Here is a 126,991-nt window from a genome sequence, read left to right on the forward strand (position 1 = left end):
ATATTTGTATGTCAAAATGTGCAAAATAATATAGTATTATGAATGATAATAAACATCAATTTTATGTAGTGCTTTTATGGGAACTCAAATAATTTAATGTTCACACAGTTGACTGAAAAATAAACAAAAAGCAAGTTTTTGTGTAAATGAGAATTTAATTTCTTACCACACAGACACTTAGACATAAGGTTATTTAATGTGTGTCATATAATGCAATTAATAAAAAAAAATTTAAGAAAATTAACATGTAAAAAATATATAAATAAATAGAAATGTAAAAAATATATAAATAAACAAAAATAGTAATAAAATAAAAATGTAAATAAATAAAAAATAATAATAAAATAAATAAAATGAAAATGTATTTTTTAAGAAAATGTAATGTAAAACAATAGTAACCTTAAAGCTGCTGAAGACGATCATTTTTTAATCACATAAAAACATAATAAAGGCCTCACAGATCAATAAATTGATTATTTTCTCCCAAAAAAAGATGTAAAAGGTTGAAATTACTGCTCAAAAGTTTGTTTTGATCTCCACTGTAAACACAGGGGTTTTTTTTTTACATTTTTGTAAAACGTTTGCACATTGCATTGTGGGATATGGAGTCCTGTAGATGAATGCATAGACATATTTTTCCCTCATTCTTACTGTGATTTTTTTTTTGCACAAAAGACCTTCGCTTTAATATGTTAATGTTTAATTTATTCATACAACTTTTTTTTTTCAGGAAATTTGATCTGACCTGTTTCAACTGCCATCTGTCAGTCTTCCTCAGAGGCATCTATTAATCTATGGCCGTGTTTGCAATGTCATACTTTGCTACTACTCGTACTACGTAACTTTGACGTTAAAATGAGTATGTAGTGCGTTTACATTAGATTACATGAAAAGGTTGAGTACGCGTGAAATACCAGGATATATACTATTCATTTTCAACCGCCCCATGATGCATTGCGAGCTAAAAATGAAACATCCCCTTTTCAAAACAAAATCATCTCATTTTGTCTTCCATTAGTTTTTTTAACGCTTTTGTAGATAGGGCTCTTATTTTGAAGTTAATTTGAAGTTTTGTCAGTAGCACAATGGAGGGTCTTGGAAAATCTTCAAAATGTGGGAATGAAACGTGTATATTTGAGTTTTTATGGATCAAATGAGCACATGTTGATATTCTACTTGGTCACTTTTTCACTTAAAATGTTTTCAGAACTTTCAAAGGTGGAGAATCTACAGATATTTAGCCTCAGGTTGTTGTCGTTATTGGTTCGTAATGCATGGTGGGAAACATGGGAAGTATACTTCAGTGAAAACGGTCACCATCCTATTCATACTTATAGTATATAGTAGACAGTATATATACAGTATATACTCATCTTTATCTGATTAAAACATTATTGTCTCCAGAAATGTTAATTTTGCATCAAATTTCTTAATGACCATTGTTTTCATCATCTGATCCTTCTTTTGTTGTTTTAAAATCTTTGCAGAAAATGACAGATTTTATGAACAGCAGTTGTTGTTGTTGTTGTTCTCCCTGTTACACAGCCTAAAATAAACTTAATTAATCAATATTTGTGTTTTGGATTTAAAAAAAATTTGTGGTTTAACAACTTTTATTACGTTTTCAGGATAGATTGTGTGCATTTCCTCTTTTTATTTCTTTTGTTTGGTATCGAGTCAATCGAATGCTACAAAAAATGACAACATCAAACTCATATTTAATCTATCATTATATTTCCTTTATTAGCAGTTTTAAAGACGTGGTGTGAGAGAAGAAAAAAAAAGAAGCCACATGTTTTTTAAAGATTGTGAGCACACCGAAGCAACTCTGAATACAATCCAAGAAAGGATTGACAATACTGCAAGATTAATGAAAGATGAGTAATCAAAGTGCGACAAATGATGAATGGGAGCAATCGGACTGTCACATTGTTTGGTTTTTGGCTTAAAAGCCCTTGGCGTGCACGCATGGCGCTACTATGAGTCACGTGTTGCTCCAGCGTGTGTTTGAACACATGTTGGTGGTTATCAACTACAGAGTATTTTTTTTTTTTACAGTAAGTTTGATCATTAGTAATGGTTTATCGTAGGTTGAAATCTGTGACTCAGTGGCTGGAGTGATTCAGATAAAAGACAAAAAAAATAGTAATCGTCATCACTGAGCTCGGTTTCAATCACAGTTGTAATTAAAACTGCCTTTTTTTGTGGTGCAGTGCTTGTAGTTGTTGCTATGACAACAACTGGATGAAAAGGGTGACCACCACCATTTTATGACACGAGACTTAAATTACTACTTTGAGTGGAGACACGGTTAACATTTAAAGTGACAGAACATGAGAGAAAAGAATGCACCAAATCAAATGGATCATCATAATATATGGTTTACAGCATGAAATGAATGGATGCTTTGTACGATCAATAATGGATTTGATTAAATAATGACATTAATCATACACATTTACAAGTGAAAATTAAAGAAAATTGGTGCTGAAAATACTAAGAGGGAAGGCTGAGATCACATGTGTCAAAGTCAGAGCCCGGGGGCCAAATCGGGCCCTTTAGAGCATCCAATTGGGCCCACAGGAGAAAGTAAAAATGACAGAAATTGTACACTTTTGTGTAAATTACCAAATAATTCACTAACTCCACAATTTTTTTAGGGCCTTGCATTTTTCCGTTGTTTATATCACATGAATGCAGTCATTTTAAATTGCAAATTGTGGAAAAAACTCAATGTTTCCACAAATCTTGCAATTTCTCACAAACAATTGCACAAATAACTCTAAAAACACAAAAATTGGCAGAGAAATTAAGATTTTTTTAAAATGAATGGAATTGATAATATTGACACCCCAGCAGCAGCTGTCCATGGTGCTGAAATCACACCAACTCCCGTTTTTCACTACATTTTATTGATATATTGAAGTTTTTCTGCCTAATTTAGTCTGTTGATGTAAAAAATGGAACAATGTGTCATTTATTTTTGACAGAATTAACTTTCCCCTCCCCTTTAACTCTTCAAAGCATTATTTCCAGTGGTGTTTTTTATTGTTTAGTATCAGATGGGTTATATCACAAATGTGTAAAGCTGATTACAGATATTTATCTCTGCACATTCTCCAGACGATCCATACATCTGCTTAATGTCTGCCAGTTTAATGATTTCTGTTCAGCTCTTTGAGTTAGTAGCGTATTCCATAAGAATCGGGATAATGGTGTGATTTTAGTGAGAAGTGAAAATTAAATGAAATTGGTGCTGGAAATACTAAGAAGAACGGCTGAGATAAACTCAGATCACGTAACTGTAGCTGTCCATGGTGCTGAAACCACACCAGCTCCATTCTTTCACCAAATATTAAGTTTTTCTGCCTGATTTAGTCTGTGGAAGTAAAAAATGAATCAGTGTTTCATTTACTTCTGATAGAATTGACTTTTTTCCCTTTTTTCTTTTAAAAGCGTTATGATGTTTTAATGGTTAAGTATTGAATGGGTTATATCACAAATGTGTAAAGCTGATTACTGATATACTGTATATATATCTGCACATTCTCCAGACCATTGTTTCTCAAATGGGGGTACGTGTACCCCTAGGGGTACACAATGGCACTAAAGCTGATTACAGATATTTATCTCTGCACGTTCTCCAGACGATCCATAAATCTGCTTAATGTCTGCCAGTTTAATGATTTCCGTTCAGCTCTTTGAATTAGTAGCTTATTGAATAAGAATCCTTGTAATGGTGTGATTTTAGTGGGAGAGACGCTCTCGCTATCTCTCTCTCTCTCTCTCTCTCTCTCTCTCTTTGTCCGACACTGTCTGGGCATGCCTCTGAGTGGTCCCCTCCCCCTCCCCTCCTCCTCCTCATCATCATCCCCCTCTTTCCCGAGCTGAACGCCAGCCAACGCTTCACAGCCCTTCGCTCCCTGGGTCTGTGTCCCACGTGTGGAAAGCTCAGTACAATTAAGGGCGTTAACTGAGAAGGATTGACAAGAAGGAAGAAAAACTACATTTTGGAGGCTAATCAATGCAGGTGATTTTCCTCATTGATCTAATCTGGACGTGGAGGTTTCTGATTTAAGTGGAAACCCCCAACTTTTCTCTCAAATATCACACAGGTGGGTGTTTAAAACTTTTCATGTGGAAATGTGACACGAGAGCGCAACGTTTCAGTGATTTTATTCACTTTACTGGAATACACGCGTGAGAAGAGACAAGTTTACTGTTAGTGTTGTTCAGATATTTATCCTAAGATTTTTCTAAACGTGTTAAAGATTTCTTTTAATAATGACATTTCAGAACCATGAACAGCTCATCTAGTGCTAGTCTCATTCTTCCTTCAGCTTATCATTTTTACACAGTACATAGTATATGTACTGTATATATATGATATATTTTATACAGGTTTTATTTTTGCATAAATCTCCTAAAGGATTTGATGAGATGATTTGCTGGAAAAGCAAAATTGTAACCACTTTGAGTATTTGAAATGTATTTGTTTATTTTTATTAATTAATGAATTTATTGCAATTTAATTCAAACCAAAAAGCTTTACATACATTTTTTTTAATCTGTAGCCTACATGGTTATTATACATGATATGTATTAACATAAATACAGAAGAAAAAATAAAAAGCACTTTCAGATAGTTGTTTATTTTTTTTTTTTTACATCATAGTATTTGTATGACTGCATTAATGTTTTGAAACTGTGTATGCTCTTATTTTAGTTAACATAAATGTATGAATATATATCGTCGCTTTTATAACCTTGCCTTACATGTAAAATAGTATAAGAGGTCATTCATTATATTTAAATGGTTTATCAGGTTATTTATATGTTGGATTCATGCGTTTCTTTTACTTCTATTAACTCACTTCTTGTTTTTTCTCGCCCACAGGCTGAGAGGGTCTCTGATTGTGGAGCTATGAACGAATCACTGGTGGTCAATGACTCCTCTGCCTCTTCCATGTCCGCGGAGGCACTCCCGTGGTTGGAAGCCGAGTCCCCCGACCTGAACGGCAGCCTGGAGTTCTCCACGGCGCCGCTAGACTTCCCCATCAACCCGTGGGACATAATGCTGTGCATGTCGGGCACCGTCATCGCCTGCGAGAATGCCTTAGTGGTGGCCATCATCTTCTACACCCCCACGCTGAGGACTCCCATGTTCGTTCTGATCGGGAGCCTGGCCACGGCCGACCTGCTGGCCGGGATGGGATTAATCCTCAACTTTGTCTTTCAGTACGTCATCTCCTCTGAGACCATCAGTCTGATCACGGTGGGGTTTCTAGTGGCGTCCTTCACCGCCTCCATCAGCAGCCTGTTGGCCATCACTGTGGACCGATACTTCTCCCTTTACAACGCGCTCACGTACTTTTCCGAGAAAACTCTGCAGTACGTGCACCTTATGCTACTGGGGACCTGGGGGGTGTCTCTGACCCTGGGGCTGCTGCCGGTGCTCGGGTGGAACTGCCTGGACGAGCCGGCGTCCTGCAGCATCGTGCGCCCGTTGACGCGGAGCAACCTCACCCTCCTGGCCACCTCGTTTTTCGCCATCTTCGTGCTTATGCTGACGCTCTACTTCAAGATCTGTCAGATCGTGTGTCGCCACGCACACCAGATCGCCCTCCAGCAGCACTTTTTCGCCACGTCGCATTACGTGGCGACGAAAAAAGGGATTTCCACGTTGGCCATCATTTTGGGGACTTTTGGTGCCAGCTGGCTTCCTTTTGCCATTTACTGTCTGGTGGGTGAGAGGGAGTATCCGTCTGTGTACACCTATGCCACGCTGCTGCCAGCCACCTACAACTCCATGATCAATCCCATCATCTACGCCTACAGAAACACAGAGATCCAGCGCTCCATTTACATGCTTCTCTGTGGATGTTTTCAGACCAGCAGGGCCTACCGCTCACGCTCCCCCAGTGAGGTCTAAGAACGTGCAGAAGAAGCAAAAGTCTATCCTGTGACCATCTCCTCACTGACAATTCTTCAAGTAGACTTGAACTTGGAAAGTGTGTCTGTCTTGCACACGTGCACTTTACTCATATCTCTCGACCACAAACAGTATGTCTTGATGAGAAAATGCTGTGAACAAGAATCATATCTGAAAACGTTAAAAATCAAACCTGTGAATGTATGGTACTTTACATGGAAAAAAAAAAAGAAATGGGGAAATCTTGCACTTTATCTTGTGATTTTTTTTTTTCTACCTTTGCCAAAGCAGTATTGTACATAACTCGTGTTTTAATGTCTAAACCTGTCTAAATTCTCCATTATTTTGTATTTGTGATGTCCTTGATGTCCATTTTTTATACCAGTAATAAAAGCCTAAAATTGATTTTGGATTGTGTCATGTGGTTATTTTTAACGTCCCCTTTGCCCAGGTGAGTCTGTTTGTAGATACTAATGGCTTTTTGAGGAAGCAAGTCACTCATTGCTGAAAAAGGCTTCAGCTCACGTCGGATGGCTGTTTGCTCAGCGTTTGTGGGTCCAACGTGCACGTGTGAAATAAAGAGATAATGCAAACGTGAAGAAACCAGGCTTTGTGTTTTTCATCATCTCCTCTTCAGACGCAAGTGTAACTCAATGATCGCTCATCACCTGCAGGGAAATCAGCACCAAGGTAACCGTCTCACCATCTTTGTTTGATTAGATATAAATGATGCACTCCACTCTGTCAGAATAGGAAATCAGAAACTTGTTGAGACTACAGTCATATTTTTTAACAGCCTCCGACATCGTCAGCATCTCGTGTTAGGATTCAGTGGTCCCTGGCACGTGGACACGTGTGCGAGACGATAATGTGCCCACTCGCTCTATGCCTGCTGTTGTGTGAAATCCACAGTCAGACACAAACAGCAGGTTATCCTGCAGCGTGTTTGAACAGGTACACAGCTGAGGCTGACGCAAATCCATGTTGGAATACTGCACTCCATCCCAGGGATGGATTCACACTGACAGACAGGTGAGTGAGTGGCTTTGTCTAACCATAACCCTGTGTTTCTCAGGCTTTTTCAGACCAAGGACCACTTAACCACTAAAAGAAAAACCCCTGAACCACGTAACACGACAAATATCCAAAACTGATAGATTTGATGACTCCAACAGTATATTATCTATATCAGGGGTGTCAAACTCATTTTAGTTCAGGGGCCAAATACGAAGTAGTTTGATCTGAAGTGAGCTGCAGATTTTAGGCAGAAAAACGAGCCATTTCAACATAAATGTCCCCTATATGTACTTTACACGACGTATAAATCATACATAAAGTATGTAAGGCTCTTAAATGTCATTGATTGAGGAAATTGTGTGAAATCATTTCAGGAAAATTGAGTTTTTTGAACAATTTGAGATTTCAAATTTGGGAAAAGTGACGGGAAACTTGTGAATCTTGCAAATGCTGTGGAATTTCATTGAATTTATGTATTTAGACGTCTGAGGTGAGATATCGACAACTGAATTATTTGATAATTTGGTAAAATAACTGGAACCCTCAGGGCAAAGAGGAACATGGAGAAGAACCCTATCAATCCAGAGTTGAGTGATCCAGATGTTCTGGGGTGAGGCTAAACATGCAGCCCAAGACAGAAATGGATGTCAAGAAGTATGTACTGTAAGTAAGATTCATCTTCAGTTGACCACGCTTATCATTTTAACCTAAGATTGTAAAAGCTAATAGGCGATGTCGCAAAATAGCCATAAAATAAAAACAATCACTCTCATTACTAACACAATTTCATATTTACATAGTTTTGGAGTCAATTGTGAACCGTTTGAGAAATACATTTAATTTAAAAATATATTTGTTTTTAAGGAATATTTAATCAACTGAAAGACGACAAGGGGTTGCTTGGTGGTCCGCAGACCGCTGTTTGAGAAAGGCTACCTTAACCCCATACTGTAGCACTATATAACACACAGTTGTTGCTGTTTTTTTTTAATTGTATTTCATGTTTGAATCTCTATACTTGTATTTTAAAAGCTATTTTAGCTATTAATACTTATTAATATTACTTTTAATCTTAATTTACATGCAAATGAGGTGCATTCATATAACTTTTGCAATAATGTCTTAAGGTCATCTTTTTTTCAGGAAATTTACTTTGATCTCCAGATGTTTCGACTGCCAACTGTCAGTCTTCCTCAGAGGCATCTACTGATTGCTTTGACGTATCCCTCCGTGGTCTTTCAAAATTTCCTGAAAAAAAGTTGCCTGAATAAATGAAACCTTAATATATTATTAAAAAAAAAAAAAAAAAAGGAACTTGCTGTAATTCTATGTTTGGTAATGCTACATCTCTCTACTATGTTTGGAGTAACAAGTCGTAGCTAGTGTCGCTAACATTTTCCTTTATTTAAAAAAATATTTTTTAGTAAAGATCAGTTTATTAAATATCTAAGAATATAATTATGTTTAGGAGATTCTGAAGCAATGAGTCAGTTTTAAGGAGTTCTTTTTTTTGAAGAACGTGTAAATTCTGCTCATTTTTGCAGTGATGGTTTTGTGTTTAATATTCATAGAGGTGTAACCAAGGCCAAGTGCTTTTTCTCGTGTGTGTGTGTGGGTGTTTGTTTTAAGTTAACTTCAGCTAAACCGTCACATCACTGGCGCACTAAGGTCGCTGCACTTACTTCTAACCTCAGGTTCATTTCTACATTCTCCCGTTTGTAAGTCAGTCAGTCAGTGAGTGAGTGAGTTAGTCGGTGGATCACAGGTGGGTCATAAAGTGGGGGAAAGGTGAGCCACGCTGAAGGCCGCTAATGGACCACATGCTGACGTTGGGCCACTCTGAGAGCAGAACGTGTTTGTTCAGCTCGTCATATTCTTTAACTCGACAGATGTTGCTGCTGGTCAGCACCTGCTTGTTTACAATCCCAGAAAAAAAAACCCCAATTGGGAACAAAACACTTGTGTATTCATACAATTACAGAAGTTCCAGTCGTAAAACACGCGTCTCGTACACTTGATATTCACATCAGACTAGATTAGAATGTAGTTTTAGTTTCTGGTGAAAGTGTGTGTTTTTTTTTTTTTTTTTTTCCAAAATATGTTAGATTTTTCAACAGACAAACAATAGGCATCACAGCAAAGAGACACAAAAAAAAACCATTTACAATTGAAGCCAAACAAAATTACAGGAGTCGAGGCAAATGGTTGGTGAAAGCAAAACACTGACAGCCTGACACAATGTCTGTAAGGTAAAGTGTCTGTAGTTTGTGTGCTTTTTTTTTTGTTCAAACACCAGCGTGTTCAATGATCAACTGGCACTGGTCTCTGGAGCAGGGGTTCTCAACCTTGGGGTCGCAAAACACTGGGAGGGGGTTTCCAGATGCCTTCAAGAAACCAATATATATATATATATATATACACAATTTGAGCCCTTTTTTTTTTCCTATTTTATTTTACATTTTTCTGCAACTGCACCAAACTTGCCACATTTTAACCTATTTTCATCACTTTTTCTTGCCATATTTTTGCTTCTTTTAATGCATTTTTGCTACATTACTCACATTTCTGACACTTGTCCATCACATTTCAATGCCTTTTCCACTTTCATCACTTATAACCCTATTACCCTTTCCACCGCTTTTCCACCTAATGGCGCATAAGTTGACCCATTATTGTCACTTTTAACTTTATTTCATTTCATTCATTTTCATGCTTATTTTTGCCAATTCAACCACATTCATGATTTGTCATGCCCATTCAAACTAATTGTTCCTACTAGTTGTTCCAATATTGACACCGTTTTTACCACTTTTTCTGTCTGTTTTTCTAATTTGCAACTTTTAACCAATTTCTGTGGTTTTTTAAAATCCCATTTCACCACCTTTTCCCACAATTTTTGGTCATTTCAACCAACCAACGGCTTCTTTTGGTGTCTAACTTTTCCCCTCGAGGCTAATGTTCTCAGCAGATTTTATAACAGTGGAATTCACCCAACATCCCCATTTTCATAAGAAATCCATCAAAGCAAAAAGCTGCTGTCGCTTGCTTTGAATTACGTAATGTTTGATCAGAGTTGCCCTGAATCGGCCCTTGGAGCAATCACCGAAGTACAGGACACGGCATCATGATTCAGTCATTAATAATATTAATTACAATGGTGAAGCAGAAAAAACAAAAAAGCTTTCTTATGATTATTACTACTACTGAGTTAGCCATCAGGCTAATGAAAAACACTGTGGGGTTATTGATTATGTAATCTCTTTATATCCATCTGACCACCAAAATAAAAGCAAACAGACACACACACACATACACACACTGCAGAAAATACACAGATCTGACTCTTTCTCCATTATTTTGTTCTAAAATCAACAAACGTGATTGCAATGGTATCCAACATGTGACTCTGGGGTCAAAAGTGGCCCTTTAACAAAACAGTTTGGATTTGCTCATAAACAATGGTAGAAATTATTGCTCAAATGTTGTTGTTTTTTAATTAACTCCACCAATAACAAAGCGTTTGTTGACAAATAACCATGTGTCTTGAGCTTGGAAAAGTTCCGCGCATTGCATTGTGGGATTTGGAGTCCTGTAGCAGAAAAGTGTTTGCACTTCATTGATACTCTGATTTCTTGTGTTTCTTCACCAGACAGAAAGGACGGTGATTCACTCGACTTCATTTTTCTTCTGCTTTGTTTATCATGTTCTGTGTGATATGATGTCATATCCGCCTTTTTTCAATCCGTGAAAACAGCAGAATTGTTATTTTGGCAGTTTTTGAGGTCACACTGGCATCGGTAGAGGATGAGGACAACTTTTGGATGAGTTTAAAATGTGATTGATGTGCTTAAGCAGCTTTAAAAAACAAATGTGAATTTTTAAAAAAAGAACAAAGAAAGGAGAAAAAAAGGAAAGAGAAAGAAAAAAGGGGGTGAAATGGAATTCATCCTCATCTCCTTGTATTATTCTTATTAATTAATATGAATTATTAGTCTGACAAAAAGTAAGGAAGTGGGTGTGGCTTCATCAGACTAAGGAGAAAGAAGAAAAAAAAAAAACACAAATGTGAATATTAAATTATTGGTTCAGTCTAACAAGAAATCAATGTATTGTACCGTAAAGTCATAGTTTAGTGAATAGGAAAGAGAAAAAAGAAAGAATAATGGAGGGAAAAAAGGAAAAAGAGAGAAAAAATAGAAAAAAGGTAAAAAAAAAAAAAAAAAAAAACACTAAATATTTGGTTGAGTCTGCTAAGAAATGAATGCATTGTACTCTGGAGTCATGGTAACTCATGGTGTCTGTAGGAAAAAAAAGGGGCTCATTAGTATCTCAGCACCTAGTGTTCCAGAGTGCACTAGCTACACTATGCACTGCTTACTGTGTGTGAATATGTGGGAACATATGGAGCCCTTCTGTTTTTCTCAGAAAAAATGCTACGTGACGGAGTAAGTGTGACTATTGGACCTTTTTCAAGGTACAATGAGCTTTCTATACAGCAGCAACTAAATATGTTGACTTTAGTGGGTAAACAGCAGGTTAAAAACAGGCCCCTTAGAGCAGTCTGGAGGATTTTCTGTGCATGTGTACAGTAACAGTGCAGTGCACGTGCTCACTAACTGTGCTGCTATCGGTATATTATTCATACAACGTGTACTGAAAGTATAAATAATGCAGAGATGGGCCACTTTCATCACAGTGGGGGCCATAGAAATGTGATCGTCTGATCCCAGGGTCACATTATCAATATTTATGTCAGCATTTGGAGTAATTATGATGAATCTGAGCATGAATACAGGAAAGATCAAAGGGTTTTTTTGTGTTTTCTTTGTCATTTTGTATATTTTTTGCTCCTTTTGTGTTTGTTTCGTATGTTTTTAGAGTCATTTTGTGTGTTTTTGTTGTCGTTTTGTGTTTTTCTGTTTTTATTGTGCTAATTTGCAGTGATGCAACAATATCTAAATTTCTCAGTACGATAGCGTCACAGTGTTCAGTATTATTGCTGTAGTGTCCAAAAAAATGCAGTAAAGGTTGTGCCATTATTATTTTTTTATTATTTGACTTCATTGTTTGCCATAACTTTGCATAAACTGGTCAATTTGCAAAAAAAAAAAACTTTACCTTAAGGGCTCAGATTCTCAACCGTTTAACAAAATATGGATATTTTCCATTACATTTTAAATTATTATTACAGTGCAGAAACTTATTACATCAGTGGTTGTTTAAGATTTTTGAAACAAAAATAAAAAATCCTGAAATATGTAAATGTACTTTTTCAGTAAGAAACACTTACATTAATGCTAGCGTTTTAAAACTGAAATATTGCCGTATTAACATTCATGTTATATTCCTTGTCATTTGTAATAATATTGTGTTTTGGGAGTTGTTTGTTGTATTTTTGTGGGTTTTTCTGTTATTATGTGGTCATCTTGTGTGTTTTGGAGAAATTAATTAATAGTTTATAATAAATTCTTATAAATAATAATAATTTGCACAACTTTAACCATTTGCCAAGAGGCAAGACAAATTCAGATGATTTTGATTGACAGCTTGATATTTGGTTTCATGACAAAGGTTTCCAACTCGTGGGTCATGGCCTAATTGTGGGTCACAGACTTTTTTCAGTTGCTATTTGTATATAGGAAAAAACAAGCAAACCTGCAGATCTCTTATTTTGAAAAGGTTTTTAGTAATTATCATAGATTAGAACCATGTAATCTTACATCTAACAGTAAAGAGCATATTTTTTCTGTATAGGTCATTACCTACTTAAATAGATTTAACCAATTCTCTATAATTTACACTAAATAACTGGTTGGAGAGAAGGAAAAAAAACAGTTTTTTTGTGTTTTCAAAAAAACCTTAAAAACTAGATTTAGCAAAAGCAGAGGAAAGTAGTCAGTCATGTGTCAGATCCCATTTTACACATAAAAATAGCTCCATATAAACATGTTCTAAGAGGCGCTGAAGTGAAAATGCTTCTTTGATCAAAGGTTAAATGTGTTCTCGCTGCAACTGACGACGACCTATTTTTACTCAAACTCTGCAACCAGGTCAAATTTGATCAGCACACGATCTCAGAAATGTTCTTCAATTTACCAAGTTCATTGATTACAGTGACTCACACAATGAGAGAGTGTGTCAAGGTGAACAAAACCATGTATTTTCTTTTTATATACAGTACTTTCCCAAAGCGAAAGGGGTCGATTTGACCTGCGGGTCATAATGAGAAAGTTAAGAAGGCAGATCAAAGCGCTAAAGATGGATGCGGCTTCGCTTTTATTCACAGGTTTTCATCAGAGTCATTATCCGTCATCATTCTGAGGGATCATCTCACCCCGAAGGACAATCCAACCGTGTCATGGTAGCACAGATATGGAACCTATCTAACATTCTTACTGTCATTGAGCTTTTAGGAGAGTTTTCAACCTCCTGAATTCAACACCTGCACGAGTTCTTTGCAAGGTTCTACGTTTAAACGTGGTCATGTGACAGAATCTGGGACCAAAATTCAGCCCAAGCATTTTCTATTCAGACCAACCCACTACATTATGAGTGACACCATGTAGAAGCCGTTATTAGGGCAGTGATTCTCAACATGTGGCTTTTAATGTCTTCATTTTAATTATTATTCCCTCAGAAATCCTTAAAAGGGGGAAACTTTTTAACCCCTTTTTATCTTTTTTCTTTGGACCCTTTTCAAAAAATTCTGACACTTTTTTCAGACTTAAACTTCCTTTTGCCATTAGATATCCCTTTTTCCTTATTTTTTTTTAACCTTTTTTGCATGTTCTTTTTGACACTTTAATCCAATTTTTGTCATTTTTTGGCCACTTTTCATCCCAATGAGTTAACTTTTGTCCAATAAATAACACTTGTTTCATATTTTCCCTACATTTTGCTTCTTTTATTCCACATTTTTGCCCTTTTTCACTATTGTTGCCACCTGGTTCCTCTGTATTTGCCCATTTTTGACCACTTTTGGCTCCTTTTAGTCACTTTTCACTATTTTCTTGCCACATTTTTTGGCTCTTTTGGACCATTTTTGGTCACCAGTTACCATGTCTACCTCCACTCGCTTGTATCATAGTGGACCAGTCTGGCCCACTTCGGGTCAACGGCCCTGAGGGACGATGCCCGATATGCCAGATGGCCAGTGCACCCCTGGGCATAGACTCAATTTGGTTCAGGGGCCAAATACGGACCACTTTGATCTCAAATGGGCCGCAGATTTTAAGTGGGGGAAGAAAGGAACAATTTTAACATCATCGAACCCTAGTTTTCAATATCAATTTAATTCACTTAAAACATTTGGTACCACTTTACTTAAAGTTTTATACATAAAAGCTGACTTTACGCTGTCATTATGTTTGTAACAGTAACCCGTAGCTCCACTAGATCCCTCCACCTAACCCAAAAATGCCAACATAGCTCCAAAAGTGTCATAATTTAGCAAACAACACTTAATGACAGCCTTTATGACACCTTGTTGTTGTTTTTATACTCTTATGCACTCTGATGGATGGAATGAGGTTAGTCTGCAGAAGTCATATATAAGCTTTACACAGGGAGGAAAAAGCTATTTACAAGTCTAATGATAGTGATTACACTACCTTTTAATTTGAAATTTTAAAAAATCTTTGCCCCAAAAAAACTTAAAATAATTGTTTCATATTCAAACAAATACTAGCATTCATTCAAAATAATACAATAAATAAAATTTAAAAAAATTTAATTTCAACATTCTGAGAAATTTTAAAGTCGAAAGTTGGCCATTAAATATAGTTGGGAAAATATATTATAGCACCATTCAAAATATCAGCATCATTTATTTAAAATACTTCCGATTTTCAGTTAAATCCAATAAATAATTCCCATGAAAAGTTATAATTTTGGATTTTTCCTGAAATTCCAAAGTTTAAGTTCCCGTGAAAATTTACAGTAATTTTTCTACGTCTTTGCAGCCATTATTTATTTATTTAATTATCCAAGAATCAAGCAGATGAAATCATGTAAACAATGAATGTATGAATTAAGCACGTTTGCTTTATTATGGCACAATCTGTAACGGTGAACATGTACAAAAATCATTTTAATCAGTGTTTATCATCAATACATCAATAACTATTAGCCATGCATGCATCACTTCTGACAGCAGCCACATGTTCATGTGTTAGCATTAGCATTAGCATGGATCAGCAGCAGCAGTGCCAACACATGAATTCATGTTGAGTCGTTAGTTGCATGCAGTTGATGCTGGAGAGCAGGAAACGCTTTAATAATCACAACGCTGCCATCTGGAGGTCAGAGGTCAAACTGCACTGATGGAGTCCATGTTCATCAGCCTGTAGAACCAGGTCCTGTGGTGTCATGAGTTCTCCTCCGTGTAGAAGAAGAGGTAGTAGAAGAAGGCGCTGACGGCCAGCAGAGCCACAGACAACATCATGTTCCTACGGTTTTCTCCTCTCAGCGTCTGCAGCTCCTCGTCTGTGGAGAACAGGAATTAGTCACAATCATCAGTGGGAAAGTGATGCTCAGAGACTTCAAATCCCAGAATTAAAGCCACAATGTGAGGAGCTTCCCCTTGTTTACACTGTGTTCACTGCAGAAAGTGATTTTAAAATCATATGTTAGGGTATTTAGACAACTTTTTCTCAGGAAATTTACTTTGATCTCCTGTCAGCTGCCAGTCTTCTTCAGAGGCGTCTGATAATCGCTTTGATGTGTCCTTGACTACCGCGTAATAATTCCAGCAAGTTCTTGAATAATATGTTATGGTTTTAATTTATTCTGACACATTTACTTTGATCTCCTATGATGTTTCCACTGTCAACTGCCAGTCTTCCTCTCGCTTTGATGTGTCCTTGACTACCGCGCAAGTTCATTTTCTCTTCTTTTTGAATGATATGTTATGGTTTAATTCATTCAGACTTCTTTTTCAGGAAATGTACTTTGATCTTGTGACATGTTTTGACTGTCTACTGCCAGTCTTCTTCAGAGGCATCTGCTGATCGACGCCTCTATAACACGGAAGTCAAGGACACATCAAAGCCTTATTTTGTGTATTTATGTTGTCATCTTGTGTGTTTTTCTTGTTATTTTGTGGCCGTCTTCTGTGTTTGGAGAAAATGTGAATTTCTGTTTTCGTGTCGTTTTCTGCTCCTTTTGCACATTTTGTGTGTTTTTGGAGTTATTTGTGGGCTTTTCTGTTATTTTTGTGGTTCTTGTGTTTTTACGCAGTTTCTGTAATTTTGTTTGTTTTTTGGCACATTTGTGTATGTTTACTGTTGTTTTTTTGTTCTTGTTTTGGAAATTCTGTGGTCAATTTGTGTTTTTCAAGCCATTGTGTGTGTGTTTTTGTTAGTATTTTGTGTTTTTTGAGTCTAGAAGTTGTTTAATTCAGACCCCGAAGAAGACCACTTCAGTGGTTTCAGTGAGCAGCAGGAGCAGCAGCAGCAGGAGGAGGAAGAGGATGACGATCAATGACTTTTCTGGTAGGCTGCTTTATTTTTATTTTATTTTTTGTAACTTGCCGTGTTACAGGCACTGTTTTTTTATTAAACTTGTAAATATTCACAATACTCTGTGTAAATATGTTACGTTGTTAATGGAGAAACCTGTGGCTTATAGACGTGTGGCATGTATATGTTCAAAATATTATATTTTTCTATTTATTTAGTGAGTGCAGATTAGATTTAATTACACTCAATAGCCTGGAAATTACCGTAAATAAATATTTTGAAAAAAAGAAATTGCAATTCTTTTCCCCCCGCCCCTATAATAAAAACCTATAAAAACTCGTATTGTACGCAGAAAAAAAGGAGAGAATTTAATCGAAAAATAAATTTTAAAAAAAATGAAATAAATGATGAAAAAACTTTAATAAATAAAACCTAAAAAACAGTAAACACAAAATAAAAAATGGAGCTTTTTGAGGTTAAATACTGCAATAATCCAACCAACGTTGTTTTTTGATGTTTTGTAAGTATATTTTCTCGGTCTGGTTTTTATCTGCAAATAAGTGTGAGTTTTATTGATTAGATATTCGATCCAAACACACATTTACTGTCAGAATCTCACCAAGCTTTTGCACTCTTTCGTTCATGTTGGTCATTTGATCTTCCAGTTCTTGTCTGTGGATCAGAAGACAAAAATAAATCAGAGGAGTATCATGAAAAAAAAGAAGATAATTTAACATTATTGTGCCATCGTTTGCACTTCCACATATAAATAATAAATACGCCCGAACAATAAATGACATATCAGCTCCTGCAGGATCTTTACTTACAATTTCCTTCATTTTGAGACCAATTTTTGGGTAATTTTGTGTGATTGTTTGAGAGAAATTACAAGATTTTAGAAAAATGATAAGTTTTTTCCACAGTCTGTGATTAGAGAAAATAATAATGACTGCATTTGTGTGGGGAAAAAGCGCCGGAAAAATTGCGAGTCCCTACAAATAATGTGGATTTTCACTGAAATTGTGAAGTTTTACAACTGAACTTTTTTTTTTTTACGTTTTTACGTTCTCCTGTGAGCAGAAATGGATGAGTTTGACGCACGTGATCTAAAAAAGACACAAACATTAGGTTCCGATTATATAGTGACCTTTTATTTCCTTACACTGGTGCTATCTGCTGCTCACCTCTCGTTCTCAGAGAGCTTTTCTCTCCGGCTCCTCCACTCCGCTCTCTCCAGGACGTCCTGACAGCGCAGCCGTCGCTCCTCCAGACGGTCGATCTAAAAGATAGACGTTTAAAAAAATCAGGAGACGTCAGAATAATAACTTCTCTCAGGTTTGAATCCAGTGCAAGGATTTCATCTTGTTTAAAAAAAACAGAACATTTCTCTGTTAATGTAAAAACTTCTGAGATTAACAACAAGGGTGAGTGATAGGGATGTAACGATTAATCGTAAGGTAGTTAAAAATCGATTCATAGGTATCAAGGTTCACATCGATGCGCTGAAAATTGAATCGCAGTACTTTTTTTAAACAGCAGAGGGCGCTATATAATTATCCCTTCTCTTGTCCAGCAATGTAGGCAGCGGGCGGAATCTGCTACTACTTTCTTTCTGGCCGCCTTCTACTCTTAAACATGTTCATAAATGATTCCTTACCCCTTTAGCACCGAAAGAATATCTGTAATATTACATGAATATCTAAAATCACGTTTTTCTATTAGCTCTGTCTGCTAGCATAGCTTCTCTTCTTCACTGCACTCAGCTGCATGCCAACTGACCACTGGGTTACCAGCGCCCTCTGCTGAGGGCACCCACAGAGTGAACGAGCTTGTTGACGTTTTTATCCCTCCCGACCTATCACTCCCCAGATCGCTCTTGCGCACTTCCAGAGTGTGAAAAGGCTTATACCTTGGATACAGTCTATGATGTGGTTGAAAAAGCCTTTATTGTTGTCATTGCTAATAACCTCTTTGCAGGTTATCAGCAGAACAACAAAAATAATTATGAGAAAATAGGAAAAGCAAGTGAAGTCATTACAATAGCACGTAGCAGTAATTTTATTCTCTAGCAGCCTTCTAGCTACAGTATTCATGTCTATGGCAACAACAGCTACCTTCTGGTCGCATCAATCAACGTCCGATTGCACATCAATGTTTCTTTATTTTTTATTTCAGTGTGGGAAAAAAATAAAATCAGACATGCATTTTCATTGTGAAAAAAAAAATATATATATATATGTATGTGTATATCCGATGAGCTTTATCAATGGGGGGGAAAAATAATCTGATGTAAAAAAGGATACGACCTTCATTTTCAATGTAAAATAATAATAAGAATTCATTTTTAATGTGTTTCAAACAAGATCAATGTACAAGTGCGCCATCTAATGTGTAAACCCATGGTTTTCGTTGTTTTCTCCCATACACAAATGTAGATATTTAAAAACGAGTCTTTTTTTTTTTTTTTTTTTTTTTTTACATTTTTTAAATTAGTTGAAAATATTTCCCAAAAAAAAAAAAAGAATTTCAAATTTCACTGCTAAATTTAATTTACTTTCAACTGCTAGTAAAATTGCACAATTGACTGGAATTTTGTGTTTTCAGTGCCCTCTGAATTATTTTGGTTTTAGTTTATATTTTTTCTTCATCGTCGATCTTACTAATGTATTGCAATTTATTTTAGTCTTTGTATATTTTCTCAAGTTAGTTAACATTTGTGAATCATATCTATCTTTCTATTTATTTATTAAAAAAGAATTAGAAAGAAGAAGTTTGAGAGCATCTACTGCCTATGCAGCAAAGCAGGATACACAGAGAGCGGACAACGTTACGGTTAAAATGGTCTCCATTCTAATCAGTGACCGACTTCCGTTTGACGCATACGTTGGCGTCATGAGCAATGCATTTCAATTTCGAGTTTCAAAGACAAACCACACACTGTCCATCTTTTAATTCACCACGTAAATGTACCGTTATTAAACAAATGTCATGTGAACAGCAAACAGAATCGGTTCATCAAATAAAACGGACACCAGTTGCAGCGAAACATCAAAACGATTTGGCATTAGCGTAGCGTTAGCTGCAGTCTACGTACACGTCAGCTTAAATATGTACCTCAGTGGCGACGCTGACGTTACTCCGTCTTTTGTCCTTTAATTTCGGCATTTCTGTGCAGAAAACACGTCTTCAGAAGAAATGTGACGTGTAACAATGCGTGTTGATTTATTTATTTATTTATTTTTTCTTTCTTCTTTGTGTTTGATTGAGTTGGTTTTCTATAAGATCTACTGCCCTCTACTGGGAACAACAAGCAGTGCAGGACAAATTAATCAACTGAATGAATAAATAATCATTTAATGATTTAAGAAATAAATAAACAAGTAAATGATGAAAGAAATGGCTCAAATTTAAATATACTAAAGAAGATTTTAAATTAAGACTTGCTAGTTAACTTGCTGGCCGGGGGTCACATGCGGCCAGCAAGATAATACAATGTACAAAAAAAACACACAAAATGACTCATGATACACATAAGAACAGCAAAAACCCACAGAATGACTCCATAAACAGACAAAATGACAACAGAAATACACAAAATGAATACATAAAACATACAATATAACTAAAAAAATACACAAATACACACACTTTTTCCCATTTCAGTGCTCACATTGGTCATTATTCTCAATAACATGATATTTTGATAATGTGGCCCTCAGATCAGACAATCATTTTTTTTTTACCCCCACCCATTGTCATAAGACATTGTTTTTTTTTTTTATAAATACACAGCACAACAATAAACATACACAAAATGTGCCATAAACCATTCAAAATTACAGAAATTGCACAAAGTGACAACACAAATACACACAAGAGGACTACAAAATAACAGCAAAACAGACAAAATGACAACAAAAATACAAAAATAACTCCCAAATCAAAATAAGATTACGAATACACACAAGAGTGACAGAAAAACACAAAAAAAAAAAGACAAGATAAATACACAAAATGTCTCCATAAACACACAAAACAACAACAAAATTACAGAATATGAATCTCCAAACATGCATATATGTGAAAAATGAGCAGAAAATACACAAAATAACAACAGAAATACAAGAAAATGATGTGAAAAATACACAAAACAATTAAAACAGAAATATATAAACTTTCTGTTGTTTCCTGTTTCCTCACATTGGTCATTATTCTAAATGATGATATGATATTGTGATAATGTGGCCCTCAGATCAGACAATTATATTTAAGTACACCCACTGTAGTAAAAAAATTGTCAGACAATTATAGATTAACATTGTTTAACTGTGTTTTTTTTTTCATTTTAGTTTATTAGATGTTTCCTTTATTTAGGGTTTCATTATTATAAAAGTGTAAGGTTTTAAGAAGAAGAAGAAAAGGAGGAGGAGGAGGACGGAGAGTTGTTGATCGGCTCTAAGCAGATTAAACGGCTCAGAAGGACAGGACGTTAGAGCAGCAGGAGAGGAAAGGACATAGATCTCATATTTCTGTAGAAAAATGCCTCTTTTCATAAACCGAGATCAGATGTTTGCTCACCAGGTTCAACTGTTGGAGCACAAAGTGAGGGTGAGAACTTTAATATATGCTACATGTTAGATTTTCTATTTTTAGACTCAATATTTTACCTACATGTCTAGTCACATAGTTCTATGAATATATGTGTGTGTGTGTGTGTGTGTGTGTGTGTTTCAGAACCAAGAGGAGCGAATACTTGAACTGGAAACAGAGAATGCTATTCTCCATTTAAGACTTTCTGAGGTAAGAAGATTTATAGCTAAATAATTGAAGTAAAGGTTTATGAAGGCTTTATATTCACGACTTAATATGTTTTTGAAAGAACTCGACTGTGGATTATTTATTACTACTTTTTTATTTATTTATTTTTTTCCACCTGTTAAATTTAAGGCCTGGGTTTAGCACATTAGCACTTGTGTTGCTACGGTTTCTGTTGTGGTGCCAAATATTTAGTTTCCTATTTATTACGTGACAATTATAAGAGATTATATCATAATAAAAGCTGTAACATACTTTATTTAATATTAATAATGTCACCCTCATGACAAAAATACCAAACTAATTTATATTTTATATTTCTTTCTTTCTTTCTTTTCTTATTTAATTTTATGTTTCTAAATATATATATGTATATATGTATGTGTATATATGTATTTGTATGTATGTGTATATATGTATATGTATGTATGTGTATATATGTATATGTATGTATGTGTATATATGTATATGTATGTATGTGTATATATGTATATGTATGTATGTGTATATATGTATATATGTGTATGTGTATATATGTATATATATGTATGTATGTATGCAAATATGTATGTATGTATGTATATATAAATATATATATATACACAGTATATTGCAAGCCTTTTAGGAACTTAAAAATATATTTATTGGCTCTGGGAATATATGGAATGAGTTAAAAGTCTGAATATATACATTAGAGTTTGATGAAAGTCTGAATAAATATGTATATATACATATTTAAGTTTAAATATATGTAAGAAAAGTTTATATATATATATATATATATATATATATATATATATATATTCATACTTTTCTTTTATATAATCAAACTTTCATACATCTATTTTCAGACTTTCCTAAATGTGTTCAAACTTTTATATAGCATATTTATATTCAGACTTTTTATATATTCATTGTATATATTCCCAGAGTCAATCAATATACATTAAATTTCCAAAACTGCTCACCATATATATATATATATATATATATATATATATATATATATATATATATATATATATATATATATATATTCAAATTGGGGATTTTTTTTATAATATATAATATAAGAATACATTAGTGAGGCATAAAATCTCTAAATGATCAAAATAATGACTTCTGATTGTAATAATAAGAATGTTTGTGTTTACATAGATGATATTGATGTTAAACTCTTTTCAGTGTATGAATAAACTACAGCAGGAAAATGAAAGTAACAAGAGAAACAAGCAGAAAAAAACCCAAACATCTCTAATCAGCCTTCTATCAGAAGTCCAGGTACAGTACCATTATTTTCATATTTACACTGGCTTGAATGAATCTTCACAGCTCAAACACTTTATGTTTGTGGACATTCCAGGTGCTGAAGCAGGATCTGAGGGAGCTGTTCGCTGTGTACGTGACCTTTGCTACTGAGGTGGAGGAGCAGAGCAAAGAGCTGCTGAGGAGAGCGGAGCAGAGCAGCTGCTCCTCCAACGCTCAGAGTGGAGACGACGTTCAAAGTGAGAGCACAAAATATTCATAGAAGTAAAGCTGAAGATCCTGACCAGAGCAAATAACGTTACGTACATGCTATACATTTCACCTTAAATTTAGCAAAGATGCTTTAACAAACGTGTAGATGTTTGTAGCAACTTTTATTACACAAAAACAATCAGATCCACATTATTAACATTCATGTCAGCATTTAGAATAATGACCAATCTGAACGTTAACACATTAAACAACACAACATTTATGTATTTGTTTTTGTTTTGTGTGTTTTTTTAAGTCATTTTGTGTGTTTTTGTTGTTATTTTGTGTGTTTTTGTTGTTATTTTGTGTGTTTTCTGCTCATTTTACACATTTTCTGTATTTGGAGATTTTATTGTTGTAGTTTTGTGTGTTTTTGGATATTTTTTTTGTGGACTTTTCCTTTTTTTTTTGTGTATATTTGAAATCATCTTTTGTTTTAGGAGTCCTTTTTTCAATTTTTTTGTCATTTTGATTGTTTTTGTTGTAAATTTTTGTGTTTTCCTGTTAATCTTTTGGGAGCAATTTTTTGTATTTTTGCTGTAATTTTGTGCGTTTTCTGTTATTTTGTGGTCCTTTTGCGTGTTTTTGAAGAAAATGTATTTCTGTTGTCCCTTTGTGCAATTTCTGTAATTTTGTTTGTTCTTGGGCACATTTTGTGTATGTTTACTGATGTGTTTTGTATTTATAACAAAGAGCAATGTCTTTCTTGTCTTTTTGTGTGGTTTGGTGCTTCTTTTTGGAATTTCTGTTGTCATTTTGTGTTTTTCAAGTAGTGTGTTTTTGTTACATGTTTTTTTTTTGTGTCATTTCCTGAGTTTTGTGTATAATTTGTGTCATGTTGTGCATTTCCGGAATGTTTTTGTAGCGTTTTTTTCCCAACAAACTGTGAATTTGCCTGCCTTTGAAGTTGTGTGCCACGTTTCTTCTTTGTTGTTGTCAGCTTTGAGGTCTCGTGTGGAAGCTCTTGAGCGCTCCCTGGAGGAGGAAAAGCAAAGGTGTGGAGCAGAGAGGCAGAGGAGGAAGGAGCTCCATAACACTCTGGTGGTGAGAGGACATTTTTAAACTTTAATGGAAGAATCCGTCTCTAGATTCTTTCATTGTTTTTACTTTGTTACAGGATCTGAGAGGAAACATCAGAGTTCACTGCAGAGTGCGTCCAGTTCTGCTCTTCGACAACATCCAGCCCTCCACATCTGGATCAGGGTAAATGATGATAAAAGTGAATAAATAAAGTGATGTTAATCGTCATGTTTCTCTCTCCTCTGATAGGCTGGCAGCTTTTGATGAAGTCATTCACGCGTTCAGTGATGTAAGTGTTTTTAAATTGTGAACTATCATGTTTTTTTACATGGTTCATTGTTGATAAATTTAACAGGACACAGTGTTGGTGAAATGCCTGAAGACAGGAGTGGCAGCTCAAAATAAGATGTTTGAGTTTGACAGGTAGAAAAACTTCATAAAGATGGAGCTTTGTTTCTTTGGTGGTTTTAAAGGAACTGATAATGGATACCGTGTTTGTTCCAGGGTTTATGGACCTGAAGAGACCCAGGACGCAGTGTTTGAGGAGGTCAGATCCCTCCTCACGTCTCTGCTGGATGGGTCAGTGTGTAGAGTCTCAATAACACAAAAACTGCTCTAGTGTCATTTTGGGTCTTTTTGTTGTGGTCTTGTGTGTTTTTGGAGTCATTATGTATATTTTTCTGTGTTTTTTGAAAGTTTTTGTGTTTTTCTTTTTGTGATTTGTTGTCTTTTTTTTTCTGTGTATTTTTTTAGCTCATTCTGATTATTTAAGTAGTCATTTTATGTATTTTTGTTGTGGTTTTGGAGTTATTTTGTGTACTTTTCTCTAATTTAGTGTGCTGCTGGAGTCACTTTGTGTATTGTTGGTTTGTTTTTGTAATTTTGTTCATTCATTTTGTCTGTTTTTCAGTCATTGTGTTGTGGTTTTGTGTAATTTTCTCCTTTTGTGTATTTCAAGCAAACTCTGACTGTTTTTGTAGTCATTTTGCATATTATTGTTTAGTTTTTGTGTATTTTTCCTCTAATTTTTCCTCTTTTTTGGGTCATTTTGCATACTTTTGTTGTGAGTTATTTTGTGTAATCGTCTCTCATTTTGTTTGTGTTCGGAGTCTTTTTCTTGTGTGTTGTAGTTTTGTACCATTTTGCAGATTTGTTTAGCAGGGGGAGGGTTAATTAATTCATTAGATTATGGGTTGCACCATGTGCCCCTGTCTGACATAGAGCTTCACCCAATAGAGTGACAATGGTCTGAATAAGGGGTTCTCTACTGGTTTCACCCTGGGACCCACATTTTGCCACGGTCATTAAAATGTGACCCAAAAATGGCTGTTAAAAACACATATATAATGATTTTTAAAACATAAATCTTTATATTTTCCTATGCAACATGCATTTCCCAGCATGCCTGTCAAAAGAAAAGTTACTTTCAAAATAAAAGACAGGTCTGTCTGTGACCCACTCAGTACAGGACCCACGTTTGGGACCCTAAAGTCTGTCTCCCTTCTTATCTTCCAGCTATAATGTGTGTATTATGGCATACGGACAGACAGGAAGTGGAAAGACTCACACCATGTTGGGATCTCAGCCTCTGGTGGAGCAGCTGGAGCCTCAGCAGGGAATCATCCCCAAAGCTACAGCCGAGCTCTTTCAGTGAGATGTTTCATTGTTTTTTTTTTTTTTTAAAGAAAGAAAAATAATGTAACTGGTTTCCTGTGTCACACTCAGGCTGATCTCTGAGAAACCAGCAGAGTTTCACACAGTGGAGGTGTCAGTGATGGAGGTTTACAACAACGAGGTGTTTGACCTGCTCTGCAGAGACAAACACGGGAACAACGTCAGCCAGCGCCGTGATGTCATCACTACGTCCTCAGGCACCAGTCAGGTCACAGCGCTCACACATGAGTGAGTTCACGCTGGGCTGAGCCTTTACAGTATTTACACTATATATACATGTATATAGGTTTGATTCTGGATTCTAATGTCTAGTTATGCAGCGTCTGCCCAGAAAAAACTCATAATGACACATCAAAGTAATCAGTAGATGCCTCTGACGAAGACTGACAGTTGGCAATCGAAACATGTCAGGAGATCAAAGTCAATTTCAAAGCAAATTTCAGGAAATTTGCTTTGATCTCCTGACACGTTTTGACTGCCAACTGTCAGTCTTCGTCAGAGGCATCTGATCGATTTGATGTGTCCTTATGAGATCTTTTTGGGCGTAGCCAGGACCCATCGAAAGTGATCAGCAGACACCTCTGAGGAAGACTGACAGTTGGCAGTCGAAACAAGTCAGGAGATCAAAGCAAACTTCAAAGTAAATTTTCTGAAAAAATGAAACCCTATCATTTTATTCAAAAATCTACTGTTCAGGAATGATTAGTATCATCAAAATGAAAGCAGGAGGAAAGACACATGGCCCTAGCCCTCCTCCTGGAGGATATATTATATTTCAGTATGTTCAGCCTGTTGGGTCCTGATGTTACCATGGGAACATGTCCATCTTCTCCCTTCTCTTCCCCAGGCCTGTGTGCAGTGCTTCTAAGGTGATGGAGATCCTCAGCAGCGTTCTGAAGCTCCGCGCTCACTGTCCCACTCTCATCCATCCCGACTCCTCACGCTCTCACCTCGTGGTCACCTTCACCGTTTCCTCTAAGAGCCCCAACGCTGTGGCCCTGGGTAAGAAGCGTTTATTAACCACCCACAATATAAAGGTTCTAGAGAGCGGGGACCCCCACTGTAGCTGAACATGAACATTGAAGAACAGTCATGTGGAGACAGGACCATCTATAAGGGGGAATCAAGGGGAAAGATTTTTGGGGTCCATCCATAAAGTCAGCAAAATGATGGTCTATTGTTCTATATATCTGTGATAACCACATTTATATACTGTATTCATCTGAATAATATCCAGGAATATTAGTGTTATTAGTGCCATAGTATATAGTCATCTTAAAGATGTAAATTCTTGTTTTAATCAGAAATAAAATGGGTTAAAAGCGACCAAAAATGGTGGAACAGGTGGTGAAATGGGATTAAAAAAAGACAGAAATTGGTTGAAAGTTTTAAATTAGAGTGGATAAAAATGGACAAAAAAGTGGTAAAAAGGGTTCAGTGTCAATATTGTAACTATGACATTTTGTGAAAAGAGGTTAAAAGTTACCAAAAATAGTGGAAATGATGGTGAAATGTGATTTTTTTCTTTTTTCTCCACAGAATTTGGTTTAAAGTTGTAAATTAGAGTGTCCAAAAAATGAATAGAAGAAGTGGTAAAAAAGGGTTCAAAGTGTCAATATTGGCTTAAAAGTGAAAGAAATTGGGACTTAGTTTAAACTGGCATTACAAATTTTGAATGTGGTTAAATTGTCAAAAAATAAGCATGAAATATTGTGAAATTAGGTTAAAAGTGACAATAATGGGTCAAAATAAGTGACATTAGGTGGAAAAGTGGTGGAAAGGGTTTAAAAGTGCTGAAAATGTCTTGAAAGTGGAAAAAATGTGCGAGACAGGCATTGAAATTTGATGGAGAAGTGGCAGAAATTGTAGTAATGTTGCAAAAATGCATTAAAAGGAACAAAAATATGGTTAAATGTGGCAAGTTTGGTGTAGCTGCAGAAAAAGGGTCAAAATAAGCAAAAATGGGCTCAAATTGTTCAAAAAATATTCTTAGTTTCTTGAAGGCATCTGGCGACCCCTTCCCAATGACTCGCTAACCCTTCTCCTGTGCAACTCTCTCTACCCTGCAGCTCGCAGGCTCCAGAGTGCAAAGAAGGGCCTGCAGCGTTGTAACTCCGCCCACAGACAGTTGTGGAGCCCACGGTGTCGCCGTGCCAACCCAGCATCAGATGAACTGTTTCCCAGCACAGCCTCCTCCTCTCCATCCCTCTCCCCGTGTCCCTCCCCCAGTCCCAGCGTCTCCCAGACCCCGTTCAGGACCAAACTGCAGCTGGTGGACCTGGCAGGGAGCGAGTGTGTCGGTACGAGCAAATCCACGTCAATCTCTCCGAAAATGAGATTTTTATCAGCATAAGAGGATAGAAATATAAATAAATTTGAATATTTCTACGCTCTATATAAAGGATTTTTATGGTACTACTACTGTATATGTAGATTCAGAAGGATTATGAAACCCAACATATAACACAAAATAATTTCAAAATGTTAACAAAGATAGAAAAATGTTTCCAAAAATCTACAAAATGACATAAAACACACAAAACAACAACAAACAGACAAAATGACTCTAAAGACACAACATAAGGCCAACAAATTTACGCAAAATGAAAGAAAAATGATAACAAAAATAAAGAAATCTATCCCAATAATGCACAAATTGACAACAGAAATTTAGAAAATAGCAGAAAAATACGCAAGATGTCAACAAGAACACACAAAAGTACAACAAAAACACACAAAAAGATTCCATAAATATTCAAAATGACAAACACACAAAACAACAACAAATAGACAAAATGACTCTACAGACACAACAAAAGGCTAAGTAAACTACACAAAATGAAAGAAAAATGATAACAAAAATAAAGAAAACTATCCCAAAAATGCACAAGTTGACAACAGAAATTCAGAAAATAACAGAAAAATACACAAGATGACAACAAGAACACACACATGTTTAACAAACACACACATAATGACTTGAAAAAAATAATAATAATAATAATAATGACTTGAAAACTACACAAAATTACTCAAAAATAAACAAATGACTAAAAGCTAACAAAACGACAAATGCCACGCAAAAAAATACAAAATAAGAGAATATCCTAAATTATACAAAAAATACACTAAATGACAACAAAAGCACACAATATGAGAAAACAAATATTAAATAGTACAAAAAAAACAGAAAAAACATCACCAAAAACACACAAACAACCACAAAACGACAACAAAACCATTTAAAATGAGAGGAAAAATATACAAAATGATCGTAAAAACACAGAAAACTACAAAACCACAACAACTGATTGGTAATTATTCTAAATAATGACGTGAATGTTGATAATGTGGCCCTTAGATCAGACAATTACATTTTTGTGGGCCCCGCTGTGCTAACAGTGGCCTGGTGCTCGTGTCCGTTCCACAGGTATGTCTGGTAGTTCGGGGGCCTCTCTGAGGGAGGTGTCATGTATAAACCGCAGTCTGTCGGCCCTCTCTGATGTGTTGGGGGCCCTGGCTGAGCAGAGGCCCCACGTTCCCTACAGGAACAGTAAACTCACTCATCTGCTGCAGGACGCCATCGGTAGGAAGTCACTAACGTCTGCTGTTAATAAACCATCTCACAATAAACACACTTTGACTTCATTCAGTGAAAAGTCACACAATTAACTCTGTATTATTTATATATATTTATATGTAGATGGAAGCAGATTAGGGCCGATTTTAATAGAGGAAATCATTTTGGGCAAATCAAGAATAAAGTCGAAATCTTGAGATTAAAGTTAAAATTTTGAGAATAAACTTGTTGTTTTGTTGTCATTTTATATGTTTTTGGACTAGTTTTGTATCCTTTTCAGTGTTTTTGGAGAGTTTTTTGTCTATTTTTCTTTTGTTTCCTCTGTTTTTCTGTCTTATTGTGTATTTCTAGCTAATTCTGACTGTTTTGTTGTCATATTGTGTATTTTGATTGTGATATTATGTGTTTCTGGAGTTATTCTGTGTACTTTTCTCGTTTTCTCGTTTTTGACATTATTTAGTGTGTTTTTGGAGTCATTTTGTGTTTTTTTTGTTATGGTTTTGCATATTTTTCTCTCTTTTTGTGTATTCTTAGCTAATTCTGAGTGTTTTTAGTAGTCAATTTGTGTATTTTTGTTGTGGTTTTGTGTGTTTATTTTGTGTTATAGGTTTGATTTAAAAAGCAGAACTTTTATCATGACATTGTATTTTGAGTTCAATTTCGACTTCAATCTCGTTTTTTTTTTTTTTTACTTTAATCTAAACATTTTATTTCAACTTTACCTTCGAAATTTCATCTTTAATCTCAACACTTCCACTTGATTTGCCCAGAATTGGCCCTAATCCTCTTCCGTACAGATACAGTGATGTTCATCTGATTGGTCACATGTCCTCTTGTTTATCTTCGTCACCAGGTGGTGATGCCAAGTTTCTGCTGATGCTGTGCGTCTCTCCAACCCAACACTTCATCACTGAGTCCCTTCACTCCCTGACCTTTGGTGTGAGGGCTCGACAGGTTCATAAGGAAAATCCTGGAAAGAAAAACAGTCTCAGAGTGAAGTGATGCTGTTGGATCAGAACAAACACTAACATCCATGTTTATGGTACCACTCTTTCTCTCTCTCTCTCTCTGTTTACTGCATCGTTTAAACTAGATGGGTAAACGCTAAATAACTAAAAGATAATATATAATGTCGATATAATCTTGTGGAAATAAAGTGTTTCTCGTGGTAATACTTCCTGCTGTTGCTCCGCCTTTCTGATCACTGAGCATAGCTCTGTTTAACACTATTTACGGTTTATCTACAGCATGGTGTCAGGACCCCATTTGGGGTCGCGAGACCCTGGGAGGGGGTCGCCTGATGTCTTCAAGTAACTACTAATATTTTTTAAACAATTTGAGCCAATTTTTCCCCTTTTTATGCAACTACATCAAACTTGCCATATTTTTGCTCCTTTTATTGCATTTTTTTGCAACATTACTCCTATTTCTGCCACTTTTCCATCACATTTCAATGCCTTTCCCCCACTTTCAAGACATTTTCTTCACTTTCCACCACTTTTCCCACTTAATGTCACACATTTTGATTCATTATTGTCACCTTTAACCTATTTTCATCATTTTTTTATGCTTACTTTTGCCAATTTAACCACATTCACAATTTGTCATGCCCATTATTTTCCAGTTTAAACTAATTGTCCCAATATTTATGCTTAGAACCCTTTTTTTTTTTTTACTACTTTTTCTGTCCATTTTTGGGCACTCTAATTTGCAACTTTTAACCAATTTGTGTTTTTTCAAACCCCATTTCATTACCTTTTCCACTATTTTTGGTATATTATTTATGTATGATATACATTTTGATATTTTCAATTCAATGAAGACTTACCAGATGGACAATTCTGGGTTAAATTTGCAGATGGAAACAGCTGCACAATATGTGCCACTTTTGGCTTTTTCTCCTCTAAGGGACAGCACGTGTGAGTGAGTTCTGAAAGCAGCAACTCCTAAAACTCATAAAATTATATTGTAATTTTCTACATCGCCAAAAAATATAAATCTCGATATATTGACCAGGCCTACGTGTCTGGAGTTCTTAATGTTTTCTTCCAAGCTCATCTAAAAACTAAAAACAAGCTTTAAACACATGCTGAAACATAACATTAGATTTTTATTAATTCAAGCAAATCTGTTACAGTCAACAGGGACATAAGTTACACGCTATACAGTATCGTTTCTTCTTCTTCTTCTTTTTATTATTTTGAAAGCAGGATTGCTCTGTTCACCTCCTCACACAGACACAGAAACAGCAAATCCATACAAGCGCAGGCATTAAGTAGTAACAGCACGATACATTCAACTCAACAATACGATTTGTACCGACGATAAGGCAATAAGAGAGAAAAAAGAATTAAAGATGACAGGTGTGTCTGGAACAATATGTTGAAGTTTCATTTATCTGGACAACTTTTTCAGGAAATCTACTTTGATGTCCTGACACGTTTCGACTGCCAACTGCCAGTCTTCCTCAGAGGCATTTACTGATAGCGACAGTGGGCGTGGCCAGACTGGGAGAACTCTCAAGTTGGCCACGTCCAGAAAGAGCACACAAGCAAAGCTATCAGCAGACACCTCTGAGGAAGACTGACAGTTGGCAGTCAAAACATGTCCGGAGATCAAAGTAAACTTCAAATTAAATTTCCTGAAAACAGTTTGAAGTCGGACAACTTTTTTTTCAGAAAATTTGCTTTGATCTCCTGACACATTTCGACTGCCAACTGCAAATCTTCCTCAGAGGCGTCTGCTGATCGCTTTGATGTGTCCTTATGAGTTATTTCCTTTTTTCTGGCCACACGCAGAACACATGACAAGGACACATGCAAACGATCAGTAGAAGCCTCTGAGGAAGACTGACAGTTGGCACTTGAAACATGTCAGGAGATCAAAGTAAACTTCAAATTAAATTTCCTGAAAACAGTTTGAAGTCGGACAACTTTTTTTTCAGAAAATTTGCTTTGATCTCCTGACACATTTCGACTGCCAACTGCAAGTCTTCCTCAGAGGTGGCTGCTGATCGCTTTGATGTGTTCTTAGGAGATCTTTCTGGGCGTAATTAGGAAAAAAAAAAGACAACTCTTAAGAACCCATTGAAGTGATCAGCAGACGCCTCTGAGGAAGACTGACAGTTGGCAGTCAAAACAAGTCAGGAGATCAAAGTAAACTTCAAAATAAATTTCCTGAAAAAAGTTTGAAGTCTGAATAAATGAAACCTTAACATATTTCAAAAAGTAATACAAAATGAACTCGCTGGAATTAAGCGTTTAGAACAATTCCAAAAAACAAAACAAAAGGCAGAATGTATAATAAAGTTGAACTGGATCTTTTTTTTCTTTTCTTCTTTTGATCAACAGTTTGTGCTGCGGTGTAAAACCAGGTAAGGCATCCGTTAACGGTTGTCGGTCACTGGTTCAAAGAGGGAAGAACTGTGGGTGTGTCCTGAGGGGTTTGCACATGGTGACCAGCTGCAACATTTTCTACCAGCGGATGACACAGCAACACAATCTTTAGCTTGTTTATTATAGTGGAAAACTCAGTCCAGGTAATACTGAAGAGGATTAGAGTTACTGGGAAAAAAACACAATTGTAGAACACGTTTTTAAATCATATGTTATCTTTTACTGTCTGATTATATATTTATTTATTTTTTTGTCTTGATTTTTTTTTTTTTTTGGTTTTTATTTTTTTTCTCCCTCCAGCCGCTCAGAAAACCACTAAAAAAAAAAAGTTAAGATAAAAAAATCTCGAAAAAAGAAAGATTAAGACAAAGAGAGAGAAAAAAAAAAACTAAAGTAAAAAAAAAAAAAGATTAAAACTAAAAAACTAATCAATAATAATAATAAATATAAAAAAACATCAAGACAAAAAACGACTTCAAAGATTAAGGCAAAAAGAAGGAAAGAAAGAAAAATGAAGACAAAAAGATTTTTTTAAAAATCTGAAAAAAGTTCAGACAAAAGTAAAAACAAAATGATTAAGACTAAAAAAAGAGGATTAAAAAAAAAAATCAAGACTAAAGAAAACAGGCAAAAAAATTTTTTTATAACCATATGATTTAAAAAGAGTTCTACAGTTGTCTTTTCTTTTTTTCTAACACTATTGGATGTGTTTTGTTCTCCAGTGGCACTAATCGTCTTCTGTATAACAATACAAAAATGTAAAAAATAACAACAACCCAGTAGGAGTTCAAACTGTTAAAGCGTTGGAATTAAATCCACTGGCCTGATAAAAAACCTGCAAAAGACGAGAAAAGGAAGCAGCGTTCGCTCGATGCCACGTCAGCCACCAGGTGGCAGACTAAAGTCAGATGCAACATGCCTTCCATTTCTTTTAGTGTTTTTTTTTCTTACAACATTAATGAACAGATTAACAAAAAACAAAAAAAAACTCAAGAGACTGTTTTCATGTATAATCCTGGTAAAAACACGAGGGATTCGTCACAGGTAAACCCAGCAGGAAGTCATGTGGTAGTGCAGATAAGAATGAGCTTTAAAAAATAAAAGCTTCTCTGGAACACGAGGGAAGACGAAAAAACATCCGACTGAACGCAAACCGTGTGAAGAAGCAGATCCAACAAGATGTTGGTTTAAAAAAAGGAAAAGTAACTTTGCAAAAACACACAGAATGATTCTCTTCTTTGATTGGGGGAGGGGGTGGGGGTGGGGGAGTGGTCCATCACTCCATCCAATCTCCTTCATCAAACTCTGACTCGTCCTCTGAGTCTGAATACTCCACAGCGATGCGGCGTGACAGGATGGTGGCCACGTCGTTACCGACTCGCTCGTGTTTGGCCTCCTGCTCTCGCTGCTCTTCCACCTTACGCAGCTGAATGCCTGTAGGACAGAGAAACCACAATTAATCATTTATTATTCATTATTAGATCAATCAGGAACATTATTACACACCAATCATTAGAAAACCAAAGGAAAAACATCCCTTTCATCACTCCCTACACATTCCTGTATATTCCCACTAGGGGGCGCTGAGAGTCAATAGTTTCTGGAAACAACAACAGCTCTGTGACCAAGAAATAGTATTATTGTGCACATTTATTTACCCTAGGTACTTTTTTTTTTTACTGTGCATGTAAAGTATGTTTGTTTTATTGGTGCATTCGTCCCCATATGTAGTTATACACTTTTGTAATGATACAACATTAATAACAGTTGTTTTTTGTAATTATTTTGACCCCCAGTTTGAGAACTACTAATATAATGTCATTACTGTACACGTTACTGACCTCTCACAAGGTTTTAATAATCAATAATGTTTTGCTTCTTTTAAAGTAAATGGTAAAAAGGTTACACATTTTCAATTAGGGCTGGGTTAATAAAAAAATTAAATAATCAATTTGATTCTATTTTCCTTTGAATGTCCTGATATTGATTAATAAAATCCTCAAATTTACCATTTATTGCGTTTTTTCTACTGCGTGTAGTAATGCACCGCTGTGGGTTAAATTCTTAGTTGTTTTTCAACCTTGGGGTCGTGACCTTTTGTGGTGTCGCCTGGAATTAAAATGGGGTTTGCCTAAAATGTCTAGGAATTGGTAAAAAAAAAAAAAATACATTGATAAATAAAAAATACTGATTTGAATTTTATAAAAAAAACAACTGTATTCTATACTTACATAAATTTCTCGAATATGAATCTAGTTCAAATAAAATGCAATATAAAAATATTTAATCCTGGCTAATCTGTTTTTGCAACAAACATGATCAAAAACAAATTCTAAAAGACAAAAAAATGTCCCAGGGGTCACCAGAAAGTGGGTTCACGACCCGAAAAAGGTTGTGATGAACAACTGATTTAAACTTTAATATTTTCAATACTGCACCATGTTAAAGTTAGAATTAGTTTCTACTATTTACAGCATTGAACATTTCTCTGTTTGGTTCCAGATTCTCACCTTTTCTAATGGCCTCTAATAAGACGCTGCGTGCGTCGCTGATGGGGGGCAGACTGGCCTGGTGGTGCCTCTTTGGCACCACATCGTGAACAGTGTGAGCGGGTGGAGAAGCCATGGCTGCTGCTGAGGGAAACGCCGGCACGGGGGGCGGGCAGGGCGACGAGCTCCGCCCTCCTGAGAGGGGAAGGGGGGGTGGAGGCGGAGGAGGGGGCAGAACGCCCCCGTCCGAATGAGTTCCAGAACACGTGAACGAGCCTTTGTCCAGAATCTGATGGAAACGCGCTGGGGAGGAGGAGGAGTGGAGGGGGGGCGCGATGGGCGGCGGGGCCGGGTGGAGCACGCCAGGGGCGATCTGGAGGGGGGCGGGAGGAGGTGGGATGGCAGGAGGCTGCTGCTGCATGGGCAGAGGGGGGATGGGGGGAGGAGGGGTGCCCCGGTGGCCTGATGAAGGTAAAGGTGGGGGCGGAGGGGGGAGAGGAGGGGGCGGAGGGGGAGGAATGTTGGAGTTGAAGCCTGAGGTCCGAGCTGGAGACTGGGGTCGACTGTCGGAGAAACCGGAGCTGGAGCTGCAGACGGAAACAAAAAAAACAACAATAATCACATTATTTACCGTCATTTTAACGTAGTTACATTAGAACAGGGACGTCAAAAAGCACAAATTCACATTTTCTCAAAATATGCAATGTAATTTGCCAGAATTCTGTGGGATGATTTAAGAGAATTTCCCAGGTTTTTTTTTTTTTAGAAAAAATTGCGATTTAACATTACTGTAAATAATGTAGTACTGCAACCCTCCATCATATTTATTATACAATTTATATATGTTAATTTACTGTTATTTTACGTTAAACAAAATCCTCCTGTGGGCCAGATTAGATGCTCTGGTGGGCCAAATTTGGCCCGCGGGCCTTGAGTTTGACATTAGGACTATATGCGGAGTAATTCTATCATATTACTGTTAGTTTCATGTCACAGTTGTTAGTTCTACCTCAGATGTGTAGTCTACGTTTTCAGTGAAATGGTCCCAAACTTTTGAGACTTTAGGTTGGTTCTTCTTCTGTTGCGAAATTCTTCTTCACTATGTTGCTATTATAACTCCCTTATTTTCCTTGTCCAGATATGGAGCTCAAAATATAACATTGTCGAAATACAATTGTGACTAATTTGTTGCTACAAAATAAGTCTAACGCGTGCACAAAATGGTCATTAATAATAGTAATATCATTCCTGGACAGTAGAGGAGCTAAAGCTACACGACGAACATCGAGAGCGTGATTTAATTTGATATTTTAGGCTGGGAAGGAACCATTATTACTGACAGGCATTTAATAATTGACACATTTAATGCACTGGTTTACACAAGTCACTTTTAAAACTTCAAACATTTTACAAAGACTTGTTTAAGACTCAGAAAATTACACAAAAATACAGCAAATAAAAACTAAACCACGCAAAATTAGTTGAAACCTACACAAAAAATACACAAAATGGCATGACAGTTGATATTGTGAACTTCGGATCAAACAATGACATTTTTTTTTGAGGCCCCTATTGTGATAAAAGTCGATCTAAGAGTTTGTGCAGAAAAGCACAGTTAAAATAAAACAGATCGATATTGTGTTAAAGCCGCTGAGCCACATCACAAGCTCATTTTTTAGTTATTTACTGCTGCACAAACTTGCCTCAGACTTTTTTCTTTTTTAAATGAATGTAACATTGTGTGTTTTTGTATCTGTTACACACTCTTTGATCAGTGAACGACTGACACAGCAGGATTTCTCTCTTTTCTTTGGTTGCTGCAGATTCCACTTTGGTTTCTTCACTAATTCTCTCTTTAGTCTCAGTGATTCTCTCTGCAGGAATCTAATTCATCGTGATGGATCTTTTTTCTTTTTTTGGGTAGTGGTTTCCTGGTTTGTGCTTCTATCTGCACACACACTTGTTCCAGGATCAGTTAATGGTCATTTTCTCTTATCCACTGAGGAAGTGAGTGCAATTGCTGCGTTACTCATTGGTTGGTTTTAATGCTAAAGCTTCACGACAGTTTAATGAGCTGCTGTGAGGTGGGATTGTTTCTATTGTTTCTACAGCTGAATGTGATCAACGTTTAATTTAAACATGTTGATGAATGTATCGGATGTAACGCAGTAGTGATGCACGGACGATGCACACAGTATTGGTATTAATTTTCATATAATTCAAATTTAGTGTATTAGACATTTTCTGTGTTTTTAAAGTCATTTTGTGTCTTTTTTTGTGGATATTTTAACACATTTTCTGTGTTTTTGTATTTATTTGCTGTATTCTGTGGTTTTGGAGTAATTCTGTGTATTTTTTTTTTTACAAATTTTGTGCGTTTTTGTCTTTATTTGCCGTATTTTCTGTGGTTTTTGAGTAATTGTATGTTTTTAAAGTCATTTGGTGTGTTTTTTGTGTATTTTTAACTGCGTGTTTTTGTGTTATATTCTGTGGTTTTGGAGTCATTTTAAGGGTTTTTGAAGTCATTTAGTGTGTTTTCTATGCATCTTTGAATGTATTGTGTTTGTTTTATGTATTTTTCTGTGATTTTGGGGTTGTTTGTAGTGTATTTAAATTAATTTTGTAACAACAAATCTGATATCGAGAATAATATCAAGATAATAATAATGGCAGTAGATTGCTTCTTTTCTTTACGAGTGTGAAAACCATTGGATTTCAAAGCTAGCGGCTGTGGCTAAACATACCTGATCACGGAGGGGGGCTTGATCTCTCCCAGTGGGTGCATGCCAGGGGGCGGCGGGGGCGGAGGGTCGTGCGGTCGGCCGTACATTCTGTCCCCGGTTCGGTTCAGCAGCTCGTTCATCTGACTGTAGGGCAGAGCCGCCAGCGAGAAGGGCCCGTCCATATGCTCCATGTACAGAGCCCTGAAAAAATATAAATATGACTAAAAAAGATAAAACATGAGCCGACACCTCATTGTGCATCACAACCTGCACAAACACCTCTATTACTTGGTTTTTAAAGACGCCACATGAGATTATCACATCAATTTATAACCAGTCTGGTTGGATGATGCATTGATGTAGGGACAATGACGGACCATAACCAATTATAATAGCTGTTGATTATCAAGTCTTTTACTGTACTGCTTCCTGGCACTGACAGTAAAAGTCTCACCCGACTGACTTGATTAATGACCTACAAGAAATTGGGGGGAAACAAAACACCAGGGCGGGCATGAAAACTCTTTAAATGTTTAAATCATTTGATAAAGCTACGGAGGATCATACTTGACATTTTCATTCACTGCCATTGACGTAAAAATATGTCAAATGTGTTTTTCGACAGGGGTTGCGAGGAGACGGTGTGACAGAGTTCTCATGAATATCAATCTTGTACTATGATGTAGTGACCAACTGGTGCCATGTAGGTGGCAGCAGTGCACCTTTGGATAAGAGATTAGCCTCGATTATCACCATCGCTGGGGAGATAGCAAAATAATAATAATTATGCTATCAAAAGCCTGGTCTCAGTGTTGTTTTTGTTGTTTTATAGAAGGAAACCAAACCTAAAGCACAAAAAAAAAAAGTCTGATAATGTAGTGTCCCTGTCCATCCCTGGATGGAAACAACTTTTCTTACAGGTAAAGTTTTTGGTTATCATCCCTGGCAGCTTTAAATAATCAGAGGTTTGACAATTACTTCCAGCTATATAAGCCCCTCACTCACACTGTGGCCGTTTGCGTAGAAGAAAAAATAATAATCTACAGGAGTCAACACGGCTGTAATTTTAACTCTCAATCCATTATTGATCTGTGCTTTAGGGCAAAGACTTTATTGTCAACTGCCTTTATAGTCTTGACAAATTTGAAATTTTTTCATGAAATTTCTATCTACAAATATTTCAAGTGCCATAAAATGCACTTAAAAATGCAGTGACTGTGCAACATATATATACAGTATATATATACACACACACAGAGTGGCAGGGTTATTAGCAAACATAAGTGTCCCTGCTGCTCTAAGGAACAATAGATGCAATCATAACTGTGTGGAACCTTAATCATTTCAACCGTGGCTGCGTTTAATCAGAGCAGAAGAAGAAACACTCTTTGGACGGTGGCAGTTTATTTCTAAAGCGCTCAGTGATTACTTCCTGCTGACTGATTGCTGTTTACTCAATCTGGGCTTTTCAGGTTCTTTGTTAACTTCGCTCTTTGATCAAATCTGCATTTCTGCTCGTGACTTCACACACCTGTTGTCTTGATAAGCTGCAGACCCGTTGGCCTCGCGTTGTTTCTCTTCCAACACGTCCTGGGCGAGCTCGGCACCGAGCGCCAACTTCTGCCACTCCTTCTTGCGATCGTGAGGCGCTCGCGGCACTTTGTCCGACTCTGGTGGACGATCGATTGCTTTCAGCTTAGGAAAAGGTAGTAAACAGGAGGACGGTCCAAAACAGAGCCGAAAGACAAATGAAAGGTGGAAGATGGATCAACATAAGATGAATAGGAGATGGAAAGAGAAAAAGATAAAGAATTAGTCGTTGGATTGTTTTGATATCCAACAAAACAAAGCAAAACACAAAAAAAAGTGTGATCCATCACAGCAGCAACTCCCAAACTATTTCTGCTCAAAATCTCAATACAAAATTCTGCAAATTTTTGTTATTTAATCCACTAATTCAGATATGGGCAACTGGTGGCCATGAGACGCTCAAACTAATGTTGTGTAATATCTAAAGTAAGCACAAAATAACTCCAAAAACACATACAAAATAGAGCAAAATAAATACAGATGACAACAAAAATACACAAAATTAGAAATTACACAAAATTGACACCAAAAACACAAAAACACAGCAAAATAGAGATAACTACAACAAAAATACACAAAATGACAACAAAAAATTACAAAACAGAGAAAACCACAACAAAAACAACAGAAAATCACAAAAAACAATGACAAAAAAACACAAAAAAGAAAATATACGAGATGAGAAAATACACAAAATTGACACCAAAACAGAATAAAATGCAGAATGACTTCAAAAACACACAAAATGACACCAAAAACCAAAAGATTACAAAAAATTTCTCAAACACAAAAAATCACACAAAAAACTACAGAAAATCACAAAAAATAGACAAAATGACGACAAAAACAGTAAAACAACAAAAAAGCATGCCTTTTAAAATCACACAAAATGACATAAAATACAAAAAAAATACCAGAAAAATATACAAAATAAACTACGTTACTCAAAAACTAAAGACCTTTTCAAAACAACAGAAAATCACATAAAAAGACAACAAAAACACACAAAATGACACTTAATATAGATAAATAATGCAAAAAAAATCTAAAAATACAGACATAAACACACAAAACGTTGATAAAAATAAACAAAGAAACAGAAAAAATGCACAGAATGACTCTAAAAATATACAAAACTAATGTAAAAAACACCCATATAGATTAAAAGAAAAACACACAGAACCCTTTGTCTTGTCCTGTATTATTGCTCAGATTTGTCATTATTCTGAATACTGACCTGAATGTTATGAATGTGGCCATCAAATCACATTTTTGTCGCCCCTGTTCTGATAAAAGTTGCCCATCTCTGAACTGAGTGTTTAAGCTTAACTGACATTAAAAAAAACCCTAAATCCTGCATTATACACTCATTTATCAGATCATGTATTCATCAAATATCTCACCAAATGTAGTAATTAAATTAGTGGCAGAAATGTGTAGACTTAAAGTCAGACTTAACAATACAAGAGAAAACTACATTGAATCAAACTACGAAATCTAACATGCAAACGTGTGTGTGTGTGTGTTTATACTGCGCTGGGACTAGAAGCTGCTCTACAGTTCTGATGGACACACATTCATGTTCTAAGCTGCTTCTGTTATTAGCAGAACATTTTTAGATTCTTTTCATTTTACTCTTAAACTCAGTAAATACAAAATCTGAAGAAAAAGCACATTTGTGGTCCAACACACACACACACAGCAGTGAGGAGGCAATGGAGCAGAAATCACACACACACTGTTCAAATATGTTCTGGATTATTATTATTATCATTATTATTATTTATTTTTTTACATACCTGCCCTGGAAGGTCTAAGTACCTATAGACCGGATCATACATGCGGGGGTCCTGCAACTATAAGACAAAAACAAAACAAAAAAAAAACCACAAGAGAAGCACTGGGGTGAGGAGGAGGAGGAGGAGGTGGGGTCGAACAAAATCAATATGGCACAGGATCCAGCAGAACACTGCAGCCAGCGCACAGTCAACAGGGACAAAAACAGAGCCGCTCAAACAAAAGGGAACCGGGGGAAACCAAAAAAGTGAGGCAGGCAACACACACACACACACACACTGGAGAAAGGAAAAGATTTCACTAGAACAAAATAATCAACCTAAAACTTGTTTTTTACACACAAACATGCAATACACAGTTAATTCTAACACACAATAAAGCAAAACTTACATATGGAGAGCATGGAGATTATAATCTATTCATATAATTTATTTTTAAAATAGAAATCTCGATATATCTTGAATCTCAATATATTGCCCAGGCCTAATATTACTATAAAGTGCCCTAAAATGGATGAATACATGAATCAGATCAAAGTTGCTGTAACTATATCTCTTATGTTTACATTTTGATTTAAAAACACACACACATTTCACTCGTGCGAGATGGAGATCGACTCCATCGGCTAGTTTTGTCTGATCACCACTGCAGCTGATGCTAGTCAGGATGATAAATGCTGATGCTAATGCTCATTGATTAGTTTGTGAATCATCATGGCCCATTAGATCTCACCATGCTACACACACACACACACACACACACACACACACACACACGCTAAGACATACTCTCAGGGAGGGCATAAAAATGTGTTTGTTTGATCAAAAGGGGCCACGTTATCAACATTCACGTCAGCATTTACAATAATGACCAGCCTTAACATAGGAAAGAACAAATAGTTTTATAGTAACTTTGTGTGTCTTTCTGTCATTCTGTGTATGTCTGTTGTTGTCTTGGTTGTTAAGATTGCAGTTTGTGCATTTCTGTTGTCCTGTTGTGTATTTTTTCCTGTAAAATATTTGTTCTTTAGAGTCAGATTGTGTATTTTTGTTGGAGTAATTTTTTTGTGTATTTCTGTTGTTGTTTTGCTTGTTTAATAATGTGGGTGTGCAGAGTCATCATTTGTGTTTATCTTGTCTTTTTGTATACTTTTGTTGTCATTTTTCATAATTTTGTATATTTTTTAGCCATATTGTGTATTTATGTTGTCATTTTGCATTTTTTAGAATCATTTTTGTGTATTTATTTTGTCGTTTTGCTTGTTTGTTAGTAATGTGGGTTTGCTGAGGCATTTTTTGTGTTTTTATTGTCTTTTTGCATAGATTTGTTGTCATTTTCAGTAATTTTGTATGATTTTTGAGTCATTTTGTGTATTTCTGTTGTTTTGCTTGTTTGTTAGTAATGTGGGTTTGTGGAGTCATTTTTTGTGTTTTACTTGTGTTTTTTCTTTTTTTTTGTGTATTTTTGTTGTCATTTTGTGTTATTTGGAGTCATTTTGTGTTATTTGGCGTCATTTTGTGTTTTACTGTTGTCACTTCGGTCATCTTTGTATTAGTTTTGTGTGTTTTTGGAGTATTTTCTGTGTTTTTCTTGTCTTTTACTGTATTTTTCTGCAATGTTGTAATTCTTTGAATTTTTAATATATTCTTGCTTTTGTATTTTTTTCTGTCAATTTGTACGTTTACTTTGGGAGCCACATGTGTGTGTGTCAGCGTGGTTATGAATGTGGCTAATCTCAGCCCGCTGCGTGCCGCCATCCTTCATGTGAATGGGGCATTGCTGGCAGTGAGGGAGTTGCTGCGTAGGCACTGTTTACAAACATGTGTGACACGGCACTTACAGATTTATGTCACACCAGGCGTGCATTCTCGTGCCACCGTACCGTGGTATGTGTGTGTGTGTGTGTTCTTGTTCAGAGTGACAGACTCAGCATATCTGCAGCCATGTAACCCCTGCAGGTGGGGCCCGAGCACTCGGCTGCTGACACACACATAACTGCTCACACAAACACATAATTGCTCAGCACACTGCAGATTGGAGTTGTGCGTGCACATTCAGTGACAACGTAATGCTGTACTGCAGTGGTTCTCAAACTTTTTATGCTCAAGTATCCACTTTTTCCTCCTTTTCAATCCACGAACCCCCCTTATGTCCGACAACTACATTTTGCTCAGAATTCTGTGAAAAAACAACAACTATAGAGCATAATGATGGAATGAATGAGTGATTTTCTTCCTCGTTTTTATTAGTTTTGTGTGGAGAAAATCTGCCAAAATGTAACTTTGTGAACTATGATGGACACACGTAACCAGACCAAGAACCAACTGATAACAATGAGAAATATAGACAATAATTATTTTATTTAAATCATGTATCATCATGAATATGTGAGTTTGAAAAGCACTTCTTAAATACTAAATCTTCACGGTTTCACTTTAATTAGAGGGTAAGATATTAAGGAAGGACAGTAGTGACCGCTATCCTTAAAAATGTCAACATGGAAAACTTTATTTCTCCTAATTTATGCAATTGTTTCATTTTCATTACATTTCATAGAAAATCATCACGCTCCTATTTTACTCGCCACTAACAAACAACTTTTAACTAATCTCGAAACACGTATAATATAACAATTATGTCATATTTTATGAAAATCCATCTTGGGTTTTTGAAAATATATCATAAATAACTATACCACTGACCATAGACCAAATCTCTGCAACACTTAAAAACATTTGTCCTCATGTTTCAGTGAAAATAAACATTGAAAGATGGTTAATTTAATACAAAAACCTTTTTGGCAGTATTTAATAACAAAGTACTATTTACATCTGTATTTATCTTTGTGAGTTTGAATTATGGAAAGTAACTCAGATTTTAGATGGAGCTCATTGGTGACTATAGAGCTCCTGAGGGCCCCTCACAGGGTCCATGTGGGCTACCTGGGGCCCGCAGGCACCATGTTGGTGACCCCTGATGTATTTAAAAGATGCTGTAAATGAATGAAGCTTTTTTAGGAATGACTCTAAAGATGAACACAGAGTCTCCTTCTGATCCACTGAGGCTCACACAGAGGTTAATCAGATTAGGATGGTGCAGGTTTCTCTTCTTTTATCACCGACTCCATCTGACTCGGCCACTGAACCACACTCACCAGCCTCTCTCTGCACTAGCACAGAAATACTGCCATTTCCCCCCAGTTTCACCTACCATAAGACTTTAGCTCCAAATGTTAGGGCTTTGTATTCAAATACTGTGAATACGGTAATTATTTAAAAATGTGACGACGACAGTGCATTCATTACCACTGCATTAGATTCTGTAAGTGGGGGGTTCTGTGAGACACTGGGAGGGGGTCGCCAGATGCCTTCAAGAAACGAGGACTATTTTCTGAACAATTTCAGCCCATTTTAATATTAATAATTATAATAATAATGCATCAATTTTATATAGCGCTTTACAGAATTAAGGGATTATTCTTTCACTCCACACTTAGTGGTGGTAAGCTACTATTGAAGCCAGACTGACAGAAGCGAGGCAGCCATAGAGCGCCATCGGCCCCTCCGACCACCACTAACACTCACTCACACACTACATTCATACTAGGCAATGTGGGTGAAGTGCCTTGCCCAAGGACACAATGACAAATACCACTGGGTGACTGTCCCCCACTGTGGCACCTGGAATTCTCAGTGGTCTCCCATCCACCTACTAACCAGACCCAGACCTGCTTAGCTTCTGAGATCTAACTTGATCGGGCAATGACAGACTGGTATGGCCCATTTTTGCCTTTTTTTTTTTTTTTTTACCATTTTTCTGCAACTACACCAAACTTGTCATATTTTAACCTATTTTTATCACTTTTTCTTGCCATATTATTTCTTCTTTTAATGCATTTTGCTACATTACTCACATTTCTGCCACTTTCAAGACATTTTCAGCACTTATAAACCCTTGCCAACACTTTCCCACCTAATGTTTCATATGTTGACCCATTATTGTCACTTTTAACCTCTTTTTGTTTTTGTTCTCATATTGTTGTTCAATTATTCACAAGTAATGCATCTACTCGCACTATTTATTTTTTGAAATATATAATTTTGTGACATTTCTTTCATTGCTTTTATCCTTTTCTTTCTATATTGTTCATATTGCAACTGATGTCACTGAAGTAGGAAGAGAATAGGGTTTAAATCTCTTTATGTATAGCATTACATACTTAGGATGTTTCATCTAATATAAGACTTTTAAACCTATTTACCCTTTTAGTGGAGCTCTACTTCCTCGTATTGTATTTCACCCTCACCATTGCCTTAAACCATGGACTTCATCTTCTAACTCATGCACAGCTTCAAGTACAATCCTTTAAATTACATTTTAAACCTAATGTGAAATACTGGTGGAAAAGTACAGCACATGACTCGGAGAAATATGAATTCCAGGAAAGATGAGAGAGAAACAAAGGGGGTGAATGATAGACATTAAAGATGAGAGATAGATGGTGTCTGTCACTGCACAAAAAGAGTTGGCAGCTATTCTCAGGGTGAGCCACAGTGACAGGAACCATGGCAGGTCCCGTCAGCTCTGCATCCTAATGGTGCATCATTGTTAAATTCACATATTTTGTGAACCAGAGGTTTTTTTTTCTCCATGTGTTTGTGAGCAGATGTGTGCATCAGTCGTGAGTGAAAAAAAATGGGGAGTAAAAGTATTGAAAGTGCCAGAAAGCAGTGCACACAGTCACATTTAAAACACAAAACAAGTTCAGTAAATGCAAAAATTACTCCAAAAAAAAAAAAAAACATGCAAAATCACAGAAAAATGCACAAAAAGACAACAAAAATTTACATAGTGACTCCAGAAAACACAAATTACAGCAAAATACACCAAAGGACAACTCAAATCTACAAAAGGACAACATAAATATACAACATTTAAATAGCATATACAAATAAACAACAAAAATACACATATTAATAGTATAGACAGAAAATTAGATACAGTGCCAAGAGAAATACACAAAAATATTTTTTTTAGAAAAGCTAAAAACTACAAGAAAATATTAAAAATGTCAACAGAAAACAACAAAATAACTGATTAAACACACAAAATGAGAATAAAAACACAATTAATTACTTTAAAAAGAAAAGAAAACAACACAAAACAACAAACACAAAACAACTCCATAAACACACAAAATGACATTTAACAAAAATCTACAAAGTGACCCCAAAAAACACAAATGACAACAAAAATAAAGCAAATCCCAACAAAAATTTACAAAATGACTCCAGAAAGACACAAAACTACAATAAAATATACAAATGAATAACACAAATACACATAAATAACAGTAAATACACAAAATGTCAAACAAATAAAGGTAAAAGCCAAGATGCCAACAAAAATACACAAAATAATATTTTTAAAAAAAGCATAAAACTACAATAAAATATTAAAAAAGTCAACAAAAAACCACAAAATAACTACATAAACACGTAAAATGACATTTAACAAGAATACACAAAAAATACTCCATAAACACACAAAATAACAATAGAAACACATTTAATTTCTACAAAAAAAAGAGGAAAAAACAGACACAAAATAATAATACACAAATTGAGAGAAAAATATCTAAAATAATAACAATACACAAAATGAATCCAAATGCTGTCACGAATGTTGATATTGTATTATTTTGTCAAAACACATACTGTATGTGTACCGTCCATGTGAGTTGAGAAGGAAATGAACAAAGATTTCCAATCTGAGCCCACCTCAGGCTTGAATTATAATGAAATAAAAGGAATGAGCTTTGGTTACATCAAAGCTTTGTAACTCAACCTTCTTGGAAAACGATAAAACATAATGTATTTCCTCTTTTTATCGTGGGTTTATGAAGCTAAAAGAATGTTATTAACAAAGGATACTTAGTCAAACTAGAAGTCATATCACCTCTACACCAAACTCAGAGTCACTATTATTCATCATAACCAACAAACGATGTCTCCTCGGTGTAAAATCACTCTTCTTCTTCCTAACTGACATGACAATAAGAGTCTGTGATTGACAGCGAGGGGCAAAGTGTGGAGCACGCACAGCTTCCTACGCAGTGGACCAGACTGATTAAAGCTCCTGAGTGTGCTGAGCGTGATCAACTACCAATATATTAATACACTGCTTACAGTGTGTGTGTCAGTGTGTCAGTGTGGAGGAGTTTTACAGTCATTTTTTGTGTTTTTCTCTCATTCTCTCTGTTTTTGTTGTCATTTCGTGCTGCTATTTTATCATTTTGCATATGTTTCTGTCATTTTGTTTATTATTGTTGTATTTTTTGTGAAGTCATTTCTGTTGTTGTTTTGTATATCTTTATTTCATTTTGTTTAATATTGTTGTATTTTTATATGTTTTGGGAGTAGTTTTGTGTATTTTGTTGTTTTGTACAACTTTCTGTCATTTTTTTATATTTTTGTAGACTTGTGTGTCTCTGGAGTGATTGTGTGTGTTTTTGTTGTCATTTCGTGGCGTTATTTTGTCATTTTGCATATCTTTATGTCATTTTGTGTCTTTTCTGTTGTTTTTTGTGTGTTTCTGGAGTAGTTTTGTGTATTTTTGTTGATGTTTTGTATAATTGTTTCTCATTTTGTTTATTTTTGTAGGCGTCTTGGGTGTTTCTGGAGTAATAGTGTGTTTTTTTGTTGTCCTGTGTATTTTTGTCTTTTATAGTTTTGTGTTTTTTTCAGTTACTTTGTATATTTTTCTGTCAGGCTGTGTATTTTTGTATGCTTTTGGGGTCAATTTGTGTATCTGTGTAGATATTTGGAGTCATTTTGTGTATATTTGTTGTAGTTTCTCTATCATTTTGTGTATCTTTGTTATAGTTTTTCATGTTTTTCCATTATAGCGTGTATTTTTATATACATATGGAGTCATTTTGTGTATAGTTGTTGTCATTTTGTATGGTTTTCTATCATTTTGCGTATTTTTGTATATATTTGAAGTAATTTTGTGTATATTTGTTGTCGTTTTCTATATTTTTTGGCAATTTGGAGTCATTTTTCTGCCTTAACGTTTGGCTTTGTGGGCTACTAAGGATTAGTCTCATTATTATTATATATTACATGTATTTGTGTCCGTGCACGCACCGGCTGGCTGACATCGATGATACACAGCGCAGAAAAAAGCAAATGAACAGCAGATGCTCCCATAAATTAGTTGTAATGATCGCACAAGTCACAACTAAAAGGGCTTGACTGAAGGATGAGCTGATTATTCTGCGAGTGCTGACTAATTAATGCATTAGCCTGTGTGATCTGAAGCCAGACGGGCAAATCTATGTGTAAATCACCCCCGTCAGTGTATTCATGCAGACAAATGAGTCCATTGAGATGATGGAGGGCACTTCCACGCAGGCTTACCTTCTGTTTCCGCCGCTCCTTCCTCTTATCCTCCGTATCCTGCAGCATCTTTTCCCTCCACAGGTCAAAGAAATAGGACGGGTTGGTGTAGAACTTAAGCCCTTCTTTACCGTCATCCCTTTAGATGGAAAAAAAAAAAAAACTTTGATTAAAGAGCTACAATTTATCATAATCTTCTGTGGTTCATGTTTTATATTCAATATTTTGTGTCAATATAATCCAATACATGAATACCGGATACCTTCAGTTTTTTTAATTTATTTTTTTTTATAGATTTTTAGCTTTTTGAACAAAAAATGAATGTTCTTATGTTTTCTTTTCTTTTCTTTTTTTTTCTTTTTAGATGTAAAGACTGTTGTTACCATCTGTAAAATTGTTTGCTTAATAATAAAATATTAGCAGTCAGTTGATATGTTAATCATTTCCCACTGAGTTAATAAGTCATCAGGTTCCAATTTATGCCAGAAAATGGAAAAAGGATTGGATGCAAATCATAAAAAAGAAACCAATTACTTGTCTTTTTAATATTCAATATATTCACATTCAAATGAAACCTTTTATTTAACTTTATTTATTTATTTTTTTTCGAATTTATGCATTTCCTACAGTCTTAACTTGTGCACTATTATTTTTTGTTCTTACTCTCTGCTCTTATATTGTGTTGCTGCAAATGTGAATTTCAATAATATTAAAAAAAGGTGTAGTTTATTTAATTCTATTTTATAGTGAGAATCACCACAACAGAATGTTAGGCTTTTCACTGCAAGAATCACAAAAAGAATGTAAATCAAAACTTGAAACCTTTTTCTAATGCATGAAATAGAACGCAGAAACTACTGTATGTAGTGTGTCCACTGTGGTAGAATATAATACTAATATTGGGCCTTTTGTTTTTTTGTAAATTTGATTTACATGCTTTATTGTGGGAGAGGAAACACAGACGCTCGTTTGAGAAAAACAACGGCTTTGGGGGAAAAACAAGATCACGTTTTTGTGAGAGGAAACCAGAAAAGCGTCTTAACAACAAATCAATCTTTCATTTAAGTGATAAATCACAGCTGTGACACTTAATCTTCCTCCCATACTAATGATGGTCCATAAGTTTGCATGAATCAGGGTTCCTACAGCTTCAGTCAAATTAAGACTTTTTAAGATGTTTTAATGCCATTTGTAATTCAATTTAAGACCAACTTCACATAAAACACAACTGGGGGAATGCCACATTAATTACATATAGTTAGGGTACATTTTTTCCAGCGTCTAGTGCAGACGTGCAACTGGCCCCCAAAGTAAACACATAAAAATAAACAAAATTACAGTAAAATACACAAAATGACAGTAAAAACACACAAATTGATGACAAAAAACAGCCAGAAATCTATAAAACAACAACAAAAATACAAAAAATAAAAACCATTAAGAAAAATCTTCATTGGACAGACAATTTTTGTGAAATTAATATTTCCTTATGTTGTTGAAAGTCCCGCAGCAACCATGTCACTGTTTTGTAGTTAATTCCGCTGTTGTACTTTTATTTTGAAATGTAAGACTAATTACAGTCCTAAAATCATGTTAAAATTTAAGTCTTTTGAAACATTGATTTAAGACATTTTAATGACAATTAAGGCCTTATTTTAAGATTCATGAATTTAATGCATTTTAAGAGTTTTTAAGGATCCGCAGGAACCCTGATGAATACTTGCTGAATGTGATTTGGATTAAATAGATCCCAATGCTATTTTTAACCATAGGATTGTTATGCAAAAGCAGCGTCATTGGAACTAAGGTTAGCTGTGAATGTGATGCATTTAAGTTTGCATAGTTTTGGGTTTGAAGTGGTGTTTGCATGTTCTCCCCCTATGAATCAAGTCATATCTGCCACGTAGCTGGCAGGAGTTGATCTCACTCTCTATATTAGTATGTATTAAAGATGTATTTAGTGTGAAAATGGCATGCAAAGTGGAGCCATCTGCTAAATTCCATCTTTTTTTAATTACATCACCAGGTTTGTGAAGGTCATAGGATAAAAAAAATGAAGGTTTTCTATGGCTGAGATTTTTCTATAGATGGTTTAATTCTACAATTCTACAAAACATTCCGATGTCAAAAGCCTGCTACTATCAGAAAACATCAATCATTGCGAATGCAAACATGTACAGTACAATCTCTAGCTTCTATGTATCGTCACTCCCTTTTAGTGTCTATCCATTTGAGGTTAGAACAATGCATAGCTGGATGAATCCCAGCAGGTCTTATATCTTGTGCATTTCCTCACTGTACTATTGGACAAACAAAAAGCTTTTATACCAGCAGGATGGATGGGCATGTAGGAGCCCCATAAAAAGCTATAACTCAAGGCTATATGGGCTTTTTGTGTTTGCACCGTGGAAGGCCAACGTCTCTTATTGCCCATGAATAAAATACACGTGCTTTTTAGGTGTTTCAACCAGCAAATTGAAAAACTATAAATACATGTAAAGGTCTGTGCGGTTACTGGTCACGTTTTGATCTACAACGTGCTTCTTTAAAATAAAAATATAAACTAATCTGTCACTTAAGGACAATTAAGCCATAATTCTTTACCAACAATGGCATAGCATGAACTATGGAAGCCCAAATGTGCTGCAGAAAACGTCCGTTTTAAAAAGAAATAATGCAGAAAAATTGAAAACAGACATAAAAAGATATCAAATGTGGCAAAATTCATAGAAATGAGGCAAAATTTAAGAAAATGCAAGATATTAAAAAATGCAACCAACTAATGATGTAACCCAACCTGAATTTGAGTGTACTTGAACTTAAGCGACAAAGCTTTGGGTTTGGGTTATGACATTCATTCAAGAAATAAGAGCTACTTCCTATAGTAACGTCTGAATATTAGATAAAACATGTTTTTTGTTATTTCTTTTTTATGTTTAGTCTTACAGGTAAGTGAATCTGGAATCCTTTAGCACATGTGCCAACCACAAGGCCCGGGGGCCAAATTTGGCCCTTTAGAACATCAAATTTGGCCCGCATGAGAAGGAAAAAAACATGAAACATTTTGTAAATGACCAACTAATTCAGTTGTAGATATTTCAGCCCCTCAAAATACAAAAAATTATTTGCATGAAGGCAGTCATTTTATTAAATGTCAAATTGTTGAACAAACTGAATTTTTTCAATATCTGATACATTTCCGTCAAATCATTCCACGAAACTTTCCCAAATTGACAAAATCAAGTCAATTTAGGTAAAAATCCTGCAGGAACTGATATACTTGGATACATATTTGGCCCCTGAACTAAAATGGGTCGTTAGGGAACCATTTGGGATGTTGAAAATCGTGTAATTTAGAGGTTGCAGTAGCTAACTTAACGTTCCATGTTAGCTGTGCTGTATTCTTCCTAGGTTTTCTTTAACATGGGGTTGAATGATGAAGGTTCTTTCCACTACGTTACCTTTTTTTGTGGTAACGGAGTGGAAAACATGAAAGTTGGTCACAGCCATCACACATCAATGTTTCCTGTTCTAATACCTAATGTCCTTCATTGCCTTTTTTAAAAATTGGCATCAAAAAGTTGTTCTGGGGTTTCCATGGATACGGTTGATGATAACAGAGTGGAAATTAAAAGTGCTGAAAATCATCAATCGAACCTCCATTACAAAACAAAACCAACTAGAACTAGAAAGTTGCTTTATTAACAATACACACTTGATATTTCAGTGGTTGAAAATGTTCCTGAAAACAATTTCAGGACATATTCAGGACATATTTCTAATACCCCAAACGTACCCCTAATGAAAATTTCACCCATTTATGCCCCAAGTTGAATATTCTGAATGTGGTTATTGGGTAAAATATTAGAGCATGTTACAATTGTAGACGTTTGAAAGTGAACGAGCTAACAAACACGCACTGAAAGCGTTCCGAATCAGTCTTCCATTTCTAATCCTGCAGCTGATGCTTGTTCATGTGGAATTGTTGGGTTTTTTCTTAAGTATTTTATCTTTTCATAAGAACGATGAGAAAGCTATTGTCGTAATTGGCACTACATTATATAAAGTTGACTTGAATTGAGTGGAGAGAGACCTGTAGGGTGTGAGGATGTTGAGCGGCGGCGGCTCTTCACACGTGTAGAAGGTCTCCTGCATCGGAACGGGCAAAGACGTCCGCTCAAAAAGCTGCTGGTCCTGAATGGTTGAGCTCCTGAACGCCTTTCTCATGGTGATGTCTTGAAGAGACACTGAATATAGATAAAAACAGATAAAGAACATCTATAGAAGCATGTTTGCCCACTCTGTAAAGATAGCGACAACAAGGTGATAAAAAACAACTGAACGACTAAGAACAGCATCATTACAATCTGCTTTAACATGATCTTTATCGTGATTAAAATTGACATCTCTCAAGCAGACAGCATTAATATCACAGAGAGCTAAGCCTCTTATACAACACTAATCAGCCTCCCTTAGGCTCATCTTACGTTTCTGTCCTAATTGGTTAGTTTCAATTTCCCTGAAGGAAAGTCTCATAATTACAAAGACAAGCCAGGAAAGCTGAGGGTTCTCTGACGCAAAGTGGGAATGGCTGTTGTCATTTATTGGGGAATGAATACGTGTTGTAGGAGGACTCTAGGCTAGACCGTACGAACGTAGGCCAAGCTTCAAACCACTGAAGAACAATCTGTAACCAAAATAACACAGACTCTCAATCTCTGAAGCTAAATGTATTAGAAAGGTGTTGATCTGAATCAAACATAAAATGTTGAGAATGAGGAAATGCAAAAGTTTTGTTGCAGATTAAAGCTGTTAATGTGATTTTTTTAAAATGAGATAAAGACATTGTGTAGGCCTCAGATCAATAAATCAATCAGAAATAGAACTTTTGCTTGAAAAAAAAAAGATGTAAAAAGGTCAAAATTGCTGTTAGATAGTTTTCCATCTCCACTGTTAACACTCGATTTATTGACATTGTCAGAAAAGTTTCTTGCATTGCATTGTGGGATGTCCTATAGATGGACGCAGAGAAATGTTTTTTTTTACTTCATTCTTACTGTGATTTCTTTTTTCTTCATCTTGGCACCATTTTTGTTCTACATTGTCTCCAGTATTCCCCGTGATATCACCTCACTCTGCGAGACATTCAAATTCCCTGTAAGCCCCAAAAATAAACATCTTCCACTGTTTTGCCGCGCCTTTCAGTAAAAACACCAGAAATGTGTTAAGAAGTCACTTTGGCAGAGTTTTTAGGGACAAACACAAGAAATCACAATAAGAATGAAGTCAAAACACTTCTATGCGTCCGTCTATGGGACTCCACATCCCACAATGCAACGCAAGAAACCTTTCCGACAAATTATATAAGCGTGTGTTTAGGGTATAGATTTAAACACATTTTCAAGCAGCAATTTCAACCTTTTACATCTTTTTTCAGAGCAAATGATCTTTGATTTATTGTTCTATGAGGCCTAGACAATGGCTGTGTTCGAAATCGCAAACTAACGTAAGTCTGACATCAAAATTATTATGTAGGGCAGACACATTAGATAGTATGAAAAGATTGAGTACGTGAGAAATACCTGGATGTATACAAAATGAGGACATTTTTTAAGTATGCACAGTGGGCACACTAGGCATACTCAACCGCCCCATGATGCATTGCAAGCGTAATGTAAAATTGTCTGGGGAACATCCCCTTCTCAAAACAAAAGCATCTGTACTTGTCTTCAATTGGTTTTTTTTTTAAACCCTTTTGTAAATAGTGCTCTTATTTTGAAGTTAAGAGAAGTTTGGTCAGTAGCACGATGGTGAGTCTCTGAAAATCTCTGATTTGTCGGCATGAATAGTGTTTCGGTGAGTTTTATGGATCAAATGAGCACATGTTGATATTCTACTTGGTCACTTTCTCACCTAAATTGTTTTCAGAACTTTCAAAGTAAAGGTGGAGAATCAACAGAGATATTTAGCCTCGGTGTGATTCAGGTTTTCGTCGTTGTAGGTTCCAAATGCATCTTGGGAAACGTGGAAGTATACTTCAGTGGGAACGCTCATCATCCTAATCATACTTATAGTACAGTATATAGTAAACAGTATGTACTCATTGAGTTTATAGTGTACAGGCAAGGCAAATGTATTTGTATAGCGCATTTCATACACAAGGCAACTCAATGAGCTTTACATGAATAAAAAGTGCAACAGAAAACATTCAGCAGTGAAATCAGCAACAAAAAGATTTAAAATCATCAGTGAAAACATTTAAAATCAGCAACAAATACATTACAACAACATGACCAAAAATCTAGAGAAAAAGGGAGCTTTTAAGTTCAATTTTTTTATTTGATCGTATAATATGGAGTGTGACATTTCAAACACATTCATCTGATAAAAAAAAGTTAGCATCTCCACAGTGACTTTAATTAAGTGTAGCTTCTCTGTCACCGGTTTTAGTTTTCGCTACAATGAAAACTTTTAAACAAAGTGACATAATTGAATAGAAACACAGAAAATAAAGAGTTGTTTAATCAGTGCATGGTAGAGGATTTCGCCTCTTGTTGCAAAAAAAAAAAGGATATCGACTTTCTAACTCTCAGACGGGGACGTTCTTGCCACCTGAGGCAAGGTTTATTATGGCGTATTAAGCACATGGAGAGGAGGATCAGAAAATCCAAGAGGGAGGAAAATAAAGCTGCATGGACACAACACAGACAGTGTAATAAAAACCAAGGGGGTGACAGAGGTACCGTAAAGATGCAGTTTATGTGAAACAAAGGGCAGATGCTGACATTTAGGAAACATTCTCAGGAGACGCTGACGGACCAACGCCACCAAAGAAACGGCAGGCAGGAATCAATGATCGTTATAACTAAATAAAGGGCAAGAAAGAGACATGGAACCCTAACGTAGAATTTCAAATGAGCAAAACAGGAATCTGCGACTATCCCACGAGAGGAGAGGAAGTCAGTAACCTGAGAAGAGCCTGAGGGTGGATTAAGCTTCAAAGACAACATGAGGGAATAACTACAGGAGGCAGGAAACACAAACAGTGATGATATAGTCTTTTGTTTTCATCTAAAATAGCCACTCGTTCGTCCCTCATTTCATATCTACTTAATATGTGAAGAACTACACTTACTCTTTTCCAATTCTCTCCAAATTTGCTGCTTTTCTCTTGTATAAATACTTGTTCTTGTGGCTAAATGTGCATTTACATATTTACAAATGGCCAAAAGTTCTGACAGTCTTCTCAGTATTCTGTTTTTGTTCATCCCGTTGTTTCCCAGGACCTTCTAACTGCCTCTAAGTTGATAAAAAAAGGCACAAGGCCGCTTCTTTGTTTTTATTTCATTAAATAAACATGTCTCAAGATTGAATTTTCCCTACATGATTAAGTCATTGATTCAGTCTGTTTTTTTTCTGTTGGTTTTATTAGAATTAAGTAAATCTAAAAATACACCGCTCAGGTTTGAAGTAAAAGGTTGGTCTTGAATGTTTTTTGTTTTTTTTCTCCAAAAAAAGCATAATGCTGATAGCAATAATAAGCAAATAACTTTTTTATAAAAATTATAATATCGATAATTAGAAGCTGGCTCAACAGATTACCTCTTAACATGGCATGAGGTCAAAGTGTATCCCACAACACACTGGATAATTTCAGGTGAGAATACAATAAAGCAGAGGTAGGCAACGTTTATCAGAGCGGGGCCAAAAATATGTTTGTTTGTTTGATTGGAGGGTCACATGATCAACATTAATGTCAACATTTAGAATAATGAGCCATCTGAGCATTAATTAAGAAAGAACAAAGATTTTTTACATAAATGTTGTGTTGTATGTTTGTTGTTGTCTTGCTCGTTGTGAAGCATTTTGTGCATTTCTGTAGTTGTTTCGTGTATTTTTCCTGTAAAATACATGTTTTTACATGTATTTGTGTGTGTCATTTTGCGTTTTTTTCTTTAGTATTTTTTGTGTATTTCTTTTGTCCTTTTGCTTGTTTGTTAGTACTGTGGGTTTGCAGAGTCATTTTTCGTGTTTTTCTTGTCTTTTTGTGTACTTTTGTTGTCAAAACAACAATGTAAATACCAAAAATGACTTCAAAAATATATAAAATTAAATAATGATACACAAAATGACTCCAAAAACATATGACACGACAGAAAAACACATAAGTATAACAAAATTACAGAAAACCACTAAAAAAATAAACAAATAAAGAATTAACAAATCGACAACAAAATTACACAAAAAGACTCCAAGTAAGCAATGCAAAATTACAGCTGAAATATACAAAATGACAACTAATTAATAAGAGAAGCTTTTATTTTGAAAATATGTTTCATTTTTAGCTTGATGCCGGTCCCAGGACCATTTTACGTTCCACTCGCAATGCATCATGGTCCAGTTGAGTATGACTAGTGTGCCCACCGTGCATACTTTAAAAATGTCCCGATATAGTATACATCCGGGTATTTCTTGCATACTCAATCTTTTCATACTATCTAATGTGAATGCACGATATAATAATATTGATGTCAGACTTAGTATGATTAGTACGTTGTAAGTATATTCAAACACAGCCATTATCTTTATCTGTGTTAAAAGAGGTGATAGGGTTCATCGCTGGTATCTTTGAGTATAAAAGAAAATAAATCAAAGTGCTGAGCAACGATGATGCTAATCTGTGTATGTGTTTGTGCACGTTTGCATGTGTTCGGAAGAACCAGGAAGTTAACTTCTTATCAGTTATCCAGCACATAACGGTAGCGAATCTGCTCCTTTCATATCTTTATTTATATCGATAACATCTGACAAACATTTATGCTAATCCAAAGCAGGGCAAGGACGTTCTTGTAGCCCTTCAGCTCTACACCAACTTCTGGGAATGTCCTCCTGCCTTTCCTTTCCTTCGTGCACGGTCTCATAAAGATGCACAGCCAGAGTAGATAAGACGAGTCAGAGGCTCAGCGGGTTTAGCATTTCCGCTGTCCTTCCCGTTTTAGCTCGGCGCTCTCCAGTCATTCCAGTAATTCACTGATTCAGTCTTACATGTCAAACTGTCCCTTTAACTTGCGAAAAACTTCCCAGTATGTGTTCACATGTGACAATATTCCTATAAGTAGGTAGTTTGTGTTGAGTAACATTTGTGATTTGAGTATTTTGACAATGAGTCAACTGTGAAATATTCAAGAGGGTATCATATGGATATTGTTGCATTAATCTTTTTTTTCTCCCCTAAATAATCACCAAGAGAACATTAGTGAGGTTGAATTAAGTTGCACGCACATTCCCCTTTAATCCTGGAAAAGTGTGGTAGATTTGGCTTTATGTCTTTTTCTATATAACACTAAATCAATTAATAATGCATGAAAAACTTCACATAATGATTACTTGGAACATTATTTAATTTACCTACAAAGCTTTGCTTTTGTAAATTGCATTGATTTGACATTCTTTCTCTAACAAATCTCTCAGCTAATTTTTTTTAAATATATATATTTTTTATTGTTTAATAAGTGCTAGACCAAAAAAAAAATGTGTAAATGTGTGATGTTGTCCCAAGACATACAAAGGAAGCATTTCTGTGTCATATTGGGGCCCTGTCTTAACTAAAGAGAAAGTAACCTAAACTGTTATGCATTTGTTTCAATCATCTTATATCAACCAGTTTAGTGTTGCAGGATGTCGTTGCGTGTTCTACCACCAAAGGGCAAGTCATTAATGTGATTTGTCAATATGCAGTGTGCATAGATCAAGTTGAGAAAGTTGGAAAGAGGGAAAGAAATCAAGAATTAATTTTAAAAAAAAAAAGACAGAAAAAACAGCCAGCATCCCTACATTAAAAAAAATTAATTACCCTCCAACAACTGTCATGCTGCACTGGTTTGGGATCTTTTTAACTGAATTTATAATTTAATCTATGGTATCAGAACCTTAAAACTGAATCTGTGTATCCTTCGTTCTTTGGTTATTCCGTTTTAAAACCAAATCAAAATAACAAATAAACAGTGTGGTTATTTAGTTTTACTGACTGAAAACCAAAACAGAAATACAAAAATATCAAAAACCAAATAAGCAGCCGTTTTCTGTTTTAAAACAAATCTTTTTCTGTTTGTGAGACATTTGGATATTTTCGGGGAAATTAGAGCCAGAACTGAAGTCTGGTTTCCCTCCACACGTCCTGGTCCAGGTCTCCTCACACAATAGGACTGTTTAGATTTATTTCAGCCGTTTCCTGCTCCTGTTTTCATTCAGTCTGTAGATGTGTTAGCTCATAAAAAGCTGCTCACGCTGTAGTTTTGTTTTATGGTGTGGGCAATCTTAACAGCATTACGGTCCAAATAGTATCCAAATAAACTGGTGACTGACTATCGACTGTGAGGCTGGTGTGAGGAACAATAGATGTTAGAATAGATTTGACACTTTTGCAAAAACAATTGCACAGCTTTTTTGAGGCCAGTAAAAATGTTTGTTTTGCACGTTTGCTACTGACGGCAGCCGTCAACACAGACGGAAGTTGATCACAAGAAATGAGGAGCACCAGTAGATTCATTACACCACCTTTGTTTTCCTTAATCACATATCCTGTGCATGTTTTACATCCATTTTTTGTTTTGATTTATTAATGTATTTATAACGTTTCAATTCACCAGTTCATCAGTAATGTGACTTATCGCTCCTTTTTTGTCCAGGAGTAAAAGTCCGTCTGTGGGTCCCCTCAGTGTGGTGAGATTAAAAGATGAAGCTCTCGTCCTATTTTCCCAGAAATATCCAAATATATCACAAAAACAACAAGATTTAATTCTAAAAAAGATAAACGCTGCTTTTCTGGTATTTGATTTTTCTGTATTTCTGGTTTGGTTTTAAGTCAGTAAAACAAAATAACCACACCGTTTATTTGTTATTTTGATTTGGTTTTAAAACAGAATAACCAAAGAACAAAGGGTACACAGATTCAACTGGCTCACTCATACGGCAATTTTAGAAACTTTAATCAACCTAACGTACATATTTTTGGATTGCAGGAGGAAGCTTGAGAACACTCAAACCCATGCAGCTTATATATTAATTATTTCAAAATGTCATGCCTAAAAATATATACTTTTTATGCCATAGTCTTGTGAACATTCCCGTAATCAGTTGTACTAGTCGCTGTTGTGTTAGTTTGTTGGAACAACACAACAGATCGTTAAAAGACTGGAAGCAGGGAGTCGTAAAAACCAGAGCTGCAGTGTATTCATTTAAATTACATGAAACTGACAAAATAACCAGGAAGTGCTGTGACATTTTACTTCTTATCTGAAATACAATAACTTTATTCTCTGGATAACTCCCTGCAGTTAAAACATATTTGATAAAAGCATTTTTTAAACCTCCAGTGAAGTGTTTTTCAGAGGCTGGGCTCTAATTTGCATGTTTTGCTCTTTGATATTTAGACTCTTCTTTTTATTCTTTAGCTGAAGTATTAACATGAATGTAAATTTGACATTTGTAAAATCATCCAAAGACTGCTTAATCAATTTGGAAATATCACAATAGTGACTTTGCAAACTGCAGTGTGAAATTTATGTAGAAATCTAGATAATCATTACCAGGTTTCAAAGTAGTGGACATTTTTTTTTCTTTTCCTTTTTTAAATGTATTTATTTATTTATATATTTTTTAATAATAGTAGAAAATTTCCGGTAAATTTCCACTGAAATTTCAACTCAGTTTGTTGGAATTAAATGGAAATTGGGACTAATTTGAAATGACAGTATCATATCGGAACATAACTATTAGCATCCATGCAAAAAGATACAATTAAAAAACATAACATTTTAATATATTTATTTTTCAGTAGAACTTTACAATAATACTATTATTCAACTTTTGAACATATCTTGTTTTTTAGGACTTGCAGAGAGTAGTACGATCTAAAGTAAAATAATTTGATTGAACAATCAATTCATTCACAACAAAAGGCTCCGTGTTGAGTAAAATATTACTCATCTGCCTGACCCCATATTTGGCCTCAATACCCCGCAGTAAGCAGCATTCCATGTGCATGTGACAGAGGAATAGCAGAGATACACTCAAGTATACTTGCATAAAAACTGGTTGTACCTTAAATTAATTCCGCTAATTCCCAAATATTTCCACCTTTGAATATTTACTGAATTGTGCAACCCTTCATTACTAATCCCAAAGTTTGGATAAATAGGTGATATACCCTTTGATTATTAGATGACCACTATCAAATTGTGGTTTATCCATCAAACATTTCAGTAAGATGGTTGACAAGGTAAAGGAAATGTTGGCGTGAAGGTCAGATGGTGATGTGTGATGACAAGGATGTCCAGGGTGATGTATGCTGTGTCATCTCTGGTGCAGTGGCCGAGGTCACAAGTGCTTTATCACGTGAATCCGTGCATGATACACACCAGAGCATGTGTGTGTAATCACAGCACATCGCCCTGGCCCATCATCCTTTTAACGGTATCCTCCCCCATGTTTCCCACCCCCTCCCCCTCCCTTTCATCCATCCACTACACCTCCTCAGGCTTTGTTGTCCTCCGTGGTCCACTCCCATCTCCCTGATTGATCTCTGTCCTCCCTCCATCTTGCGCGGATGCTATTTGTGTACTGTCAGGCGCGCTACCCTGAATCACTCCAGCCAGCTGAGCTAATGGCCTGTATCCCCTATGTAATGGCAGCGTTATATCACCGCATGGCCGTGGGCCATTATGAAAGAGCACAAAGAAGAACCGCAGGGTTTTCAAACATTTCAAGCCTTTTTAAAATTTAATATATGCTTTTGAATCATTTCTAAGGTACTTACCTTTCATATGGTTTCTACGATGGTTTTTATGTCACTGCCTATGAAATGTTGGCGTTTTCAATATGTTTTTCTTTGTGTGAGGTTAGGTTTAAGTATTTCACTCTTTGGCTCCTTTGCCTCACATCACTTACTTTAAAAGCCTTTTAAAAAAAACACTTTTTTTTTTCTTTTTACAAAAACTAATTTATTCCTTTTTTTTTGTTACAAATTGAAAACAATTTTACAAATACAGGAACACACGTCTGTTTCAACATTTGTAATTTCAATTTTTCCCCCAAATAATTCTGTAAATTTGTTTCAAAAATGTAAATTTTTTGTGGCATTTGTAAAATAGTTTTGCACTTCTCAGCCACCGTAGAATCGTGACCAAAAAAATGCAAACAGGCTAAAAGAAGCTTTACACATTTACTCAGAATTTACTACAAGCATTTGACTGATGTCTCAAAAGTTTGACAAACGGACAAATTTGTCTAATTCTGCTCATAATCTCGTCCAAAATCTTGCTCTACATGTTACGGTTTGATTAGAGATCATGTTAGCCTGTGACTGTAGATGAATGCAGAGCTTCATCTGAAAATCTCTGGTACAAAGACAGGTTTAGCTGTTGGTGTATTAGCTGAACTGGTGATCAGTTTACCTGGTGACACATCGCACCAGAAGTATTACACCTTTGTTCTAAAAGTGAAGGTGATTCGCCGGATGGTGGTAAATAAATGTTTCACAAATAACATTTTGGGATCATGTCACACATTTTCATGGTATTTTTCTCAGTCAACGAGTGGCTGAGAGGGTCTAAAACAGCAAATGCGACCTTCCCGTCTTTCAGTAATTAGCCTGAAGGATATAAATGTAAAATCAATAACAGTAGTTGACTCTATTAACCCTATTTAGCATGTCTGGCACAGTTTGGAGAAGTTTAATAGCCAGTAAAGTCATCTAAATATTAAAAGATGATGAAACGGAAACATAAAAACTAGAGGTGCGACTGATTAAGCAACGTTTTTCAGTTTAAAGGGATTTTTGTATATGACGTTGCTGTTTATTTCATAGACTTCTCCTCAGGTTCTCCCGTTGTAGCCGTTGCATCAGTATTATGGGTATACCAGGAACTCGTGCAATGAGAGGTTCCGCGCTGCTTGGAGTGTGAAAAAAATTAACTGCGTTATTTTTTTTTAGTACATTATTTTTCTGTAATTCATTAATCATAATTAAAATAAACGCATTATAGTCCCAGCCCTAGTAAAAACGTAAAAGTGTAAATAGATGCGGAAATGACTATACCCTAAAACAGAGATCAGAAAATTTTGAAAAGGAAAATCAGAGGCTCTAGATCAGACATGGGCAAGTGGCGGCCCGGGGGCCACATATGGCCCTCAATCTAATTTGTTGCAGCCCCCAAGGCAAATCTCCAAAAATTGTAATTTGAGAAGTTGTGAGGAATATAAAGCCAATATATTACAAAGTACACAAAAACACACAAAATGACTAATGTAACAGAAAATGACAACAAAGACAGACACAGCAACATCTTAAACAAACAAAATGACTACAAAAACATCAACAAATTACAGAATAGCTCCTAAGAAACACAAACTGTTAACAAAGTTACACAAAATGACAGGATAATACAGAAAACAACAAAAAATACAGAAAGCGACCCCAAAAACGCACAAAATCGACAGTAAAAATGCAGAAAATGAGAAAAACTGACATGAAATGTTTATAATGTGGCCCTTGAATCAGACAATCACATTTTTGTGGCCCCCACTGTGATATAGTCCCTGCTCTAGATACTGGATTTTATTTACTTTGATGAATATAAATGCATCATAATAACCCTGACCTCTTAGTATTTGGTAAGAACTAAGAAGTTGGATCAAATTTGTCAAAAGGTTACCATGAGCTTTGAAGCTAATTAATTTAAGGAGACGGTCTGTAAAGCACTTTTTTATGTGGCCCATTCTCCTCCATCCTCCCTGACCCTCATTCTCCCAGCTTTATTCCCTGACTGTCCTGATTTATGGGCCCATCCTGCCATGCACTCATTCCCCTCTCCTTCACACCCTCTCTCACGCCGATCACAGAGCAATTACAAGCCGAGTCATTTTGCCTGAGATAAAAGCACAGTCTCGTGTTGTGGTGCCATTCTGACCATATAAGGGTGGAGGGAAGTAGGCAACGAGGCATTTGTGAGAGCCAAACTTTTTCATAAAGTCCCCAAACAGCTGTTTGTCTTTCTACCACAGTCGAGTGTTTCCCACTAGTCAAAACACATTTGAGTATCTTTTTTGTTTTTAATCACAAACCTTTCATGTTTGGTGGGAGGAAAAAAAAAAAACATGAAGTGTAGGTTTTTCTGCTTAAACCAAGTGGGAAATTAATTGAAACTGGCACGACTTTTTTCAACACTGGATATAGAAAACTTAGTGGTCCACTCCTTTCACACTCCACTACTTTTTGCAGCAGTGTCCTTTATTATGCACTCCATCTTTTTAAGCCCCCTACACCACCCTGCTTTAACTGCTGCCAATCTCATCCACCGTCTATTAAGTCTATATATCTGGCACACATGGACAAATGTTGAGGATGCCACAAAAACATAGAAAGAAACAAGCAGTGTTGGATTTTAAGAGACAAATGTGATTAAAAGGTTAGGCTTTTATTAAAAGCATTTTTGAGGCAGTTAAAGTATATTTTCCATCAAGTTTTAATGGTAATTTAGGGCCTCAAAGGGGGTGAAATTAAATAAATAAATGATGTATCATATCCAAAACATAAACAACAGCACCCATGTGAAATAATAAAAAAAACCCAAAAAACATTTTAACTGTGGCTGAAATTTTCATAATCAATGACGGTCTCTGAGGACTGGACTCTGAAGCCATTTGCTTTGACTGTGAGTGACTCTACAGAGCATCACTGAGCAGCCTGTGCACTTCCGCACTGGGAATAATAACAGAAATATTGGCACAATATTGTAATTACTAATAAGGATAGTACTGGTAGTAGTTTACAAAGAGAGTTGCTCTTTCTTGCAGTAATGTTGACAGACTGCTGTGCGTCAGCAGGTGAATGTAAAAGTGCAATAGCTTGCTTGTGTCTGAACAAATTATATAGTATACAGTATATATCTATTTTTTCTTAACATTATCTGAAATTTCCGCATCAGTTATTTGAAATTACTTAAAATTTCCAGTTAATTCCAATAAATAATTCCCACAAAAAGTTTATATTTTTGAATATTGGCAATTTAACAAATCATTTTACGCCCATTTGCAACCCTACAGGTATATGAACTCAATGTTATTCAAATAGCACAGGTATACTATAGTGCATAAGCTAATTGTATGGTGCACAGAGAGAAGAAGGATAGGAAAACCCCAGTATTGTGCAAAAGTGAGATAAGTGTAGACACTTACAACTAAGTAACTTGGCCCTGAGTGAGTCCATTAGCTGATTAAGTAGTCAACACAAACTCATGACTGTGCAAAAACCAAGACACAAGACACTACTCTGGGAAAAAAAAGGTATTAAAGCTTCTTCTGTTTCCATGCACAAGGAAGTCAAAATCAGTGTTTTTACCAACTCTGTCAGTTACAGGGAAGCAGTTAGGGTAGAAGTGAGGAAATAAAGTAAAACACAGTGGATGGAGCCCATGGGAAATCGATGCAACACCTTGGAGTATTGCATTACACCACGGTGATTTTTCTTTATTCACTTTGGATCCATGGCACACACCACTCGCTCCCCTGTCAGTGTTGGTACGTTCACTGAGGATAATACGGTTTACCTGACACGCCCACATATTACACTTTTCCCCATTATAGCAAACAAAATCTAAAGTCTCACTTTTTCTTGTGTTCTTTTCTAAAAAGTGACAATTTTTTTTATCAATATTTCTAGTAAAGGTGTGAGTTTTACTAACGTTAACTGCGTGTTGACCAATGGTGCAGAAACAGGCTACAACTTTAAGCTCCTGGAGAAAACATTTTTTATCAGATAAAGACATAGTGGAGACCTCATACAATAAATCAATCAATCATTTGTGAAAAATTAATTTGCCACTTGGAAGTTTCTCCACAGTACAGGACTCCACATCCCACAATGCAATGCCTTTTCTGACAATGTCAATAAGAGTACTTACAGTAGAGACAAAAAAATTAAACCTTCGAGTGGCAATTTTAACTTTTTACATATGTTTTATTTTATCTATTAGCAAATAGTCTTTGATTCATTGATCCATGAGGCCTAAACTATGGCTGTGTTTGAAATGGCATGCTAATGCTAACGTACTACTCATAGTAAGTCTGACGTGAAAATGAGTATGTAGTGCGTTCACATTAGATAGTATGCAAAAATTGAGTACCTGAGAAATATCTGGATGTATACTATATCAGGGCATTTTTTAAGTATGCACGGTGGGCACACAGGTCATACTCAACCATCCCATGATGCATTGCAAGCGGAATGTAAAATCGTCCTGGGACTGGCTTAAAGCTAAAAATCTAACATTTATTTTTCAAAATAAGAGCATCACTTCTTGTCTTCCATTAGGTTTTTAACCCTTTTGTAAATAGGGCTCTTGTTTTGAAGTTAACAGGAAGTTTGGTCAGTAGCACAATGGAGGTTCTCCAAAAATCTTTGACATGTCGGCATGAAATGTGTTTCTGCAGGTTTTGTGGATCAATGTTGATATTGTGCTTGGTCACTTTCTCACTTCAAATGTTTTCAGAACTTGCAAAGGTGGAGAATCCACAGAGATATTTAGGTTTTGGTCGTTGTGGGTTCCAAATGCATCTTGGGAAACCTGAACGTATACTTCAGTGAAAACGCTCATCACTCTCACCATACTTATAATATATAGTAGACAGTAAATACTCATTGAGTTTCTAGTGCATAGCACAGTGTGCCATTTTGAACACAGCCCGTCTTTACCTTATCTGATAAAAAAATGTAATCAAAAAAATAAATTGGCAAACTCACAGGCATCTTAATATAATATACACCAATAGTGCATGTGTGTGTATGAGTTAAAGCACTCACATTCCTCTTCTTTGGGGTCTAGCTGTGTCACACTGATGGACAGTCGGTCCACACGCTCTTGTAGGGAGTTGACCCGAAAAGAGAAGGTGTGGGCCTCATTAAAAAGCTCTCCGAACAGGTCCTCTGCATATTTACCTGTATGTACACATGGATTAAAAAAAAAGAATGGTAAGAAATAATGAAGCAACAACTTAAATGTCTCTCTCTTCAAATCAGTATTGTATGTAATAAAAAAAACTCTTGTTTAAGAGATTATAACATCTAATAAGATCAAATGAGGTTGAATAATATTAGTCATAATAGTTGTAAATCTATGTGATCATTAGTGTATGATAAAAGTCGCTCACTGAGGCTGCTGAGCTGGCGGATGACACTGGCTAAGGAGATGTTGGTCACGCATTCCAGCTCGTTCTTGATGTTTCTCGGTATCACCGTGTGGCACAGGTGCCGGGGCTCGATGGTGCGCTTCACCAGCGGCATCCTTCTGCTACAACGCTGCAACCTTGGCAAAGCACACAAAAAGAAAGGGAGTTAATGTTTGTGTTAAAGTTCTTCTTTTTGTGTTGAATATGATGTGTAATTTTGCAGAGTGGAGAGGAACAACACTGGGTGATAAAGAAAAGGAAAACTTGGAAGGACAATGCTTAATATTTGAAGAAATAATGGTTACAAAACCAAAACATTTACTTTCGGCAGGTTTAACGCTAAACTTTTAGCTATACTTGAGCTGAAGCCCAACAAGCACCGAACCCAGGAATCGTGTCTAACCACAACTAATCAGCACTCTGTGTGTCACGGCTCACTTTATCTCTGAGGACTGGACTCTGTGGCCATTTGCTTTGACTGTGAGTGACTCGACAGAGCATCACTAATTAGCAGCCTGTGTGCAACACTTCCACACTGGGAATAATAACAAAAATAGACTGCTGTGCCTCACCAGCTGAATGTAAAAGAGCAATAGTTTGTGTTTGAACAAATTATATATATATATGATTTTTTCTTTTTTAACCTTATCTGAAACATCGGTTATTTGAAATTACTCAAAATTTCCAGTTAATTCCAATAAATAATTCCCACGAAAACTTTATGTTTTGAATATTCACAAAATTCCAGAGCTTAAGTAAGTAAATTTAACAAATAATTTTACCCCTCTTTTGCAGCCCTACCAGTATATGAACTCAGAGTTATTTAAATAGCACACCTATGCTATAGTGTGTTCTGTGGTGTGCTCTGCCTCAGCAGCTGAATGTAAAAGGGCAATAGTTTGGGTCTGAACAAATTTGAATCTTATAGGTTCAAATTAATTCTGTAGTTCTCTCATGTTGACACCTGGCATTTTTTAGAGCAACAACTTGGATTCTTTGTGCACTAAATTTTAATGCGTCATCCTTAAAAAAGAAATAAAACCAGTAACTTCAAGATTCGGTGTGTCGTTTACAAATTCACAAGATGTGATTAAGATCAGATTTGCACCTCACAACTCACATTAAAAAAATACCAAACACAATTGAATTATACTGTTGGTTTATTAAAAAAAAAAAAATGCTCAAGACAGTAAATGGAGGAAACGTGTTCATATTAGTCGAGGTTCAAAGAGACAGATTGAGTCACATGCCCTGACAGCAATTAAAACCCGGTAAAGCATTAATAAAAGTTTAATTGACAAGTGCAGCTTTTAATATCCGTCTCTATTCTTAGCTGTACTTTCACCACAGAGAGTGAAACGTAATTATTGACCCCATGAAAAAAATGTAGGGCAAGAAGAACTATTCTGAGAAGTTGTCAGAGTATGGGTGAGACGAGAGGAGATTGTTTGTTCGATTGAAAGATCATGCCGAGGTAAATTAGGCCTGATTTTTAATGGGTAAAGGAGCAAAGAATGAGAACATATTCATCTACCACGCTGTGTTAAAGTATCACAAATCCAAAGAGAGCAGCAAATTGCTGTTAATTACAACTATTTGTTACTTTCATACCCAAGATTCGTCAATTACTAAATCCAGTGAATGTGTGGTTACCTTATGAGCTTTCCTTTAAAAAGTGCAAATTAAAGTACTTTTACTGAGGCTACAGCAACACTAAATGTAATATTTAGGCTTTGAAGGTCATCAGAATAATATACTATGGCAAAAAGAACATGAATTTATCCAACAAGCCATCAAAGTGGTCTATTTTTCTTTTTGTATCATGAAAACAATGATATAAAAGCCAGTAATTTCCTTGCAACAATAAAGATAACCATAACTTTTTCTCAGCCAATTAAAAATTATGTAATTTACTTTTTATCTTTTTAAGCCAATTGTGATGAGGTGGGGATCACTTCCTCTTAAATAAAGCAGTAAATAATAGTAAATCTAAAACTACAGATCAAAATGTATGTACTCTTGTTTTCTATTTGAAGCTTTAATAGCCAGCATTACATTAAGCCATTCATCGCTTCAAATCAATATTTACCTCGATCCACTTCATCAAAGATTGCTTGATGTAAATTGCGTTTTGTTTTTATTCACTCACCATTTCCCTGTAGTGCAACAGAGCGGAGAAGTATTTTAAATAAAAAATCAACTCAGATTACCATAGCTCTGTTGAGACGGTGTGCTGATAATGCAGTGGTACTACACAAACGGGCATGCAAGTAAACACTCATTTACGCACTTAGAAATAGTGGAACTGTGCTTCTGTCTTTTCGTAAATGATCGTGTAGTGATGTGACTCAATCCACCCTTTGCAAGTTTTGTCTTGTTGCAAAAAAGAAAAAGATTAATGAATGATTTATAAAAATGTTTACTATTTCATTTTTTCATCATCTTTCCCTATTTAGATGCCATTCCAGGCTATTCCTAGAATCTAAATCTTATAAATGCTTAGTATGGTTAATGGGCTATTGTCAGTATTTTATATTTAAACTGCAAAAAAGCAATGAAACATACATGTATTGAGATGAGATTGCGCAAACAACCAGTTTTAAGGCAAAAATATCATGGAAATATGTGATAATGACCTAAAACATGTCAGTGCGGGTTTGGTCTGTGTCGTACAGCTATTTCCATTTCAGAAAGTGAAGTCATCAAATTGTGTGATATTACTTCCCATTTCCGTCTCTCTGACCACCCGTTTATGATGAAAAATTTGCATCTAAATGTGTGAGTATATTCCCTGTCGTCATAGTGTAATTTCCACTTGCTCATGCTAAAATAAATACATAAACAAAAATAATATTTATAGCAATATTGCCATTTCTGTTTCAGAAAGTGAATTTCGTATTTTTCGGCCTTAGGGTTGCTTAAATGTTATATCTAAACCTTGGGCTACTTGTACAATTTTGGGGACAAATTATGTTTCTCTCTTTTTGCCAACCAAACAAATGTGGTACCTGTAAGGCTCATTAGAAAGAAAATAAATATTGGTTCAAGATGCCATGGTGGCCAACTCTGCATGTAGAGGTAAAGAAAACATCCCAGAGCAACAATAAATCATCATAAATTTTACGTGCTCATCTAATTATTGCTATTGTTTCTAATGACTCGCACAAAACCAGGCTAATCATGTAGCTAAGCATTTATAGTGACCACAATGCTTGACTCGTAATGCCCTTAATACGTTTATTCACAAATAAGTTCCTTTCAAATTAAATGCAAGCATTATCTACTCCTGCACACCTTACGGTCCATTAATCCTTGGTTGTGCTCCCCAATGTCACCTATCGCTATGGCAACAACTGCAGTGGGATGTCATTGAACATTTTACAACGTACAGAAAGATACAGGGGCCACAAAGGGTAAAGAAAATATAGGAGGAGCTGATTGAAGTGAGGGATAGTACCGGAACATGATGGATTGAAGCGCTGCGGTCAGTAAAGATAGAATCATCATGGGGACATCCAGGTTTTCTCTTCCATTGTGTTGTAGGTAAAAAGCTGAGTGAGGGCCTCCCCTGGTCGAGATCACTGCACTTGGGACAGTATGTCAGACTTGATGCTCTAATGAATCCTAACAGGCCATTTACTCACTTACTGCAGCTCAATACAGCTGCAGAAGCCTCAATGTGGAGAAGCTTGTATTTTAAGAGCTCCAGAGTGGGCTCTGATAATCTCAACACAAACACACACACAACCATTCGGTAGGACTGGGCGATATGGACCAAAACTAATATTTCGATATTTTCTCTCAAAATGGCGATATACGATATAAATCTCAATATTTTTTATTAAAACAAAAAGACATAGCCATCAACATTCCCCGACAGATTGGTTGCCATTATAACTCACAACCTTTTCCTAAATGTCCTAAATCTAAGAACTTAGATGTATTCATAAGAAAATATTATGACTCAGAATATAAAATTACTAACTATCTTAAACGGTTTCTAAGAAAAGCTGTCCCCTTTGAAGATACCTTAAACAGAGTCCAAAAAATGAAAGAAGGGCAATAACGCCGGAAAAAATAATTGCGCACTTCTCATTTTCAAACTCCATTAAGGTATTGATACCCTGAAGCCACACACCAACTTTGGTTATTGCATCTTAAACGGTTTCTGAGAAAGCTGTCCACTTAAATTTGGATGGACGGACGGACGGAGCTCAAACCAATATTCCCCTTCCACACTTTGTGGCGGGGGATAATAAAGTCTTACAAGAAAGACAATTCTGGGTCAAAGTTTATGAAGCAAAATGCCGCACAAGCACATTTATTAACAAACAATATTTTCTATATCACCAAAATATAAAACTAGATATATCTTGAATCTCTATATATTGCCAAGCCCTACCATTTGGTCCCGCTACAAACTACAAAGTCAGAAATCTTGCGGAATCAAGCAAGAACTAACAACTTGATCTATTGTTGCGTTGCAAGAAACTCAGATCTCGCGAATCTCCAACTTGAAAAAGAGACATGAAACGCCATCTGAAGTTGGAGCTCGTACTCAGTCAAGTTGGGAAAAAATTTAATAATATAGCTGTCAGCGATGTTTGAGATACTGTATTTCTCAGTGCTTCCGACTTCCGAGTCTCCTTGAACACAGCATTACGTGTTTCTCAGTCAATATACACATCACAAATATTGGGGTCGTGAGTCCGGAGTAGTCGGCTTTCCCCACACACAAGGAGTTTTGGTTCCTGATCATCGACTCAGACCCGTTTCAGAGCCGATCATTGGCACAAATTTACTCTGAACTCACCACAGGATCATCGTATAGGACATTTAACATTCTGGCATTTGCCGTCCTTAGTCAATAAGGGGGAAAATCGGGACAAAAAAAGCCTAATCACCTTTGTGTGTGTACCCCTTAATAATTGATAAAGCAGCAATACACAAGGTTCAAATTGACAAAGGCGATTCGAGAGGGAAAGAAACCTGAGAAATGCAACATTTCCTCTGTTAAAGATGAGCACAGATCATACTTACACTAATGTCTTACAACCATTTCGATATTATACAGTAATTAATAAATCAACTATGATTTGATAAGTTAACCATCCACATCTAATCATCACATTCATGGTAAAGGAGCACAACTGAAAGAAAGTCTTGAAAGCAAAGTACAAAGGTTTGTTTGGAAACTTGTTGGGAATAGATAACGAAGACTTTTACATAGTGAGGTTAAGATAGTATAGTTTAGTATTTAATCAGTTTTGAGCAACCTTTAAAATCAAAACACGGCTAGGACTCAACGTTAGCAAGACTTTGCTTGGGTGGCTTTAAAATTGGTTTGAATGCTGAAAAAGAAGTTTTGATTTTCAAAAAAGAAGTGTCAGTTTTAATGATTCTCAAATCATACGGCCTTAATTTAAATGCTCTGATGATTGCGCCGTATATTTGACACCATTACGAAGCTGTAGTGCATAGTAATATTTGCTTTTGGTCAGTGAATACTTTCACAATCATTGCCGCCAGTATTTAGAATAAACAATTCAATGCTAGCAAAAGGCCCGCGTATAGCATCAACACGTGAATTATTCAGTGCCCCACACCCAGTCTGTAAAGGTTACTCTTGAACCTAAAATATTCACACTATATCCATCCTCATGGACCCATGAGTTGACGTGCATTTGAAATGTGAATTCTAAAGTATTTTTACCTAATCTTGTGATTGTGATATAGCAAATAAGTCTCTGTTTTTGTGGTCCATTGCTGGGTGTTTTAATAGTAGTTCCTGTCTTACATCCATTATGTTTGCTCAATATTCCCTTTTGCATCATTTTAGAAAAATAGGGATGAATAAGATTTTTAATTTGGGTTTGAAACTCATTGGTTAGAATCAAAAGATGGAGCAGGGGCTCATTCTTGGTTTCATTTGCTCGAGTATTAAATATTTCATGCAGCACAGTTACGGCTTTTCAGACTAGCAGATTAAGGATATTAATTTAGTCTCTGATCTTTTTAAAGCAAGAAGTGTTTTGCCTTCTCCATAAAACCAAAGGCAGTAAAAAAAAAAAGGTTTCTCACAACTTTCTAGATAACTTTTGGTGTCTGTTAGACTTTTTCAAATTCACGTACTTGGTTATTCTATATTTTTTAGATTTTCTAAAAAAAAAAAAACAACTAACAATTACAAAGAGTATTATGTATTTTTGTGGTCATTTGGCATCATTTTGTTGTTACGTGTGTTTTGGGTGTCTTTTTGTGTGTTTTTGTGGTCATTTTCTGTCAATTCGTTTTTTTGGTCATTTTGTGTGTTTTTTATTTTCGATTTAAAAACATTTCTCTTTCATTTTGTGTTGTTTTATGTTTTTAGAGTCGTGATTTTTGTTGTCATTTTGTTTGTTTTTTGTTGTCATTTTGGGTATTTTTCTCAATTAGCTTTGTTTTTATGGGCATTTTTGTTGTCATTTTGTGTGTTTTTGGAATCGTTTTGTATATTTCAGTTATCTAGTGTATTTTTCTGTACTTTTGTTGTTTTTTGTAAGTCATTTTGTGTGTTTACTTTGAGGGCCGTATAAAATTAGCATGTGCCCCACATCTGCTCAAGATGGTTTTAACTAGATCGTAACATGCACACACACCCACAATGATGGCAGAACATAATCTGGCATGTGTGCCTTCTGCCAATTAACATATCTGTACCAACCGACACCCTCAGAGGATGAGATGACACCTTACAAGCCCTCACAAGTGATGTTTGCACACACTCACAAGTGCACACATTTATTGTTTCCGGGCTAAAAATACACCTGCAGCACTGAGCTGTCAGACTGGGCTTAGACAGCTATGTTAACTAGGGTTAGTGTTCATGGAAAACTTTAGACAATGCACATACATAAGAAGCTAATTGTAGTATCTAAAAAAAAAAAAAAAACTCTGGAAAACTAATTTTGACACTCAGTCTGATTCAGTCATTCAAATGTTGTGAGAAACAACTCTTTTTTTAGCTCTGAATTTCAGTGAATTTAGCTTCTTATAATATACTCTCTGAAATTTTTTTGTTTTAAGCCCAAGAAATGAACCTCATAACAGGGGATTTGATTTCCCGTAATTGCAGAAAAAAATGAACTTCCAGAAAAGGAAATGTCAATATTGTTATTATCAAAAGTAGTTTGTTCATCTAAACAAAATCGAGTGGAAATTGTAACATGACAGGGAATATATTATACCCTCACATGCACGTTATGGGACAATATCGTACATTTACAAGCAGATTTTCACTGTAAACAGGCGGGAAAAGAGACAAAAATATAAATTATGATGCAATATGATGGATTTCACCTCCTAAAATGAAAATAGCTATTACATGGACTAAACCCTCAGCCTCATCGATATATTTTATGACATTTACATGCAATTTTCCACTGTAAAACGGGTGGTCTAATGTGTAGCAACTTTTGCAAACGAACAGACAAACTGCTCAAAATCTGGCGTGCGTTCAGTGAAAATACAGCAGAGAAATATGAAATAACAATTGTTAACTCAGTTAACCATATTAAGTATGTTAGGCATGATTTTGGGAAGTTTAAAAGCCAATAATGACATCTAAATAGAGTAAATTTTGAAACGGAATATCGGAACTTCTACAACATAAGTTACAATAAGTGGACTCATTACAGCAAAATAGTATCTGAATTTCCTTTGTTTTTTGCTTCATTATTCAAAGTTTTTGTTTTTTTCACACAAAAAAAGTGTGTGCCTAAAGTTTTATTTGTATTTTTTTAACAAATTTGTGAAAAGAAACTTAATGAAACGCAAGTAAGCGAGTAATTGGACACTAGCCTACAGTGTATTCAGTTACGGAAAGGTTGCGTTGCATTTGACACTCATTTAACAAGCAGGCTTTATTGCACTGAAGTGTTGCACAGCTAAACATTCATGGATATCTTGCGTGTGCCAACATCAGTGATGAGTAGCGTCTGACAGAACAAACAGACTCAAAGAAATGTATCTGCTGAGTGCACAGAAACCCACCGCCATGAATAATGAAAGCCTGCTGCTCAATAATGAATGTGTGCATGCGTGCACCATGCAGCTGCGCTTGTTTGGCCTGTGAGGGACATTTCATTATACCAGCTCTCTCGTTGTTCATACAGACAAGAAGGACAGTTATTCAAGCGCAACAACCCTTGTCAACTTTGATTTAAAAACAAAAATAAATTAAAAAAAATTTAGTTTCGAACGAGACAAACTGTGTGCATACATACAATATATTAGATATACAGTACGTTAGCAGACAGAGAGACAAAAAAAGTAATGGTCTAACTCTAGTATCATCTATGAGTATGTTCGTACTCTCTATAAGATGCCAGTTATTTACCAATATCGTAGTTGGAAGATATACCTTACTTCAGTGGTTTTCAAACTTTTCAGCCCGCGACCACCAAATTAAAGGTGCCAGAGACTGGGAACCCTCCCCTACTGTACCTGAAGGTAGATGAACATAGACGTTGAACATTGAAGAACAGTCATGTGGCAACAGGACCTTCTATAAGGGGGTATTTGGTGGTCTGGACTAATTTAAAAAGTAGGAACAATTCAGTTAAACTGGCAAATAATGGACATGACAAATCATGAATGTGGTTAAATTGGCAAAAACAAGCATTACATATGGTGAAAAGAAGTTAAAAGTGACAAAAATTGGTCAACATATGCGACTTTATGTGGAAAAGTGGTGGAAAGGGTTAATTAGTGTCGAAAATGTACATATTAATAATAACCACCGGAAGTTTTTTTATTATTTGCGGCACAGTATACTATAGTCGTCTTAAAGATGTAAATCCTTGTTTTAATCAGAAATCAAATGGGTTCGAAGTGACAGAAAATGGTGGTGAAAGGGGATTTTAAAAATCAAAAAAATTGATTCAAAGCTGCAAATTTGAGTGGGAAAAAATGGACAGAAAAAGTGGTAAAAAGGGTTCATACATCAAAGTGTCAATATTTGAACAATTAGTAGTAACAATTAGTTTAAACCGGCAAATAATGGCCATGACAAATCGTGAATCTGGTTAAATTGTAAAAATAAGCTTGAAATATGGTGAAAAGGGGTTAAGTGACAATTAAAGGTCAACATCTGCGATATTAGGTGGGAAAAGTGGTGAAAGGATTTATAAGTGCCCAAAGTGTCTTGAGATTGGAAAAAATGTGCAGAAAAAGCATTGAAATTTGATGGAGAAGTGGCAGAAATGGGAGTAATGTAGCAAAAATGCATTAAAAGGAGCAAAATATGGCACGTTTGGTGTACCGTAGTTGCAGAAAAAGGCTAAAAATAAGCAAAAATTGTTCAAAGAATCTTCTTAGTTTCTGCAAGGCATCTAGCGACCCCCATCAATGCGGACCTGACCCAAAGTTTGAGAACCCCTGCTTCACAGAAACAGAAGAAAAATGCACTGCTGGCATTTCCGTGTAGGAACTAGTGTTGGAACAGTTGTTAGGACTTTTAAGAGAGCTGGAGTAAATCAGAGAACAGAACTCCAGCCATTACTTAACATCTTGCCATGAAGCTTAATGTTATAATAATTGACCTTTTTATGGAGTATTGACCTTTGCCTGTCTTCTCTACCCACTGTAGTAAAACAATCTGACCTTTCCAGTTTTTTTTAATTTTTAATGGTTTCTGGCAAACAAAAACAGTCTCTCTTTAAATACAGTAGCTGTAGTCAGAAACATACACTGCTTTGTTTGTAAAGGGTGAGTTGCCTGTATTTGTGTGACAGTGGCACCATTTATTTACTGCTTGAAAAACTACTTTTGTATAAAACAAAATACAGACTTGCTCTCAACTTTGATTACCATGTGCTGCTTTAATTCAAACAAGATGTATAAACAAGGGAAAATGTAAATACTGGACATGGAAAGTTTCTGAAACGTAATGATTACCTTGATTTCTTGTGTTTCTTGGCCAGACAAGGAGGACAGTGGTTCGTTGACGTTCAACACTATTTTTGTTCTAGTTCGTATCCGGTATTCCCTGTGACATAAAATTTTTTTGTGTAAACCCCAAAATAAACATCATCCATTGTTTTGCCGCAACCGTCAGTCATTGAAAACACAACAAATGTGTTGGGATGGGAAGTCTCTTTGTTAGTGTTTGAGGGCAAACACAAGAAATAACGGTAAAAATGAAGTAAAAAAAAACTTCAAAGCATCCTTCTATGGGACTCCACATCCCACAATGCAATGTGAAATAAGAAAGGTGTTTAATGTGGGGATCAAAACAAACTTTCAAGCGGTGATTTCAATTTCAATTGTTTACATCTTTTTTCCTCAAAAATGATCTTTGATTTATTGGTTTATGAGACTTACACTATGTCATCATCTGATATAAAAAAATTATTTCACTTTTCTAGCCTTCTTATTTATCTTTTTAGAACACATGCTTTATCCCACACACGTAGTTTAGTTATGTATTACTTGACTTGTCTCTAATTGTTGTTACTGTACTTAAGTAGTTTTTTCTGGTATCTGTGCTTATCTTGAGTATATATATATTTTTTGGCGACTTTTTACTTTTACTTCTTACTTTTTAAAACAAATATCTGTACTTTCTACTCCTTACATTTTGATAATTAGCTCGTTACTTTTAAGACCTTCGAAAACATAAAAAGACACAAAATTTTGGTAGTTTGAGGCAAGCTTTTTTCTGTTAAGTCCCTTAATTTTATGGTTAGCATTTTTAAGTTAAGTAAATGTTAAATACAAAGCTGCTCTGGGTTTCATTGAGCTTTTGCATTTTTTTTCTTGACATATTTTATTTCCAAATTGTATTTGTTATGAGCGCTAAAATCTCCATATGTTCAAAGGTAACAGGTTTAACTTTAACAGTTTTTTACAAGTTCTTAAAAAAATAAAAGATATGGAATTTGCTGATTTAAAAACCCTGTCTTATGACTGAAGGGACATTTGTTTTACTTTTTTTTACTTAAGTACGTTTAGTAGCATGTACTTTTTTTATTTTCACTCAAGTAAAGAAGCAACTAAAATATTTTTACTTTTACCCGAGTCATTATTTATTCAAGTATCTATACTTTTACCTGAGTACTAAAGACTAGTACTTTTGCCACCTCTGCTAATCGTTTACTTCCTCACCTAGCTATTTATTTTTTTAACAAAAAACTGTTGCAGATATGCTGACACAAAAAAGAAAATAGAAACAAGTGTAATGCATCTTAACTCACACATTTTCCCCCTCTTTTGTCTGAGTTTTGAAAACATAAGCTTCAACTCGGGCAGGATATTACACACTGCAGTGCCAACATAGAAAGCCATTAAAGTCCTTAAATCTACACTGAAAACAGAGGTTCAATTTCACCCCGACATCGGTGTTGGCTTGGCACTAACTCATGGACAGATATGGAACAAACTCGGGTTGGGCGAGATAGCAGCAGGGAGGATTTGCGAGTAGACTGTACTATCAGACAGAGCTCCCGGCAGCTGTGCAAACCAATCATCGGCCGTCTCTTTAGTTTATATGCAATGTCACGGTCTGCATCTGTGCACGAGTAAATGACAGTGAAACAAAGTGGCTGCAGATGGGGATCGTGATGGTTAGTAAGGTGCCCTTGCTGTTAGGTGGCCTCGGGCTGCTCCAGTTGGCGCAAACACAAACCATTCAATGGGTAAACCCTTTGCAGCTGCTCCCAGCTGTTCAACACACACTGTTCTGGAGAAGGTTCTCAGTTCCACGGTAAATTGGGGGTCGGTTGGTAAGTGCCTGTTGTGAACTATTAGCAAAACATTACATTAGTAAAAAAGCATTAGCGGCGGGTTCATTCCTATCCTCTGGATTAGAATTCCATCTACAAAAACTCTTGCCCACATAGGGTTCAAACGGTCAGCAGTCGGAATGAGGTGAGCCATGTCTCATGACATCTTATCACCCTCCTGCCAGCCTCAATCTCAGGCATCCACACATAGCTCTGAGCACTGGACTTAAAAGAAATCCACCTGCAAGGCTGAAAAATGAGAGAACGTTCTCTGCATGCCAAAAGAGGAACAGCTGTGGTGGAAAGGTACTATGAAAAAGAAAAAAAATGTTGAATAACATGCAAACATGCATGTCTAGAAGATTACAATCACAAGAGAACACTTTATTACACTACATGCTCTCCACTTGTCTCTGATCTACACATTCTGACTGAAAACCAAATGGTTAAAAGTCTTCCTGAAAGGTAAAAGGCTCTCCTTACTCCTTGGTCTTCTCTATTTTTACACTTTTATCTTTATCGTGTGCAAATTCAAGCTCCCCAACCATCTTCTTGGCATTGTAAGAAGCTATCGTTGCTTGTGAATGGATGGATGTGTATACAAATCCAAAAGAAACTGAAACAACAAAGCAGCTCTTATCTCTGCCTCCACATAAGACTATTATTTATCGCTGCAAGTCAGATTTTCACTTGTCGGCTATCATTGGCCTTCTTGCTCTGCTTTAGAGGCTGTGTATATTTGACGATATCTGGGTATTCGTGCCCTTGTTGATTTCAGTCACCATTCAGGCATCCAGGAGCTGTTGTAGATAAACACCCATTGAGCTTTCTAATGGCCAACATTTACCGATATCTTTCAAAGCAGAAGGAATATTTGGCAGAAACCTTTTTCAAAGCTTTAAAACTCCTTCAAACTGAAAGCCTAAGACACACTTTACCTTTGACACCATAATAGTCGTTCAAGTAGCAATAAACTACGGTAGATGGCTAGAAATAAAGCAAAAATCCTCAAAACCCCAAAAAAGTAAATGCACATAAATACAGTCTGATTTAGACAGCATGCGTTTCATTCTTAGTGATGAAGTAGGACCTCCAATTTTCCGTGATCACTGAAAAGAAACAGTACTTTACATTCTCAAACTGAGAAAGCAATCCCATCAGTTTTTCTTCTTCTATCTCTCGTTATTTAAAATCGGACCCCAACATGACACAGAAATGCATGTTTTGAGACAATATCACACATTTACACGCTATTTTTCACTGGAAAAGTGATAACTGAATGTCTCGAGTGCGTGACAAAGATGTCCAATAACGCCCACAATCTTGTCCTTAAGCTTGTGTGACAGTTCGACTAGTCATCAACTTATCCTGTGACTGAAAATGAATGCAGAGCTACGTCTGAAGTGTGTTTTTAATGTGTGGTGATAAACAAGCAGTTCAGATTATTATGTCTGCATTCAAATCTGTGAAGGCTCCGGTACAAAGACGGGTTTAGATGATGGTGACACATCACAGCGGAAGTATCTCCAATCACTCAATTGCGCAGGATTTTGTGCAAAACGTGAGGGTGATTCGCAAATTGGTGGTAATTAAAGATTTCACAAATAAGATTTTAGGACCATATCACACATTTCAATGGAATCATTTTGGTAAAACTGGTGGCTGAGGGTCTAGCGTAACCATCCCGTTTACGTAACTTCTCTGAAGCATACAAAATGGTAAATTAATAACAGTAGTTGACCCTAATAACCCTATTTAGTGTTTTTGGTACGATCTCATGAAGTTTAATAGTCAGTAAAGTCTTCTAAAAATGAAAAGATAATAAAAAGGAAATGGTAATATCCTGAAACAGAATTTGAGTAGTTTTGAAATGGAAAATCAGAGGCCCTAATACTGTTACCTTTCATTGAACTCACTATTCAGACAAGCTCCTTCCTGGTAAGACATAATATTACTGCAACACTGGCTGATACATCATTCATTAGCCTTAAAGAAAGCAGCGTCAGTTGATGCAAAGTAGGACACAGAAGAGGAGAAGTGCAAAGTAGAACAGAGTTAAACAATGAGCAAGATGAGTGGGCGATCCAGAGAGGAGGGGAAAAAGGGATATAAACACACATGATGCTTGTAAAGGATAATGGAATAACGAAGCAGTTGCGGCAGTGAGACCAGGCCTTTCTGTCAACACCTATCTGTCCTCCTGAGGCTCAACATATGCAAAACAGGCTCTTGCCTCAAGCTGATGCTAACATTTATGAAACTGCGCACACACAGTGGTGCAATGACTCTTTGACCTTATCCTACACCTCAGGACGAACCTATGTCGAGCTTGCTGCTTTTCCAAATGGGAGAGGCTGATTTTACCTCCAGGCAGCTCATGCCCAACCTCATTTAACTCCAAAACACACGTCTGACATTTTCTCTACATTAAAGGTTGATTAAATAACCACAGACACATTTTTTCGAGAATAGAATGGATAGAATAGAATAGTCTTTATTGTCATTGTACTCGGTGGTACAGCGAAATTTGAGGGGTGCTCACATAGAGCTACAGTACACCACAGAGCATAAATTAAGAGACAGGAACAAAAACAAGGGCATTGAGTATATACAAAGGTAATAAAAACAACATACGGCATTTAAAAAGGTAAAAAAAAAAGGTATTTTTTCTCTTAAAACGAGACATAGGTGAGTAATGTACAGAAATAAATAACAGTTTAAGGTGCTAAAGTGTTTAGTGCTAAAGGAGGGGGGGGGGTTATGGGAGATTGTTCGTGAGTGTGTGTGTGTGCATGTCCATGGGTGTTTGCAGTCCGTATGGCCCAGGTGAAGAAGCTGTCTGTCAGTCTGCTTGTGTGAGATCAACGTCTCTGGTGCAAAGCCCTATTGATGCGGGTTGGTTGGGGGGTGTTAGAATTGATCAGATCAAGGATTAGGGAAACTTCCTCCCACCACACAACCAATCCCCTTATTTTTCTTTCTCTGTTGGCTGGAGGGCAGCGAACTCTGAATAACCTCACCTGCCACACCACACTGTGGTTATTACAATGCTAAACATTCTCAGGGTTACTTTACCTATGCTATCAAACATTGATTACACAGCAACAGAGCTAATTCTAATTGGATTAGATCCAATTTGATATTGGAATGGGTGTCCAATATCAACAGAAAAGATCAGATTACATTGGCCTGCGTCTAAAATCTCCAAAACAAGCAGTCCATTCCAGACTCCGCTCCAGCACTTCAATCCAGCAGTTGACCGAACTAAATACTGGCTGTGTTCATAATGGCTCACTCCATACTATACACTACAAACTCAGTGAGTAGGCTACATACTGTCTACTATATAGTATAAGTATGATTAGGACGATGACCGATGATGAACGTTTCCACTGAAGTATACTTCCAAGTTTCCCATGATGCATTTGGAACCTACAAAGACAAAAACCCTGAAGCACACTGAGGCTAAATATCTGAAAGCATTTTAAGTGAATATCAACATGTGCTCATTTGATCCATTAAACTTGTGGAAACACATTACATTCTGACATTTCAGAGACCCTCCATTGTGCTACGGACTAAACTTCTGGATAACTTCAAAACAAGAGCCCTATTTACAAAACGGTTAAAAAAAACAAATGGAAGACAAGAAGAGATGCTTTTATTTTGAAAAGGGGATGTTTGATTTTTAGCTCCAAGCCAGTACCAGGACGATTTTACATTCCATATAGCGTACATCCGGGTATTTCTTGCATATTAAATCTTTTAATACTATCTAATGTAAACGCACAACATAGTCATTTTGACCTCATTTTGACATCTATTCTTTTCAATTATTGAATTTTCTTATGTATATTGTTTTATGTGAGGTTATTTTTCAGGGTCTTATTTTATTCAATTGTAGAATATTCTTTGGGACATGCATTTCTAATTACCGTACTATTCAAATGAATATTTAACCATGTTGATGCCTAGCTTGCTGCAGTGTCACAGCTGAAGAAACTTAGTGGTGTGAGCAATAGTGTCGAAGAAGATGATGCCTCATGGTTACAGCTCACTGGCTTTTACCTCAGAGGGAATGAATCACATTCCCTCAGCCACCATCAGGCATCAGGCGGCTGGATGTGTGTGAATTCATGCATGATGCAGAGGTGCTCACGTGAGCGAAAACGCACGCCTATGCATTACAGCTGCAGATCAAAGACAGAAAAGCAATGCCTATGCACACTGTCAGAGTCCCACTGCGTCCAAGCACAAAAAAGGGTTTTCCTGGCTTTTTTTTTTTTTTATAATAATAATAACCTAGCCACTCATTTAGCTGTGAGCAACACTCTATAAAGCAAAGAGTTATATAATGGACTGTCTTGTCTCAGCACAGCATCAGAGAAAGGCTTTGATTTCTCCATCATAAAAAATTGGTGATATTCTTTAAACAAGCTTAGCAGGAGATAAGCATAAATAATCCAAGCTTATAAGCATCTCCCTCTCCCTGCAGATTGAACACTGCAGCATGAAGTCCTTCACTTACATACTGTAGAAGCACTAAGTGTCTCTAAAAGAGCTTTTCACCACAGAACGGCTATTCTGGAGCAACAATTTGTCCGGGCAAAACGGCTAAAAGACAGCGTGATAAAGGATAAATAGCGTAACAAGTTTAGTTTCTGGATGAGGGTTTAAGTGAATTAGTCGTTTCCAGCAAAGCTTTCAAAGACAAAAAGAAAAGAAAAGATCTTGGCGTAGTAGAGGGAAGAGAAGCATGCACTTTAGAGCCTCCGCTGGGCTTCCATCCAGCACAAATCAGACGGGCCTTGTTATAGTCGAGCCTCATGCAAATCCAGAGCTGAGCAGAGAATCCTTGCTGTGAGCTCTAAATGAACAGCCAAATATTGGCTCCTAGCTGAAGAAAGCTCTTGTTTGTATGTGGATGCACCCCCGTGGACAAACACACAAGGGCATTAAGAGGGCACGTCTCTTCTTCACAGCAAAGTGAAGAAGCAATAGCAGTGTATAACCAAAATACCCAGTATTTTGGTTATACATAAAACACACTAAGCATAAATAGCACATCTAATTATTTTTTTCTATTTAATCTATGAACACCTTTCCTTATTTACCTCTCACCAGCTGCGTTCCAATTACCCTTGAAAATGTGCAAAATCTAAATAGCGCAATAAAAACTGGTAATGGAAACACCTGAATTTGAAAAAAAACACTAAAATATCGCTAAAAAGCTTTTATGGTTTTTCAGACATTTCAATATTGAAAGGTATCACAAAAGCACAATGATAATACTTTTTCTCATAAAGACACGTCACATGATGTAACATACCTGGTCACATGACCACTTCTCTCCGAGAAAACATGGCGCGCTACGTGTGGACTGAAGAAGAGACACAGACATTATACTTAAAAATTATTACTAGGCTGTGTTCGAAATCACATACTAATGTACTACTCATACTAAATCTGATATCAAAATTAGTATGTAATGCGTTCACATTAGATGGTATGAAAAAATTGAGTATGTGAGAAATACCCAGATGTATATTATATGGGGACATTTTTTAAGTATGCATGGTGGGCACACAAGTCATACTCTACGCCCCATAATGCATTGCCAACAGAATGTAAAATGGTCCTGGGACCGACTTCAAGCTAAAAATCATACATCCCCATTTCAAAATAAAAGCATCTCTTCTTGTCCATTAATTTGCATCTCTTTTGTAAACAGGGCTCTTCTTTTGAAGTCAACTGGAAGTTTAGTCAGTAACACAATGGCAGGTCTCTGAAAATCATTGAAATGCCAGCATGAAATGTGTTTCCGTGACTTTTATGGATCAAATGAGCACATGTTGGTCACTTTCTCACTTAAAATACTTTCAGAACTTTCAAAAGTGGCGAATTAACAGAGATATATAGCCTCAGTGTGCTTCACATTTTTGTCATCTTGGGAAACTTGCAAGTATACTACAGTGGGAACACTCATCATACTTACTTATAGCCACAGTGTTATAAGGACATTTTGAGCATCCAAAACAACCTTCAATGGAAACAAACAATTTTACTTTGTCAAAAACTGTAATGAAAACAGAGCTACTTTCTCCTTTAGATGATGTTTCTATTGCCGCCCTATGAGAGCTAAAAAGAGGACAGTAAAAGTGAGTAGTAAAAGTTGGATGAGAGTTAAAAGATTACACGGTTTAAAGAGAGAGACTGAGAGTAATCTGCAGCTCATAAGCATTGAGGCGTCTAATCACTATTTTGCCTAACTTTAAATATTCAAATCAGAGTCACTGAGACTAAATGCAGCTGATGATGGCAATTTCAGTCGGTAACGAGTATTATTGTGTACAAACGACCCTTCCTCTTAGTGGAACTAGTCTTTATTGCATTATTTTTTGGGGATCAGTCAAATAGTTTGTACTTGTATTAACACAATCACTCAGATGTGCAGCGTGCTGGAGGTAATGCACACATGACACCAAGGGAAACGGCCTCTAAAAGCCACACTTTGAATCTCAGTTGAAAGACCGCAGTGCTCCATTTACTAAATGCTAGAGATTACCACAACACAGCACGACAAACAGGAGTCTCTTCTTCCTTAAATCATGCAACCATTAAAAACTGTAAGGTTAACAATATTTTAGTACACACTATCATAATCGTAATGTCCTCAGATGGGATATTTGAGGAGCAAAAGTTTAGTTTTGACTTCAATCTTTAAGAGATACATTATGATTGGCTGTTGCCATAGACACAGTGGATGCTGTTTAAATCACATTGGCGTTAAGACATTTTTTTTTTAACTCTTGAAATTAGGGCTGGGCGACATAGGCCAAAATTCATATCTCGATATGTTTTTAAAAAAAATTTTTTAATGATGTACTAGGGCTGGGCGATATGCCTGGGCGATATAAGTGTTTCACATCAGTCAATAAAGAAAATTATTGATTCAGTTTTTTTTTTACCTATTCAAAATAAGGACCAGAAGAAAAAAAGCCAAATTAAAATACTTTTATTTTTAACGTAATCTTTAACATTTAAAAAAAGGTTAAAAAAAATCAATGGAAAAAAAACTAAAAACGACTAATTAAAAAAAGAAACTGTTTAATGTACTAATATAGACATTACATAAATGCTTAATTGAAATTACGAGTTAAATTATCGAGCATTCTATCGCACATATTTTCTATTGTAATTGATTACATCTCTATCGCAATGTATTTCATTATCGTTTTATCGCCCAGGCTTACGATATGCTGTACGATATAAATCTAAATAATAACTCAGTCTTTTTAGAAAAAAACTAGTTAAATATGCTGATGTAAAATGCCAGACAGGCACATTTATTAACAAACAGCTGCACAATATGTTTTCTCCTGTAAGGGACAGCACGTGTGAGTGAGTTCCGTAGTGTGGCTTGTTTAGGGGAAGATCTTGGTTAGGGCTGCACGATTATGGCCAAAATGATAATCACGATTAATTTTTATCAATGCAACTGAAAATGTATTTAGTGCCTTAACAATTGGGCTTTAAAAAAAAAAAACAGTAATTGTACTATATTTACATCAGATATTTGTTTGGACCAGCAGAGGGCGCTGGTAACCCAGTCGTCGATTGGCATGCAGCTATTCTAGCAGTGAAGAAGAGATGCTATGCGCTAGCAGACAGAGCTAATAGAAAAACGTGACTTTTACAGGTATTCACGTGATATTACAGATATTATTTCGGTGCTAAAGGGGTAAGGAATCATTTATGAACAAGTTTAAGAGCAGCAGCGATTCCGCCTGCCGCCTACGCTTCTGGACAAGAACAATAGATAGAAGCCCTCTGCTATTTAAAAAAAGTACTACGATTCAATTTTCAGAGTATCGATGTGAACCGTGATACCTATGAATCAATTTTTAACTGCCTTACGATTAATCGTTACATCCCTAATGCCCAGACCTACCGGTACTTAAAATGCATTTACTTTTGCTGCTGTGGTGCTCTACAGACAAATTCAGGATAAAGGATATTATTATTATAATAGTGGAGCAATTGTTAGATGAGGAAAACCTCACCAACTTATTTCCCTGGAGTTTGAGAGGTATTAAGTGTTATGTTATACATAAACAAGAGAAATACGTCAATCTAGTGTCCAACATCTATATAAAATAAAAAAAAAAGAAAGAAAGAGAATGTTATCCCCCTCTGAAATAGTCAGTCCGACAGGCTAAACTGTGCACTGGTGTCTCTCTGTGAGACCAGTTCAAGCTGTGGACAGAAGCAGTATTATAGAGCTGTGAGCAAGGCCAAAAAGAAGAACAATAGCCTCTATGTACTACTAGGCCCTGTGGAGCGTCCCAACAGCTGGGAGATAGAGGGTCTGCCTGTGACTTAGCCAAATGGCACGTAGGCAGGCATGGTACGCCACACACACACAAAACATCCATACAGACACTACTTTCCCCAATTTTTGTTCTTCTTTCTTTCCCTGTGACTCTTTTAATAAACCCCCTTTTTCATTTTTAATTACATGATCCCTTACAACTTCTGAGAGTAAAGAAATATATCTTTCTGGTACCACAAGAAAAACCACCCTGGCATAAGCTCAGAGCAATGTCAACAAGTAGGAGGAGTCCAAATGCTGAAGCCACTCTGTTCCGTGGGCTTCAGACACACACAGGTCAACAGTAGGAGGAGGCGTTACTATTCCTGAGAGAAAAAACAATGAGTGAACGTATTCTATGGAGGTAGATTTGTGTCTTTATTATTCAATCCAAAAAAAAAACATTTTCAATCATATTTGAGACCCAAATAATTGCATTTGAACACTTTCTTTTCTTTGATTAAAAATATTTGTTTTGATTGAAATGCGTGTTTTCTTTTTTTATTGGAGTAATCTTTTTTGTATTTGGGCCATATTATAGGTAGTACATTTTTGTCTTTATTATTCAATCAAAAAATAAAATTTGCATTTCAACACTTTTTTTTTTTTATTGAACAATAAAGACTAAAATCTCCCTCCGTAGTATTCCAGTGTGCATTGGGTGTAAACGTGACAGTTTAATTCTCCTTTTGCTACTAGGAAATGAAATATCAGGTATTGCCATTGGTGGAAAACAAATTAAATAAACAGTAATAATAATAATAATCACCATTATTATCATTAGCTCCCAACAATAACATTTCCTCTCAACATCTTCAGCCTGACATCCACTTTGAGCTGTGCACCGATGCAGTAAAAACGCAGTAAATTATCTACAAACAAACCAAACCACAGGATTTTACTGTCATGTAAATGTCTGGACTGGAAAGACTGTCCTATGCATTAGATACTAATCCTTGTTTCCTCAAATCCCTGCACAGAAGTGTGCAATGTACATACAAATAATTACACATACTCTATTCATTCATAAATTAGAAATATTGTCCTGATTAACAGTAGCTGTGTTTCCACTACCCTATGGAAATGCACAAAGTCTAAATAGCGTAATAAAAACTGGTAATGGAAACACCTGAATAAAAAAAAGAAACACTCAAATATGGCAAAAAAGTTTATACGCTTTCATGAGGAGGTTTTTCAGACGTTTCAAAATTAAAATGTACCGCAATAGCGCAATGGAAACACTTTTTCCGCAAATACATGTCCTAGGACCTGGATGTACCTGGTCACATGACCACTTCTCTCCGAGAAAACATGGTGCGGAGAACAGAGGACAGAAGAGGAGAGTAAGGTGTTTTTTAGCATTATACTTAAAAATGATTACTGTGATATTAGAATAGATAGCTAACAAAGTAATGCAGAGTGTTACAAGTAAGTTTTGAGTCCATCGTCCATCAGATTTTGTGAAAGTTACGAGGCTCCACCCCCAAAACAATTTTCAATGGAAACACTTTTGTCAAAATTTTAGAAGCATCGCTTTTATTTGCTGATAAACTGTAGACTTTTGATCTAAGCTGGACATTGGCAACTCGCGGCCCGGGGGCCACATGGAGCGCTCGGACTAATTTAGTGCAGGCCCCAAAGTAAACGCACTGAATCACATGAAAATACAAAAAACCACACGACAAATTCACTAAATGACTCTAACAAAACATACAAAATGACAGAATAATACACAAAAAACACAAAAGGACAAAAAAAACTTTTATTTCCTGCTCTGATTGGTCATTACTTTAATGCTGACATCATGAATGTTCATAATGTGTCCACTGGATCATAAAATCACAGATTTGTGGCCCTGGCTGTAATAAAAATGGCCCATCGCTGATCTAACCAATAAGTCAACCTTTTATAGAAAATAATATAAAGTTCAACTGCTTTTTATTGTGCGTTTGTTTTTGTTTTTATTTACGCTGAGCCACAAACTACTGTAGCTTTCATATACACTCCATCCTCAGCAGCAGCAGTTCTGCAGACTTTTATCAATAACTGCTGCTGCTCTACAGCTAGTTCATTCATTCATGATGTTATTTTACTACCGCATTTAAAGAAACAGCTCTCAAGCTTTGTTGCTTTTATGCTTTTTAGACCAAAGTTCACATCAGAGGCAATAATTCACAAAAACTTAGTTTGAATCTGCACATCTGCAAAATATCCACCTGTAAAGCCCACTATACTACTACCAATGCAAGATTACATTAACTGTCATTAGAATTCAAAAAAAAAAATAGGATGTTTTTGTTGTCCTTTTGTGTAATTTTGTGTGTTTTTAGAGTAACTATCTATATTTGTTGTTCTTATGGGTATTTTTTTCTGTCATTTTGTGTTTTTTAGAGTCAGTTTGTGTTTTTTAGAGTCAGTTTGTGTATTTACTTTGTCGCTTTTATGCTTTTTGTGCCAAAGTTGACAGCAGCATCAGAGGCAATAATTCACAAAAAGTTTAACTTCTGTTTAAATCTTCACAGCGGCAGAATATCGACCTGTAAAGTCCACTATACTACTACCTATGGAAGATCACATGAACTGTCATTAGAATGCAAAATAAAACTGTCACTGTGTATTCTTTTGTCATTTTTTGTGCAGTTTCTGCATTTTTGTATATTTTTCTCTGATTTTGTTGTCCTTTTGTGTATCGTTCGGTCATTTACTTTGTCGCTTTTATGCTTTTTGTGCCAAAGTTGACAGCAGCATTAGAGGCAACAATTAATGTAACGTTTTACTTCAGTTTTAATCTGCACAGCTGCATAATATCAATATGTATATCTATACTACTACCTATGCAAGATTAAATGAACTGTCATTAGAATGCCAAAAAAAAAAAACTGTCATTCGGTGTATTCTTTTGTCATTTTTTGTGCAGTTTCTGCATTTTTGAATATTTTTCTCTGATTTTGTATGTTTTATTGTCCTTTTGTGTAATTTTGTGTGTTTTTAGAGTAACTATCTAGTTTTTTTGCTGTCCTTTTGTGTTTTTTTTTTAAGAGTCAATGTGTTCATTCACTTTGTCACTTTTTTCGACCAAAGTTCACAGCAGCATCAGAGGCAACAATTCACCAAAAGTTCGTTTGAATCTGCACAGCTGCAGAATATCGACCTGTAAAGCTCACTATACTACTACTACAACTACTACTAATACTACCTATGCAAGATTAACAAAACTGCCATTAGAATGCAAAAAACCCCAAAACTTTAAGTTGTGCTGTTTAATAAATATAAAGATTTTGTGCTCTCTTCTTGGGGATGCAGAAAGAAGCACTTTAGTGGTTGCACTTGGAAAAAGTAAAAATAAAAAAAGAGAGAGAGCCTGGGTTTCGGATTTCACAAAGCATTATTTCTGTGGATTGAAGGCTACCATCCCCCATGACTGCAAACCGAGCAAGCTGGAATAGACCCCAACCCATATCCTCCCGGCAAGTCAATGCGGGGGAATACACAGGAATATTAATTGGCTCTGCCTGTGATTCAGGTACAACAGAACGCACGATGATGATGAAGATGATAATAACACATGCACTAGGGGAAGAGTGATGGAAATCAGCCTCATTTTTCTCTCTGGGGAATCTATTCAACATTGCAATATTATTATAATAATATGCTGTAGGTCCGTATTCACTCATCAATGTGATGTGACGCTGCAGAGGAGGAGTAAGAAGAAGAAGCTCGTGCAGATGTGAAGCTCCACTCATCATCATCATCATCATCATCATCATCGTGATAATTTTGTTACAAAGACATTAATGAATGATTAACTACTGTTTCATAAAAACAAAGGAACATCCTGCACTTTTTGGTGGCAGTCTACATTGCCACCTGTACGTTGATGTGTGGAGGCAGTGATGGCCAGCCAGTGTTACATTACTGTGTTCCAGACCAGTTTAGATCCAGTGTTACAACGCGGTGACACTGGTTTAAAAAAAAAAAAAAAAAAAGAAAAGAAAGAAAGAAAAGAAAAGAAAAAAAACTTGCTGCTGATATAAGGGATTGTTATAGAGTCGAAACCCGAGAAAAACTCGCATTGTTAAGTTGGGGAAATATGACACACAACAGTTATTGTGGTTACCTGGATTGTTTTGTGAAATAATCGCTTATTCCGTTTCCATCTTCACTGACTCCTCACCGTCACCGTGTCCAGGAATTTAAATCCCCGTAGTGGATCCATGCTTTCCTTTCCTTTCCTTTCCTTTCCTGTGATATCTAATGTAGTCCTACTGGAAGAGGCGGCGGCGAAGAAGAAAAAGAAAAAGAAGACGAAGAAGAAGAAGAAGCCAGCCACTTTCTTCCAATGGGGTTCAACACTTAAGATGAGGGTGAAACTGGCTCTCAAGCTCGTCCACGCCGACTCAGCACATCTTCATTACAGCGAAAACCATAATTCTTTATGATTAATGTCAGCTTTTGCTTTTTACGCGCGGTGGCAATAAGGGAAAACGATATTTCTGAGCGAAAATGCCCCCCCCAGGTCGGACGGAAATAATGGTATGTGCCACTCTATTGTTGGGGCGCGAGACCAGCGTCCCGTGCTGATGTGGGCTCTATGGGAGGCTCGCGGTTATCGCGTGCGCCTGCATTATTGGGTAATTATCAGAATTCGTTACGCGTGTGGTCCAATCAATATTAAAAAAAAATCGATTTCCCTTCTTTTAGCCTTTCTTTATTCAACATGCAGATTATAAACTGCTTTACAATCCAATCTTTATGTATTCTGTCTTTTGCAAATTATTTATTTTTTGTCTGTTTAGTCAGAATCAGAAGTACTTATGTCACAGAGAAGCCCATTTCCGCCACTAAATCAATAAATACATTTAAAAAAAATTCACCACCGCAAGTCATAATTATGAGATAGAATGTCATTATTGTGATATACAAACAGCATTTGCAGCATTCTACCGACACTGACTGTTAACATTTTTAATTACTCTTCAAAACCCATGTTTTGGCTGTTTATTCAGTTCTTAGAATCCAACACACAACACAGTGGAAGAACAAAAATACGTCTTTATTGCAAAATCATTCTGTCACATTTTTGTGAGTTTCGTTTGAAACTTTAAAAAAAAAAAAAAAAAAAAACATTTTCTCATAATTATGACTTTCTGTAGAAGAGGATTAGGGACACATGTAAATTTTATGGGAGTTCTGACTTTAATAAAGTCTTACTTTATTCTCAGAATTCTGACTTTAATGTCAGAATTTCTGAGTTTCAAAGTCAGAATTCTGATTTTAATATCAGAATTCTGACAAAAGTCAGAACTCCAAAAAAAAAAAAAAAAATTCACGTGGCCCTAATCCTCTTCCGTAACTTTCTCTCTCTTATGACTTTCAATCTCATAAATATGACTTTCTTTCTCATGATTATGACTTTTTGTCTCATAACTATGACTTTCTTTCTCATAATTATGACTTTCCACTGTGATTTTTATTTCATGTTTTTAGTGGTGGAAACGAGTTTCCATACACAGGCTCGAGAAATATTACAAATGAAAAGAATAAACACTAAACAAAGAAAGAAAGTAAACGTACATAATTAAGTGATAAAAGACTGTAGAAGAAAATAAAATACAAATAATAATAATACAAATGTACAATAGAATACAGATATATACAATATAACTGGTAGTTTCTTTCTTTCCAATAAATGTAAGAAAATTAACATGTTTTGTTGTATTTTAACATCAATAAACTCCATTCAATGTGGAAAAGTTCATTTGCTACCGAAAGTAAATATCTGAACAGGTCTGTTAATGTTGCACTTGATTCAACATGGAAAAGATAGTTTTATTTAAAATAAAAACATAAATGAATACATTTAAAAAGGCATATACTGTGATTTTTAAAGTTGTACTATATTAATATTTTTTTATTTATTTACACTTTGTTGTTTTACTATAAACATTGAAAAGTTAATTTTCTAAAATATATCTTTATATTTATTTTTTATAACACCAGCTAGGACTTTTAATAGTGTATTAAAATAGTTTATTTTTATGTATTTACGGGTTAATTCACTGTTTAACTTTCTTTCTTTCTACTTTTCTTTTTTCCTTCTTCTTCTTTTTTCACCGGAAATTCCGCCTCCTCCACTTCCTGTAGATTCACAACATCCAACATGGCTGCCGCCACCGCATCGTCCCTCGTTTCGTATGGTAGCGGTTCTGACTCGGACAATGAATGTGAGGCTGATACCGGGGCAGAGAAAGAGCAGCCGGTTGATCCAGACGCAACGGCTCATCTTAAACCTTTGCAACCCGGAAAAACATTGGCCCTGTCTATTCTTAATCCAGCCCCCGAAGTCGCTGTTAAGGTAAGCTAACTGAAGCTAATGCCTAGCTTATGTTGGCTACACGTTATTTTGTCAATATTTTCTGACTGTATGGTTATTAACACACTGCGAACAGTTGTCTGTTAAAGTGAGACGTGATTCGCATTTATTTCAGATGTTTATGTTATATTTATAGTTTTGCTTTAATATGACTTATGGTCGTTTTAACTTGCCGACCTATGGCGCGTAAACCCATACGCAAGCGTCCTGTTGTCTTTTTGGAAAGTTTATCATTAAATTTGGTCGCATATGAGCATTTATTGACAGTTTATGTGTTATTGTCAGGAATCTGTGGAGACTGGAACACATCTGGATCCCTTACTGAAAGAAGTGTCATTCAACCCAACATTTGAAACCATGTTTGCGCCTGAGGTAAGAAATCAATTGTTTTGATTGAATGTTTTATTTGCTGGCTATGAAAATATTAAAAAATACTTCCTGTTAAATAGATGAAAGTGTCTGGAGGTACGTTAAACGTAGCCATAGTCCCCAGGACTATAGCTAGGGATAGAGTTAAAGTTAGGGTTAGGGCTAAAATAAAAGGGTAAGTGGGGTAGCTAAAAATAAATATGAGCTCCACCGAACTTTAAGTTACGTGGTGCACCTATCACGTGACCTAAACTGGCCAATGAGGGACGCTGCTTATCCATAGAATGGTAGTTTACGGATACGTTTAACATACCCATAGCCACGGCCTAAATAAATTACTATTAATCTATTGCATATTCAAGTTATCAAGACCATATTTATTAAAGGCAGTGGCTATTCGTACAGAAACGTATCAATTGACTCCCCTTCTATCCGTACGGAGTGCCCCCTCATTGGCCATTTTAGGTGACGCTGCACCACGTGACTTAAAGTATCGTCGGTTTTATTTTAGCTCATATTTATTTTTAGCTCCCCCGCTAACTCTTTTATTTTAGCCCCAACCCTAAACCAGGAAATACCCTGAAATGTTTTTTTTTTTTGGTATATGTATTTTTAGCCCTAACCTTAAACCAGGAAATACTCTAAAATGTTAATATTTTTTGTATATGTATTTTTAAAGGTGGATTTTGCCATGTTGAATATGTTAAAATGAAAAAATAACTTACAGCACTGTTTGTCCTATTTACTTCCTTGTCTTAGTTTGGTCCAAGCAACCCTTTTACCACCCAGCAGTTGGCTGCTCCCAGGAACATGTTGTCTGGATATGCAGAACCTGCTCACGTCAACGACTTCATGTTTGAACAACAAAGAAGGACCTTTGCCACATTCGGTAAGCTCGTCCCTGGTCCAACTCTATATTATTGGTTTAAATCTGTTATCTGTGATCTATTATCATGATTCTATACTCTACTGTTAACAGGTTATGCTTTGGATCCATCCGTTGACACACATCAAGTATCGTCTGTTAGCTACATTGGTGCCGTGGATGAGGCTGAGAAAAACAAGGGTAAATATTGATAATCAGGCTTTAATCAATAAGTAAGGCATTGTTTAAGGAGTGTTTAAAATTGTACAACTTGCGTTGTCTATCCAGGGCTAACGGTGTTTGAAAGCTATCAAAAGAAGACGGACAAAAGGAAAAAGGTCCAAGGCGGTGATGCTGGGGAAATCGACAACTTCCTCGGACCGTGGGCCAAATATGTGGATGAGAAGAATATAGCAAAGCCAACAGAGGTAAATAAACTTATCCATTGGATTATCAGATTCAGAAATAATTTTATTTATCACAGAGAGAAATTACTTTATTACAGAGGCTTGAGAAATATTACAAATGAAAAGAATAAACACAAAACAAGGAAAAAAAGAAAACGTGCATAATTAAGAAAATGACTTAATTAAATAAGGATTAAAGCAGAGCTGAGTAACTTGCACTTAGTGTTCCCCCTAAAGGTCCCTTTTGGTTATGTCACTGTCGTAAACACTGCACCCCAAGCCGCCTGCCCCACCCCAAAGCTACATGCGCACCTTTGCTCTCCCAAGACGGTAGCAACCGATCACTGAAAAATCCTATTACAATAGTGCCACTAAGAGTGCTTTCACACATAGAGTCCCATGTGACTATGTGAACAGTATGAGGAAGAGAGATTAGTAATATAAATGAATGATGTGGGAGTAATACGGAAGGTAGTGTGGAAATGTGTGTGACGTGTTTGTTTGTGTGCTCACAAATCGGCTCTGAAAATGGATGGATGGATGTATATTTGTGTGTGTGCTGCCTGATGGCGTGCTGGGTTGCGAGTGTGTGCCTGTTGCGCAATCACACACACACTACGATGACAGCGTGTGTGATTGCTGTGTGTTGCTGCATGGAGTTGCTCCGTTCCTCGGACAAAGGTCTTCTCTGCCTTTTTTTGCTGGCTCCGCCATCATATAAGTTTGAGAAAAGTGAATTTGTAGAAAACCATGTGCAGCCACGTGGCTGGTCATAATCTAGCATTAGTTTGTATTGGGCTGTCGTAAAGCAGTACGTCTGCCACTGGGTCGGAGACAGGGAAAGTTGCAAGTGCTGTTTTCTGACCAGAGACAATCACCCCATAAACACTTGTATTATCCTCACAGGGACTACGAGAAGGAAATATTCGAGTGAAAAAGTTACTTAGTTTAAATAAAATCAAAATCTGATTTATTTAATAAAACCTTTTTTTTGACAAAAGGAGATATTTGTGGTCAAACTTGCAAACGGCTTTAATCTGTTTTTAATCCTAAGTAAATAATTTTCCAGACATTTTTTTGATGTCATTTTTTGAATTTTTGTTAGTTCACCTTCAATATCAATGATTATTAGCCAGGTATTGGCTCTTGTATTGGTCAAACTATCGTTATAGAGTTCAATAATAATATGATATAATGAAGAGATTACATTCTGTATCTTTTATTTCTCAATTTTGCAACTGAATAGATGTTCTATTTTATGTTTATTTGTCGATTATTCTGTGTGCAGGAGGAAAAAAAAGAATTAGATGAGATTACAGCGAAGAGGCAAAAGAGAGGAAGAAAGGAAGAAGAGGCTCCAGCCGAGGAGAAGACCATCCTTCATGGTACTTTAGATCTTTTTGTTTTACCTTTGTTGGTTAAAGGGAAATCAATAGAAACAGAGATTAAATGTTTTTTTTCATTCACATTTCCTTGCTGCTAACTTCTTATTTTTGAACTCTTTCCAGTCAAAGACATGTATGATTACCAGGGCAGGTCGTACCTCCACATCCCACAGGATGTGGGCATTAACCTGCGATCTACAGACGCTCCAGACAAGTGTTACCTCCCAAAGAAACAGATTCATGTGTGGTCTGGACACACCAAGGTCAGTGGGAGGAATCCACAGTTTTCATATTCACCTGGCTCATATGGATATTCAAGTAAACCCATTTTAAATTACGTTATTTAAAAAAAAAAAAATTAAAGTTGTACATGAGTGAGGCGCTTCCAGCCCACACATCAGACACTATTTACTTTCATTCAGAAAACAGAATCCCTTGTTTTAAAATACATTTTATTCATTTTTGTACAAGATGCAATGTTTGCAATGCAAAGATGTTCACAAATATTTTTTATTTAAATTGTTATTAATTCCAAAAAATGTAAACATGTTAATTTCAAACCACATCCTTTTCCTAAAAGAAGTGGGAAGAAGTACTTAGTATTTAATCCCACCCCCTATCCATAAATCCCTTTTTAGTTAATTAAACTAACTTCTCATGACAATAATTAACAACAATAACTCTTAATTTCACCTGACAAAGTCTTAAAAATGTTGGAAAAAAAAACCACACAAATTCACTGTCCATATATACGGAAATACAATTTTGCAAATATCGCAAACAAACAAATGGCGCCATAAATAAATAGAATTTTTTTCCTCTCTTATTTTTTGTCTTATGTCTTTATGTCTTTTCTTAAATTGCTTCATGCATCGACAATTCCTGAGTTCCCTTTCCAGACTGTTCTATATCCTAACTCCCCAAACAGAAATACATGGTTGCACGAAAATCTTGGTATTTTGAAATTAAATCGCCCTCCTAAGGTCTAATGTCCCTCTTTTCGTTTAAACATGTTTACAATATTTGCTGCTCGTAAATAATGTTTTGCCTTGAACATTATTTGCACTATAACAAGCATTTGGAAATGTTGGAGAATGAGAGAAAGTATCTAATCTTGTGGAAGGTTTTTATTTATTTATCTTTTGTTGTAAATCCTATAACTTCCTTCTATCCTACGCTGCATTTTAACCTGGATGGAAGTGTGAGAAACTCACCTCGTAAAAGGATTGTCATCATTAGCTGTACTACTGAGAAGCATAAGTGGAGTAATCTATTGATTTCTCCTTTCAGGGTGTCAGTGCTATTCGGCTGTTTCCCAGGTCTGGTCATCTGCTGCTTTCCTGCTCTATGGACTGTAAGATCAAGGTGAGCTTTCATAAAAGCTCACAGAATGTCTTGAAATTTAGTTTTTTCTTATCGTTAACTTTGATTAAAAAAAGAAATTGTGGATTATTATTGTAAGAATTCCTTGGATTTATTTTTAATTTATTTTCACAGTTGTGGGAAGTGTATGGTGAGAGGAGGTGTATCCGGACATTCATTGGTAAGTAATAAATGTCCCTCTTGCACCTCCTGTTAGCACAAAACCTTTAAGTTTATTTTCAAACTTCAGTCACTTTAAAAAACAAAAGAAGCCAGAAAGTGATTGGTTTGTTTTAATCTTGATCCTTTCTGTGACATTTACATGGTGTTAGTTTATGGGCATTGCTGCCTTCCTTCTTTTGAGTTGTGATAACTTCCAACACTTTGTGACTTTTTTTCTAAATGACCTTAAAGTAAACCAGGGTTTCCACGAATACTTAAAAAGTCTTAAAAGACATTATATTCATTCATTTAAAAGTAAGGCCTTAATTGTCATTAAAATTTCTAATATCTAATTTTAAGACATAAGTAGGATTTTATTATTAAATAAAAAAAATAAATGGTAACATTCATTTTTTTTTAAAAAGTTTAACAACATGAAAAATCTACATTTTACACAAATTCTGTATAAAAAAGATTTTTCTTATGTTTTTATTTTTTTGTTGTTTTATAGATTTCTGGCTATTTCTGTAGTCGTCTTGTATTTTTGGAGTGATTTTGTTTATTTTAGTCTGTTTTTTTGTGTATATTCCTGTGATTTTGTGTATTTTTTTGTGTTTACTTCATGGGCCGCCAGTTGCACGTCTGCACTAGACACTAGAATAAAATGTACCCTAACCCTGTGTGATTAATGTCGCATTTTCCCCTCAATTATGTTTACTGTGAAGTTGGTCTTAAATTTAATTTAAAATGCCAATAAAAAGTCTTGAATTTAATTTGACTAAAGTTGTATTAACCCTGTAAACCCTAAAACCACTTTCTTTCCTGCTAAATTCATATATGATTAGGTATGAAATAATGTAGTTTATTGATCCTACTCGTCACATTTTAGTCTCTAAGTATTTATATTTAGCATTTTTAGCTAATTAACTAATTTGGTAATAGATAATCAGCATCCATGCAAATGTGAAATAGATGTGTGGTTTGTAGAAGTCTCGAGTTACATCACAGTAACATGATATGAGCAAAGTATTACAGGAATGTCATTGGCATGTCCGCGTCGTAAAGTGTGGGAATCTGTTGTAAATTTCACGGAGCTAATGAATGCAGGAGTCGTAGTCGTATCATCTTTCTGGAGGAAGATTCACTGTCGGAGGAGGGATTGTTGGCAGCTGTGGTCAGCTGTGCTTGTCAGCTCCTTCACCAAACGCCAAACATGCATAATTCAGCAGCGCTGAGAGTGAGGCGAGCACAGGGCAACAGAGGGCACAGGATCCTAGAGCAGGAAACACAGTTCAGGGAGGAAATGAAGAGAGAAAGAATTAATTTAGCTGAGCAGAATCTCTCATTTTATTTGGTTAGAGCAGTGGTTTTCAACCTTTTCAGCCCGCGACCCCCAAAATAAAGGTTTTTAGGGCCCATTCATGAAATCAGCAAATTTATTGTCCATTGTTCTATGAATCTGTGATAACCACATTTATTTATTCATCTGAATAATGTCCACTGTTATCTAGGAAGTTTAATATTATTTGTGCCCTAGTATATAGTAATTTTAAAGATGTAAATCCTCGTTTTAATCAGAAATAAAATGGGTTGAATGAGACCAAAAATGGTGGAAAAGGTGGTGAAATTGGATTTTAAAAACCACACAAATTGGTTCAAAGTTGCACATTAGAGTATCCAAAAAAAAGACGGTTAAAAGTGTCAATATTGGCTTAAAAGGAAACAATTGGTTTAAACTGATGAATAATGGGCATGACAAATCATGAATGTGGCTAAATTGGCAAAAAAATATGGTGAAAAGAGGTTAAAACTGATAGTAATGGGTCAACATATGTGACATTAGGTTAAAAAAAAAAGTGGTGGAAAGGGTTTATAAGTGCAGAAAATGTGTTGAAAGTGGGGGAAAAATGCAGAAAAAGCATTGAAATCTGATGGAGAAGTGGCAGAAATGGGAGTAATGTAGCAAGAATGCATTAAAATGAACAAAGATATGGCAAAAAAAAAAGTGATGAAAATTGGTTAGAATATGGCAAGTTTGGTGTAGTTGCAGAAAAAGGGTAAAAATAAGCCAAAATGGACTCAAAATGTTCAGAAAATGAAGGTTGAGAACCTCTGGGTTAAGAGAACAAGATGTTTCCTGCCTTTCTCTAAAACTCTATGTTGACCAATTAATGTATGAATGCACAGTGTTCATTAAAATAGGATTGGTGTTTTAGCTTTTATAATAAATCTAAGCATCATAAGTATTTCTGTTGTGAACGGTCTGAACCAAAGAGCTCTACTTGAGCTCTGTAATGTGACACATTTTCCCTCTCCTGGTGACTGTAATGTATTTGTAGTTTTGTGCACATAGTACATCAAGGCTCCCCGAAGCACCGCCGATGCGTTTGCTGTGCCAGCGTGCCACCAGGCACTTTGCATTAGAGCGCTTTTTGATTGCCCTGGAAACAGTTGAGCCTTGACAAAAAAAAGGATTTAATAAGTGTGAGGAGAGGAGCAAACCAACAGGGACGCCACATCACCGACACTGCAGGAGGAAGGCAAACGCTTGTTAGTGTGAGAGTAGAAACAGAAGAACTTTATTAAACTGTTAACTTTGATGACACAACAATAATATTAGACTTTACTTTGAGTGTAAGACCCAAAGGTTGAAAAACACTCATTTAGTGGCTCCTGAATAGATTTATTTCTATAGTTTTTATCATTTCTAGTCATCTTACGTCCAGGGTGGGACACAATATTTGTTAATTTTCCACTCTCTCTCGCTCAAGAACCCCCTGCAGTGCCATCGCGTACCCCCATGGTACCCCCATTTGAGAAACAGTGGTCTATTTGGTTGTAATATTTGAATTATTTATTTATTTTTTTGTATGATATTTTTTTGTTGACAGGACACAGTAAAGCAGTTCGAGACATTTGCTTCAACAACAGTGGGACACAGTTCCTCAGCGCTGGCTATGATCGCTACCTTAAACTGTGGGATTCAGAGACAGGTTTGTTACTTACTACACTTCATTTTTTTTGTTGATCAACTGAATACGTGTCACCCTGAAAAATAAACAACAAAAATAATTTATTTTTAAATGGAAACAATGCTTAAAGTTTTAAAATGTGGCATTTCCCACACTTACATTTTCAAGATTGCTGTACTAGACCTGGGCGATATATCAAGATTCAAGATATATCGAGTTTTCTATTTTGGCGATATAGAAAATTACAATATCGCCAATATTGATATATTTTTATTTTATTGCCATTTAGAGAAGGTTTTATTCATGTGATTTAACGTTCTGTGGAAGAAGTAGTTAACTACGGTACTTTTACATAAACAAAAATTGTGACCATTGTATTCTAATGCTGAGCATGACAGATTTTCTGTATGAAGGCGAAACCCAATCTGGGAACTTAGTTTCCTTTGTCGTCACGTTAAAACCTTAGTTTGTCTTCAAACAATGTTCAAGTAAAATAGCGTCACCCTCAGAACAAAAGGGCAGAAGTATTTTTTGGCCATTTTGAGATTTAATGCCTCACTTGTGCATTTGAATATTATACAAAACTTTAACTGAATTTAATTTAAATGAATACATTTTAAAAAATAGAGTTAAAAACATTTTTATTTAAAATATATTATGGAAATAAATGAGCTAGGCATACAATTGTGTTCATTTTTGGCCATTTTGAGATTTTATGCATAACTTGTGCATTTTTATGTTATGCAAAACTAAAATGAAATTAAATTAGGTTAAATTGAAATAAATATAAATTGTGGAAATAAATGAGTTAAGTATAACATTTTAAAATGGCCAAAAATATGACTTAAGCACTTTTGTTAAGAGGGTGACGATATCCCAATGCATTTAAACAACCCTAAACGGACTAAAAGCATATTCTCAATGAAAATATTTGCAGTTTACTTTTTAACTAGAATAAACGTTCTAATAAATTGCCTTTGATCCCATTCTTTCAATTGTTGATCTCATTCTTCTTTAGGTTTCTTTTTATGCTAATATTTTTCTGGTTTTCCTGTGCACATTTCCACATTGTCTGACCTTTTTTTTTCTGAACACAAACTAAACATCTTGATTCCAGTTGAGTTTTCACCACTTGGAGAGACGGAGCATTAAGTGTGCAGACCACGTCCTGCACAGTTGGACTTAAGCCACAGTAGATGTCTGTGGATTTCTGACGTTTGCGTTTCCTTTTTCACCCACAGGCCAGTGCATCTCCCGCTTCACCAACAGGAAGGTCCCGTACTGCGTCAAGTTTAACCCAGACGAGGACAAGCAGAGCCTGTTTGTGGCCGGGATGTCGGATAAGAAGATCGTTCAGGTGAATGTAGAAGCTGCTGCTGGTCAAACCGTGTTGCAGATGCGTCAGTTTCTCTGCAGACTCCACAGAAGCATGAAATGCACTTCTGTCTCGCTCTCGTGCACCAGTGCGTGAAAGCGTGTGAGAGGTTCAGTGGCTGACAGCACAAGAGCAACTCATTAATCACAGGATTCAATGATGTGGAAAAAAAAACGAGCAAAAAGAAAGAACAATTTGTGGTAATCGAAGAAAATTCATTACAAACCTCTCAGATTAGCACAGTTAAAGAAATAAAGAAACCAGTTCATTTTTTTCACAGTGAAAGAATCCTACAGCAGTCAAAGGGAAACCTTAAGTTTTAGTGAACATATGATCATCAATATGAGACACAAACTGGCACAATAATCAGGTTGCTTATCAATCATTCAGCTCTGTTTCTGGGAACAGATGGGAAAGAGTCAACAATACATTTAGGAAAGCACAAATGATATTTCTTGAATGATATGTTCAGACATGCATGTTCTACTTTTTCAATTCCTTTTTTTGAAGCAGCTTTAATGTGATTGCCTATTTGCATTTATTTCATGCATTTTTAAATAGAAATAATTACATTCAGAGCATCGGTTTGGTCAGAATTATTCAAATTCAGGTATGTTCTACTAACAATCAGTCTGTGCTTTCTGTGCTTATTTATGTGCGTGATTTTTTTTCTATTATAACAGTGGGACATCCGAACAGGCGAGGTGGTGCAAGAGTATGATCGTCACCTGGGCGCCGTCAACACCATCACCTTTGTCGACGAGAACCGCAGATTTGTCAGCACGTCGGACGACAAGAGTCTCAGAGTGTGGGAGTGGTGAGTTCAGACTGTAGTTTCTGTTAAAGTAGGACTTAAACAGGAAGTAGACCCAAAAACCCCTTTTTTTTCTGCTAAATATGATTAGATAGGAAGTAATGTAGTTTATTGATCCTTGTCCCACTCTTCACATTTTAGTCCAAGTATTTAAATTCAGCATTTTTAGTTGTAAAATATCACAGTGACTGCCCTCTATGGGTTGAACCCGCTATTGCAATTGAATTTAGCTATTGGCTGAGATTAGATCAGTGACATCACTAACTGTCACTGTTAGCCACGCCCCCTCCTATAAAAGATGGGAGGAGGGACTAGGTTTTCTCCTCTCACAGCCCTCAGTGAGCATTGATTGACAGCTCCATGTGGAAATGTGCAGCGCTGTGGGGGCGGGTCAGCTGTGACTGGGCGTGTCTTAACAACTCTGGGAGCCACGCCCATAATCAAGGCATTTGAGCTGCTAGAGCCCCTAACTTTTTATCAGATAAAGAAGTGTATGCTTCATAGATCATTAGATCAAAGATCATTTGCCTGGAAAAAACATGTAAAATGTTGAAATTGCAGCTTTGATTCCCACTGTAAACACTGTCTTTTTGATATTGTTGGAAAAGTTTTGTGCATTTTATTGTGGGATGTGGAGTCCCGTAGACAAATGCATAGAAGTGTTTTTAGTACTTAATTCTTACTGTGATTTCTTGTTTGTTTCGAAAAACTTTGCCAAAGTGACTTCCCAACACATTTGTGAAACTGAAAGTTACAGCAAAACAATTACTGTCCTCCAAGAAATCACCGTAAGAATGAAGTAAAAATGCTAAAAGTTTAGCTCCTTTGCTAGCATCTGCTTCCCAAATAAAGCAAGACTTTTTCGCCCTTGGAATTATTGTAAATTGAAAATATAGACAAACCTTAATTAAATGATATTGAATAGACAGGTTTTTTTTTTTTTGTAAATTGAGTACTATTGCAGATACCTTTTGGAGATTGTTCCTGATATAGTTAATTGTCTTACAAACTAACTTAAAAAAAATAACTTGAGACGGCATCAATTACCCAAAATAATTGTTTGTTTGTTCTCTTTTATCCTTTTAGGTCACTTTAGAGGAAACTGTGATTAGCTTTCACATTAGCTAGGCTGTTCAGTTTCTGGTAAACAAAGTCTCTGAGATAAATACTTCAAGAGTAGCTGATGAAATAAGAAGCTCGCTGTGAATTATTCAAATTAGACTCCAGCAGAAACATCTTTGTTATTTTCTCTTTTTGCTTGTCAGATTCTATCTGCTTATTTTTTTTCTTTTTATTTAGAGCAGTTTTTCTGAAATTGGGGGTATGCAATGGCACTACATAGGGTACTAGAGAGAGAGAGGAAAACTGACAAATGAAAGCATAAAAAATAATAATGCAACTCACAAAACGACAACAACAACACACAAAATAAGAGAAACATATACTGAATATTAAAAAGAACAGACAAGCAACAACAGAGAGAAAGATACTTTACCATTACCAGCAACACACAAAACAACAACAACAAAGATGCACTAAATGAGAGAAATAATGCACAAGATCACCTCAAAATGCACAAAAATAACAGAGAAACATACCAAACAACAACAAAAACACACACGGAGAGACAATAACTTAAATAATGCAAATAACACACTAAAATGACGACAAAAACACACAAAATAAGATAAAAATATCGTGAATGATAAAAAAGAACAACAAAAACACACATTTACACCAAAAATTATGATAGAAAACATCATTTGATTAGAACATGAACTTATAATGCAAAAGTTAGTGATGACCGGAAATAAATCTATTCACAAGGCACTAAATACTGTTTCATTCACATATTTACAAAATTAGATCCTTTAAAATGTGTGTTATCACTCATTCATTCCATCATTACGATCCTTTGTTGTTTTTTTTACAAAAATCTGAGCAAAATGTAATAGTCAGACGGAGACTTGGATTCAAAATTAAAAGTAAGGGGCACTTGAGCCATAACGGTTTGAGAACCACTGATTTAGACCATGTGAGATGGGATTAATGGCTCAAAATGTTTCACACACTAATTTCAGTTCCTGAGAAATGTCCAGAGGACAGAACAAGAAGCTACATTCTAGAGCCAGATCCCAAGAGTTTACTGAGTATTTTCAGTGCAGCGTGGGAGTGATCACTGGTGGAATGTCGGGTCAGAGAGCATCACTGCCTGGTCCCCTTTCTCCCATTAATACCACCAGGCTTTAGTGCAGCTTTTAAATAACAAACACTGTCCATTATATAAAGGAACATGGAGCCTGGGTTTTGATATAATGGCTCAAAATTACTATTAACACAAACTGAGCAAAAAAAGGTCAAACTTTAATAGCTTCATTGTAAATCCTACACAGTTAAGAATCGTGTATAGTGTAGGGCTGCATGATTATGTCCCAAATGGTAATCATTAGGGATGTCCCGATACTAGGGATGTAACGATTAATGCAGTTAAAAATCGATTCATAGGTATCACGGTTCACATCGATACTTTAATCACAGTACTTTTTTTAAACAGCAGAGGGCGCTTTACATTTATCCTTGTCCAGAAGCGGAGGCGGCAGGCAGAATCGCCTCCTACTTTCTTTCTGGCCGCCTTCTACTCTTAAACATGTTCATAAATGATTCCTTACCCCTTTAGCACCGCAAGAATATCTGTAATATTATGTGAATATCTGTAAAAGTCAAGTTTTTCTATTAGCTCTGTCTGCTAGCATAGCATCTCTTCTTCACTGCAAGAATAACTGCATGCCAACCGACCACTAGGTTACCAGCGCCCTCTGTTGGTCCAAACAAATATCTGACGTAAATACAGTGCAATGACTGTTTTTTTTTTTTTTTTAAGTCCAGTTGTTAAGGCACAAAATACATTTTCAGTTGCACTTTTAAAAAGAAAAATAACTATTATGCAGTTTTGCATTGTTTACTGTATAACCAGAATTTAAATTAATAGGCTTCTTCTTCATTTGTATTATTCCTTTATTTATTTAATTCAAGATTTACTTTTAGTTCAATTGCATTGTTTTGAATAGTCTATCAAGGGATTCTTTTGACAATGAAAAATAAATTGAAAATAGTACAGTATTTTCTATTTATTTTTAAAAATATAACCAAGAATTTAAATTGTACCAAAGGCTAATTGAATAAATACACTATTACAGAGTGCAGAGCCTGTATTTTAAATGTGAATATTGCAGACGATCTGGTTAATTTAATCATAGCAACCCAAATTTTGATCATGATTAAAATTCTATTAATTGTGCACCCCTGTATTTATATTTAGCCTACTTGCTTGATCTGTAACATGTTAATTTATCCCACTGTGGGATAAAATGACTAAAGTATAATTTTTCAAGGTCTAATAATTATTTTTATTCAATTGTAAAATATTTTCATGTTAAATAAATATGTTTTTGTTGCAGTATATATCACCTATATGTGATATATTGTAAAATACAAGGCTTATTAGTTATTACTCCTCAGAATGTACTTTAACCACTTTCACTGTGTCCCCTAAAGAGGAGCCACCAGACTAATGTACCACTTGAACAAACAGGCAGTCATAAATAATATGAATAATATTCATATCACTCAGGATTTCTTCATGTTTGTTTATACCAGAGGAACAGATAGATTAAAAAGAAATGCATAATTGATTTTTTAAAAATAAATAAATAAATAAATAAATGGCAGCTGGTTGATGCTGTGCGACATCAAAACATGTATTGATCTTTTTTTTTTTACGTTGCGTTCTGCTGCTGCAGTCATGGATTTGTGTTTGTTGAGCTTTTTTTTATTACAGTCAGAAGCAGCTGCTCTGATAAACAAAGTAAAATAAAAGTCCTGTGAATGTTTCCCTTTTTCCTTTTCTTGTTGCTTCAGGGCGGCTCGGTTTGTTCTCCTCTCACTCACTCTTGATTAAAGGAACTTCGAGTGTTGCTCACTGTGCTTTCTGCTATTTTTCAGGGACATCCCTGTGGACTTTAAATACATCGCTGAGCCCAGCATGCACTCCATGCCAGCTGTGACACTTTCTCCCAACGGTAGGTAGTGGAATCAGGGCACAGCACTCACATGTACACAGTGGGAAACCACTCCAGGGACTGGGAATCATCAGTGAACAATCCCACGTCTAATCTATAACCAACCACTCACTGTTCTTGTTTATAATGAATGCTAGGGCTGGGCAATATGGAGGGTTGGGCATCGTTTGGTTTTTAACGATTCTGAATCCGATTCTGATTCTCAATTCCGTTTCCTTGAGTTGTGCAGGTCACAGATTTCACAGGATAATTTTTGCATTTGAAAAAGCCTTTACACAGGCCATTTTTATTAATTCACTTAGTTGATACAGTTTAATTTGGTTGCTGTAATGTAACTATGGTATTCAATTACAAAAGTCCCCAACTATAACTGTAAAAGTGAAACTTGCCGAAATAAAATTACAAACAAGTTGACAGCAGTCTATAAAACAAAGAGCTGCAGCCCAGGTAGATGTGAAACTAAATAAAACAAACTCAAACCCTGGAGCAGTCGTGTGACAAATCAACAGTTCTTGTTGAGAAAGATTATTATTATTATGGCAGTTAGGTCCTGCACAACCTAGTTGCTCAAAGTTGAAAAATTTGAACTTTTTAAAGTGACTTCAAGCAACAACTCCCCCGGCCGTCACTGTCTGTAGAGCCGAGGCAGCAGCTCCTCCCTCCCGCCACAGTGAGACGGCTGCAGCAGAGGACTGTACTACACTTCCTCATTTAGCGGGGCAAAATTAAAGCTGTTAACTTCTTGAATAAGCCTACATTCTGGGTGAACTCAACCTTTAGTAACTCCGTAAATTGATCATTAAAACCGTCTATGATGCAACCGGAGAAGTGATCAGCGCTCTCTCTCTCCCCTGTCAGCTGCACCGCAGGCACACACACGTACAGACTACAGTCGTGTTCTGAACGCACCTTATACAAAAGTAATACAAGGAATCAAAAAAACTTAATGAAATTCAAGCATCTTCATAACGGTTCTGGAACCTATTCTCGGTGCCCAACCGTAGCGATCCTTTTTTTTCAAAATGTTAATATACAATATTAATCTCGATATTTTTAAACTCAATAAAGTCTGACCAGAAAGACAATTCAGGGTTAAATTTGCTGATGAAAAATGCCACACAGGCTTAATATTGTCTATATTGAGATATATCTATATTTTTTTTTTTACTTTATTTATACGATCACACACTACAAATCACATCATACAAGTATTTAATATTATTCATAGAGTACAGTCAGACAGTTTTCTTTACAATGTTTCCATATTTCTGATATATATATATATATAAATATAGATTTAGCTTATTTTGTATTAAATTACTTGTTTTCGGAGTTGCTGCTTTGGTTTTTTTCTGAACATCATGAAAAGCACGGTTAGATGATCACTGTGTGTGTTCTAACCCAGTCCTTCATCTAAACAGGCCACACTACAGAACTCACTCACATGTGCTGTCCCATAGAGGAGAAAAGGCCAAAAGTGGCACATATTGTGGAAATTTTCAAAATTAAATGTTGGCTTTTTTTAGTAATGAAAAGTATCAACTAAAAAATCAGCATCAGCTTTTTAAAAGTCTCTCAATTTTCATTTGATTTAAATAAATAATTCCATATTTTTGAATATTCCCCGAGTTCCTGAGCTTTGTTTCTTGTGAAAATTTACCAGAAATGCTCTGCTGGTTTGCAACCATATAGACATATTGACAAAGTTTAAAAACATTTCCTTAAAAAATCATGGTGTGGAGAAATATTGATTTATTTTTTTTTTTTTTTTAATCTCTCCACCAAAAACTAGAAAAATGTATATATTGTGAATCATTTTTCCCGCCCTTCACTGTGCAGTCTTTAGGTGTTTCCTGCTCTATTTATTTTCTACCCATAGAATGAATTCTGATGGTTGTCTTTTACCTACTGGTTGATTGTTTTAGGTAAATGGCTCGCCTGTCAGTCAATGGACAACCAGATTCTGATCTTCGGAGCCCAAAACCGCTTCAGACTGAACAAGAAGAAGGTGTTCAAAGGTCACATGGTGGCTGGCTACGCTTGCCAAGTGGACTTCTCCCCTGACATGAGGTGAGCCTTAAATCAACCATCATCACTACTTTTAACTTTAACAGAGCTTTGCTCTCTCGGTTTGAAACGGGATCCTTATAGGATTTTGTCGTCATTTTGTGTAATTTTCCCTCATTTCATACGTTCTTGTTCAGCGCATTTTGTAAATTTATGTTGTATTTTTGTAAATTTTTTGTTCATTTTATATATTATTTTTTCCTCATATTGTAAATTCTCTCATTTTGTGTTTTTTTTATTTGTCATTTTGTATATTTCTGTCATTTTGTATATTCTCTCATTTTGTTTGCTCTTGTTGTTCTCTGGTGTATTTTCTTTGTCGTTTTGAAGTAATTTTGTATTTTTTGTTTTAAGTATTTTTGTTGTACTTTATTACATTTCTCCGTAATTTTGAATATTCTATTTATTTTCTCATTTTCTATATTTATTTTTTGATGTCGTAAATTCTCTTGCTTTGTGTTTTTTTAAATTGTCATTTTGTTTGATTGTTGAGTCATTTTGTTGTAACTTTGTGTTTTTGTTGTCATTTTGTACATCATCTTGCAAATTCTTTTATTTTGTTTTGTGTTTTTTTTTGCTGTCATTTCATATATTTTTGTTGTGAATTTATAAATTTTTTTTGTCATTTTCTATTTTCTTCGATTTTCTTATGTTGTAAATTCTCTTGTTTTGGTTTTTTGAAATTGTTGTTTTGTGTGTTTTGAAGTCATTTTGTATTTTTTCAATATATTCTTTATGTTCTCATGTTGTAAATTCTCTTAGTTTGTGTTTTTTTATTGTCGTTTTGTGTCATTTTGTACTTTTTGTTGTTGTTTTGTAAATTCCTCTGTTATTTTGTATATTCTATTATTATTAGATGATTAATAATCTGAGCCTTTGCTTTTCTAACAGCTATGTGGTGTCGGGAGATGCTGATGGAAAGTTGAATGTTTGGGACTGGAAGACCACCAAGCTTTACCACAGGATCAAAGCTCACGACAAGGTGTGCATCAGTGCTCTGTGGCACCCGCATGAAACCTCTAAAGTCATCACGTGTGGCTGGGACGGGCAGATCAAACTCTGGGACTAAACTCATGAACATTTGGTTTCTCTAATCTGTGTGCCCACGAACTGGTATCCAGTTTTTTTTTTGTAGAACTGTATTTTTTTGTATCTTCGTCACGAGAGCTCAGAATACGTCCCTGTTTAATATCCATACGGTAGGGAACATGAGTAGTTTTTAATGTAAATGTATAAAGGAAAGAAAGAATCAGAGGTAAATAAGACCGTTTTTTGTTGTTTTTTAAACGTGAAGTAATGTTTTAAAACCATTTGGAGTTCTGTCCCATTTTTTGTGTGGAAATAAATGCTCTGCACCTCTCGAGACAATATTGAGAATTTTATTTTTCTCAAATTCAACACAATAAACACAAATTATATATTTAAAAAAAGAGCATTTATTGTGGATTCTTCATCATGTATTTTTGGCCATTGCAACATTGTTGCATTATCTGGTAAAGTTCAACTGGATAATAATCAAACGTTATTTTATTTTGAAAAGGAATACCATCGACCAAGCCTGATATTGATCAGACTCATGTTTGGTTTCTGAATACTCTTCAGGGTTTAGATCTAGGTAGGAACCATCTTCATCTGTTTTGCCTTCATTACCCATAATCCTTTGCTCATCCACTTAATTACCTTTCTTTATTTTGCTGACCATTAGCATGATTACATCAGAAGTATTTAACAAATTTCGACCAAAGATGGACCTAATAATTCCTGCAAGTTCATTTGGTCTTTTTTTTTAAATAATGACAACTTTTTTTTCCGGGAAATGTACTTTGATCTTCTGACATGTTTCCATTGTCAACTGCCAGTCTTCTTCAGCGGAGTCTGCTGATTGCTGTGATGTTTTCTTGACTTTCGCGTAATAATTCCAGCAAGTTATTTTTGTCTTCTTTTTCAAAATGTTGCGGTTTCACTATTCAGACAATTTTTTTTTTTCCAGGAAATTCACTTCATTAATATTCCTTTGATCTACTGACATGTTTTGACCTTCAACTGCCAGTTTTCTTCAGAGGCATCTGCTGATTGCTTTGATGCTTTCTAGACTTCCGGTTAGTAATTACAGCAAGTTCTTTTTTGTCTTCTTGGTTCGTAAATTGACAGATGTTTATGAAATTTGACTCAGTTATGTCGCTTTGGTTCCTCAGTTATCCCATCGACTTTCATCTCACTTTTTCCCATTTTTTTCTATGAAATGGGACTCTGGGACTGGAACACTGATCCATAACTGCGAATATCTTTCATAGAGTATATTTGGTGCTTGGCAGAGGGTTTGTGCTCCCTGATTGCTTCTGTTTTGTTCTGTATCCTAAATCCTTTGATCTTTTGTGAATGGAAAGCTGACCTGCAGCTAACTAATAGATGATATTTATTATAAACTAGCTTTTGGGGGGCATTTAACTGGTCAGGGTGTGAAGGGCAAGAGGATATAAAGGGGAGTGAGCTTATTAGCCTTATAAAGAAGCTCGTGTCAGATCCCTGTTGGAGGACCCACCTTAGGACCATCAAACCTCTGTGCTTGCATTTCCACCTGCAAGATACTTTGGATCCTTTTATTGTGCGTCAGCCAGGTTTCCACTTTGCGTTCACCCAGCTCAGTGTGTAGCTGCTGCTGGCGTTCAGGATGTTCTTGTGTAGAAACAGTCTAGGTTTGGTTGGGTCGCTGTGAACGTGGAAGATGTAGAACTGGGCCCGTTCTAGCTCCTTCAGCAGGCTGAACCAGTAGCGTACCACAGATGGGTCGTCGCCACCCACCTCGAAGCCAGCCCAGTGCAGGTGGATCTCCAGCAGTAGCTGACCCACTGAGTCCAGAACCCCCTCAAGGAGCAGGTTCTCCAGAATCTTCCACTCTGCACTTTCCATATCTGCCTTTAGCACATCCACCTATTAAGAAAGGGAAAATTAAAGTGATCTAAAAGCTTTTAACAAATAGAATGTAGAATCACATAGCATTATAAGCTAACTTTAGGTCAGGGGTGTCAAACTCAGTTTAGTTCAGGGGCCAAATACAGACAAGTTTGACCTTAAAGCTGCAGTTTGTAGAATTTTCCCTCCACTCCATTTTGAAACCAAAACTGACTTTTTTCTCAATAGAGACACTAGTCTACAAATGTAGGGACGTTATCTTGTGTTCTCTGAGATGTTTCTGGTGTTTTAGAGAGACTGACATGAATGCACATATCACTGTAGTTACTGTCCTCAGCAGCGCATTCAGACTGTAAAATTAATTCACCTTGAATAAGCTTCTCTTAGGTTTACACACAATTTATCCCGTCTGTTCTTGCTCTCAATCTGAAGCCAGAGTGTGTGTGCGGTGGTATTTTGTATATTCTGTCATTTTTGTGTTTTTTTTTTCTTTTTTTCTTTTTAAGTCATTTTGTGAGTTTACTTCAGAGGCCGCACAAAATGAGAGCGGGGCCCACATCTGCTTTAAGGTAAGATACAACAACTGCTGCTGTTTTACTGCTATTGAAAGCAATGTAAACATGTTAATTCACATTGACACACAGACTTCTGACTCCTAGTAGTTTAAAAAAAAAAATCATGGGATGTTTTATTTCAAACAAACTGAAAATAACACATCTTCTCAAAAAGCTTACAAAAATCCGGCAAATCATTTTTTTGCCTTCCATCAGAGTACATGCACAGTATGAGGTGTACCATCCATGTATCCCTGAGTCACTGTTGAAAACCCACTTCAACATGGAGGCAGGTGTAAATATAAAATTATCCTGTAAGCGGTAAAAACATTCCAGCTACACCTCAGTAATATCAGTGCAGGCCTGATACCAGGTGGGGGGGTTAACCAATTACAGCCGTGATCTATGGTCCAATATAAGTTACATTCACTGAGCCACAGCTGTTTGTCCTGACATTTGTCCCCGTGTGGACGCTTCCTGCTTCCTGATGCCTCAGCTGCACCAACAGCTCCAGGAATGACTCATCTGTGGAGCTTTTTGCATTTTGAAATGAACACAGATAAGAAATGCTGCACAGATGCAAATGTTGACCTTTGTGAGCGGCTCTGGTTGGCTGTGCATAGATGAACTGAAGGAAATGTTCCCTCACACTGACACAGTGTGCACGACTCACACTAAAAACCTCATTACAGGGAAGGCTGTGCATTTTAAAACGTCCAAAAAACAGCCGGATGTGCAAATCCACCCACTACACTAACCTTTATTTTGCTAATTGTTCATCACATGGTAATTGTCTTAAAATGTGTTAATTCTTCAAAGGAATAAATGTCTGAAACCACTGATAGATATTACTTATTAGCATTGAAAACAATACATCAGAAGCAGGTCAACAATCAAACATAAAGCAGGGTTTTGCTTTGAATGATGCCTCGTTTTGTAAATTCTTTTTTTTCTCAGGTTGTAAATTATCTCATTTTGTGATTTTTAAATTGTCGTTTTGTGTGATTTTGTTATCTTTCATTTTTAAAAAAAATTTGTTTTAAAGCCATTCTGTAAATTTTTTGTCTCATATTGTAAATTCTTACATTTTTTTTAAAATTTGCTGTTTTGTGTGTTTTGCAGTCATTTTTATATTGTTTTGTTTTTTATTTCTGTCATTGTGTATATTCTCTCCTTTTGTGTGTGGTTTTTTTAATTGTTGTTTTGTGTAATTTTGGAGTCATTTTATATACTTGTAATTTTTTGTGTTTTTGTTGTCACTTTTGTAAATGTCATTAGGATATTTCATTATATATATATATATATATATATATATATATATATATATAATGCAGGGATCTTGTAAAAATGCCAGTTTTTACCATTCAAATACAAATTCTAAGTAGGTAGCAGTGGTGAACGTTACTGTAATTGTGTTACTTTTATGGATACTTGTATGTTTTAAAAGAGGTAAAGTAATTCATTACATTTCTACACCCAACCATTACTGAGTAAATTATTGTTTTTTGTTTTTAAAATGATTAATGGATGTTGTAAAACTCAAAAAGAATGAAATGACCAAACAACAATGAAACGCATCACATCATAGCCGACCAATCATATTCAACGTATAATGCATGGCACCAAAACAGCATTGAATGCCTTTTTTCTTCTTCGCAGTTTTAGAGTTTATACATTTGGCTTTTTTTTTTTTTTAATTGAATTCATTGGGTTTAAAAAAAACAAAACAATTGTACATTTTGACGAACCTATTATTTTATACAGATGCCTGTGGGGCTGATAGTAATTTTACTTTGAGTACTGTTTAATTGAGCTACTTTTTACTTGTACTTGAGTACAATTTATATCAAGTAACAGTAGTTCTACTTGAGTAGGATATATCAGCACTACATGTACACCTCTGGTAGGTAGTAACTGGTTTAAGTGGTAAAAGCTGCAAATATATTCATCATTTTGTTTAAAAACAATTGCCATTAATAAATATGACTTGTTTTACGGAACGTAATTTTCTTATTTTTGCACACAAGCGCAGTGCCACAATTAAATGAATAAATACACCGTTCATTAATTACATAAATAATGTGTCAATAATGAATTTAATCCATTTTACATTTCACTTTCTTTAAAAAAAAATATGAAGTATAAATATTTCAGACTATCATAGTCTGGTATTGTAGCACTTCATGAATTAATTTTATCTTTCAAACTTGCTCATCACAGTCTGTGAGGGCGGGGCTAACATCAATCCAGCCAAATCCATTGCTTTGGTCTTCACTCGTTCCAATCATGGCGGCTATGACGATGGAGGATGTGCATGAACTTAACTTTCCAGGGAGTTGGTGAGAGAGATTTTAGACCTCGCTGAGAATGTAAAACAAAACTAACGTACAGATTGTATAGCGTCACCCAGTGTATCAGAATGTTTACTAGCTCTGCCTCAATCCAATGTCAGGGATTGATTCATCTTGACTTGATGTGCAGGTAACCAATCAAGTGTCAGGAAACCGCCCCCACGGACTGTGACGAGCGAGCTTGACAAATAAAATTAATTCATGAAGTGCGGCAACACCAGAGCATGAAATAAATAAATAGTGAAATATTTATACTTCACACTTTTCGGAATAAAAATGAAATATAAAATGGATTTAATTAATTATTGACAGATTTAATTCATTTTTGACACTTTAATGAATTAATGAACGGTGTATTTATTTATTTAATTGTGGGACTCCTCGTCCTCCATAGTTATCGGCCAAATGCAAGATATGTAAGAGAAAAATCCAATATGGTGCATCCCTAGCTCTATTGACACTGTTGTTTTCTCACCTCTCTGTGTCCAAAGTCATTGAGGATGGTGGCGAGTTTCTTGGTGGTGGCGTACTGACGCTGAGCCATGGCCGGGTTGGGATCCCTCCAGTCCACAGACAGTCGATGGATCCACATGTCGGCCTCCTGCAGGTGAGGCTGCTTCAGGCTGGGGTCAAAGCAGTGGACTTCACATCCAGATGTGGCGAGGGATCGCTCCAGGACACGGTCGGCTCCCCCCAATCTGCACCCACAAACAATCACACGACAAGGCTAAGGTGTGATATATGCCATTCATTTTTCATTTCACGTAGGGATTGAACAAACTGTAGAGATGAACGAGTTCAGTGGTTCCACAGTCATGTACCCCTTCAGACATTTAACCAGAAGCCATGTACCCCCTACTCCTGCACACATAAAAATATATTAACGTAATGTCATATATAATGTAGCCATACAGTGCATTTTACTTCTCCTGTTGAGGAATAATATATATTAATAATAATAAATACAATATTTGCATTTCCTGAAGAAAATGCAAGCGAGGATGCAGGTGCTGACCTGCGTCATACTGCATTAGCATTATCTAGCAATAGCATTAACCTAGCATCAACATTAATATTAGCATAGCAATAGCATTAGCATAGCATCAACATTGACCTAGCATTAACTTTAACCTAGAATTAGCATTAGCCTAGCATTAGCATTAATATTATCATAGCAATAGCATTAACCTACCATTAGATTTAACCTAGCATTAGCATTGGCGTAGCATTAGCATTAACCTACCATTAGATTTAACCTAGCATTAGCATTAGCATTAACCTAGCATTACCTTTAACCTAGCATTAACATTAGCCTAGCATTAGCATGAACTGCTCTATTTATAATCTACCCCTTATGACAATTCGTGTACCCTTGGGGGTACCCGCACCCCACTTTGGGAACCTAGGAATTACTAGTTCCATGTAGCTGAGATGCTGTTGGGGTCGATTATATTTTGTAGCCACGTAATTGATAGTTAATTACAATTATGGCATAATTGTAATCTTATTTTAAAAACTTGTTGCCGTCACAATCCTAATGAAATTGTAATTGAGTTTAGATAATTGACTTTGTAATTGTAATTGCCATGAAAATTCTATAAAAATTGTCAATTATATTTTGGTTTACTATTATTAAAAATATGTTTCATATCAAGCTTTCCCACATTTTACCATTGAAAATAAATATCAAACCCTATGTTGTCATTAATTAGGAACCCTAACCCTAAGGTGTATTTTACAGCTGATTTAGGACCTGTTAGCATTAGAGATGCTAACAGAAAGCTAGCGAAAGAGGAAGGTTAACTTTTATTAGGTTATTTATTTCTGGCTCAGTAATTGTGATTAATTGTAACTGAACTTTAGTTATTGAAAACGTAATTGTAATTGACTTTCTGAGGATAAAAAAATTATTGTGATTTAACTGGGAAAAATGCTAGTATAAGTAATCGTAATTGAGTTGTAATTGAACATGGATAATTGAAAACATAATTAAAACTGAAAAATATAATTGACTCCAACCCTGCTGGCAGCCATTTATAAGTATATATTTTGTTAGTAGATATTATTATTATTATTATTATTATCATCACATAAGTTTTTTCATTGATAACTCCTCCCCTGTGTAAGGTTTCCTGAGCTGAAGTTTAACAGTTATTGATTATTGACCGTTATACTGACTCTGAGGGGGTAATACTGAAGGAACATCTCTTTGTTACATCAAAGAGCAACAGAACAATATGTTGTTTATCTTTGAGTGATAATTTCAGAATAAAACGTTCACACTTGCTGATGTTTTTCTAGTCGTATATTATTAATTCAATATTTTTAAATTTTCTTAAGTCACATTCATTTCTAAATTGCTTCTGATTTTAAAATAGTTCATAATAAAAACCCTTCTAATGCAAAGGCCACTGTACTGAAGCGGATTAGGGCCAATTTTGATGGAGAAAATTTATTTGGGGGAAATCAAGAATAAAGTTGAAATTTTGAAAATAAGCTCAAAATAATATAATGTGATAAAAGTAATAAAGCCAATTCACCATATATGATACAAACAGCAGATCAATGAATATGTTCTGCTTGAAAGTGAGTTAAATAGCAAACACATTATTTCTCTTTTAGCTCATAAACACATTGTTGTAAATGCTTTAAAGAATTTGAAGAGATATTATCAAAGACTTCATTTGTTAAGGAGGAAAAATCAGTGAATCTTTGAAGAGGTAGAGCATTTTTAACTTCATTAACAAACCTTCGACTTTAATCACAATGTTGTATTTTGAGTTTATTTTCAAAATTTCTACTTTAATCTATTTTTTTTATTTTTTTTATTTCATTCTTGAATTGCCCAAAATGACTTTCTCCATCAAAATTGGCTCTAATCCACGTCCGTACCATTGGGACATAAAATGAAAACCTAAAAAAAGCGCTGAATACAACCTTTATTTCATCTTGTGCTTGCATTGTCAAAGTCACTGTCAAAGTCATCGTTATTGTTAATTTTTCAACATGTGCTGGACATACAGAAAAAAAAACAGAAAAAAATGTTTCTCCCTGAGCTACGGTGTAAACTAACAGTAGAACGATTTAAAAATATATACAGAATGTAAAGGATAAAAATAAAAGGACAGATTTTCCAAAAAATTCAGATACCGTGGAAGATGTGTATTTTGAAAAAAAAAACAGCAGCAGCAACAAATATGCAGAAACTCCCAAATATACCGTGATTTAAAGCAAAAGTAGAGGTAAGAAACACAGAGGAATTAAATATGCAGACGCTTTTTTTTTTTTTTTTACCAGTGGTTCAAACATCAGATAAAAGAGTGAAAGCAACAATAAATCATGACAGGAAGCTACAAATCAAACACTAATCAGTAATGTGATGTAGCCTAACTCTGACCACAAGTCCCTCCATTATGTTGCTTTTCTTTTCTTTTCCACTTGCACTTATCCTGCCTCTTGCCAATTTAGATAGAAATTGAATTTTCCTCTCCCGAGCTATTCTGTATTTTATCCTTCCTCTGTTTCTCCAATCCCTTGAGTCTCTTCTGTATTTGTGGCAGATTTCCCATTGTGTGTTTTTTTTTCTTCTTTTACAGGCCAAGGCACCAATGCAACTCTCTTGCCAAAGGAGGAGGAGAAGAAGAGATAAATATGCAAACACTGGAGATGCAGCAAGACGGCTCCTTTTAACTTCACTAAATTTGTGATGGCGTTTGGCGTTGAGTGCGGCTTGCTGCGTTTGGAAAACCCAGCAGTCACACTGGAGAAGACAGGAATAAAGGATTCCTCCTATGGTCGTGGCAGCGAAGATTGATCACAGAAGCTTTCTTTGTTTGAAATGCAAATAAAAAAAACAACTCTAGCTGCTAGCTTTAATTCCTCCGTTTTTTGGCATTTGACATTTTGTCGCCCGTTTTTTAGGCATTTGAGATTTTTTCGTCCGGTTTTATGCCTTACTATAGCCTTACCTTCGGTTTGAGGTTTTTGAAAAACTTCCATTTCCATCCGTTTTTATGCTAAAGGTCCCTTTTGGTTATGTCACTGTCGTAACAACTCTTCACCCCACAGCTACATGCGCACCTTTTCTCTCCCAAGATGGTAGCAACCGATCACTGAAAAATCCTAATATAACAGTGACACGAAGGGTGTTTTAACACATTTAGTCCCATGTGAACAGTATGAGGAAGAGAGACAAGTAAAATAAATTAATGATGTGGGAGTAATACGGAAAATAGTGTAGAAATGTGTGTTTGTTTGTGTGCTGACAAAGCAGCTCTGAAAATGGATGGATGGATATTTGTGTGTGTGCTGCCTGATGGAGCGCTGGGTTGCGAGTGTGTGCGTGCCTGTTGCTGCGACGACAGTGTGTGTGATTGCTGTGTGCTGCTGCTGAGCTGTCACTGCATGGAGTTGCTCCGTTCCTCAGACAAAAGTCTTCGCCATGATATGTTTGACAAAAGTGAATTTGTAGACAACCGTGTGTCATAATCTAGCATTAGTTTGTATTGGGCTGCCGTAAAGCAGTATACCTTGCCATTTTTTGGCATTTGAATATTTTTTCGCCCATCTTTCTCCAGTTTTATGCCTTCTATAGATTCTATTGTGGACGAGAAGATATACGTTTAGAGGGATACAAAAAAAGTTACATCTTTTGATTCATTGAAGAGATGTTTTCAAGTTTCTGCATTTCTCCCGACATGTTCCTCTTTGTTTTTCCTTTTAAATGCCACATCTCTGTGTCCAATTACAATCCTTGTCAATGAGTGATGAAGTACCAGTCATTTTAATTTCCCCTCGTTCTGCTGCAGAGCCCCAACGATTTGACCGGCTTCGGGGAAGAATAATAAGAGGATTTTCCACACTCCAAGGATGAAGAAGAAAAGGCTGAGTTTTGGTGACAAACTGTGTCACGTCATGTAAGGAATACATCGGAACTACTACTCAGGAAAGAAAAGAAGACTTTGAGAGAAGAAATAAAGAGGCCATACCACAAGATGCAAACCACTCATCAGCAAAACGAATCAAAAGGCCAGATTGGATTTTGCAAAGAGATGAGCCACAAAAGTTTTGGAACAAAGTTTTATGGACTGAGTCAAAGATGAACCTCTACCAAAGTGAAGGAAAGGCCAAAGTATGGAGAAAGAAAGGATCTGCTTATGATCCAAAACACACAAGCTCATCTGTGAGGCATGGTGGAGGTAATGTCATGGCTTGGGCTTACATGGCTGCTTCTGGAATGGGCTCACGAGTCTTTATTGATAATGTAACTCATGAGGACGACAAAACCATTTTGTCTGGTAATTTACAGAAAACTGCATCCAAACAAATCTGGAGAAGCTTCATCATGCAACAAGACAATGACCCAAAAACACATTGCCAAAACAACAAAGGACTTCCCCAGGGGGAAAAAGTGGAAGGTCTTAGACTGGCCAAGTCAATCACCAGAAATTAACCCAATAGGGCATTTTACCTCTTGAAGATGAGACTGAAGAGAGAAACCCCCAGAAACAAACAAGAACTAAAAGAAGCTACAGTAAAGGCCTGGAAAAGCATTTCAAATGAAGAATGCAACAGTCGGGCGAAGTCAATGGGTCGCAGGCTTGATGCAGTTATTGCAAGTAACGGTTATGCCACCAAATATTAAATGTTGTTCACTTTTGGTTAATGTAATAATGTCTGTTCCAATACATTAGCTCAATTGAAAAGGGGGTGGGTTCAAACAAAAGGTGCTCTGTCCTGAGTTGTTTAACACATCTAGATGTAAATACCATGAAATAAAAGCTGAAATTCTTAACTTTTGTTTCATGTTCATGTTTTGATCTAAAAAACCAAATGTCTTCAGCATTCAACAAAAACAAAGGAAGTGGCCTTGTCATTCCAATACTTTTGGAGGAGACTGTACTTAAACAGGGCAAAGAAAGCAGTAAGGCACAAAAAACAACAAAAAACTAAAATCACCCGAAATCAAAAGTAAGGCTATAACAAGGCATATTTTCTCAAAAATTTCAAAAAAATAAAAATTGAGTTAGGACCATCATTAGACCCTAAAAACTAATGCAAATACAATGCACATACTTAAACAGGGCTAAGAAAGCAGTAAGGCACAAAAAACAACAAAAAACTAAAATCACACCGAAACAAAAAGGAGGCTATAAACAAGGCATATTTTCACAAAATGTCAAAAAAATAAAAATTGAGTTAGGACCATCATTAGACCCTAAAAACTACTGCAAATACAATGCACATACTTAAACAGGGCAAAGAAAGCAGTAAGGCACAACAAATTACAAAAATCTAAAATCACCCAAAATCAAAAGTAAGGCTATAACAAGGCATATTTTTTTCAAAATTTCAAAAAAAATAAAAATTGAGTTAGGACCATCATTAGACCCTAAAAACTACTGCAAAATACAATGCACATACTTAAACAGGGCAAAGAAAGCAGTAAGACACAAAAAATTACAAAAATCTAAAATCACCCAAAATCAAAAGTAAGGCTATAACAAGGCATATTTTCTCAAAAATGTCAAAAAAATAAAAATTGAGTTAGGACCATCATTAGACCCTAAAAACTACTGCAAATACAATGCACATACTTAAACAGGGCAAAGAAAGCAGTAAGACACAAAAATTTACAAAAATCTAAAATCACCCAAAATCAAAAGCAAGGCTATAACAAGGCATATTTTCTCAAAATTGTCAAAAAAATAAAAATTGAGTTAGGACCATCATTAGACCCTAAAAACTACTGCAAATACAATGCACATACTTAAACAGGGCTAAGAAAGCAGTAAGGCACAAAAAACAACAAAAAACTAAAATCACCCTAAACAAAAAGTAAGGCTATAACAAGGCATATTTCTCAAAAATTTTCAAAAAAAAAAAAATTGAGTTAGGACCATCATTAGACCCTAAAAACTACTGCAAATACAATGCACATACTTAAACAGGGCAAAAAAAAAGCAGTAAGGCACAAAAAAATACAAAAATCTAAAATCACCCAAAATCAAAAGTAAGTCTATAACAAGGCATATTTTCTCAAAAATGTCAAAAAAATAAAAATTGAGTTAGGACCATCATTAGACCCTAAAAAACTACTGCAAATACAATGCACATACTTAAACAGGGCTAAGAAAGCAGTAAGGCACAAAAAACAACAAAAAAACTAAAATCACCCGAAACAAAAAGGAAGGCTATAACAAGGCATATTTTTTCAAAAATTTCAAAAAAATAAAAATTGAGTTAGGACCATCATTAGACCCTAAAAACTACTGCAAATACAATGCACATACTTAAACAGGGCAAAGAAAGCAGTAAGGCACAAAAAATTACAAAAAATCTAAAATCACCCAAAATCAACAGTAAGGCTATAACAAGGCATATTTTCTCAAAAATGTCCAAAAAATAAAAATTGAGTTAGGACCATCATTAGACCCTAAAGACTACTGCAAATACAATGCACATACTTAAACAGGGCAAAGAAAGCAGTAAGCCACAAAAAAATTACAAAAATCTAAAATCACCCCAAAATCAAAAGTAAGGCTATAACAAGGCATATTTTCTCAAAAATGTCAAAAAAATAAAAATTGAATTAGGACCATCATTAGACCCTAAAAACTACTGCAAATACAATGCACATACTTAAACAGGGCAAAGAAAGCAGTGAGACACAAAAAATTACAAAAATCTAAAATCACCCAAAATTAAAAGTAAGGCTATAACAAGCATATTTTCTCAAAAATGTCAAAAAAATAAAAAATTGAGTTAGGACCATCATAGACCCTAAAAAACTACTGCAATACAATGCACATACTTAAACAAGGGCTAAGAAAGCAGTAAGGCACAAAAAACAACAAAAAACTAAAATCACCCGAAACAAAAAGGAAGGCTATAACAAGGCATATTTCTCAAAAATGTCAAAAAAATAAAAATTGAGTTAGGACCATCAATAGACCCTAAAAACTACTGCAAATACACTGCACATACTTAACAGGGCTAAGAAAAGCAGTAAGGCACAAAAAACAACAAAAAACTAAAATCACCCTAAACAAAAAGTAAGGCTATAACAAGGCATATTTTCTCAAAAATGTCAAAAAAATAAAAATTGAGTTAGGCCATCATTAGACCCTAAAAACTACCTGCAAATACAAATGCACATACCTAAACAGGGCAAAGAAAGCAGTAAGGCACAAAAAACAACAAAAAACTAAAAACCACCCGAAACAAAAGAAGGTCTATAACAAGCATAGTTTCTCAAAAATGTCAAAAAAATAAAAATTGAGTTAGGACCATCATTAGACCCTAAAACCTACTGCAAATACATGCACATACTTAAACAGGGCTAAGAAAGCAGTAAAGGCACAAAAAACAACAAAAAACTAAAATCACCCTAAACAAAAAGTAAGGCTATAACAAGGCATATTTTCTAAAAAATTTCAAAAAAATAAAATTGAGTTAGGACCATCAATTAGAACCCTAAAAACTAATGCAAATACAATGCACATACTTAAACAGGGCTAAGAAGCAGTAAGGCACAAAAAACAACAAAAAACTTACCAATCAACCCGAAACAAAAAGGAAGGCTATAACAAGGCATATTTTTTTCAAAAATTTCAAAAAAAAAAACAAAATTGAGTTAGGAACCATCATTAGACCCTAAAACTACTGCAAATAACAATGCACATACTTAAACAGGGGCAAAGAGAAAGCATTAAGGCACAAAAAATTACAAAAATCTAAAATCACCACAAAATCAAAAGTAAGGCTATAACAAGGCATATTTTCTCAAAAATGTCAAAAAAAAAATAAAGAATTGAGTTAGGACCATCATTAGACCCTAAAGACTACTGCAAATACAATGCACATACGTAAACAGGGCAAAGAAAGCAGTAAGGCACAAAAATTACAAAAATCTAAAATCACCCAAAATCAAAAAGTAAGGCTATAACAAAGGCATATTTTCTCAAAAATGTCAAAAAAAAATAAAAAATTGAGTTTAGGACCATCATTAGACCCTAAAAAACTACTGCAAATACAATGCACCATACTTAAACAGGGCAAAGAAAGCAGTAAGACCACAAAAAATTACAAAAATCTAAAAATCACCCAAAATTAAAAGTAAGGCTTATAACAAGGCTATTTTCTCAAAATGTCAAAAAAATAAAAATGAGTTAGGACCATCAATAGACCCTAAAAATTACGGGCAAATACAATGCACCTACTTAACAAGGCTAAGAAAGCAGTAGGCACAAAAAACAACAAAAAACTAAAATCACCCGAAACAAAAAGGAAGGCTATAACAAGGCATATTTTCTCAAAAATGTCAAAAAAATAAAATTGAGTTAGGACCATCAATCGACCCTAAAAACTACTGCAAATACAATGCACATACTTAACAGGGCTAAGAAAGCAGTAAGGCACAAAACACCAAAAACTAAAATCACCCTAAACAAAAAGTAAGGCTATAACAAGCATATTTTCTCAAAAATGTCAAAAAATAAAAATTGAGTTAGGACCATCATTAGACCCTAAAAACTACTGCAAATACAATGCACATACTTAAACGGGCAAAGAAACAGTAAGGCACAAAAAACAACAAAAAACTAAAAATCACCCGAAACAAAAAGGAAGGCTATAACAAGGCATATTTCTCAAAAATGTCAAAAAAATAAAAATTGAGTTAGGACCATCATTAGACCCTAAAAACTACTGCAAATACAATGCACATACTTAAACAGGGCAAAGACAGTAAGGCACAAAAAACAAAAAAATCTAAAATCACCCAAAAATCAAAAAAGGCTATAACAAGGCATATTTTCTCAAAAATGTCAAAAAAATAAAAATTGAGTTAGGACCATCATTAACCCTAAAACACTACTGCAAATACAATGCACATACTTAAACAGGGCAAAGAAAGCAGTAAGGCACAAAAACAAACAATCTAAAATCACCCAAAATCCAAAAGTAAGGCTATAACAAGGCATATTTTTTCAAAAATTTCAAAAAAATAAAAATTGAGTTAGGACCATCATTAGACCCTAAAATACTGCAATACAATGCACATACTTAACAGGGCAAAGAAAGCAGTAAGGCACAAAAATATACAAAAAAACTAAACACCCAAACAAAAGTAAGGCTATAACAAGGCATATTTTCTCAAAAATGTCAAAAAATAAAAATTGAGTTTGGACCATCATTAGACCCTAAAACTATTGCAATACAATGCACATACTTAAACAGGCAAGAAAGCAGTAAGGCACAAAAAACAAAATCCAAAATCACCCAAAATCAAAAGTAAGGCTATAACAAGGCATATTTTTTCAAAAATTGCAAAAAAATAAAATTGAGTTAGGACCATCATTAGACCCTAAAAACTACTGCAAACAATGCACATACTTAAACAGGGCAAAGAAAGCAGTAAGGCACAAAAAACAATAATCTAAAATCACACCAAAATCAAAAGTAAGGCTATAACAAGGCATTTTTCTCAAAAATGTCAAAAAATAAAAATTGAGTTAGGACCATCATTAGACCCTAAAAACTACTGCAAATACAATGCACATACTTAAACAGGGCAAAGAAGCAGTAAGGCACAAAAAAACAAAAATCTAAAATCACCCAAAATCAAAAGTAAGGCTATAACAAGGCATATTTTCTCAAAATGTCAAAAAAATAAAAATTGAGTTAGGACCATCATTAGACCTAAAACTATTGCAAATACAATGCACATACTAAACAGGGGAAAGAAAGCAGTAAGGCACAAAAAATTACAAAAATCTAAATCACCCAAAATCAAAAGTAAGGCTATACAAGGCATATTTTTCAAAAATTTAAAAAAAATAAAAATTGATTAGGACCATCATTAACCCTAAAAACTACTGCAAATACAATGCACATACTTAACAGGGCAAAGACAGTAAGGCACAAAATTACAAAAATCTAAAATCATCCAAAATCAAAAGTAAGGCTATAACAAGGCATATTTTCTCAAAATGTCAAAAAAAAAAAAATTGAGTTAGGACCATCATTAGACCCTAAAAACTACTGCAAATACAATGCACATACTTAAACAGGGCAAAGAAAGCAGTAAGGCACAAAAAATTACAAAATCTAAAATCACCCAAATCAAAGTAAGGCTATAACAAGGCATATTTTCTCAAAAATGTCAAAAAAATAAAAATTGAGTTAGGACCATCATTAGACCCTAAAAACTACTGAAATACTGCACATACTTAACAGGGCAAGAAAGCAGTAAGGCACAAAAAATTACAAAAATCTAAAATCACCCAAAATCAAAAGTAAGGCTATAACAAGGCATATTTTCTCAAAAATTTCAAAAAATAAAAATTGAGTTAGGACCATCAAGACCCTAAAAACTATTGCAAATACAATGCACATACTTAACAGGGGCAAGAAAGCAGTAAGGCACAAAAAACAAAAACTAAAATCACCCAAAAAAAGTAAGGCTATAACAAGCATATTTTCTCAAAAATGTTCAAAAAAATAAAAATTGAGTTAGGACCATCATTAGACCCTCAAAACAACTGCAAATACAATGCCATACTTAAACAGGGCTAAGAAAGCAGTAAGGCCAAAAAAACAACAAAAAACTAAAATAACCCGAAACAAAAAGTAGGCATATTTCTCAAAAATGTCAAAAAAATAAAAATTGAGTTAGGACCATCATTAGACCCTAAAACTACTGAAAATAAATGCACATCTTAAAACAGGGCAAAAGCAGTAAAAGCACAAAAAAACAAAAAATCTAAATCACCTCACCCAAAAACAAAAGTAAGGCTTAACAAGGCATTTTTCCAAAAATGTCAAAAAATAAAAATTGAGTTAGGACCATCATAGACCCCACTAAAAACTTGCAAATACAATGCACATACTTAACAAGGCTAAGAAAGCAGTAAGGCACAAAAACAACAAAAAATAAATCCCCAAACAAAAAAGAAGGCTATAACAAGGCATATTTTCAAAAATGTCAAAAAATAAAAAATTGAGTTAGGACCATCAATAGACCCTAAAACTACTGCAAATACAATGCACATACTTAAAACAGGGCTAAGAAGCAGTAAGGCACAAAAAACAACAAAAAACTAAAATCACCCTAAACAAAAGTAAGGCTATAACAAGCATATTTTCAAAAATGTCAAAAAATAAAAAATGAGTTAG

The 126,991-nt window shown here is 35.6% G+C and overlaps 6 protein-coding genes across 7 annotated transcripts; 3 read left to right on the forward strand and 3 right to left on the reverse strand.

Annotated features, from left to right (window-relative positions):
* The first annotated feature begins 2,879 nt into the window (after positions 1-2,879).
* Positions 2,880-6,165, forward strand: gpr6 (G protein-coupled receptor 6). Its single transcript, XM_028439780.1, has 2 exons — positions 2,880-4,115; positions 4,898-6,165. Exon 2 carries the CDS (start codon positions 4,925-4,927, stop codon positions 5,930-5,932), a length of 1,008 nt encoding a protein of 335 aa, XP_028295581.1. The 5' UTR covers positions 2,880-4,115; positions 4,898-4,924; the 3' UTR covers positions 5,933-6,165.
* An 8,809-nt stretch (positions 6,166-14,974) lies between these two features.
* ccdc167 (coiled-coil domain containing 167) lies at positions 14,975-19,667 on the reverse strand. Its single transcript, XM_028439884.1, has 4 exons — positions 19,522-19,667; positions 17,592-17,686; positions 17,027-17,079; positions 14,975-15,433 (listed from the first exon to the last, which is right to left on the reverse strand). Exons 1-4 carry the CDS (start codon positions 19,570-19,572, stop codon positions 15,315-15,317), a joined length of 318 nt encoding a protein of 105 aa, XP_028295685.1. The 5' UTR covers positions 19,573-19,667; the 3' UTR covers positions 14,975-15,314.
* On the forward strand, positions 16,278-30,016 carry kif25 (kinesin family member 25). Its single transcript, XM_028439883.1, has 15 exons — positions 16,278-16,440; positions 21,142-21,207; positions 22,408-22,503; positions 22,586-22,727; positions 23,681-23,784; positions 23,858-23,943; positions 24,010-24,049; positions 24,116-24,183; positions 24,265-24,339; positions 25,276-25,410; positions 25,486-25,662; positions 26,282-26,436; positions 27,504-27,734; positions 28,865-29,020; positions 29,868-30,016. Exons 1-15 carry the CDS (start codon positions 16,429-16,431, stop codon positions 30,014-30,016), a joined length of 1,692 nt encoding a protein of 563 aa, XP_028295684.1. The 5' UTR covers positions 16,278-16,428.
* Positions 30,017-33,128: 3,112 nt separating this feature from the next.
* wasf1 (WASP family member 1) lies at positions 33,129-91,241 on the reverse strand. Of its 2 annotated transcripts, XM_028440274.1 has the most exons (10): positions 90,884-91,241; positions 66,616-66,770; positions 66,269-66,403; positions 52,502-52,655; positions 48,430-48,547; positions 41,011-41,067; positions 39,153-39,316; positions 37,643-37,822; positions 34,920-35,485; positions 33,129-33,843 (listed from the first exon to the last, which is right to left on the reverse strand). In XM_028440274.1, exons 2-10 carry the CDS (start codon positions 66,746-66,748, stop codon positions 33,686-33,688), a joined length of 1,665 nt encoding a protein of 554 aa, XP_028296075.1. In that variant the 5' UTR covers positions 66,749-66,770; positions 90,884-91,241; the 3' UTR covers positions 33,129-33,685. The 2 variants fall into 2 exon arrangements, with proteins under 2 accessions (XP_028296075.1, XP_028296077.1); XM_028440276.1 differs by lacking the exon at positions 41,011-41,067.
* A 1,651-nt stretch (positions 91,242-92,892) lies between these two features.
* On the forward strand, positions 92,893-110,443 carry cdc40 (cell division cycle 40 homolog (S. cerevisiae)). The gene is made up of 15 exons (XM_028439735.1): positions 92,893-93,121; positions 93,425-93,511; positions 94,268-94,397; positions 94,488-94,574; positions 94,662-94,801; positions 96,069-96,165; positions 96,289-96,428; positions 97,456-97,530; positions 97,663-97,708; positions 100,581-100,682; positions 101,903-102,018; positions 102,720-102,853; positions 106,853-106,929; positions 108,855-108,999; positions 109,888-110,443. Exons 1-15 carry the CDS (start codon positions 92,927-92,929, stop codon positions 110,063-110,065), a joined length of 1,749 nt encoding a protein of 582 aa, XP_028295536.1. The 5' UTR covers positions 92,893-92,926; the 3' UTR covers positions 110,066-110,443.
* mettl24 (methyltransferase like 24) lies at positions 110,362-115,505 on the reverse strand. Its single transcript, XM_028439736.1, has 2 exons — positions 115,290-115,505; positions 110,362-111,927 (listed from the first exon to the last, which is right to left on the reverse strand). The coding sequence occupies exons 1-2, from the start codon at positions 115,404-115,406 to the stop codon at positions 111,607-111,609; spliced, it is 438 nt and encodes a 145-aa protein (XP_028295537.1). The 5' UTR covers positions 115,407-115,505; the 3' UTR covers positions 110,362-111,606.
* Between the last annotated feature and the right edge of the window lie 11,486 nt (positions 115,506-126,991).

This window comes from Gouania willdenowi, chromosome 24 (genome assembly GCF_900634775.1).
Source record: "Gouania willdenowi chromosome 24, fGouWil2.1, whole genome shotgun sequence".
Taxonomy (NCBI): Eukaryota; Metazoa; Chordata; class Actinopteri; order Blenniiformes; family Gobiesocidae; genus Gouania; species Gouania willdenowi.

Coding starts and splice junctions, on each gene's coding strand:
- gpr6 (XM_028439780.1), top strand. CDS start 4,925: ATGAACGAATCACTGGTGGTCAATGACTCCTCTGCCTCTTCCATGTCC.
- kif25 (XM_028439883.1), top strand. Junction 23,944..24,009: donor CCCTCCACATCTGGATCAGG/GTAAATGATGAT, acceptor CTCCTCTGATAG/GCTGGCAGCTTTTGATGAAG. Junction 24,050..24,115: donor TCATTCACGCGTTCAGTGAT/GTAAGTGTTTTT, acceptor TAAATTTAACAG/GACACAGTGTTGGTGAAATG.
- ccdc167 (XM_028439884.1), bottom strand. CDS start 19,572: ATGCCGAAATTAAAGGACAAAAGACGGAGTAACGTCAGCGTCGCCACT. Junction 17,687..19,521: donor ACGTCAGCGTCGCCACTGAG/GTACATATTTAA, acceptor TCTATCTTTTAG/ATCGACCGTCTGGAGGAGCG. Junction 15,434..17,026: donor CGAAAGAGTGCAAAAGCTTG/GTGAGATTCTGA, acceptor TGTTCTCCACAG/ACGAGGAGCTGCAGACGCTG.
- wasf1 (XM_028440274.1), bottom strand. CDS start 66,748: ATGCCGCTGGTGAAGCGCACCATCGAGCCCCGGCACCTGTGCCACACG. Junction 52,656..66,268: donor AGACCCCAAAGAAGAGGAAT/GTGAGTGCTTTA, acceptor ATCTATATTCAG/TGTCTCTTCAAGACATCACC. Junction 41,068..48,429: donor AGGAGCGGCGGAAACAGAAG/GTAAGCCTGCGT, acceptor TTTGTCTTATAG/TTGCAGGACCCCCGCATGTA.
- cdc40 (XM_028439735.1), top strand. CDS start 92,927: ATGGCTGCCGCCACCGCATCGTCCCTCGTTTCGTATGGTAGCGGTTCT. Junction 96,429..97,455: donor TGTGGTCTGGACACACCAAG/GTCAGTGGGAGG, acceptor TTCTCCTTTCAG/GGTGTCAGTGCTATTCGGCT. Junction 102,854..106,852: donor AGTCTCAGAGTGTGGGAGTG/GTGAGTTCAGAC, acceptor GCTATTTTTCAG/GGACATCCCTGTGGACTTTA.
- mettl24 (XM_028439736.1), bottom strand. CDS start 115,406: ATGTGGATCCATCGACTGTCTGTGGACTGGAGGGATCCCAACCCGGCC. Junction 111,928..115,289: donor ATGACTTTGGACACAGAGAG/GTGAGAAAACAA, acceptor CTTTCTTAATAG/GTGGATGTGCTAAAGGCAGA.